At 40.6% G+C, this 133345-nt stretch overlaps 11 protein-coding genes across 15 annotated transcripts; 8 read left to right on the top strand and 3 right to left on the bottom strand.

Moving 5' to 3' along the window:
- Nucleotides 1–15327: 15327 nt before the first annotated feature.
- meak7 (MTOR associated protein, eak-7 homolog) lies at nucleotides 15328–22476 on the top strand. The gene is made up of 9 exons (XM_069163153.1): nucleotides 15328–15408; nucleotides 16152–16319; nucleotides 16709–16972; nucleotides 17083–17227; nucleotides 17306–17517; nucleotides 17648–17834; nucleotides 18789–18907; nucleotides 19829–20008; nucleotides 20499–22476. Exons 2-9 carry the CDS (start codon nucleotides 16158–16160, stop codon nucleotides 20625–20627), a joined length of 1398 nt encoding a protein of 465 aa, XP_069019254.1. The 5' UTR covers nucleotides 15328–15408; nucleotides 16152–16157; the 3' UTR covers nucleotides 20628–22476.
- An 842-nt stretch (nucleotides 22477–23318) lies between these two features.
- Nucleotides 23319–46698, top strand: plcg2 (phospholipase C, gamma 2). Of its 3 annotated transcripts, none has more exons than XM_069163205.1 (33): nucleotides 23319–23344; nucleotides 29830–30021; nucleotides 31253–31402; nucleotides 31740–31833; nucleotides 31957–32004; nucleotides 32287–32371; nucleotides 32505–32585; nucleotides 32669–32712; nucleotides 32828–32900; nucleotides 33350–33451; nucleotides 33674–33792; nucleotides 34208–34293; nucleotides 34390–34507; nucleotides 34646–34814; nucleotides 34997–35092; nucleotides 35511–35597; nucleotides 35952–36121; nucleotides 36262–36462; nucleotides 36895–37017; nucleotides 37482–37662; nucleotides 38794–38862; nucleotides 38964–39073; nucleotides 39591–39687; nucleotides 39780–39855; nucleotides 40764–40936; nucleotides 41478–41580; nucleotides 42127–42330; nucleotides 42583–42719; nucleotides 42894–43002; nucleotides 43683–43844; nucleotides 44608–44696; nucleotides 44792–44955; nucleotides 45863–46698. In XM_069163205.1, exons 1-33 carry the CDS (start codon nucleotides 23332–23334, stop codon nucleotides 45903–45905), a joined length of 3768 nt encoding a protein of 1255 aa, XP_069019306.1. In that variant the 5' UTR covers nucleotides 23319–23331; the 3' UTR covers nucleotides 45906–46698. The 3 variants fall into 3 exon arrangements, with proteins under 3 accessions (XP_069019306.1, XP_069019307.1, XP_069019308.1); XM_069163206.1 differs by lacking the exon at nucleotides 23319–23344 and adding an exon at nucleotides 23795–23918; XM_069163207.1 differs by lacking the exon at nucleotides 23319–23344 and adding an exon at nucleotides 24102–24188.
- Nucleotides 46699–48266: 1568 nt separating this feature from the next.
- Nucleotides 48267–55369, top strand: pllp (plasmolipin). The gene is made up of 4 exons (XM_069163369.1): nucleotides 48267–48750; nucleotides 52274–52447; nucleotides 52854–52970; nucleotides 54222–55369. Exons 1-4 carry the CDS (start codon nucleotides 48586–48588, stop codon nucleotides 54327–54329), a joined length of 564 nt encoding a protein of 187 aa, XP_069019470.1. The 5' UTR covers nucleotides 48267–48585; the 3' UTR covers nucleotides 54330–55369.
- On the bottom strand, nucleotides 55049–61339 carry arl2bp (ADP-ribosylation factor-like 2 binding protein). The gene is given in 8 exon segments (XM_069163370.1): nucleotides 55049–55834; nucleotides 55836–55882; nucleotides 56894–56990; nucleotides 57166–57251; nucleotides 57426–57532; nucleotides 57922–57983; nucleotides 60854–60926; nucleotides 61234–61339. Coding segments are annotated over 8 exon segments (534 nt in total). The 5' UTR covers nucleotides 61253–61339; the 3' UTR covers nucleotides 55049–55791.
- A 295-nt stretch (nucleotides 61340–61634) lies between these two features.
- rspry1 (ring finger and SPRY domain containing 1) lies at nucleotides 61635–76497 on the bottom strand. 2 transcript variants are annotated; one of them, XM_069162567.1, is made up of 15 exons: nucleotides 76146–76497; nucleotides 74935–75637; nucleotides 72487–72539; nucleotides 70398–70510; nucleotides 69484–69610; nucleotides 68906–68964; nucleotides 67778–67844; nucleotides 66979–67110; nucleotides 66765–66880; nucleotides 66451–66594; nucleotides 66202–66313; nucleotides 65775–65877; nucleotides 65458–65610; nucleotides 64323–64427; nucleotides 61635–64152 (listed from the first exon to the last, which is right to left on the bottom strand). In XM_069162567.1, exons 2-15 carry the CDS (start codon nucleotides 75369–75371, stop codon nucleotides 64056–64058), a joined length of 1818 nt encoding a protein of 605 aa, XP_069018668.1. In that variant the 5' UTR covers nucleotides 75372–75637; nucleotides 76146–76497; the 3' UTR covers nucleotides 61635–64055. The 2 variants fall into 2 exon arrangements, with proteins under 2 accessions (XP_069018668.1, XP_069018669.1); XM_069162568.1 differs by having other exon boundaries at nucleotides 74935–75333; nucleotides 76146–76496.
- Nucleotides 76498–79371: 2874 nt separating this feature from the next.
- anapc13 (anaphase promoting complex subunit 13) lies at nucleotides 79372–80404 on the top strand. The gene is made up of 2 exons (XM_069163202.1): nucleotides 79372–79653; nucleotides 80075–80404. Exons 1-2 carry the CDS (start codon nucleotides 79555–79557, stop codon nucleotides 80198–80200), a joined length of 225 nt encoding a protein of 74 aa, XP_069019303.1. The 5' UTR covers nucleotides 79372–79554; the 3' UTR covers nucleotides 80201–80404.
- LOC138206467 (lathosterol oxidase-like) lies at nucleotides 80295–84169 on the bottom strand. Its single transcript, XM_069163201.1, has 6 exons — nucleotides 83759–84169; nucleotides 82569–82784; nucleotides 82244–82376; nucleotides 82006–82106; nucleotides 80920–81048; nucleotides 80295–80796 (listed from the first exon to the last, which is right to left on the bottom strand). Exons 2-6 carry the CDS (start codon nucleotides 82776–82778, stop codon nucleotides 80527–80529), a joined length of 843 nt encoding a protein of 280 aa, XP_069019302.1. The 5' UTR covers nucleotides 82779–82784; nucleotides 83759–84169; the 3' UTR covers nucleotides 80295–80526.
- Nucleotides 84170–87446: 3277 nt separating this feature from the next.
- On the top strand, nucleotides 87447–88357 carry mt2 (metallothionein 2). The gene is made up of 3 exons (XM_069163376.1): nucleotides 87447–87564; nucleotides 87699–87764; nucleotides 88125–88357. The coding sequence occupies exons 1-3, from the start codon at nucleotides 87540–87542 to the stop codon at nucleotides 88214–88216; spliced, it is 183 nt and encodes a 60-aa protein (XP_069019477.1). The 5' UTR covers nucleotides 87447–87539; the 3' UTR covers nucleotides 88217–88357.
- A 739-nt stretch (nucleotides 88358–89096) lies between these two features.
- On the top strand, nucleotides 89097–90153 carry steep1 (STING1 ER exit protein 1). Its single transcript, XM_069163351.1, has one exon. It carries the CDS (start codon nucleotides 89237–89239, stop codon nucleotides 89912–89914), a length of 678 nt encoding a protein of 225 aa, XP_069019452.1. The 5' UTR covers nucleotides 89097–89236; the 3' UTR covers nucleotides 89915–90153.
- A 3400-nt stretch (nucleotides 90154–93553) lies between these two features.
- nup93 (nucleoporin 93) lies at nucleotides 93554–123436 on the top strand. Of its 2 annotated transcripts, XM_069162903.1 has the most exons (22): nucleotides 93554–93660; nucleotides 94596–94778; nucleotides 95658–95775; nucleotides 108406–108468; nucleotides 109978–110106; nucleotides 111172–111246; nucleotides 112706–112798; nucleotides 112901–113040; nucleotides 113696–113828; nucleotides 113991–114148; nucleotides 114269–114434; nucleotides 114559–114652; nucleotides 118500–118691; nucleotides 118774–118900; nucleotides 119051–119123; nucleotides 120060–120104; nucleotides 121825–121941; nucleotides 122068–122186; nucleotides 122288–122405; nucleotides 122527–122610; nucleotides 122739–122867; nucleotides 123007–123436. In XM_069162903.1, exons 2-22 carry the CDS (start codon nucleotides 94600–94602, stop codon nucleotides 123115–123117), a joined length of 2463 nt encoding a protein of 820 aa, XP_069019004.1. In that variant the 5' UTR covers nucleotides 93554–93660; nucleotides 94596–94599; the 3' UTR covers nucleotides 123118–123436. The 2 variants fall into 2 exon arrangements, with proteins under 2 accessions (XP_069019004.1, XP_069019005.1); XM_069162904.1 differs by lacking the exons at nucleotides 93554–93660; nucleotides 94596–94778; nucleotides 95658–95775 and adding an exon at nucleotides 102270–102656.
- Nucleotides 123437–129626: 6190 nt separating this feature from the next.
- Nucleotides 129627–132745, top strand: zpd (zona pellucida glycoprotein d). Its single transcript, XM_069162396.1, has 8 exons — nucleotides 129627–129672; nucleotides 130122–130330; nucleotides 130448–130605; nucleotides 130952–131066; nucleotides 131611–131732; nucleotides 131877–132060; nucleotides 132349–132454; nucleotides 132624–132745. Exons 2-8 carry the CDS (start codon nucleotides 130139–130141, stop codon nucleotides 132743–132745), a joined length of 999 nt encoding a protein of 332 aa, XP_069018497.1. The 5' UTR covers nucleotides 129627–129672; nucleotides 130122–130138.
- The last annotated feature ends 600 nt before the right edge of the window (nucleotides 132746–133345 follow it).

The raw sequence follows: 133345 nt of genomic DNA, 5'->3' as shown, positions 1-133345 counted from the left end.
AGGATTGACACCGTTTTCACATCTTTGCAGTGCGTCGGTGGCTCTAGTTAGCCTAGCTTAGCATAAAGACCAATACCAAGGGGGGGGGGGGGGGGGGGGGGGGGAACGGCTAAAACAAAATCTACCCGGATCAACATTAATCCACATTCATGCCTCGTTTGTTTATTCCATATAAAACAGCACAGAACTCATTTTTACACCTTTTTTTTTTTTGTACAGATTAAGCAAATGAGATATAAACATGTATTAATGCGTGAGCTTTCGAGTGTATTTTTTTTTTTTGGGGGGGGGGGGGGGGTCTCTTGTTAGAGCCGGGCTTGCTGTTTACCCTTACTTTTTTTTTTTTAGTCTTTATGGTAAGCTAAGGCAAAAGGGCTGTACAGGAAAAGCCCTGAGGAACAGTGCCGGTCCATTTCAGCGAAAGTAACCAAACGGTCGATATGAACTTTTGTGTTCATCCAGTCGTGCACACGGCGACAAAAGAGCCTTACGAAGAGCAAAATGCAGAATGTGGTCTATAAAAAAAAAACAATCTGAAAGGCTGAAGGAGCCGTAGGAGTCATTTCATTTCCCCCTATCTATATCTATATCTATATCTATATATATATATATATTTTCAATGTTTGAGTCATTGAGCAGCGACGATGTGAACAAACGGTCCGTTAAAGACGGAGGCTGGTCTCAGAGTAGCGTGGAAAGAAATTTCGAGCTGTTTCTTTTAAGGGCCGGATCTTCAGCCAACGCCCCGAACGAACGGAGAATATTAAAAACCCAGTGTGCGAGCGCTCTTAGAGGCTGCCCTCTCTCCTCTCTGATCCTCCGCCCTCTCCCCAGTCAGCTCATGGTTGGTTATCTACTGTGCTGTGCATCGTCATCTCATCCTCATCCTCATCTCGGCTGGGCTGCAGCTGATCAAAGTGAAGTTGCATCGATTGCTCCAGCACCGTTTTGCCAGGGCTAATTTTATGCAACGAAGATGTGAAAGGAAAAAAACCAACAACAACAACAAAAAAAACAAAAAAAAAATGGAAGGGCTTCAGTTATATTAAAAAAAAAAAGAAGAAGAAAAAAAAAAAAAAAAGGCCGTGAGACCGGATGATGTAAGACTGTTCAGCGATGAGCACACAGTAGATGTCTCGTTTTGAAATGACACCCATCGCTTTGCAGGCATGTGTTTGACAGCCGAACATGCTCTTAGTCATGATACACTGTACCGCCACGAGGGAAAGATCTCCATTTTCTAGCAGTTATCCTCGGGTTAAGGTCGGCAGCTTGTTTTGACTGAGCTTGAGTCATTTCTGCTGAACACACATTTAGCCGCCTCTTCATCTCCAGCCGGACAGCTGTGTTTGGATCACAGCCCCGAAGTCGTCTGTAATTCGGCCTCTTTCTTCTTACTTGTGCTGCCGATTCCTTTTATCCGTCCATTATTTGTTTTGGACGCAATCGATGCTCGGGGTTTCCAGAAAAGGAAGCTTTCTCGACACGAGATATATTTTGCCATAGCAACACCGGGAGACGACTAGTATATTGATCATTGAGCAGCTCTTGTAGTCAAGTGATGAACTGTTCTCCGAAACCTCGAAGGATGTTGGGAATGGAGGTCTTTTCCACTGGCGTCTCATCTCACGATCTACCGCTGAAAGGTATCCATGCATACTGTAACCTACTGTGTTTGACTGCCTTAGTCTCCCATGGAGAGAGGGGCATCATGGGAGCTTATGGACACTACACTGTGATTGGCTGTCTTCCTTTACACGGGGGTGGGATGCGGGCCTCGGCTCATCATCCCAACCCAGAAGGAGCCATTTCTCAGTTGTAGCATCTCTTTTTATTTGGTTTCAACCCTCACTTCCCCCCCCCCCGCAAAAAACTACAAAAAAAAAAAAAAAAATAGGATTCTTTTTTTTTTTTTCTTGTACTTTTTTTGGTTTTTAAAATGAATTTTATTTTCTCGGAAGACTTTTACCTGATGATTTGATTTTTTTTTTTTTTTTTTTTTTTTTTTTTAAGAATATTGTTACCTTGGACATTGGAGAAAGAGATTTTCAAAAAAAAAAATCATGCAAAAAAAGAAAGAAAACAAAATGGGCACAAAGATCAGTCATTTCAAAATAAAAATTGATGTTTTTTTTTCCAAAACCTGCTTCTCGAAGCGTCTTTTGTGTCTCTGAAGCTCACTGTTTACTTTAACTGGAGGATGGGTTGTGAAAAGGCAAAGTTTTGAATCATCACATCACACTAGCATTAGCAACATCATTGGCATGAAGCACCAACTCATTCAGAAGGTATTTGCTATTTCTCACTACACTAGATGCTCAGTCTTTTTTTTTTGTCAGTAATAACAATAACATATATAATTTTTTTTAGATTAAATTTCATTCATCTTTTTCATTACCTTTTAGAGTTTAAGCCATTAAGCACTATAATAATTTAAACCATCCAGACATACTTTTATGTATTTAGTCATTACTTCCGCAATTGGTATCAAGCTGAACTATTTACTTTCAGCCATTTTAAACAATCAGTAACAAACTATTTTAAGTTAACCCTTTCACACTAGAAACATTACAGTGAGGTAAGTATTAACGTAACTGTTGGTGAATGATTCGCTCTGTACTTTGAATATTATTAATTTTTTTTTTATCAGATCCCAATTTCCTTTTATCTTTTTTTTTTATTCGAGCCAGTCACACCGTTCCCCCTCCCACGTTGGGCAAATCACCCGGATTCGTAAATACATTACTGATTATTGAAAGCTTCCTCCCAAATGGTTTACAGTATCTTTGCTCTCTGCTGTCACGTCACGGTCAGCCGTAAGTCAGCGCGTCCACAGAGAAGATTGATTTCCAATAAAGAGGCCTAATTTGCGTGTTGTGTTGTAGCGTTGGGTGGCGAGTCGTTATTGTGATGGCCGCTGGTCCGTATCAGGTCAGTCGATGGCTTCCAGCTGTTCAAACCCAAACACTGTGTGCGTGTGCGCGCGTACGTGTTATCCCGTTACAGCTGCCTGTTGAACGGATTAATGGTTTGTCTGCATGACTCAGCCCTCTGATCAAACGTGACTCATGCTGAGTGACTGTGTGTATGTATGAGTTTGTGCCCGACAGGCGGGCTGGGCGCTCGCAGTGGGCTATGAGGAGTAAATAGCAGGTTGTATAATGACAGAGCTCCCCGGGGCTTTAAGTAAGCTGTGAGGAAGTGAGTAGTCGCTGTAATTTAAGATTCATGTTTCAGAGCGAGTTTGTGTTTGGGAGGTAAAGTTCGCAGAGACAGGTGTGTTAAGAGGCCATGTTGACGAGTTTAATGCCTTTTGTCATTTCTTGAAGTGCGTATCAGTTTGAGGAACAGTAAGAAATACTTGAGTGTGTTGTACCTAAGAATGAGGAACTGGTTGTATCTGATGGCAACATCCCCTTACAGAAATGGGCACAGAACTGTGAAATATTTTCAGCTTTCTTCCTCGTTTTGCTTAGTTTTTTTTTTAAGAAACTGCACAGCTGTTCTCCTGAATGCAATCAAGGATTTAAAGTTGGTTTTGAACATCATTTCAGGAGCTTACTGATCATCAACAGCTGTTTTTATTTTTCCCAGTTACACACACACACACCGTGGTCTAAATTAGACAGCAGATGCCATCTGCATTACAAGCAAATAAGATATTGATATGACAACATTTGGTTAAATAAATAGCCAAATGCAGTTTGAAAACATTCAACAAGTTGTCATTAACATAAATCTGTTAAAAAAAAAAAAGTATTTAAATTAAAAAATAAAACCATTTTCAAAACAAGCTGCATTTTGATATCCGAGTCCTTCTTAGAAAATACTTTAACAACTCTCATCCACTTGGAAGTTCTTGTTTAGTTTCTAATGCATTTCATTTATCAAAGCTTTAATAGAGGCTCCACAGGTTTGCAGTAGCTCTGAGGTCTGAGGATGATTTCTTTTTTCCCCCCCACCTTTTATTCTAGTAGCAACCGAGGAGTCTGGGATGTTTTGTGCAGCATGAGATGATAATGGATGAAAATAATTTTATTCTAGGAGGCACACAGACTCTAAAAGAACCAATCATAACCTCGGCCACCTCCTTCCTGACGTCTCTTGTTGGGAAAGTTTGGCCGTCCATCTATCCATCCGGACCTTTCAGGGCAGCGCGGCATTCATTGGTGAATAAAAGTCGGGAAGTCGGTCCTCATTGAATTTCTGAGCCCTTTGCAAACATTTCTCTGTGTGAGCTTCTAGAGCGGCTTCAAATACCTGTTTGCTTTTTTTTTTTTTTAAAGCTACCCTTTTCATAGTATATTTTTTAGGTGAAAACTTGTATTAAAAAGCCTTTATGTGATTTCATCTGTTCTAAATCTCAAATCTTTCCATAGATTGATGATCTTTCCTCAGTTTTTATGAAGTATCAGTGGTTTTTGTGCCTCTTGAAACATTTCTTTACATCTCCAAAAGGCTCCTTCTTCCTCCCCATTTTGATTTATCAACAATATCTAAGAATAAATCTGGCAAAATCCACCGAAAAACGAAAGACTAAATGTTTATTTAGCAGAAATCCTACTCAACCGCCTGCATTGAGTTTGATAGTCGTGTTGTTGATCGTTGACCTCCACTTGTTCCTTTCACTTTGCGCGTCCTGCATGTCCCGACAGCTCCAGTCAGAGCGGCCAAAGGCAAACGCAGGTGGCGTCATCGGCCTCAGTGCAGCAGTTCCTCAGTCCTCCAGCTGGAGAGAGGAAAGGGGAACGTTAGCATGCAGGACCTGTGGGAGTCCAAACAGATCAGTTCCTGCAGAGCGACACCACTCTGACCCTTCCGGCATTCCTCAGACCTCCGCAACACAGCAGCATGTTTCACAGCCCACAGCACGTCATGTGCTCTGCGTGAGAGAGAGAAAGAGAAAGGCAAGAATTGTCTTTTCGCCACCCAATGCTTCAAATGTTTGTGTGATGACGCTGTTGTGTTTTTAATGCGCAGAATCAAAGTGCCTCTCCGTAGAGTTTCCACCAACGCAGGACTGGTTTCAGTGACTGTCCCCGAAACCTATTTAGACTCTTGAGCACTATTTCCAACAAAAATACATTTGTTTGTCTAATTTTACGGGAACCAAAAAGTAAGGCCGCAACGTTAATCAGTGGATAAACGGCAAAAAAAAAACATGAAGATCCGCAAGTGACATACGTGCTATTCGTCTACGTTGTCTACGTCTGGAAACATCCATAACTCATTCAATTCTGTTAGCCTGAAGTAAATATTTTCAATTCGATACTTAATGCTCACAGATAAACAAAACAATCTGACATCTTGATTTTGCCTGACCTAAACTCAGTGTACAAAAAAAAAAAAAAATCCAGCCATTAGCATCACTTTGTTCTGTGTGGACATTTTGCGCCACTTTATGAATTTTTACAAATCAAACATTCAGATTTGTTGATTGATTTTGATCAAGAAAATAATCCAGATTGATCCTTTATGAAAAAAAAAAATTGTTAAAAACAACTGCTCCGTCTCAACCAACAACAGCAGTAAAATTTTGCTGAGTCATTAATGCATCCTTTTACAGAGAAAACAAGAGTCTCATATGTTTTCAACTGGGAAACATGTGATCACATGTTTACAACATGTTGCAACTCATGATGACATGGAGAAAATATGTGACAGTTTTTATATGGGAATCTTCACACATTACATTCAAATGTCAAAATACATGTTTCACATGTGCACAATCACACGTGGATATGGTCACGTGATCACATGAGTTTTTGTACATGTGAAATTCATGTGTTTTTTCTGTAAGGGTTACCAATTATCACTATCATTAAATAATAATATTGTAGTTTGTCGGTCAAAGGATGACATTTTTCTGCATTGAGTACTCTTAATGCTTTAAGTACATTTGCGTGGTTATACTTTTATTTCAGTAACAATTTTAATGCATTATTTATTAACTTTAATGTATTATTTTATTATTTGTACATTGAGGTAACGAGTGAATGTCGTCATTCGAATGTAGTTGCTCCGGTAAATAATTTAAACGTCTCTCCCTCCCCCGTGAAGTGTCACCGCACACTGAAAAGATGAAATGCGTTGCATCAGTGTGATTCTCAGACATGGACACACAATATGAGACATTTAGTTCAGAGTTTGAGATAAAAGCCTTTCAAACTTGCTTCTTTTCTCTTCCCGGTCTGTGACACCCTCGCTGCTGTTGGACTGATTCAACTTTTGGTTCGTCACAGCTCAGCGGGGCCTTGAATCCAAACGGACCAGCGTGCTCCGAGCTGTCTGTGTGATGTTGAAACAACCACTCGCTCTGGGAATGACCTCATAGCGTCTCAGGGAAAGAGGCAGGCAGGGGCCCCGAGAGTGTTTGGAGAGGGGGTGGAGGGGGGGGGGGGGGTCCTCTTCCCACTTAATGAACCCATCTAGTCAAGAGAGGGAAATATCCCACTCATCTTCTGCCACAGCCTTTCCACAGTTTCTTGCTCTAATTAGTCGACATTGTAACCTGCCAACTGCAGAATTAATCATTAACAAGTGTTGCGATAACTTATTACCAGCAGATTCTTCATAGTGGTGCCACTTTCATCGGTGGTTTAGCTTCCCCGGGGGGCTCCGAGGCCAACAACTAGTTTTTAAGCCTCCATTGTACCCGTCAGTTTCATTATTCCCACTGGAGACCAGAAGCCAACCAGCGCTGTCGAGCTGAAATGGATGGTTGGTCAATTGATTTTATAATCTATTCATCATTTGAGTATTTTTTTTTTTTAAGCATAAATACCGAAAGTTTTCTGGTGCCTCCTTCTTAAATGTGACTATCTGCCAGTTTCCCCAGTTTTATATTATAATAAACTCAAAGTTTTGAAAGATTTGGATAAAAATCAGTTTGCATGCGTTAAGCTCAGAAGTATGAAGAGAACCACTGCAGGGTTGAGACAGAAACACCAGCCGCTGCCTGAGTATGTTGATTAGGATGCTTGACGGTGTTAAAAGCTGCACTGAGGTCCAAAGTCCTTTCGCTCAGGAGTCGGGGAACTGGTGGCCCAAAAAAAGAATTCATGTTGTGACCAGAGGAGGAGGTGGTGACTGGGAACAGGACTGTTGCACGTCAGTAGGTGTAAAAGTCAGAATGACAGAATTACAATGATATTTAAAGAACAGAGGCCGATCGGCTTGAAGAATGTGGGCAGTAAGATCATCACTGTGGTGACATTGAGATCCAAAGAGCTGGACATTTTGTTCAGCAGTCAGGGAAGTGGTGCCAATTAAGCGTTCAGACCAGCAGGATCAAATCTGGGTTGGCGAGTGTAAAAGCAGTGCTTGTACCTCCCTCATTAACACTGTTCCGGTGTCCTTGGCTAAGCTCCTTAATCAGGTCAAACCGTGGGTCTACTGAGAAACAGTCATTTTTTTAAAATCTTTTTTGTCGTCCATGTGGAACCACACTTGTTGCATCACTAGATGCTGCACACTATTTTCACTGGAAGAGTCCAACAAACAAAATGCTTTCAAGCATTTATCTCTTTTTTTTTGTTGTAAAAAAGGGCTGAATGATGTGTGGTTAAAAGATAATATCACCAGAATAGCAGTGCACCTTTAAAACGTCTTTTACTGTAATAATAGAGGTTACCTGAATGAATAATGGAGTCTGTAGGAACCAGAACAAAATTCAGAAACTATTTTCGGATGATTGCTGATGATACTTTGTGTCTACCGTTCAGTAACAAATTAGCTTTAACATTAGGAATGAGTCACATTTATTTAAGGCCCCACGACCTTGACCTCTGGATTTCTTAGCTTTTTTTTGTGTCTCGTAATTATTTGTGTTTCAGTGATGACCGAATTAAAAAAGTCTAAATAAAGCCAGGAAGATATTGAAACCCTTACCAGACTGGGAGAAGGGAGAGCGACAATGTGTGGCGGGAGGCCAAAGGGGGGCTTGTATATTGAAATTTGCACGGCTGAGCAAAGCGAACGGGGGTGGGAGGCGGGTCGGGTCTCTTTTCAGATTCTTCCATGTGAAAAGGGAGGACGGGAGCGACAGAGGGGGAATGTGAGTGTGAATGGGTCGGTCCTCGCAGCTTCTGTGTGCCAGCGCTGCACAGTGTTGGCACAGAGACGCCATTGTCAGAGACTAACGAGCTGAGGGCCGCTTCATTCTCCCACCCCAAATGAGCATCTGTTTACTGAGTGTACCGATGGCCTTGACACTCTGTATGCAAGCTGACAGTGGGGCATCTGTTTGTTGTGATCTCAGTCCGTTATTGGTTTTCTATCATAGTTATTCACCTCTGACAGACAGCAATACCCTTCGAATAATGTCATCTTTACAATAATAATAATAATAACTTTATTTATGTTGAACTTTTTGTTCAAGGATTGCAGCTCAAAGAGCACATAATTAATAAATCATTTCTAAAGATGGCGGCATGGTGGTGCTAAGGTTATCACTGTCACCTTTGCAGGTTCTGGGTTTTCTCTGGAAGCTCTGTCTTCCTCCCATCGTCCAAAGACATGACAGTCAGACTCACTGGTGATTCCTAATTGGCCGCCGATGTGAATGTGTGTGTGAGTGGTTGTGTATCTTTCTATGTTGGCCCTGTGAACAATTGATGAGCTGTCCATGGTGAAGCCCGCTTTCGCCTAAAGGGAGCCCGTGACCCTGTTCAGGATCAAGCGTGTCTAGATGAAGGATGGATGGACAAAGTATTTCCACTGGGAGGAAACCAACGGTAACTTATACTGAAGATAAATTTGCTCGTTTAGCTTCAAAGAATTCAGGCAATCATGTTTTAATCCAGGAACAACGGCAGATACCTGCAGTGATACACAGATGATGTCAATAGAATGTTAATATTAACAAACAAACAAACTAATAGAAAACGTACACACGAACTCATTTTCCTACACCTCCAGCAGCCTCATGAGTCACCATGGCAACAACAAGCGTGTCCCAGACGGTCCATCACTGTTCAGTGCCACCGGAAAGATTTCTGTTGTTCTCTGAACTATTTGAAGCTTGTTTCTATATTTGGTTCGATCTGTTTTATGTTGTGTTTCCATAATTGGTTGAGTTCTCTATATATTTGTTTGTGTTTTCTATATTTGTTTGTGTTTTCTATATTTGTTTGTGTTTTTTCTATTTGCATGTATTCTTTCAAGCTGCAGTGTGGTGAATCTTCAGGGTACATGATGCAAAATTTGCATCCATTCAAATAGGTGGAAATGTAACGGAATCATATTTTTGTTTGTTATTCTCTTCAGTACTTCAACAATAAATGATGCAGGACACTGTTTATTGAATGCAGATAAACAGCCATTTACATCTCATAACTAAAACAAGAGTTTATGCATTTGAGTTGTTTTATTGACATTTCTCAGTGGTTTGTCAAAACTGCACCCATTCACAATTTTATGAAACTGTTTAGTTACTAAAATGAATAAAATAACTATAAAGTAAAAAGAAAAGAAAAGCGTCAAGCCCCATTGAATGATTTAACCCAATTAATGTAAAGTATAGTCCAGTGAAGAAATAAGTAACCTGCATACAATGAAAATTGGTTTCAACAAGCTGATGTCAGAGACTGTTGAGCAATTGTGCAAAATGCTGCAAGTAGTTACATGCTAAAGTTGGTCATACTAACTTCTGGCACCAAAGGTGTCCTCACTCACAGTTTAGTTTAGTTTATTTAGTTATTTTAGATCTCACCTGCAACCATGAGCAGGTGAGAGGAAACACCTAAACACAGAGCAACACCTTTTATCTCTACTGCAAGTGGACCAACAGCTTACTGATGCCCACACAGGCATACGGAATAATATCACATCTGCTCATGTTTTACTTGAGTAAATGATAAAAAAAAAAAAAAAAAAAAAAGAAGAAGCTGATATTCCTTGTGATTGTGTTCAAGAGTATTTCCACTTCATCTGTTGTCTCTGTTTCATCCAGGATCAGATGTTTTCTTGTCCAGATGTGTCGATAAAAGAAACAACAATTTCCATTTCTTATTTCTTCGCATGACTGCATGTCGTATCTTTGAACACAGCGACAGTCACGATGCTGAACATTTTCCACGTCTGCCTTTTACGTCGGGAGGATTGTTTCTTTTAGACTCTTGTGAGTGTCACATGTCGGCAGCCCAACACACCGGCTACACGCTCACCCTCATCTCACTGTTGTACTTCGAGGCAGCACATATCTCCTTTCCTCCTCCCTGCTCATTTGTTTCCCTTCAGTCTGTCATGGCCACAGCTTTATGTTACATAATTCTGCTTTCTGACCCTTTTTTTGCTGCCTCGATTGTTTTCTTTCTCTCTCTGTTACCCCTCTCTGTTACCCCAGTTGTTAATACGGCCTGCTCATCTATTTCCTGCTGAACATTTTCCTCTTGTTATAATTAAGCTATAAGTCTTTGCTCTGCATGGATCAGTGACACCCGCTGAAATTGTTATTCATTTATTGAAGCCGGAGAGATTGCAGTGAAAGGTCAACTGCCTCTGTGCTCTTTATAAGAAGACTGAAGGCGGCTGTGTATTTTAACTCTGAGTGACTCAATGACCAGTTTTTGTAATGTCGGTGTAAATCGCGGCGCAGATCAACTGTTGAACTATCTGAGTGGAATCAGGCGCTCATCTGCAAATGATGGCTTAATCTGTTTGAAACATCGAATCAGGTCTGTTGTATCACCAAGTGAACTCTTTTATCTAAATGTATAAGAACCATGGACTGTATATAAAAGTGGACGTAGCTTCTAGGTCTGAAAAATGAGGCCAATACTAAAGAGCCTTAAACTGTAATACCACCAAGGGCCACTAGGGGTTGACTCTAAAAAGCCTCCGGCTCCATAGACTCCAATTCAATTTCTCTCATGAAATACAAAGTCAATGAAGTGTTGTTTGCTAAAGTCACTACTTCTTATTAGTTTTCTGGCGGCCCATCTGAAAATAATCCCTCATTAATTAGATATGAGGCCTTAAAAAGCAGCATTTTTGTAGGCGTGTCTGTTTGATTGACAGGTCTGTGGTGCAGTCGTGTCCCAAATATCGGTGGGTGGGGGCTTAGTGTCCTCAGGTTCCCAATCAGATCACCTCAGATCCACCGCTTGCTTGTCACCAGCTCGTCCAAATATGGTCACTTCCGGCTCCAAACTAGCAAGATGACGACGACTGAAATCCGAACTCGAGGCTTCATAGCGGCTGTTCACGAGCCAAAGGGTGACATCGCAGGTGATTGCCACTTGGTAAAAACCACCTGAGATGGCACCAAAGCATGTAATACACCCGTCAGTCCAAAAGAGGATACTTGTCAGTGTCACTTTTTCCCGCCTTTTGTCGTGAAGCGTACCCACATGCAGTTTAGGCACTTAAACCATGTGGTTATGTGACAGCATGTTTGGCATTACATCCTTATCTACTTAAGTGAAGCAGTTCACATGTAAATGATCTGTACTTGTATAGTGCTTTATCACCTTTTGGTCTCAAAACACTTTAACATGGTTTTCCCATTCACCCATTCATGAGACAGATCACCATGCAGGGTGCTGCCATCAGGAGCACATTCACACACTGATGGCTCACCATCGGAAGCAACTTAGGGTTCAGTGTCTTGCTCAAGGACACTTAGGTATGTGGACAGGAGGAGCTGGGGATCAAACCACCAACCTTCTGATTAGTGTGCAACCCACTCTACCGTCTGAGCCACAGCCTCCACATGTTCACTGTCTGGCTGTTTTAATTTGAAACTTTCTGTGCAGAAAGCACAGAAAAACATCTGGATCATGTTATTGTCCCATTTCTTTTCCAGAATAAGGAAGTGGAACATCAGTGACTTTCTGAAAGGAGATCTGTTGTAGTCAATAAAAATGATCTTGCTCATCTCATCTCATATGCTAGATACTGATCTGACATATTTGAGTGTTATGTTATTAGTTAAACCTGTGATGAACAAGTTAAAACCCCAACAAGAGAAAAATGCCATGAGGTACATCATTATTTTTGAGACGCCTACTTTACTGCATCAAACACTTATTTCTATTTGTGTGCTTTTAGATGTTAAAAGGTATTTTCCTCAAATGTCAAACAAATGACTCTTCAGAGATAATGAAAGCAGCTCTGTCTCGGGGGTTGTGGTGCTTTCTGTAACAGGTCTTCTTTCTTTTTTCTTTTTCTTTTTTTTAACAAGTTTGCACTTTACTGTCATACTGGCAAGCAGAAGTCCCAACACCCACATAAAAGATGCAGCGACACCCTGGATTCTCTCAATAGATGAATCGGCTGCCGTCACAGAGACCAGCTCGAGGAAAGAGATATGTGCAGCAGTTTTTATACCCTAAAGCATAACCCACAAATCTTTTGAGGACTATACCGTTGACACAATTCATATGCAGCTAATTAACACATTTCTAAACGGCTGAAATAGCACCAAAAAAAAGAAAAGGATCTTGTCTTATAAATAAAAGTTACAGAATTGTTTTGAGTTTATGTAGAAAATATTGGTATTTAACTAAGTATCAAACTGTGGTTTTGAAGAGAATATTAATTATTTGGCTAATTATGTGTAAATGTGTTACTGCGTTAGTAGGTCAAAAAAAAGTAGGCCGATAGGTTAAAAATAAATATATATAAATTTCCATAAGTGGTACATTTGCGTGTCACTTTTATCGCAGCATTTGCAAGATGAAGGTTGGCTGCAGCCTGACGTCAGGCACTGCGGTGGATGTACACACGCACAGGAAGCAGGCTGGTTTTTCTGTAAGACACCAAAAATCGTCTCAGGCTCATTCAAATCCTTTAGTGCACACATGCAAAGCACTCGGGCATCAGAGAAGACTGTGTTTGCACTGAGGCCTGGGAAACGCACACTTCCCTTTGTGGCAAAACCTCAACAGCAAACCCCTCTGGATGTTTTTTCACTGCATGTCTTTCTTTGCTGAAACTGTCTTTTTTTTTTCTTTTCTTTTTTTTTTTTACAAAAAATGAATGAAAATGTAATGGGATCATGTTGCTTCTGCGCTGAGAAAGAAAAAGTGACTGCAATTACATGGTGCAAACAAGCGCAGAATAGTTTTTCTCAAAATGGATACTTTGAAGTTTGGTGACATTTCAGTCTATCAAAAAGTATAGGGTGTGTGGCTTCTCTCTTTTTTTTTTTCTTTTTTTTTTATCTTAGTATTCAAATGTTGGATTTCCTGTGCAGTCAGTCAGCAGTGAGACTGTTACCATATAGGGATGCAGCTGAGAGGAGGGGTGGTGGGCGAAGGAGAAAGAAAAGAAGAACTAACCAGACTCACTTCTCAAGTCTCAACTTGTTAACAGCTGATTCAGTACAGAGAATTGAACACAGTGACTGCCGGAGATAGCAATCAAGCCAAGTCCCTCTTTTTTTTTATTGGAATGTGTGCAAATGCACGGTCGTATACTCGTGAACCACGTGTGTCGCTGGTTCTGTCTGTACCTGCTTGAAACATCAATGAAGTGAAAGAAATCAGAAATGACGCAAGCAAGGAGAAGGAGATTGTGAAATGTAAACTGGACAGAAAACATCAACAGAAAAACGGATCTTCTGATCTTTTGTTTGACCTATTTTTATTTGTTGTGCTTCTTCAATTTATCTGTAGCATTTGGTTTTCTTCTGTAAATTCTGTTGAATAGATTAACCTGTTCTGTCATGTTGCACTAACTTAGTTTATTTAAGTTGCCATAACTCAGAAGATACAAGTTAACTTTACTTGACATTTATATGTTCTTTCAGCCTAATAAACTCAAGTCCTACTAATAGTATCTTTTCAAGGCAACCAGTTTTGGTGGGTTTTGGTGGAAGATAAATTGTCAAAATTGTGGCTTAAAATTTGAATGAAGTCACACTGTGACTTTAAGCCAGTTTCTTTGCAGACTTCCCTCTAATTCAGTATAAACCATACAAGGACATGTGCGTTTATAAATAAAGTGTACACTTACTTAATTCAGTTTGTGAACTGAGAATGTGAACAGCTGACCTGTGAATTTAGTTAGTTTCACTTTTACAATCACTATGAATGGAGATGTGGGTACTGTCCCACAGAAAATTTAAGCCACGGGGCCACTTGACAAGTTCATCTGGCCATGCTTCAGGCCAAAACCTTAAATACAGGAGAGGAAGTAAAATCCTGAATAGCGTTTACTTTATTGCTCGCATTTTCTTTCAGTAGGTTGTATAAACAACCACAACTTCACTGATTCATTCAGATTTCTGCTCTTTTACTGCAGTATGCTCATGACTTTTCTTCTTGCTGGCATTTTAAAAAAAAAAAAAATATTTTGCTGCATACTGATTCATCACTGCATCCTGTTTACTTGATGTGGGCAGATGCCAGCACGTCACCTTCACATGCAGCCGTGGCGACCGTCCTGCAGGAGCTCATTACAATGCAACACACCCAGCACGGCGCACTCACATAGAAAATCTCATGCCCTTAAAAGGCGTTTTTCAACTGCCTGCTGTCTCTGCAGAGGCCTCTGTGTCTCTTGTGTTACTCCTGTGCACACTCTACTGGTGAAACAGGGGACGGGACAGTGAAACCACACTTCAATCTGTCAATTACAAGCTTGTGTGTGGGGCTGTGGTGAAGATAATTTTTGCACCTGCATGCATAAGCAGTAATGGGATAAAGATGATGTTAGATAAAGAAACAAACTCAGTCTGTTAGGAGGATTTCTTTTTGTTGTTGTTGGTATTTCTGATGAAGAGTCAGTTCAGGAGTGACACTTCTGCACAGTGTGAGTCATGTTAGAGTTTCAAGTTTCTTTTTTACATGTTTGGTTTAACACAATTGAATCAACGGTTCTACACAACCAAACTGTAGCCTCTCAGATCAAATATTATAATTCAACTATTTCCTTGTGAAATATAACTGTTAAACACAAACTTTAAAAAAAATAAAATAAAAATAAAATTGAGCTGCATCAAATTTGTGGATATTTTGTCTCTTTGGTGTAATTTTTTTTTGTTTCTTTCAGTTATTATATGCCAATTTGGTTTCATTTTGTGTCTTTTGTGCATCTCATTGTAGTTGTTTGGGGTCTCTGTGATCTTTTGGTGTCACTTTGGAATTGATTTGCATCTTTTTATAGTTGTTATTTTGTTGTTGTGAGCATTATATATACACACACTACTAACTAACTATATATATACTAACTAACTACATAGCTGCATGTAATAAAAAACAAACAAACACCCACCCTGTGTTTTTGAACGCAACCCAGTCAACTGCCCCCTCCCCCTACCAACATTATTAACCAATCACAATGAAGCCTGTGAATGTTCTCTCGTTTGATTGGCTGCCGTCAGTGCCATTCCTATCAGCACCAGGAAGTTTTGCTGTCCCCACCAGATGCAGGATGGAAAGCCCAGCTGCTGTTGTTTAAAAGGTCAGCGACACGCAGACACACTTATTGTTCATTTTGAAGAATATCACGCGTGTTCAGGTGTTTGCCACGCCTCGTGTATTTCACATAATGTCATTTCCGTCGGGGATTCGTATGAATGAATGCTTAGCTTCGCCAGCTAGCGTTAGCATCGGTCTTTAAAGTTGTTTTTCTATAATTAGGACGGATGAATTCAAGTTTTATTCTCCAATATTTATCGCTGTATTGGGGATTTGATTGCATGGGGATTTTGGTTGCAGGACAGCTCCGGAATATATACCCCTTTTTTTTTTTTTCCACAGCAGATATTTTGACTTGTCAGCAATAATCAATCAAAAAAAAAAAAATCAATAACATCGATAAAGTCTTTTGCACTTTAACCTTTCAAACCCCTCTCGGTTGTTAATTACTTATATTCAGTCTGAGACTCTTAAAACGTGGTGAAGTTAGTTGTGGGGTGTGTTTTTTTTATTTATTTAAGTGCTTTGCTGCTATAATCTGACAAACTTTCAGTGATAAATTAATTTGGGACTAATGTGACTGAAATATGTCAAATGTTTATTAGAAATTAAAAAAAACATGTCACAAAAATGTTTGTTTTACATCTACATTCATTCTCATTTGGGTCCATTCAGGTCAGGTCTTGCTTTGATTGGGTCTCTACTTCAACCCCCCCCCCCCCCCCCCCCCTCATTGTATATAAACATAATAAAGTTTGTGCTCTGTCATATTCTGTCTGCCTGCAGAGCATCATGGGTAACACGGAGAGCGTGGTGGTGCAGAAGCGGCTGGCTCGCTTCCGCCCCGAGGAGAGGCCCGTTGTCGAGGGGGTCTTCGACAGGCTCCAGGGCGGCACCGGGGGCCCTTCGGGGAAAACGGCAGCAGGGAAGACTCTGACGCTTGAGATGTTGCAGGTGTGACTGTTGAATCGGAAACAAGTATTTTCAATGTAGGACTGAAACTCCCAAGTGCAATATCAGATTAAACTATTGAGGTAAAAACCAAGGTTTGTTGATTTACAGCCTTGAGATTCTTGAGATTTATAGAAAACAGAGTTAAGCCATCAGTATACAGTTCACTTCTCTCCTTTTAACATTTTTTAATTCCTATTTGCTTTTTTTTCTGATTTATTGTAGTTTTACAGATTCCTGTAACGATGCATTTTTCCTTGTCTGCATTATTCCACTTCATCCAATATGCAATTTCAAAATTAAAAAAAAAAAAAAAAGCATCACTCAGGGAAAGGTATTCTCTCTCGTTGCGTTGCCTTTGTGTAACCATCCCCTCCTTTCGTCTCTCCCAGTCCTCGATGGGCAGCCTGGCTCCGGCCTCCATGGTGAGGAGGGTCTTCTGGTGCATTTGCAGCATCGACGCAGGACCGGCAGCAGCCGCGGCCCCCGGGAAGCCCGGCGGGCCCGCAGCCTTCGGAGTCGGTCGAGAGCAGCTGGTTGTCTTCCTTGCGGACACCCTGCGAGGCACTGCGGAAGAACGAGCTCCCCTCGTCCTGGCCATGTCCCAGGATGCGTCGGCAGCAACAGCGGTCGTCACGTGTGAGCAGGTGGTTGAGGTGAGAAAAGGGTGAAATCAAACTGGAAATAATGGATGTTTTTATTTTTCTTCTTCTCTACGTTGTCTTTTGTAACAGACCTGACGTTCTCTCTTCCTCTTTCTCTGCAGTTCCTGCAGGACCTGATCTCTACTGTAGTTCAGATTGTGGTCCACAGAGGGCGCCTACAGGGCTGGAAGCCGGAGAGAATGGGAGACGGCTCGCTGGGTGTTAAAATCCTGGCAGAGCAGTTGGGTTCTGAACTCAAAACTTCAGGTAAACAGCAGATTTGGAGGATTTGTAAACATATTAGGAGATGTGATTGTTGACGCTCCTCCGTGTTTCTCTCCTCAGATCAGGGAGGTTGTGATGCCTCCTGTCTGGAGGACTGGATCTTCAGGGTCCCCCAGGTATCGCTGTACCTGGAGATGCTGGTAGCTGAGGGCTTAAATGTGTCTCTGAGCGAGCAGCCGGCCACGACGCTGCTGCCCCCCTGCAGGGAGACGCCCTGGAAGGATCTGAGGTGTCTGCTGGATCTTCCCACCCTCATGTTTCTGGCACCTCAGGTCCGAACACAAATGTACACGACATGATGTTGGATGGGTGGAAAATGGGACCAAAACTTTTTTTTTTTTTTTTTACTCTCGATCACTGTGCTGCTTGTACACGTCCCCTCCTCTCTGTTGATCTCCCTAGTTGCCAGACAGCTACAGCGCCCCCTGGAGGCTCGTGTTTTCCACGCAGCTTCACGGAGCTAGCTTCACCAGGATGGTGACCGGCCTGACGAAGCGAGGGCCAACCCTGCTGCTCATCAAGGACACTAAGGGGCATGTTTTTGGGGGCTTTGCCTCCCACGCCTGGGAGGTCAAACCTCAGTTCCAGGGTGAGAGAAGCTGAAACCAGCTCCGTCTGGTCTCGTGTTTGTATGAATTACAGATTTTAGATCTGATGAATGTCATCTCTAGTTTATTGGTTGAAGGACATCAATCCAGTCCATCTGTTACAGTTAACCTTGTACTTTAAATGAATGCATTTAACTAATCGTGACTCAATATTTTGGCAAATTGAGGGTCATACAAAGCAAAAACTTAAAGACAAATTTGGTACTCGCAATGTCGACGTTATATGATTCAAAAAGGCACATTATTAAGCGCACATAGCTAAAATTAATACAAACAGTCCTGCAATAAATCCTCCTTTTAACGTTACTGTAATATACAGAGGGGTGTTTTTGTTATTTAGTGTGCAATCATGGATTAATGGGATGGAAAAAAATTATAGAAACACCAGCCTATGTAAATAAATACATAATAAACTGCCAAATGAGTTCATAGCAGGCCGAGGGAAAATCTCGTCCAACCTTTTTGCACAACATTTTGACAAAGTCTCATTTTACTGTTGTATTTTTATCGACCATTTGCATAGCCGGTATGTTTTATTTGACATATAATGCAATTCTTTAAAGTGTCACCTCATTCAAATGTACACGAACAAAAATAAATTTAACAAATTTCCTGCAGTCCATATGGCTCATCTTAAATCTCAGGATTTACAGCTGAATTAATATTTAACAGTAAAGAACCAAAGTACAAAATAATATCAAAGATCCATAAAGCTGTGGCTCGCAGTGTCACGGCGGTGAAATAGTGTGATGCCTCAGGTTAGGTTAGGTAGTTACTTTATTAATCCCTGAGGGCAAATTTTTTTCAGGTCAAGTCTCACATTAAAACACGGATTAAAATGACACTTTGAGGAAGTAATACCACTGGTTTGAATACTGTGGACTGTGACTTTTCTCTCAGATCTTCATGATTTGTATATTTCTGTGTGTGCTCAGGTGACTCCAGATGCTTCCTGTTCACTGTGTTCCCCAGACTGAGAGTTTTTACAGCAACAGGATACAACCAACACTTCATGTACCTCAACCAGAACCAGCAGACCATGCCCAACGGACTGGTGAGACTGCACTCGTAATGTTGCTCGTAACAGATGAAACTTAAAATAGAACTCCTGTGACTCTCAGCGCACTGAGCCTATTTTTTTTTTTTTTTTTTTTAAATCAGATCTGCCCTGATGTTGCGTCAATAAAATATTTGTTTTAATCTAAGGGACAGAGCTTTTCAATAAAACTGTATAATGCCATCTTGCCTTTAACAATATTCCGGTGCCCAAATACTGAAAATAATAAAAGTTTTGTGTTGGTGTTGTTGCAGAACAGCATATCCTTCAAAGCTGGAAGGTTTTGTTATTGACAGCTCCGCAGATGAAGACTAACCTTAAGCTGCTGATAATGAGGAGCTCGTTTCTGTGCCGTTCACTATTCAGATCATTTTAAAAGCTGAACCAGAGGATGAATTGATGAAGCTGGCTCCAAAGATATAATATCTAAATGGCACAACAGTTAAACTACATCCAGTTAAAGTCCCAAGAGACGTTTGGAGTGAAGAAAGAAATCTCGTATTGTTCCCTCAGCTGCCTGCTGCTATAAATTCACAAACAGTTTTCTCACAAACTTCCCTGGAAAGTGTCGGCCTGCTGCTGCTGTGGTCACGACTCTAGAAACAAAAAGTGGTGCCACGACCTCTGAAAGCAGATGGAAGCTCTGAAAGTCTTTTGGTTTGTCCAGAATCGGGGAGGAAATGCATGAATTTTGGTGAAAATGTCACGTGCGGAATTGGAATATTTTCGTTTATGGTCTGTGGTTTCACCAAAACGCAAATGTTGGTTTTTTTTTTTTTTTTTCTTTTAAAGCGTACACAGAGTCCGACCTTAATTTCATTTCACAAAAAAATTTGAGTTGGAAAAGAAAAAAAAAAATCCGGTGATAAATCAATTGTTTGTTTTGTTGCCATGTTTACGATGTCCGTTCTTCATCAGGGGATGGGCGGTCAGCACGGCTACTTCGGCCTGTGGCTGGACAGTGACTTCGGCCGCGGTCACAGCCGTGCACGGCCCAAGTGCACCACGTACGGCAGCCCTCAGCTCTCCGGAGACGAAGACTTCACCCTGGACTCGGTGGAAGTGTGGGCTGTGGGAAAACCCCCCGAACCAGAGGAGGTCAGAGAACTTCTTCAGTCTCTTATTAGGGCCCGAGCACCGAGCATCGGTGCGAAAGCCCTATTGTATTTCGTAAAAATGTTCTTGGTCGTTAGTCGTTCTTATTCTTACGTAAAGTGATTTTCCTTTTTGGAGGCTTTATCATATTCAAAAACTCATGAAAGTGGATACACGTATGTCTCCCGGCGAAAACATTTCGTATTTTAGTGGAGTCGCGAGTGGGCGTGGCCAAACGGCTCGAGAGCGCCCCCTAAAGAGATGCCCCGGCGCCCACTTTAAATCTTATGTACATGGACCGACCTTCTCCAAAAGTTACATGTATGATAACAGCGCCGCCCTGAAGACACCTGTATGGTAAAATTCACTCATAGTCCGAGTGCTTTTTGAAAACTCGTGATTAACTCTCAAATAGAGAAACTTATTTGCATCACACAGCTGTTTCCTTTTAAACCAATTTGTTTCCATGTGTCTCTTTGTTTGGTGTTTTCAGGGTGAGGAGGGGCAGGGTAAGAAGAGCATCCTGGATGCGGATCCAGAGGTCCAGGCCATGATGGAGATGACTGGAAAGACTCTGCACAGTCAGGGCCTCAGAGAGCCGGAGGAGGACGAGGAGCAGTGACCAAGAACAGTCTAACTTTACTGAGACCTGCCTGGTACTGACACATGTAGACATATCAAATGATCTCAAATCGGCTTTCCCTGTTTTCCATAGTTTTCCCTTCAATCTGACTGCGGAAGACGTCATCGCAACATAAAGAAATCCTGACAGGCTCTAAAGGCAGCTGATAAGTGGTGTGTAAAGTCTGACTTGTCACCAGGGTGTAGTTCAGAGCAGTTCCTGTCATCAGTGTGAAAGTCACGGGTGTAGTCACACTGGCACTGCATTGGTGTTTGCTCAAAGACAACTTTTCATCACCATTAAAGTCACTAAATAAAGTATTAGACTGCAGAACGTGAGTGCAGGTAAGTGAAACCATGTAATTATGTGTAGCAGGGAAATAATATGTAATATAATCATGATTTAAAGGACTTTTAAAGGGTGATTTTATTGAGAGTATTATTGTGAATTTTTTTTGTCTGATTTTATCTGGTTCATCTACTGCGTCATTATATTTATGTGTGAATATGTTATTAAAAACTATCTCAAGTAAGTGGTTTAATTGGAAAAGCTCAGAGGAGTTATTCAGGGAGTTTCCAACCACAGTGATGATGATGATGATAATACATTTTTCATCCGCCTCCTCAAACTAAGAGCTGTGGACGAATATCATAAACACAGGAGACAAAAGACTTCCTCTGACGACCTGTTTTTACAGACTGGATGCACATCTGGATGGTTTTTTTAAATTTTTTTTATTAATGTTATTTTTGCTCAAAGTGCACATGACGGCCGGGACGTTGGACTGAGTATCCGGCATGAGCAGCAGGTACAACAGGTGGATGGCAGACAAATAGAGAAACGGCTAGAAGATATAATATCCAGATGTGTATTGTCCGTGCAGATGTGAGGTTGTGAATCTGTCCGGTCGTCTGAGATTTTGTTGCGGGGGACTGATCAACTTCTTCAAAATCAGCAGGTCTTTTTTTTGGATCCAGGAGTCTCACTTTATGTGGGACTGCATAGCGTCTTTATCCCGCGTCCCACATATTGAGACGTTGTCCCACATTTGGATTGGCTCTAGTTTTCTCAGTCAACGCTTTTTCCCCCCCAAAGTCTGTGAAGAAAGCAGGGCAGGCTGTCGTCGTGGGGATGTGTTTGATGTCAATCAAACTGCACATGTGCGTGGCTCAAGTGCACGTTCGTCGGCCAACGCTAACTTCCCCTAAGTAATACCAGTAATACCACTCAGCGTGTCAGGGAGTTTGGAAAGGTGCGACCAAAATAAAGTTTATTTGTTTACTTCACATTTTAAAGGCCAAACCGGTAATCTCTGTAGTCTATTGTGTTGGATAGACATCAAAATGTGTCCCACACAAACATCCAACATCAGTTTGTTGGGATCTGGTCGCCTTAGTTTTGGGACATCTGATGGACAAATAGTCACAAATTTGCAGCTCTGTGTAGTTCAGGTTTATGTGTTTGTGCCTGGATATGAGGGAGTAGTTGAAAACAGTTAAATATCCAGTAAACGGTGAAGAAAAGTTTCTTGTGGTGAATTTTGTTTCTCCACTCCTTCTGTGTTCGGTTTCTTTAAGTTTGATCCATATAAGCAGTTGGTGTATTTGGTCCAGGAGAGAAGTTGTGACTCTTTACACTGTAACAAAAATATTATGTCAAGCTGACAAGCCAGGAGACATTCAGTTTTCATATCTTTTTGACATAAGCTTCATGGATGAGTTTGTTTTTTACGGTGCCTGTAGTAACTGATACTCATGTTTGTTTTTGTGCATGTAGTAGACACTTTACTGCAGATGTTTCCATGTAAAGTTGCGTGTATTAAAGTAACACGGCACCTGCCGGGCCCACCTTCCTGTTCCACCTGTTTTTCTCTTTGATGGCAGTTTTCTTTGTTTGTGTGTCTTCATTTGGTCGTGTGACTTTACCAGACCGTGCTGTGAAATGTTGCAGCAAACATTGGCGATTGTAATTATAGTAATACAAACTGAAAGGGAGCCCTGTCTTCATCCTCCTCCTCCTCCTCCGTTCTGCTATCATGCAAATTTTAGGGGGCAAGTTGCCCATGCAAATCTATTATATAAGCTAACAGTGCTTCACACAGTGGCCTGATGGATGTGGCTCCATAAAACATATTTATACTCCTCGTGTTGTTTGTGTATTGAAATTGTCTTAATATTTTTTCCCCAGAAATGTTAAGATACTTTGAACTTTCTGTGCTCTTCATAGCATTTACATAATTACGGCGATTTAAAGTTATTTCTAAGCAGAAATGCACACTAAAGCACCAGAGCACTAATGAACAGTTGTCATGCATTACATTATGTAATTCATCATGTAGTTTGCTACATACTTTTCCATATAATCACATTATTCAAATTTAATTTTTTTTTTGTCTCTCCATAGTCTGCTTTTTTTTTTCCTGCGTACGTGCTGCCATTCATTTCCATTGTTCTGGTAAACTCTGTTGATTTACTTTGAATTTATCTTATTTGTTTTGAGGTCTTTATATCATTCCTATTTCATGTTTCAAGCCTAATGAATACTTGTTAAAAAATATTGTCACTTCATCTAAATCAGCACTCGAGTTATGCACATTTTTGTGAGCGCTGGTGAGGTGCGTCTGTAATTTCTCCGTGGACACGATCTGAAGGCGAACATCAAATGTTGTGTCAAACTCTGGAAATTGGCAACAGAGACCCTTAAAATGCTTCATGAAGGTAAAACGGATCCTTAAAAGTCGAAATATGACAAACTAAGGGTATTGTCTTTCATGTCGTCTTCATAATCTCGATTATTTCAATTCTTAGTTGTTTTGGACCTTCTGGGCTGTTTTAATGGCCAGTTATGAGTCCGTTAACCCTATGTTGACAACCACCAAAAAAAAAGAGTCGATGGTCTAAACTGGTGCATTTTTACACGAGCTGTTTTTCCACACTTTAAAATAAATAACCTTGTTGTAAAACTTTAATTTGGAAACCTCGTCATCATCAGTGTTCACCCTGCAGGTCAGAGTGGCAGCTCTCGCCCTCCTCTTAGTTTGCATAGATAACGTCCTCGCTTCCTGACTTTTCTTTTTTTTTTTTTACTTTTTAGATAACTTGCAGTCTATGCCTATAATGCAAGTTAACTTTTACTTCCTTGTACACACACGCGGATAGAGGAACTGACCGTTTTGCGGCTGCCCGTTTTGTCAACACTCTACATCCTCCCCTGCTTCATTTCATAACTTACAAATCATGATTAGATAGAAAAGAAGTTGCGGATTTGAGAAGAATCGGTTTCCCTCGTAAGGTAAGCTACATATTTTACTGTCTGAAAATCGTTTTTGTCGTAGGCGGTGTGTTAAAGTGTCTGCGGGAGTGAAGCGGAGGGGAAATCCGCTCTGCAGCGTCTCTGCTGGGCTGCAGAAGACGAGTCCGACCGGGCGACTTGATGGAGGCACCTTCACCGGCTCTCGTTACTGTTAGTTAGTAATGATAACGGGATGATGATAACAGATATGAATATTGGAGTCTGAAGTAACCATTTGAAAGCATACTTCAACTTAGTTTTTCTCTTCTGGTAAGTACTTTTAAACTGAAATGCATTTCGTTTAAAGCCACCTGTTGGGTCAATGTGAAGCCAATTTACTCGTATATCACACGCATATATATATATGTATATATCAATAATTCAATCTTCACAGTTGTATCTCGAGCTGATTTTAATAGAAGGGGTCCTTACATGGTGCCTCCCTCAACTAAGACCCTCAAAGTGAAAGCAGTAGCATTATTTGTCGACCTAATATTTTCTGTAACTGGTAATTTTCAATATTTTGTGTTTTAGAAAATGTTCCATCGTTTTGTTGTCCCTGTGCATCTTCTGTGGTCATATTAATCTCTTATGGTAGTTTGTTGGCATTTTGTGTTGCTTTGTGGTCATGTTTGTGCTTGTTTTTGGTTGTTTTGTAGCTTTAAAGTTGTTTCTTGCCTCAGTGATTTTGCCTTATTTGTAGCTACTTTTTGGCCAGTTTGCGTGTTTTTCTGGACGTTTTGTGACTTTTGGGTTGTTTTGCAGGTTTACGTGGTCATGTTTCTTTTAACAGCATTTGGTTGTTTTGCATGTGTTGGTAGTCGTTTTGCACGTCTTTGTTCATTTTCTTTCTCTTTTGAGTCGTCTTGAATCTCTTTTTGTTTGTTTTGTGTCTCTTTTTGGTCATTTTGCATCTCCTGTTGATCTCTGGTATTTCACTTTATCCACATTGTGCTATCAGACACTGTTTTACAAACTGGTTTCATCTGTTTTCACGAACCTACATCTAAACCCAACCTTCACCGTAACTCCAGTCAGTCATTATCTGAGATTCTGAACCTGATCCCATCCGTCCCCTAAATCTAACAAACCATCTCTGCTACAAATTACAATAATCTAACCTAAACCGTGGAGGGGGTTACCACAGGAAAGATAATTTTAACTATTCAAAAAGGGAACACACTTCGACACAACCACCACAAATATGGAGAGCCTTCTTCTGGTAATCGGAGTAATTTGGTGTTAAAAAATAAACTCAAGGACCAGATACAGTAAGTGGAGGCAGAGCCACTCATCCCATTGTCTGAATTTGACCGTAGTGAGTGGAGCCAATCGAGCAAAACTATTTTGTAGGGATTAGCGTGTCTACCTTGCCTTACTTTTTTCACACCCGAATTTGTAGCTGGCATCGTGTAGGGTGTCATCTTTGATTTATTTGTTGTAATATTGTGATATAGAATTAACTTTGACTTTCCCTGGTTTTAAAGACTTTTCACCCTGCAGTACTCAGCGGATACTTAAATTGGACAAACCAAAGACACCTAAAAAGATGTTATAAATTCATTTGATATCGTGGCATTACGGCACCACACACGACTCACTTGTATACTGACTTATTTTTATATGCAAGACATCGTGTGTTGGATTTTTGTGCAATTAGTATAGTTTTGATCTGATGATTGTGTCAGTTATCAAACGACGCAACATAACAAAAATCCTCATGAAATTTGGTCTTACTTTTTTTTAACTAGACAGTTATAGGTGCCTAAATAAATATATTTTCCTTTGGCGTGAAATAAAACTACGTCATGGGTCTTTTGACTTTTGACGACTCAGTTACCTTTTAAAGTTAATTAATAACAATCTGGTTTCCTGGTGATTGATGTTGGAGTTTTAGTTGTGTATATAATGTTAGTTTTTCCATCCGTGGTCTGGTGGATGCTTCAATACTTCAGCGCACTTGGCTGCGGGAGATCGGCGTTCGCCTCTCATTTCCAACCACAAGTCGGGACAGTTTTTGGTCAGTGTGTAACATTGCCATGACAATGAGGGTTGCATAACTCTCAGGAAATAGTAACTTTAACGTATAACAAATTTCGAGTGAACCAGGGACAATAATTCATTGAACACTCCTGTGGGTCGTAGTTGAAGGTGGGAACAAGCGTCCTATTGGTTGGAGGATATTTGTCGGTAGATCGTTGATATCCGAGAAGGAAATTTGTTCATCGAAATAAGGCTGCCATTGTGTTATTAGGGACCGTCCCCTTGTGTGTGTGTGTGTGGGGGGCAAATAGAGGAAAACTTGTGTAACGATTGTTAATCATTAAGTTGACCTGAGAACACTGAAGAATAGTTTTTTGTTTCATGTTTCAGCTTTATTGATTTTACAGGAAAACAGAGCAAAGATATTCACGCAATGAACATGGGCAGTTTCAATAGTGTTGATATTAAGTCATTATTTTTTTTGTAAATTTTTATAATAAGCATGAGCTAATCTCTTCTTTTTTAATGATATCTACATATGAAAAACAGGATCCTATTCTCAAATAAAAACATTTATTGCACATTTTTTTTCTCTTTCTGTGTATAAACATACCAGAAAAACCACCTGCAGTCCCTTCTTTAAGTCATAATTCATAACATAGTTTGGTTAAAATTTTGACTCCTCAGGATTGTTCCTGTGGTGTTGTATTGTTTTGATATCTCCCTGATCATTTGCAAGTTAAATGTTCAGTAGGGTACTGTATTCTACCCTCCACTCAAACTCCAGCGATACGTGAACGTACTATTTAAAATAACATGATTTCAGTCTGTTGTCCACTTGCTGTCACACAGTCATACTTTTTTATTACACTCTTTGTCATATTGTCAAGTTTAAAGATGCTTGAACATCAGTATGAACTAAGTTAAAATGAGCAGAGACAATGATTAAAGGAACTCAGTCTGGGATACAGCGTTCTTTAATTTTATGTTTTCCAACTTGGTTCAAAACTGCCCCATCTTCATCAGCACCAATAAGCAGTCTGCTAAGATATCTTCAAAATCAAGAATAAACTCAGTACAGAAAGTGTAAAATAAATGATCGACAGAGAATAACTGCACTGAAACAAAGAGAGGAACTGATTATAGTAAAATGAACTAGGGCAGAAATCAAACATGGTCTCAGTAGGATATGTATCAGAGCCCTAACATTTGCATGTGATATTTATACTGCTCTTGTTTGGAAGGAAAAGGGGGCTAAAATCTTTATTTTTAAAGGGAAACTCTCCCAATTTTAAACAAAGTCCAGTTGGCTTTTCAAGCGAAGTACTAATGAAGTACTGTGAAAACACCCTTTTTTTTATTTTTTTATAATTGTGTGGCCTTGAAGCGAACTTTCTTACCATCCATGTATCTAGTTCCTCACGCTTACCACAAGCCTGGCCATGTAGCAACAGGCCAAGTGCTAGTTTGTCACTTGTTCCACTAATGTAGATCTTTATTTATTCTCTTTGGTCATGCCAGCCCATGCTTGCAGCAAATCCTGTACTTACATTTCACTTTGTCTTGAGTTGACTTTTATGAGAGTCAACTCTGAAAAAGAGGACTGAGCTATAGAAGGCAAATCAAAAGTAGAGATGCTGCTAGATTTTGAGGTTGAGACGTCCATCCACTCATCGGAGCACTTGTGGGTGAGGTGAGACTAAGTGATTCATTCTAGAAAAGGAGGGGAAAAGAATTATCAAAATGGCCACAGGGACAGTTATTGTTTATGTCAGAACTACAAATATTAGAAGTGCACTGTATTCTAGATGTCATGTCATAAATTAAAATTGTTGGTCACGTATAGGAGAAAAAAAAAAATCATTTTGACTGAACTGTTGGTGAGTAACTCTGACAAGCGATGATGGCAAGATTGTTTTTTTTTTACTAACAGGAAGTTAGTAAATACATTACTCATTACATTATAAAGTGTCTCTGTCACTGGAAATGTGTTTATCTCTGGCATGGTCGCTTTAAACCAAAAGTCAGCCCGCATTGTTAGCGCAGCAGAGCGGTGCAGGTGAGATGAGAGACCTGTCGTCTGCTCTACATTCATGCTCTGTGTGTTTTGTGTTCACAGTCCCTGTTCCTCAAATTATGTAAATGGAGCGTAGAATTCTGAAGAATATATTTGTTATTTAGAAAAGGAAGTAAACATTCAAACCCATTCATTATTTCTGCATTACATTACATTTAATTTAATTTATCTGACGCTTTTATCCAAAGCGACTTACAATAAGTGCATTTCAACCATGAGGGTACAAAACCCAGAACAACAGGAATCAAGAAAATACAATTTCTTCAAGAAAGCCAAACTACAAAGTGCCATCAGTAAGTGCCATTTTAAGTGCTACTAAAGTTCTACTATTCAAGGTAAAGTCTGAAGAGGTGTGTTTTTAGTTTGCGGCGGAAGATGTACACAGTTTCCGCTGTCCTGATGTCGGTGGGGTGCTCATTCCACCATTTAGGAGCCAGGACAGCAAACAGTCGTGATTTTGTTGAGAGTTTAGCTCAGTGAGGAGCAACAAGCCGATTGGTGGAAGCAGAGCGGAGGGAGCGGGCTGGGATGTAAAGTTGGACCATGTCCTGGATGTAGACTGGACATGATCTGTTCACAGCATGGTACGCAAGTACCAATGTTTGGAAACGGATGTGGGCAGCTATCAGTAACCAGTGAAGGGAGGAGGAGGAGGAAGAGGAGGAGGAGGAGGAGGAGCAGGAGGAGTAGTGGGAGTGAATTTCGGAGGTTAAAGACCAGTCGAGCTGCTGCATTCTGGATGAGCTGCAGAGGTCAGATGGCACTAACAGGTAGACCTGCCAGGAGGGAGTTACAGTAGTTCAGACGTGAGATGACCAGAGCCTGGACCAGAGCCTGGACCAGAGCCTGGACCAGAACCTGGACCAGAACCTGGACCAGAACCTGGATCAGAACCTGGACCAGAACCTGGACCAGAACCTGTGCTGCCTTCTGAGTGAGAAGAGAACGTATTCTCCTGATGTTGTGCAGCATGTATCTACAGGAACGTGTTGTGGCAGTGATGTTAGGTTAGGTTAGGTAGTTACTTTATTAATCCCTGAGGGGAAATTTTTTAATTTATGTTTGCAGTAAGGTTCTGCAGGTTGGTCAACCTGAGTAAATGAACTGAAATGTGACTTCTGTAGTTTCTTTTCATAGTTTTACTGGCACTTTTATCAAAAGAGTACTTGTATATCGTGGAAACAATATCTGCACCATGATATTAGAAAACAGGGAGATCTAAATTAATGTTTAAAGATGAAAATTAATACTAAAATGAATACGATAAAATAATCCTACTGCTATCCAACAGAAATTTGCCAGCACATTCTACCGTAAAGTGAAAAATGAGACAGATGTTTACATCTTCAGTCTGCAATAAAAAAAAAAAACTGAAGGGCATAACACTGAAGGCCCATTTGATTTAACAATAATGATGAAACACAGATGCAATATGACGCTTCCCTTTCGGCATTGTGTGACGTAGCTCAAACAAGGACAGAAAAGATTTAATGACGGTTTAAAGTTCACTCTGATTTACATAGCAGAAGGAGGAAGCACGTTGGTCTTGTGGGAAATGAATATGCATCAGCTGGATCCATAAAGGTGTCACAGGAGGATGTTTTTACTCTTCGGCTGCTTGCTGTAAGGTGTTCGTGATGAATGGAAGGTCGGTGCTTGTTGTATGCAGCCCCTTTGGTGTTTGAGGTTGAACACCATATAGACACAGTGTGTCCTCTGTGGTGAGATCATAAACCCTGGGTTTATAACCCAGATGGGTTATAAATTAAGTCAATTTCACTTTTATAAGCACTTCATAATCGAAGCCTTTTGTGAATGAACGTCTCTGACTCTCTCCCGTTCCGGTCTCAGCTGCAGAGATGGCTCGTTTGGGGCAGCAGGGCGAGATGACGGAGTACTTGAAGATCCGGATCAAACGGGATATGGAGTTGGGCGTCGTCATGACGGTGTTTCGGCAGAAGCTGGAGCGGCTCACTGTGCAGCTCATCATGGAGACCCGGCAGGTTGCGTGGACACGCACCGCAGACAAGACCGATGGCGCCTGTGAGTATGCTCAGCCTATATGAGTATATTGCACAATGTTATTCATAAATACTAGTTTTTTTCCACCTTTGTTTTGTGCCATTCATCTCGTCAAATGCAGGTAAAAAATGGCCCAGAAATATTTTAAAAAGAAAATATATCCAATTAGCGTCCCGATAGTTACAAATGATGAAGGAATCTCATATAGTTCATTTTCCACTGACTGTTGCTTAACTAGTTCGGTTCTGGTTCCTGTACCTGATTTAGATTTTTTTTTTTGTAGTTAATTACACCAAAAACATGTATTTCAGAATTAAAAAGTTGGTTCTTGTTGGGGACCATAAAACACCGGGTCAGCCTGAGGTCAGAACCAGGATGCTGCCATCATTGGGTGTGTCTTATTTAAAAGGGAAAAACAATGAAAGAGGTTTGCAAGTAAAATAGATATATATCTATATCTAGCTTATGTCACTGCTGGATTGAAGTAAATATTTTCAATAAGATGCTAAAAGCTTGCACCCTGGTTGTTTCAGAACAGAACTGGTTCTAAAAGCAGGAACCTTCTGGTGAAAAAGAAGCAATATAGTTCCCTGCGCTGCCTCGACGCTGCTGCATTAGTGCACAAGTTATTGCACATTTCCAGCTTGGGAAGCCAGAAGATTTAAAAACTAGCCAGCGTAGCATCACATAAGCGATGAAGATGCTTAGATTCTCTAAACAATAGATCAAAAAAAATGTATTGAATCCGTCACTGAGACAAATCAAGAGGGTGAAAAGACAGTTTGAAGGATGCAAATTCATGTAGCCGTTTTGGAAAATCCACCTAAACCCTGCGTCATTGTTCTTTTGCATTTTGTCTCAAAGAAAACAGGAACCACAGTGAAATTATGATCATCACGACATTGTCAGCTGTCTGATTATGTAATGGCCATGACTTACCAGCATCAGTGTGTCAAAGCACTTAACCGTGTCCAGAGAACATTAGTGACAGTCAGGAAAGGACTCACCAGGCACAGGGGCGAGGAGGCCCCCAGGTCCAGAGACCCCGTTTGAAGACAAAATTAATGTAAAGGCACACAGAGAGGCAACAACAGCACCAGCGCTAAACACCAAACATCTGCTAAGAGACACAAAACAGCCACAAAGAGATGCCAAACGACACAAATAGACGTAAAACTACAATAAAAAAAAAAGACTTAAAACAATCAAACAGACACCACTAACATTAGTTAATCTGTGCGCTTGGTTTCAGTGGACCTGTTTGAGATCAGGGAGATTCGTCCAGGGAGGAACTCCAAGGACTTCGAGCGCTTTAAAGACGGGAAGGACAAACACGACGAGAACACCTGCTTCACCATCTTCTACGGCTCTCAGTTCGTTCTCAGCACCCTCAGTCTGGGAGGTGACGTTTTCCAGTTCGTTTTCATCAAAAGTGGATTTCTGACGGACGTCACGTAGTCTCAGTTGCTATTTGAATGAATCCGCCCAATTTATTTGCATCTTTTTTGTGAGCTTATTATCAAGTTATCTGTTGGATGTTTATCTATTACATGCACCTGCTGCTGAGGGAAATACACATTCTTCCTATTGTGAACGATAATTAAATTGCCATCTAATTTATTTTAGGGATAAACGACAGGTCTGATGTTCATGGTGTTATACAAGCAGATCCATTGATGTTTCCTCACGGTGAAAAATGTCAGTTTAGTACAATAACACTGTGCTTCTTTGTTTTTCAGCTGATTCTGTGGAGGAGGCGCAGAATTGGCTGATTGGACTCGAGCTGCTGAGGGAAGAAACTCTGGCAGCACCGACCCCAGTTCTTATAGAGAGGTGAACACACACACACACACACACACACACACACACACACACACACACACACACACACATTCACACAGTTGTGAGTGACTGTGACTGATCCAATCAGCGATCTCTGTGTTATTGTCCCTCCAGTTGGCTGAGGAAGCAGATGTATTCTGTCAATCAGACAAAGACAAACAGGTACTGTATGAATAAATATCTGAATAAATATATTTTTTTACCATGTAAATTAGGCTTGGGAGTCATATCATAATACATAAGAAAATGTGCAGGAAGTTGTTGCGTCACGCGGCTGCTTTTACAGAAAAGTCACCCTTTTTTTTTTGCCAAAATGGTGAAAACTCTCAGTGATCTTGTTTTCTAAATATTTTATATCCAAAAAATACATTTTGTTTATGTTATAGTAAATAACTGGAGTAGGTTTCCAGCCTGATGCAAGCTATCTCTTTGTGTCTTTCCCAGCATCTCATTGAAGGAATTGAAGGCTCTGCTTTCTTTGGTGAACTACAAGACGCCCAGCACTCGAACGCTCAAAGACAAATTCATGGTACTCTTCTTCTTTTCTCATCCAGGGTTCCTTCTAGAAACATGACTCCATGACTCCTCTACAGTTAAAATTGCTAAAAGATTGACTCAACCTGTGTTGATTATAAAGCTTTTATGTTCATCTGATTTCACAGGAAGTGGGGGCAAAGAAAGAGCGCCTGGATTTTGAGCAGTTTCATAAATTTTATAACCTCATCATGTTTGAACAGAATGAGGTTGGTCTGTATTAATCGCAGTGTTCTGTTTATATTTTAATTTTGCATATGTTTTTATATTGATACTATTTTTTCAACCTCAGGTGCTCGACGAGTTCAAAAAGGAGTCGTGTGCTTTTATTCTGGGGTGAGGTCCTTTTGTTTCGCAACCTCACCGGACCTTGATAAACCCTCAGAGATGAGCTGTGAAGATATTTTGTCAACATCGTTTGACTTTTTGTTCGCTCTCTTCCACCAAACAGTAACACAGATAAACCGGAGGCCTCATCTGTTCTGCTGCATGATTTCCAACGATTTCTCATCCACGAGCAAAAGGTGAAAAATTCCTCAGAGAATAATTTGTGCATCAGACATTTTGTAGTATTTACATTTTCATTTCGGAGAACAATGACGTTTTAAAGCATTTGTACAAAAAAAAAAAAAGAAACAAGCAGTAATAATTAGTTTTACAAATTTAAGAAATCAATTCATAAAAAAAATAAACAAAGCCGATTTTTTTTCTTTCATTACAAAGTAACTCATGTTAATGGGCAATAAAAAGAGGAGTTAAACAATTTTACGAATAAAATAATAATACATCAGTAAACACTTATAATTCAAATGAGATTTACATTAAAAAAAAAAAAGGACATCATATAAAAATACACTAATGAAAAGAACCTTCTCCATTCCTTGTGTTTGTTCTCAGAGAAGAAAAGTCTGGAAACACCAAATGAATTAAGTCAACTGACTTTTTATGATCACTTTTCTCTTTCGTGCCTCAGGAGTCGTGGGCCACCGATCTGAACCAGGTCAGAGAACTGATGACCATCTTTATTGATGACACCTTCAGAAAAACCAACGACCCCGAGTTCACCGTCAGCGAGGTATTCTCCATTATTGTTGCGGTTTTACATCGAGTCTGTCCTTTCGAAATTTTCATTTCATTCATATTGAACTGTTTAGAAATGGTCTTCCTACCTAAGTTTGGCAGGAAATGGCAGGCTGAATAGTTATTTATAGTTATACAGTTATCTAAATAAAAATCATGACCTTGTGAACAGGAGTTTTAACTTACTGTTAAATCTGAAACTTTCCTCCTCTTCCAGTTCCTCGGCTTCCTGTTTTCTAAAGAGAATTCTGTTTGGGACGAGAAGTTCTCAGAGATCAGCAACCTGGACATGAACAACCCTTTGTCTCATTACTGGATCAGCTCCTCACACAACACGTCAGTCTGACTGAACACACACAAAAAAAAAACAATCAGGGAAAATCTAATGTAAAGATATTGTAATTTGTTGCACGATGGGAGGATTTGAATTTTGGAGTTTGGTCCAGTCCAGGGTTAGAAGTCAGGCTATTTTCTGCTTCGATGATTTTAACCTTTTATTTCTTAAATCTGTCACATGTCCGCCAACTTTATAGAAACAAAATATTTCTACTACAGAATAGATTAGAAAGGTGGATCCTGAAAAACATCCGTCAGTTAATTATTAACATGAATGAATCCATTAGTTACATGCTGTAAACCCTTTCATTAGACAAATATCCTGCACATAAACAAATCAAAGCAAATGTACAACACATGACCAAAGTGTTAACTTTGTAAATAATCCAGCACGTCTCCTGTTGTTCTTCAACAGCTACCTGACAGGTGATCAGCTCCGCAGTGAGTCGTCCACAGAGGCTTACGTCCGATGTCTACGCCTGGGCTGCCGCTGTGTTGAATGTCAGTATAAAGCTGATGCATTGTGTGGATCTCGTAGTTTTCTCGTTAACGCTCGTATTAAGTATGTGTGTTTTGTCTGCTGCTGAATATAAACAGTGGACTGCTGGGATGGCACCGGGGAACCAATCATCTACCACGGCTGGACCAGGACAACCAAGATCAAGTTTGAAGACGTGGTCAAAGCCATCAACGAGCACGCTTTTGTCACCTCAGAGTAAGACTCAGTACAAAACTCTGTCTGTGTCACATTAAATATTTTCCTAAGTACTACTACATACTTCTTGTTTTTCTGCAGTTATACAGTTAATATAGAGTCAATACACGTCCTGGTAACCTGGCTTCTCCGTCTCAGGTTCCCGGTGATCCTGTCCATTGAGGAGCATTGTCCTTTAGAGCAGCAGCGTCAGATGGCTCGTATCTTCAAAGAAGTGTTCGGAGACAAACTGCTGAGTGAGCCCGTGGAGCAGATGGCCGAGCAGCTTCCTTCCCCCACACAGCTGAAAGGAAAGATCATACTGAAGGTACTGTGTGTGTGTGTGTGTGTGTGTGTGTGTGTGTGTGTGTGTGTGTGTGTGTGTGTGTGTGTGTGTGTGTGTGTGTGTGTGTGTGAGAACATACTGATGCATGTGTGACAGGAAGCGGTTTATCGGTGAGAAACGGTGGCTCCTGATGACCGTGTCCTCCCCTTGTCGTCCTCGAGCAGCACAAGAAGCTCAGCGTGGAGGGAGGAGGGACCAGCAAAGACTTCAAGAAGGGCCAGAAACAGGGGGACCTGGAGATCTGGGACCCTGTGGACCAGGTACCGTCAGAGCCGTCCTACAAAGTCAGAAACTGTGCAGGTGGAAAAAAAAGCTTTCAAGTTTAAAGGTGCTAATTCCAAACTGAACAACAGGTATATTAGTTTTAAAACCTTCATTTAATGCTCTTCAATATTAATGAGCTTGTTTCGTAAATGTTTTTTTTTTTTTATTAGAGACATGTCAATTTATGATTTGAAATGTAGTTTAATTCAATAAAATCACTTACATTTCACTGTCGTCAGAAAGTACAGTTACTGCTACTCTGCTGAGCTAGCAAGCAGCAGTTTATCTAGATTAGATAACTAGATTCAGCTGCTGTGCTGTGCATTCTGCAATCCATTTAATGATATCAGCCAAAAATGAGCTTTATTTCTCCATGTGAAGGTAAAGAGGTAAATTTTCATTTCCCTTTATCAGCGGTGGAACAAGCACTACTGTGTGATCTCTGACGACAAGTTGTACTACGCAGAGGAGTACGAGGACGAGGAGGAAGATCCGAAGAAGGTAAGAGAAAGGAGTGGGAAGCTTACCGGCAAATTAAAAAAAAAAAATTAAAAAAAAAAATTGCCAACATTTATATAAGATTATTAAAACATAACAGGTGGTGGGGAAGTATTCAGATTCTTCAGTTAAAGTCGAAGTACTCTACACTGAAAATACGGCTTAAATAAAAGCACGGAAGTATTATCATGAAAATGTACTTGAAAATGACTTAAACGATTATCAAAACACTTTATAGTAATAAAATAAATATTTACAGAGGTAATGTGATTATAAACACTCACATTACTGCTGTACATTAAAAGTAACAGAATCTATGTCGCCCTAAAACCAACCTGTATGTGTTTTGTTTCTCAGCACCAGGACCTGCACTGTTCAGAGCCGTGGTTTCACGGTCGCATGAAGGAGGGCCGGGTCATGGCCGAGCAACTCATCCACGATTACTGCGCAGAGACTGAAGGAAGAGACGGCACCTTCTTGGTCCGAGAGAGCGACACCTTTGTCACAGACTCTACTCTTTCCTTCTGGTACGTCACCAAAATATATATATATATATATATATTTTTTTTTTTATGTCTGATGCATGGCTGCGTCTTCCTAAAGATGCAGCCTTATAACGTTTGACTGAAACTGTATATTTTCCATCTCCTGATGTTGTGTCCTGCAGGCGCAATGGGAGGGTCCAGCACTGTCGTATTCGCTCCGCCTCGGAAGGCGGGCACGCTTACTTCTTCCTGACGCCGAATTTGCACTTTCCCAGCGTGTACTCTCTGATCCAGCACTACAGAGAAATCCCGCTGCGCTGCCAGGACTTCGAGCTGCGACTCACCGATGCCGTGTCGAAACCCGACCCTCATGTGCACGAAGGGTTTGTTCCACAACACAACAAATAACAGCCTGATACATCACAGGGCCCTGAAACCACCGTGCGGTATCAGATAATGAAGCATACGTCAGCATCTGCTGTTCACGGTGTTTCATGAGCACCAAACTATTGTCACAGCCTGTATATAAACACAAAAATTACTGAAAGTAAAGGTTTGGTGAAAGTTACCGTATTGACATTCAATCTTTAATCTGTCCTTCATTCACTTTCTATCAACCACAGATGCAATGCTTCTGGTTTTTGGGTTTTTTTTTCACACCTTCCTTCTCATACGCCCACAGACATATAATATCTGTCTCTCTCTTTCTCTTCTCAGTCTATTAAAACACTTGCGCTTTTACCAAAGCAGCGTTCACCTAACCAACTTGACACAAATATAGCTGATGTCACCGTCCTTGTGTTTGTGCTGTGTAGGTGGTTCTACAGTAATCTGAGCAGAGGTCAGGCCGAGGATTACCTGCTGAGGATCCCCAGAGATGGAGCCTTCCTCATCCGGCAGAGAGAAGGAAAACTGGACTCCTTCGCCATCACATTCAGGTACTGAGATGTTGTACAAGCAACAGAAGTAGTTAAAGACAGTCAGAGTATTTTTTTTTTTTTTTTTAGTCAACCCGGCTGGCGGGACCTTTGCTGCTCGTCCCTCCTCTTCTGTCTTTTCTCACGTTTCTTATTTATCTCCACTGTCACTATCAAATGAAGGTGTGAAATGCCCTAAAATATTTTTCTATATAAGGATTGCTGTCACTTTCTTTGTAGTTTTAAGATACAAACTTTGAAACCGTGGCAAATTAAATGACAAATAACCAGTTTTAAGCATCTTTGCTTATTTGAGGCTATGCGGGCTTAAATCTGAACTTTTTCACTAGTTTAAAAAAATTTTAAGACTTCATGCTAGTTTCAAGAAAATATATCAGACATTTATTTTGCCCCATTTCCAGTGAATCTTATTTTCCTTTGACCGATTTCTGTGTTTGATGTTAATTACCCTCTCTTTCCTTCAGAGGAGACGGTATGGTGAAACACTGCCGGATCGAGAAGGAGGGGAACATGTACCTGCTGGGCACCACTACAGAGTTCGAGAGCCTGGTGGAGCTGGTCAACTACTTCAGGAAAAAATCTTTGTATCGCAAGATCAAGTTACGTTACCCCGTCACATTGGAGCTGGTCAACCGCTTCAGCACGGTGAGTTTCTGCAGATAGTCTGCCAGTGTTAAAGACTGGCACAATCGTAAATCAGGAAAGTAGTAAATATTCACATTTGAAGACCTGGAAGATTTCTTTTAAAATATTTCATCAAGCCGTGTTGGCTCTACAGCACTGGGTAGTTCCTGGCTGACATGGATAAATGACGGTCCATAGGGCCCCCCAACAACAAGTTTTCCCGCCTCTTCTTCCCAGAGAGATGAATGAGATATCCTATGAAACTGCAACCCGTTACTCTTATCCGAATAATTCACAATGTCCCGATCGCTTCACGACATATTGTTTATCAAATTAAACAGCAGAATTTACCCTTTCTGGTGACACTCATCGTTTCTCTGTATGACAAAGCGTTTCGAAAGCAGTTTCGAAATCACAGCTGACCTCTGTACTGTCTCCAACATAGGGCTGACGTTACATCCCACTTGGTATGAAAAGCCAATAATATCATATGTTATATGTTGTGGGTCTACACTTTATCCACATTTATCACATGCTCTTAGTGAGTCTCTGGTTTGGACTTCTGGCCACCTGGAGTCATTCATGACATTTATTTTCTGGCAGGCACTAAGCACTTTTTTTTTTTTTTTTAATTGTTAAGTCATACAATATCCTACAAACATGGTTCAGATATTGCCAGATTCTAGACAATCTCCTCTACACAAGTATGAAAATATATCTGTACTGACAGTATTTTATGGTGAGATGCATGTAAAAACATAACATTTTTAGACAAAATTTGTTTTGTTCTTGCTATAAAAACTAATATAAAAAAATGTTTAACTATCATCAAATTAAATGATGACAGATTTGGATAGCCTAGACTGTCCTGAATAAAACAAGATGCAGCATGAACGGTTAACCTCTATCATGACCAAGATATGAGCTTAAAAGTGAAGGTAGTGAAATTAACTACAAAATAGCCGACAGGGTTCATCGGATTAAATCTGGATCAGGATGGTCTGAAAAGACTGACGTTGATCTTCACGAAAGTTAAAGCATTAGCGTATAAAAGACACTTTACGCTCTAATGACATGTTCAGCTGCAAAGTTGTACATTTAAGGCCAATATCAGCTCTTGCTATCCTCCTCACAGTGGTTTGTGCTTGACAGGAGAAAAACAGCGCCTCTCTGTACGAGGTGAAGACGTACGTGGAACCCAACGAGATCGAGCCCTCGCTGGTGTGTACACAGTCCTGCCCTGTCGGCTTTCTTCCTCAGCTATCAAACAACAGTTTCCTTTTATAAAGACATTCCTGACTGCGCATGTTTTTCTCCTTTAGCCTAACAATACTGTCAGGGCCTTGTACAACTACCAGGCTAAGATGCCGGATGAGCTCAGCTTCAATAAAGGAGCTTTAATACACAACGTGACCAAGGAGAGCGATTCATGGTGAGTCCACACACGGCAACGTGTTTGCCGTAAAAGGCCCCCAGCCTCCTACGTAGAAATATGAATGAGACTACAAGAAACATAAAAAACATCTGCTTTGTTATTATTTTGTGTCTCTTTGTGGTAATTCTGTTTCTCTTTTTGGTAGTTTTGTGTTTTTTTTGTGGTTGTTTTGTGTCTTTTTGTGGTCATTAATGATCTCTTTAAGATAGTTTTGTGTCTTTTTGTGGTTGTTGTGTATTTCTGGTGGTCATTTTGTGTCTCCCATTAGGCATTATTTTGTCTCTTTGTGTCTCTATTGGCCATTTTCTGTTTTTGTGGTTGCCCTTGTGTGTCGTTGTAGATGTCTCTCTGAAGTTATTTTGCCTACCAACAAGAAATCTTTACATTTTAAAGTTATTTTAAATAAAGGCTTTGGTCCTGACCTCCTGGGCCCAGTCGGTAATCCTTCCATGAACGTGGCCAGTTGCAGACCCACATGTAGCAGAAAGAAAAGTTTATTGTCGCCTCTCTACAGGTGGAAAGGTGACTACGGCGGAAAGATACAGATGTTATTTCCTGCAAACCACGTAGAGCAACTGTCCAACAACACCCAAGCTGACACCAGAGCACAGGTAAACATTAGACTTTAGAGCCTCTGTGTACCTGAAGGTCAAATCAGTGTGTAGACTGGCTGACAATAATCTGTGTGTGATGTGTATTAAAGCAGGAAATGGAGGACAACCCACTAGGTGAACTATGTAAGGGTGTTGTGGACATCTCCAAGTGCAACATCCAAAATTGTGAGTGCAAGTTATTTTGGTGTCCAGTTCACTGTTGAGTTTTCACTATCCTCACTGCATTGATGTTACTTTTCCTCGTCATTAATAATGTCATCAATGTTTTAAACTATAATACTGCAGCAGTGTGTCATAGATAAATGATTATTTACAGTCTCCCACCTTGAACATTACTCTGCAATAGTAAGATCTTCTTCTTGTCTGCTTTTTGTTGGAGCATTGCTTCATTTCCTGAGACTGCTGTCGCAATCTGCCAGTTAGTTGTATAATTTGAAACAATCGGAAAGACTGTTATGTCTATTATGGCAGCCATGACATAATGCGGTCTTAAAAGGTAGTTCTTGTGATACCTAATCACAAATTACGGATCTGTTTTGTATATAATATTTTGCATTGTAAAGAAAAGCCACCTAAAAGTCAGGTTAACTGACTTGGAGAGTTGACCCCAAATTGTAATTTCCTGACACCACAGCGTCTGACAGTTGGAGTGAGACGGAGGCGACGTCCACACTGATGTGTTTTCATTCTAAAACAGTGTTTAAAGATGAAAAAAAATCTCTTATTTGCACAAACATTTTTGCACTGTTTCAGATCTTCTTTCATACTAACACGCCTGAAAACACACTTTACTTATTCACAGAGCCCTAATAAACCAGCGATACACCGTTTTTGCTGACCCATCAGATTCTGTGACCTCCAGTGCTGTTTAAGTTAGTTAAGTTTAGACATGAGGAGTGAGATGGTGAGAGTAAAAACATCAGAATCTAATGGGTCACCAGCACCGGTGCTCCATGTTGGGCTGATTACGCCAGTGTCCAAAATTATAAGTTTTAAAACGTGTTTGTGTGGATGTAGTTGTGCATCCCTCTTGGCTCTCCCTCACGGTGCATCTATTCACTCCTTGTTTCTAGTGAAGAACGGTAAAAACGGGAAGAGTCACGTGTTGACCCTGCAGAACATGGAGCAGGACAGTCTGCAGTTCGACCTGGCGACGGGCTCTCTGGAGGAGCTGTTTGTATGGTACCAGGTGGCCTGGGACATCACTCAGAGAGAGATGAGCAAGCAGTACAACAGGGAGCAAGAGGTCAGTATCTCATGATGTATGATCGTATGTTTAGTGGAGGAAGAGTCAGTGAGTCACAACCTAGAGGATGTGTTCATGGACGGATTACTGAACGGGCACAAGCTTTTAGTGTGCCTCGTGGGCGGTACAAAAGAACTAAAAACAGACACAAAATCAATACAAAGAGATGTCAAATTACTAAAAGAGACTCGAAATGACTTCAAAATGAGTAAAAAAAAGATAGACAGAAAACAATTACAATGAAAAATCACCACATTCAGACAAAAGCCCACTTAAAGATGCAAAGTACTGTTTGTTGTTGTTTTGTGTCTCTCGGCCCACCATCTCCTAATCTGTCCATGAAGTTGTCAGGTCTGGCAAATAAATGTCTTTCTGTCGGTTGTACAGGTTGGCTATAAGTGTAACATTACTTCAGTCTACATACATGTGACTGAAACTGACTGCATGTTGCAAAAAAACCCACAAAGGGGTGTTTAACTGGTGGTCTGTCAGCATCACAGTACAAACAGGAAGTGGCTATATTGTTTTTGTCCAAACTCAGATGAGACAGCAGGAGGAAGTGGAGAAGAAGGCAGAGGTTGCCATGGAGATGTCAGACCTGGTGGTCTACTGTCAACCACGCAGCAGGGAGAAGGACCGCTTTGGTAAGAGCGTGCAGATGCACACACACTCCACACAAAGTGAAACACCAACAGTCTGTACTCTGAAGTTTAAGAGCACAACTCTAGAATTAGACAGTTCTTCACTGCGTCTCAGGTGTGTAAGTAGTTTTATAATATACATTTTAGCATTCACGAATTTATATATTATTTGTTATATATTGTTATAGTGGCTTATTATTACATTGTTGTATGTATTTATCAATTAGCACAGTTGATGAAATACTCACACAACCTCAAAGGAAAAAAAAATGTGTTTTTTTTTTTAAAAAGATTTTTTTAAATGAAACAAAACGAATGAATTTACACAGCACCTCTAAATGACAATTTAGCCACATGACTGGAACATGAAGGAAGATGATGGTGTTCAGACCACCTGGTTGGATGAATTAGTTTGGGGAACATTATGAAAGTACTCGATGAAAAACCGATGCACTCATTGCCTCTATCACAGATCGTGTAGGTGCACGTCCTTCCCGCAGGGGACAAAACTGAGACGCTTTGAGTTGAGGCCTTCTCTTGTCTCTGCAGAGAGTTACAGCTACAAAGAGATCCGCTCCTTCGTGGAAAACAAGTTACCAGGAAAGAGCCGCACCCAGGAATTCCTGCAGTACAATCAAAAAGCGCTGAGTCGTGTCTACCCCAAAGGTCAACGCGTGGAGTCCTCCAACTACGACCCTTACCCTCTGTGGGCCGTCGGCTGTCACATGGTGGCTCTTAACTTCCAAACTGCAGGTACGCATGTTCATCAGTGTTCAGGGCTCCATACAGGACTTTTGTTCTGTTTATTGGCCACACAGACTTTATAACAATACATTTATTCCAAGAAATTGCTGCTGATTCACTCGCTGGTATTTCATTTGTATTGGTCCACCCACCGTCCGTTTGACTGACATTCTCTTCATTTCAATACTTGCTGCCTAAAGATGAAATTAAACTGTGCGTATGTTGAGCGGTGCGTCCCATGATGTGTATGTGTCCGCTCAGATAAATACACCCAGCTGAACAGCGCCCTCTTTAGTCTGAACGGGCGGACCGGTTACGTGCTGCAGCCGGAGCTGATGCGCTACGACGGCCACGACCCTTATCAGGAGAAGAAGGTCAAGTACAACATTGTTGTCAGGGTATGTCCAAAACACACACACACACACACAACTGTGATATTATAATATAACGATTAACTTTCCCCGCTGTGGGAGTAACAAAGTCTTATCTTATCTTATCTTAATCAGCAGATTCTCATTTTGCTTGTTTGTTTGGGGAGACTTATTAAAGCTGTGTTTGTCCTGTGTTTGCAGGTGATCGCCGCCCGACACCTTCCTAAACCCGGCCGCAGCATCGCCAGTCCATTCGTGGAGATCGAGCTGTGCGGACACACAGAGGAGAAGTTCAAGACCATCGTCTATCGTACGTGGGTCGGGGTGGAGAGGGTGAAATGAGACCGAAGAGCTGTTTTTCGTACTTTCTGAAAAGTATGCAGCACTGAAAGTCGTTGGTTGGTCGAGTACTCTCGTAATTTTCCAACTTGTTACAACCGCCATCTCTAAAAATGTGCAGCTGCAAACAAGTTTATTTAGTTTTTGTTCATTGTCCAGGCCTCGTTAAGCATTTATGCAGAGGAGTACTTCCACTTCACAATGAGAAGCTCTATTTTAGGTTAGGTTAGGTAGTTACTTTATTAATCCCTGAGAGGAATTTTTTTTCGCTACAGCAGCATACAGGAAGCAACAAGATAATAATAGAACAATAGAAAGCAATAAAATAGCAGTAAAATAGCAGTAAAAATATTAAATATAAAATATAAAATGCACAGTATATACAGTACAGTATATATCTATATATATTATATACAAACAACCAAGAACACAGACGACAACAGTGTTATTGTTGTGTGATGGATTTAACGTTATCTATCCGTCTAATATTGGTCACGTTGGACCTCCGAAGGCCTTCAGGTTCAAACCCAGAACCTTCTACCAATGAATCTCTCTGGCACCCTGAAACTACGACTCGTGGGGATTTCTGGCTGAATCATGGTTTCCTGTCAAATTTCCTGCTAAATCTTTTAATATTTCTGCCGCCTTCAGGTGACAATGGTCTCAACCCGGTGTGGAAAGCGGACCCTATACAGTTCGCCATCTACGAGCCTGAACTCACCTTCCTGCGCTTCGTGGTTAATGAGGAGGACATGTTCTCAGACCCCAACTTCCTGGCTCAGGCCACGTTTCCTGTCAAAGGCATCCGCTCAGGTGGGAACGCACACATACTGCAACAGAGATGCTGTTCACACAACGCTCATGTCGTGCTTATTATCATGAGAAACCATGACAGAGCAGGACCAAGAAGTTCTGGCACTGTTTGACACACACTGTGAATGTTTTCACCCAAGAGGTACTAAGTTTGTAAGAAGGAGTTCATTTGTGGAGCACTTTTCACAGATATGAAATCACAAAGTGTTTTACACTTGTGAAGTAATGATACCAACTAACAGCACAGGGCTGAGAAGTTCAAATGACAACAAACAAACGAAGACACAGACAAAAGTTTGAAACACAGGCGGGGAAATAAGCCAATTAAAAATAATAAATAAAATGGAAAGATTTGGTGAAATAAAACATGACCTAAGAAAAACTTTTTAAAATGTCATTATAAAATGCAATAACACCAAATAAATTAAAGAATGCCATTATGACATGAAAATAATATTTTTAAATCAAAAGTGGCATTATGAAATGATGTATGGCATGAAAATGACAGTGAAATATAGTGACACTTTAATACAAAAATGTCTTTTATGAAATTGAAATGAAGTCCAATTAAACTCAATATGAAATTAACAATAATAATTAATAATAATTTGACAAAATATAATGTTTCACTTGGGAATTTAGCACATTTTATTCCGTTTTTTTAATTTAATTATTTAATTATTAAACACTTTGGGACTCCGTACAATGAAAAACTCCTTTCATTGTGTGGTCGATATGACTGGTTGATGTTATGTCTCCGCAGGTTACCGCTCCGTACCTCTAAAGAACGGCTTCAGTGAAAACTTGGAGCTGGCCTCTCTGCTGGTCTACATCGACGTACTGCAGGCCGGGGTGAGCGAGCGCACTCGGCGCACGTCGGTGTTGACGTCCGTGCGGAGATATTTCTGTGACTCTGATCTCTCCCGACTCGCCTGCTGTCGTTTCAGAGAATGGAGGAGGCGCTGTACTCGTCCTCCAGCCAGCTGAAGAAGAAACAGGCCGAGCTCGGCGAACCCTTCCTGTACGACACGCACAGCAACATCCAGCGCTCCGTCGCACCGCGCCAACACAACCAGGTCACCAGGGAGTTCAGCACCAGCGAGAAACACAGGTAAAGCTCCTGCTGCGGGGGTTAGAGCGGCGGGCCTGTGGCCATCCAGTGTGCTAAGTATTAGATGAATATATCATCATGAAATAAATAATCACGTTATACTAAAACTGCGGAAAACAATTAAATGAAACAATAATTAAAAAAAAAAAAACGAAAACCCTTATTTGGCAGAGAGCTTCTGTGCTGTCAGGTTGAAGATGTGTGTGAAGCATCCACAATTTGTTTTAGCTTCTTTGTTTATAGTATATCATATTGTTCATGTAAATACTGGTTGCGTTTTTCAGACGATAGAAAAAATGTATATCACGATTAAGACAATTTTCCGACCTGTTGACATAATGACATCATACTGTTACGCAACGAGCATGGCCGGAAGCCGCTGTATTCTTTAGGTTTTCAGCTGAGTGTGAGTTTGATTGACAGTCACGGTCTTTCTCCTCCTTTCTTTCCTCCGACGTCCTCTCGTGTTTGTTACACCGTCAAGAATATCGTTATCACAAAAATACCCAGAAATATCGTGATGTTATTTTAGGGCCATATCGCCCACCTCTAACTTACTGCCACACTTTATTTCATGTTTTTATATTTTATATGCCACTTTTTAAATTCATAAATTCCATTTTTCATTTAATAAAAGCACCTTTTGTTTGATAACATCACTCTTTTATCTAATAATGACTTTATTTAAAATGTTTACATTTTCATATTTCTTAATCTCACTTCTTCTATTTATTACTGCCACTTTTTAAAATTAATATTCATTGGTTATTGTTATCATTATCATCATTCCCTTTTTATTTATCTAATAGTGAACACTTTAAGGCTCCACAGAAAGGTGTTGGTTACGTGACATTAAATGTGTTAAGTCTTTAATTCTTATATCTGCTGTCTATTTATTTCACCGCAGAGCAAAAGAGAAGAAGATAAACAACAGCAAGTTTTACTCCTGAGGACTCGTCTGTCTGAGCGGCGGTCTGGAAATCTGATGTCACCACTGAAGGATCTGTGATGTCTACGGTTCAAGGTTTTCAAGTTGGAACATATCAGAACTTTTCATTTTTATACCAAAAATGACAACAACCTGTGACCCAAGAATACTTTTCTATTTATTTGTTATATTTTCTTAAATGTTGAGATATCAAGGGGAGAAAAAGCCTTCTGAGAAATGTAGGAAACTTCTAGCGTGTTCACCGACGTGTTTTTAATACTATAAGTCTGCATTCAGTCTGTCATCAAAGTGCATCATGTTACACGGTTTTTAATCTTTCAAGTCAGATGTATTTATACAGCACATTTAAACACAACAGAGGTCGACCAAAGTACAGTGCACATAATCAGACAGAATTAAAACAATCCCAGACACCTGAACAAAAGAGGAAAACAGCAATAAAGACAGAATTAAATACAAAAAAAATTAAAAACAAGATTGAGCCACACGAGAATGTCTTTTCACTGCCGACAGAAAGCTTGATCTGAATTCCTTTTTTGTGAGTCTTAATTCGAAATGCTGAAGACCCGAGTGCGATGATGCGAGACGCTTTATTTTTTTGTCGTGTTGTTTCACCAGTGTGACGTTATTTTCCCTCTAAGGTTTGTGTTTGATTGTGAAAATTAGAATAATGATATTATTAATTTGCTGATAACATCTTTAATATGAGAGCAGGTGATGTTTATAGCTTTCCCATAATTCCTCCGTGACTTCCTCATGAAATTAATCAATAAAATGTGCTTTGTGTAACTTTACCTTTTATCTCTAGTTCATCGTATTTTCTTGAGGGTAACGTTGGACGCTAATAGGAGTCAGTGTGCTGCGATGGTACCGTGTTATCTGCTGCACCGCATTTTTAAATAGGATACTGGGACACAAGTCGCCTGTTTGTTTTTTTTACTTCATATTTATGAAATATGTGTGCGATGGGGAAATATAGTTGTTTTAAAGGTCTATTTCTGGTGCTTTATTTATAGTCCTGACATCCTCATGAAGATATTTTTGTGGTTTTCAATGCTAAAAACCATTTCAAAACCATTTTACACCTCTCTAAAGCCTCTGAGTGGAGCTCTTCTGAGAAAAAGCTGTTTTTAGTGGGTGTTCCCAAGTCTTATTAATATTAGTGAGTATCTCCTCTGATTGGCTAACTATTTTCTGAGTGACACCTGATCTGGCCAATCACAAGCGACGGATTGTGGCTCCTTAAAAATACATGACTTTATCGGCAGAGGAGTGATGGCAGCGCTATCGGACCTGTAGTGACGTCACCCGTTGGTTTGTGAACGGCCGTCATGAAGCCTCGGGTTTGTAACTTGGCCGGCATTTGGACATCCGTGACGATATGATGTCATAACGATATGAAAGTACAAACGGCTCGCGGAGAGAGTACAGATTCTGGATTCGTGAATCGTTTTGACACTTTCACATCGTTTATCTTGCACCCACACCCCCTTTGCTGTATAAAAAGCAAATGTTTATTTTTTTATTTTATTTTAGCACTTTAATGTTTAAAATGTACGACGAAGGAGGAGGATTTATATTTTGCTTTCGAAAATACGGTCGAAATGTCAAAAAAACAAGTTAAATTGTTGAGAAAAATATCGAGAATTAAGTCGAAATGTCGAGAAAACGTTAAAATGTCGAGGAAGAAAGTTGAGAAAAAAACTAAAAGTAGGATTTTTCTTAAAATGTTTCTCTTGAGGAAAAAGTTGAAATGGCGAGAAAAGAAGTCCAGAAGTCGATGAAAAGTCAAAATGTTGAGTGAAAAGGTAAAATGTCGAGGAAAAAGTTCAACTCTTGAGAAAGAAGCTCCATTATTAGTGACACTTTCCAATTCCAGCACACTAAATTCTCCCTCACTGTCAGTTTGGACTTGTTTGTAGGATTTTGGTTTGAAGTTAAACATTGACAGCCTTCTTTCGGGTCGCGCGTGTCTGTCATTAAACCTGCCACACAAGCTCGGTTCATACAAAAACAGCCACACCTAGAGGCCAGTAATGACTCAGCTCTCAACTGTGTGTGTGTGTGTGTGTGTGTGTGTGTGTGTGTGTGTGTGTGTGTGTGTGTGTTAGTTTTTCTCCGTCCACCTCCTAGTTTTCAAACACATCAATGACTCATACAGGTGAGTGGCCTCGGAGAGCCATATGGGAGGTGCCAGGGGGGAGATAGCGATGGTAAAAGAGAGCAGATGGAGATGACGAAACACTCGATATGTGTGTGTGAAGGTGTGTGTGTGTGTGTGTGTTGGTGTGTCTGTGTTAAAGAGAGAGAGGCTCACACACACCACCATCAGACACCTGGCAGTGCAGGTGGACACTCTGACGGCTGCATATCTGAACCTGGAGTCTCTGACTGGAGGGCTCCTCTGTAACTCCCTGGAGGGTTTTTCTTTTTTCTATTTTTTTTTGTAACTATCAGGATCTTTTACGATTGTGTTTTGTTTCGTATTTTGTGCTTGGAACATACCTGAACTGTAATTTGAATATTAATGCTGGGATTTCAGCCGATTTGGGTGTTTTCTGAGGAGTGAAAACCTTTGAAGGAGGAAGACTTCCCATCAAGCGACTGAGTCCCGGTCCGAAGGAGTTTGTTGTCGGTGCGGCTGCTTCTCCGTCACCCATCTTTAGATAAGCTGCGGGATCATGGCAGACTTCCCGTCCAAGGTTACCACGGAGACCTGCTCCCCCAACTCCCACAGCTCCCAGCGGGGGGGGAACAGCCTCCAAGGGCTGGCCGCCAACATCACCTCCATTGTGGACGTGTCATTCATCCGAAGCATCCCGGCCACCCTCATGATTGCTGAAATAGTACGTAAGAGACGCATTGTCCACTGCTCTGTCTTCACTCACGGTGTTCACACTTCTCTTCTGCTCTGCTCGCTTTTGTGGGACAAACTCTTCTTTTCTTTCTGACTTTCTGACCACATCTGAAGCTCTCAGCTCCAGGACCAGATTCTCCCACTGACGACAACAAATATATATAAAAAAAATAAATTAAAAAAAATGGGGGCCACAAATACACGCAATAACTTCCTGAAACAGCTGGGCACTGTAGCTTTTCAGTAAATAATCCTCAAACAGAAGGAAATTGGGCATTTTGGGGGGATGGGTGGGGTGGGGGTGGCTGCACAGGCAGTGGTTGGTTGGTTTTTACCAAACTGTTCTCCAGCACGGCGGACATAAGTATCTGCACTCTTTATCTGACGCCACCGAATGTGTCAGCAAACTTCAGTTTATGCATCATAAATGTCACCAGTTATCAACTAAAATATGACTTTCTCTGATCAAAGCAGTGTTGTTTTTTTTTGTTGTTTTTTTTTAATCTTTGGCAGGATAGTTGTGATAGGATAGTGTTTAAGTACATTTGTGACTGCGGTTGTGAGAGGCAGCAGAGCGTAACGTGGATGGCGGTGTACTGCACCTCAGCTCAGTCGATGTATTTGCACTAGACTGTGTCCATACACGGAGCACATGTGACTGGCTGGATGAATGACAGGTGCAGGAGATCTTTGTCCCCTGCCGGAGGCCCCGTCCCGTCCCGTCCCGTCCCCTCACGTCACTCCCCTCTGACCATCCCATCGTTACGCTCAACCTACGTGAACAACAGCTCACTGTTAATGTTCACTCCGTGTTCAACCTCACTGTTAAACATTTGTCTGAGAGTTGCAGTTTTTAATGACTTTTCGTGGTGTTGTAGTAGTAAGTTCAGGCGGGTAGAATTTAACAGAAAGTGAGGTGTGGCAGGTTACCTTCGAGACGTACGGCAATTTACTTCATTTAATCTCTCTGATATAATGAATTTAACCCGTTTAATCCCAACAGTCAAAAATGTGAATGTGTGTTCCTGCGAAGCTGTACAAATATTATAGTTGACTTTGGCCAAAATATTCAACTTTCAGATGAGAAAATAAAATGTCTTCATTAAAATTAGTAAACATCATGTGACTCCTGTGAAGGGTCACATGACCAGACCTCTGAAAGAAGACGTCTTCCTCGGACTGTTACAAGAGAAAGAGTAGAGAACAGACCCATAATATTTTTGTACAGATATTCTTTAAAGGGTTTACTGCTGATATGTTTTAAAGATTATACTTCTCCACTTATATTTTGTTCATAAGAGGTGCCAATTTGTTAACAGTCACTATTGTGACATTAACAGGAGTTGTGTGTGTGCGCGTGCGTGTGTGTGTGTGCGTGTGTGTGTGTGTGTGTGTGTGTGTTTTGGCTATACCCCGACCACAGTGTTGTACTTGAGCTTCTTCTCTGTTAAGTCTTCAAACTCTATCGCTTGGGTCATGTGATTTAACTGATTGCTGTGGTTAACAGATGGGTTTTTCTGTCTTGCCGCTTTTTAATAGGCAGAGTAATGTGGTCCAAAGTTTAATAAGAGGTGAGCATTGCCTCACAAAAGTAAAGCGGAGTCAGTAAGTTAAACAGTTTGAGGTGTTGGCCTTAAAAAGAAAATCTATAAACCGCAGCTCGTGTTTGTTTTCTAAACCTTCGTGAACAGATTTGTGAGCACTTGGAAGCAGCACAACTCTGTCATGTTATTACTTACATACTTCGAGGCAAATGTGTGCTTGTTTACACATCAAGCTGCTACGGAGCAATATTAGCATTCATTTGGAGTCTCAGGTAATCTAATCAATGTAAATTCAATATTCAATCTGCCTTACAATTACATGTGTCCTTGTGTTTGATAGGTAAAGAGGACAAAAAAAATTAATAAAAAAAAAAAAAAGTCAATTATATTCTAACGTTAGCAAACGTTAAACCACCACTAGCAATCACACCAGACCGTGAAAGGGTTTATTGACAAACAACCCCGAAGTGATGGTTATAATACGGAAGATTTTACAGCCACATTTGCTGAGCAGTGGCAACAGCGGCCTCTGTGGCCACACATGGTAATTACAGAGTACTGTCGGATTAAATTCTGTTTCGCGACTGCGCGTGTGCTAGAGGATAAACACGATAATAACAGCACCTCGGGTTACCTTAGCGACACCTATATCTGGCATTACGTCATCAACGATCTTTTCTACTTCAACTAAGACTTATTTGACACATTTTTGAAACCAAACACCTTCATCCCTGCAAGTGTTCCTTCAGTCTTTAATTCATACAACAGCAAAAAGTCTCCTGTTTCCAATTTCCAGCTCCTTATGCAATATTAATAAATAATATGCCCTTCATACTGCATTATAAAATGCGTCTGCATAATGTATAAACACCGGGTCCTGGGATAGAGTGCACAGTTTAACAGAAAGATGCCTAAACCTGAGCAGTGAAGGGATAAAGTCCCCCTCAAATTTGTCACCTCATTTCACCAACTTATATTCAAACTGGTGGGTGAAACAAGACTCATTCAAACGCCGAGTGGTTTTGTTAAAACAGTGCACACGGCAGTGTGGCAATCTTTTCTTTTTTTTGGACTGAAGCTGCTGATCAAAGTGACTGTTTTACTCAGAAGTTCGAGTTATTTGCTTCCTTCAGTTCAGAACAGACGTCCTTATTAAAAACGGGTGCTTCGTAGAGGTCAACTTCTGTGTTTTTGTGTGTGTGTGTGTGTGTGTGTGTGTGTATCAGGTGTGTAAAAAGTGAAACGTGATCTCCGCAGACATAATGGTCTATCCTTTCAGTGGACAGAGAGCAGAGACGTACCCACAGGAAAATATAGGCGCCTTGTGTGGTTTCTATCTGGTTGGTGTTTCTGTTTTAGAGTTCATGTGGTGAAGTTTCAGTTTCATATACGCACTGCAAACAAACAGGAAGAAAAGACACGACTGACTTGGAACGATCCCCTGGTTTTTCTTCGGTTTAAGCGCGAACAAGAGCTGTAAAGGTTGTGCGGAAGTCAGCGCAGTAAACTTGGTGTGTCAATCTGTCCCTTCTCTTTGTAACAAGTATGTAAATAATTACATGACTCCACAAATACTTAATAAAAAGAGGAAGTGCTGGGAGTAGGAGACTGCTGTTATTCTCTTAACACTATAGCTCAGAAAGGAATCTCTGATGGGATTTTGTGCCTCGAGCTACTCCAGTTAACATTTCTATAATACCAGTGGATCAGATAACTTCGTTTGATGAGAAAGAAGTCAAACTAATAGAAAGTTACAAAAACTTTTTGCTGTTTTTAGCAAAAAGAGAAGTTCTGAAAATCCGACCGTAGGCCACAAATCAGCTGAGATGACACATCGGATGTTTCCTTCAGGAGTTGGTGGATACAAACACAGAACAAAAAGAAAGTGATTGCCAGATTTACATTTTACTTTTCTTGTATTAACCATCCAACTCAGTCTGTCTTGTTTCATCTCTCTCACCTCTACAGCTTATCGGGCTGCTCCAGTGGGCTCTGATAGTCAGCGCCCCCTACACGACGCAGCCGGCGTACGGCTGGGTGTTGTTCGTGGCCGTCACTCTGTGGATCTTCACCACCGTCCTCTTCCTCATGATCCTGTTCAGCACCCAGCGACACCTGGCCGTCATCCCCTGGCCCCTGACGGTAACAAGGGAGGCAATCGGCTTTCAAATGCCAAAATAAAAGTGCCTTTAAACAACCTGTGAACAATAAGAGGAAGCTCACTTGGATGAACTGTATTGTAATTGTTGTTTATTTCTAGAGTCTGCAGAGAGATCAAACCAGGTTTACTTTTTGGGTTTCCGACCACAAAACTGCTGAAAACTTGGTTTCCGGTCTTTAACTTTAGCAAGAATTAAAGTCAAAGTTCAAAGAAAAGGAATCCAAAAGTTTAATGTTTAAAAAAAATCGGTCACATAAAGTCAACAAAACTGTTTCAATTCTGGCAGAAAAAAAGTCGGTTCATGTAGGAGAATATATTCACAGCCTGACAGAATTCAGTAGAATTCAGACTGAACTGATGTGGTTTGTGTTTTTCCTCTTCTGCTAGGTGATGATATATCACGCCGTGGCCACGGTCCTCTATTTCACCGCCTTCCTGGCCAACGCAGCGTCTGTGCAGCCCTTCAAGCCCACCTACTTTTTCGGCCACATGGCAGCCGCTGGTGTAAGACGCCTGACGCCCACACACACACTCACTCACCGACAAAGAACCGGTTCATCTGGTAATATGCCTGCAGAGGCAAATATCTGTGATGAGAAACAACGTTTTGGTCAGAAAAAAAAAATCTTGGCCATTCATTTGCTCAGACCCTCCTCGTCGCTGTTTCTCCCGGTTTGATTTCCGATGCCGTGTTTGTTTATCAGGCTGTGGCCGGCACACTCGCCCTAAACTGGAACATATGACTTTCTCATGGCCCACACACGACCTGGAAAGACGTCATGTGATTGGACGTCCCGGTGTTGCAATCTAGTGTCAGCGTCACGCTGTGCCTCGCCGCTAGGCATGAAAAACCCACGCTGCTGGTCGGAGAGTCACCGAACTTCATTTCCTTTTACGCCTACAATGACAATGAAGGGTGTTATGTCCTGTGTTAGGTTCAGGGACACGACATGTGGTCCGAGTTAGACAAAAAAGACGACTTGTTTGAGGTTGGGAAAAGATTTCTCAACGGATATTCTTATAGCTTTCTCAAACCCTATAATGTCCCAGAAGGGATTTCTGGGTTTGATCCATCCCGCCTCCTCCAACCTGCCTCCCTGCTCGGACTTTAGCACTTTTGTACTTCGTCAAATGACCTCCTTTTACATGAACTCCTTCTTGGACCCTGGACATGTGCGCGTGTGCTTTTCACGTCCGTGCGAGGCAAAACGTGACACTGACACGGTATCGCCGAGTGGACCGACGGGTGAATCACGCACTTTGCCGTGGTGCTGCGCTGAATTGGAAGTCGAGTCAACTTTGTCCTCCCACCTGCTGTTCGAAGGACTCAATGTTCAACCGCACGCACGTAGAAAGATTTTAAGACCGAAATAGAACGAGTGAGGTGGAAAATTAAAGGCAGCATAAGGACCATCCGTGTGCTTTATGGTCCCGTCCACTGGCTAAAGTTCAGTCTGGTTTACAGCTATAGTAGCGTATAGCACATGATTAAACTCTCACACACACACACACACACACACACACACATACAGTAATCAGTTACCTTTTACAGACTGAGACACACCAGATACAATCCTATTTTCCTACAGGTAACGACCCTATCGGTGTTAAATCACCAGTAATCTTTAGAGATGTGGATACATAAAGATGTAAATACATCTGTGATTTACAACAGCCGTGGAAGAATTCTGACTTTTGCTCTACTTCCTGAGTTCATCATTGTCCTTGTTGTTGTCTCTCTGCTCGTGGGTCCAGTTCTTCGGTGCTGTGGTGACCGTGGCGTACGGCGCCAGTGCTTTCTTCTCCTACCTGGACTGGAAGGGAGACGGAGGAAACGCTGCCACCAACACGGTGCCGACCTAGGACTCCCTGGAAACCCATGACGCCGCTCCCCTGGAAAAAATAGTTTGTACTCAACGACTGTGTCAACACATTGTTACTTGACGATTACAACTGACTCCGGTAAACCAAATCCTGACCTAGAAGACCTGGAAGGGAATTAAGATGACTGGGAACAGATTCTGTACTTCATATCTGACTAAAAAGGGAAAGAAACATAATGTTTTCTTGTCTATGATATAAAGATAACCACCCACTCCCTATTTCAAACTCAATAGCATAAACTTTTCTCTTATGTCTTGCATTACGTCTGTTTGGAGAAACATGAAGACACTGAATCATTGAAAGTGTGTTTTGTATTTTTTTTGTGTGTGTTTATGAGGCATTACAGAGCCTTTTCTAATAGTACAAGTTTTATTTTTGTTTTTTGCAGTAAAAAAATGTATTCTTTGATTCCCCGTAGACGCCAAAACACTGATGAAAAAGAAAGAAAATGTACATATCTAAGGCAGTAGACTGCCAAATTTAGTTTGAATCCTTTAGTTGACACTCTGAAGATGTGTGACTCTTAAGTTTGCAACATATTTTTGTGATTCACCAAACACTGCTCTGCTCTCGTTGTACTGTACGTGCCTTTATGAAACATATCATGTCTTTTTGTACCAAGAGTTTGAATAATGGTGAAGTCCTGCGGTGAGTGCTCACGCTCAACCGTGCACTTTAAATAAAGCTCGTAGTAAATCTGAGGCTTTTAGCAGTTTATTTAAAAAATATCTTTGTTTACGAACAACAGTATTGCAGCAGTGACATAAATATACTTTCAGCATGAAAACAGTCCTGTTAAAACAAGTAGAAAACACTTACACTGAAAACTACACACACGTACATACACGCACACAATCACTATATACATTAAAAAAAAAAAATCACTTTCACAAGCACAAAACTCAAATCCAATGAGTTTTCACACTGACCAAAAAAATCTGAATGTTCATAAAACGTGTATTATTTCTGCTAAATGGCCGTCTTATGAAAAAAAAAAAAAAATAAAAACACCAGGCAAAGAGAGAAGATTCAGAACATCAATCAAGTTTTTCCTGCTTACGAGGGGATTTGTTGATGCATTTCACGTCAGAACCGTCGGAACGACCTCAAAAACACAAACATTAGTCGTTTATCAGCTCCACAAACCTTCTGAGTTTCTACTGTCCAAACATGCAGAATCAATAAATGTGAAATATTAACAGAATCACAGGCGAATAAGATGATGATTGTTACAAAAAAAAAAAAAAAAAAAAAAAAAAAAAAAAAAAAGCATCAGGCATCTCTCACCTGCAAGAAATTCACCATTCGGGGGACTATTTGTGCGCAGACTGTAGATTCAAGAGGAGTGCGTCCTGACGTAACACTTTTCTGAAGGCCCACGGACAAAAATCTTACATCAACAAACGGAGTTAGAGGCAATTCAAATGTCTGATTTTGAGCGTCACCGCAACTCAGCAGAGCCGGCGTGTTTGGAGCCTGCAGGGCGTGACGACCAGCATCTCGCTCGTGTCCAGACCTCGGCCCTCCTTTGCCTGGAGACACACAGGTTCGTGCAGACAGTATTAAAGCACACGCATACGGAGCAGAGGGAAGCCTTTATTTAACCTTCATTTACTATTCGAAGTTTCGTCACTTGGTCAAGATTAGCGCCCGAGATCCTCGCATTTCTGTTGACGCGTCGTCGGCGCGTGCGCACTTGCGATGTCAACGTGGACCCGAAACTTGAGCACGTCAAATTTTCTGTTAAATGTGTCTGTTTAAAAGACAGGGAGTCAAATCCAGATAATCGGGGCAGCGGGAAGCAGTGATTATGTTGCTGCGGGCGTATTCAACCAGCGCGTTGTCACGTTGGACAACCGTTTTCCCTCAGACATCTCAGACCGTCACAGCTGAGCTGCGTGTTGCCTGTTTGACCCCATGTGGGGGAGATTCTCCGCAAATGTCAAAGAAAACCCAGCTGGTTTCACTCCTGGTCTGATGCACTTTCTGTGGTCTGCGCCAGTTGACGTTCTGCTCCTCTTGAAACACAAATACCCCCTCAAACCACCGCGACCGGCTCATTGCTTCGCTGCTGTAGGCTTTCTGAAGCATTTTAACGGTTTTGGTTTTCAAATGCTCAGAATTTGACCCAGAGTCAGACGTGTGCTCTCTGCTCAAGTTTCAGGTCTGCAGTGAAATCGCGAATGTGCTCGCAGCAGAGGTCACAAAAAAAGGCTGATGTTGATGAAGTGATGTAACTCAAGGATGCTCGTGAAGAAAGTCCCTCCGTGCGCGTCACCGTTGTGCACGTTTGCGTGCAACAGCAACAGTGCTACTTCTCGAACAGTGTGCAGAGCTCACTTGCACAGTGTTAAAGCAGTCAGTGCGAACGGAAGCTCTAATCAGCTGATTTTAACACATCCAATAACCCACATATTGCAGTCGAGGTTCATTTGAGACGAAGTGCGTGCAAGAAAACAGAAATACCAAAAAAAAAAAAAAAAAAAAAAGACATGTAGAAATCACTCGTTTTAAAGATCTTCCATAACTCGTGAACAACTCACAGCTCTGTATTCCAGAAACTTCTCCTTGAAGGCCATGAAGTCTGTGAATGTCAGCAACATGTCAAAGATGTCATCTGGAACCTCCTCTTTGTGCTGCCTGCACACACAGCAGAGACACACGGCGAGTCTCGTCAGTGTTTCAGTGTACTGGTGCGCCACCTTGTGGTCTGTCGCAAAATTATATTTCTTAAAAGCAACAGGTGCATCAAATAGAAATAAAAAAATTTTAAAAAAAATGCTCTGTAGGTTTGTGTTGTGTTGTCGCATCTTACATGAGAAGCTCCTGGAAGGTGTTCATGTTGAAGCCGGGGATCCGCTGCATCAGCTGCCGCTCCAGATGTTTCTCCAGCAGGTTGACCTGCACGACAGCATCAGCCAAGAGGAGTGCTCTTTTAAGATAAACTCTCTCACTGAATTAAACGTATGGAAATGCAAATGGTCTTCGTGCACTTTTCTGCCCGATTTAAATGACAGAGGTCATATAACTGACTGCCCGTGAGAGTTTACTACGTTACTATGTTCAGCGACTCACGTATTCATTGAAGATGGGCGTGTAGCTGAGCTTGTTCTCATCCGAGTCGTCAAACTCCAGGTAGTGTTTCTCCATGAAGCTCTGCTCAAGCTGCTCAAAGTCCTCCTCTAAAGAAAAGCAACGGACGTGTTAAACGTCGTATTTAGTCATCATTGATTGGTGAAGGATTTGTTTGCATTCAGCTGCCTTTGCATTTTTTTTTTTTTTTTTTTAAACCTCTGTATTTTTGTCATGCATTATTACCGTGACCAAACAGACTAAAATATATCTTAATTTTTTAATGCTGATCTAATTTTCTCTACAAATATACGTGACTTGGATTCATAGCTACCTTGTAAACACATCTTTCACAAGACTGAATTGATTGAAGCATAACAAGAACCCAAATCCCAATTTCTTTGCATCATATGTCCCAATAACTACATTTTTTTTTTCTTTTCAGGAGAAAAAGCTGCTTTTCTCACATTCATCAGCTTTATTCATTTATTTTCCTCACCCACGATGATGCCCGCTATGCAGTCAATAACAGCATCGAAGGCCATTTCTGCAGCTGAGGAACTGGAGGGAGAAAAACAAGAGAAAAGCATCACAAACTATGAGACCTGAAATAAGGAAAAAAAAAAAAAACAGCTCCTCCTCCATCAGAGCTGCTGTACAGTACATGTTTTATCCACAGGAAATACGTAGTATCATGATATCTCTGCGCTGTATTGATTCTACTTTCTTGCTTTGAAAGGAAATTTTGAGCTGGCTGAATTAAAGAAAGAAAAACTCATTAAAACTGCAAACGGTGATGTGCGGCCCTCGCATGCTGCACGTCGGGGAGCCAGCGGGTCGGGGCACACTTCAAAAGATGAAAAAAAAAAGTCATAAAGTCGTCCAAAATATGATAAAAAGTCAAACTATAGCATGTCGTCTAAAATATGATTACAAAAAAAGTCATATTTCACTCATGTCATCTATAATATGATAATAAAAAGTCAAACTATAACATGTCATCTAAAATATGATCATAAAAAGTCATACTATAACATGTCATCTAAAATATGATAATAAAAAGTCATATTATAGCATGTCTAAAATATGATTTAAAAAAAAAAGTCTTATTATAGCACGTCGTCTAAAATATGATAAATAAAAAAGTCATTATAGCATGTCGTCCAAAATATGATCAAAAAAGAAAGTCATACTATAACATGTGGTCTAAAATATGATAATAAAAAGTCATACTATAACATGTCATCTAAAATATGATAATAAAAAGTCATACTATAACATGTCATCTAAAATATGATAATAAAAAGTCATACTATAACATGTGGTCTAAAATATGATAATAAAAAGTCATATTATAACATGTGGTCTAAAATATGATAATAAAAAGTCATATTATAACATGTGGTCTAAAATATGATAATAAAAAGTCATACTATAACATGTCATCTAAAATATGATAATAAAAAGTCATACTATAACATGTGGTCTAAAATATGATAATAAAAAGTCATACTATAACATGTGGTCTAAAATATGATAATAAAAAGTCATACTATAACATGTCATCTAAAATATGATAATAAAAAGTCATACTATAACATGTGGTCTAAAATATGATAATAAAAAGTCATACTATAACATGTCATCTAAAATATGATAATAAAAAGTCATACTATAACATGTGGTCTAAAATATGATAATAAAAAGTCAAACTATAACATGTCATCTAAAATATGATCATAAAAAGTCATACTATAACATGTCATCTAAAATATGATAATAAAAAGTCATATTATAGCATGTCTAAAATATGATTTAAAAAAAAGTCTTATTATAGCACGTCGTCTAAAATATGATAAATAAAAAAAGTCATTATAGCATGTCGTCCAAAATATGATCAAAAAAGAAAGTCATACTATAACATGTGGTCTAAAATATGATAATAAAAAGTCATACTATAACATGTCATCTAAAATATGATAATAAAAAGTCATACTATAACATGTCATCTAAAATATGATAATAAAAAGTCATACTATAACATGTCATCTAAAATATGATAATAAAAAGTCATACTATAACATGTGGTCTAAAATATGATAATAAAAAGTCAAACTATAACATGTCATCTAAAATATGATCATAAAAAGTCATACTATAACATGTCATCTAAAATATGATAATAAAAAGTCATATTATAGCATGTCTAAAATATGATTTAAAAAAAAGTCTTATTATAGCACGTCGTCTAAAATATGATAAATAAAAAAAGTCATTATAGCATGTCGTCCAAAATATGATCAAAAAAGAAAGTCATACTATAACATGTGGTCTAAAATATGATAATAAAAAGTCATATTATAACATGTGGTCTAAAATATGATAATAAAAAGTCATATTATAACATGTGGTCTAAAATATGATAATAAAAAGTCATACTATAACATGTGGTCTAAAATATGATAATAAAAAGTCATATTATAACATGTGGTCTAAAATATGATAATAAAAAGTCATATTATAACATGTGGTCTAAAATATGATAATAAAAAGTCATATTATAACATGTGGTCTAAAATATGATAATAAAAAGTCATATTATAACATGTGGTCTAAAATATGATAATAAAAAGTCATACTATAACATGTCATCTAAAATATGATAATAAAAAGTCATATTATAACATGTGGTCTAAAATATGATAATAAAAAGTCATACTATAGCATGTGGTCTAAAATATGATAATAAAAAGTCATACTATAACATGTGGTCTAAAATATGATAATAAAAAGTCATATTATAACATGTGGTCTAAAATATGATAATAAAAAGTCATACTATAACATGTCATCTAAAATATGATAATAAAAAGTCATATTATAACATGTGGTCTAAAATATGATAATAAAAAGTCATACTATAGCATGTGGTCTAAAATATGATAATAAAAAGTCATACTATAACATGTGGTCTAAAATATGATAATAAAAAGTCATATTATAACATGTGGTCTAAAATATGATAATAAAAAGTCATACTATAACATGTGGTCTAAAATATGATAATAAAAAGTCATATTATAACATGTGGTCTAAAATATGATAATAAAAAGTCATACTATAACATGTGGTCTAAAATATGATAATAAAAAGTCATACTATAACATGTGGTCTAAAATATGACAATAAAAAGTCATACTATAACATGTGGTCCAAAATATAAAACCTGTTTGTCTTCTGACGTCTTATGAAAACCAACGTGTAGTCAGGGTCACATTTCAGATGTCCGAGTTGTCAACAACAACAACAACAACAACAAATGGTGACATTTCCCTTCTAAATGTCTTCCACGGTTCCATCTCAACAAAAGTTCGTGTTCCCATCCTGAGTCTTTGTCCCTCGTGAGTCAGGAGCTCCTCCGTTCAACCCACCTGGTGATGTGAAATATGTCTTCTTCGTCCACAGCAACGATGTCCACGATGTTGTCTGCACAGCTGCGGACAGCTGTTCGGTGACACGGAGGCAACATGTGAATGTTTTTTTTGTTTTGTTTTGTACAACGCCGTCAGGAACCGCAGGGTTATCTTGTGATAACATTTAGTGTTAAAACTGAATCACAAAATTAACGGTTTTGGTCCTTAAACGTTAAGTTAGCTGCCACGGCTAAAGTAAAGCTAATGTTAGCTAAACAACACCTGTCACGGTTTGTTGTCGTATTTTATTTTTTATTTTTTTTCCAAACTTAAAATAATTCATTTTAAACATTTTTAAGTTGCATTAATGTTGTTATATTTTTATTTAATTTGCTTACTTCGTTCCGTGATGTCCATGTTGTTTGAATAAATCGGTGGACGTTAACTTGCGAACGTAAAGTTGTTGCCAGGGAAACTGCGCGTTTATGTGCGCCTTTACGTTTCGTCCGGAAGAACAAAATCTGTGTACATTGGTTCCTACCCGGGACTGAGTAGATTCTTTTTTTCTTTTTTTTTTAACTTTATTGGGACAAAGCTTTCCTCCGGGACCTAAAAAAAAAAAGTCCTTTATGTTTTTAATGCTAAAGTTTCACTTACACAATATAATTATTACCAAATGTTTATGGTCATTTTTCAACAATTTAAGTTCAGCTGTTGTTTCAAAAACTAATATTTGTTCACACCTTTTGTTTATATGCTAATGGTTCAAATTATCATCATCACTCAGGTCAGAGAAACAAAGCATTAATGGTTTTATGTTAAGCAGATCAGCCAGTCATACAAAAGAATCACATGAACATACATTTATTACAAATATCACAATCCAGGTAACAACAAATCTTCAATAAATCACATCTTTGGGAACTCTGGGGGAAATTTCCTTTATAGATGTTTTAAATACAACGCACAACTTATTCTTTACAGTCCTGAACTTCATCTCCAACCACAGAGACAACTTACCTCTCACCTCCATGTATAAGGTGCGCCAAGAAATACAAGGTAACAAACACTGAGCAGACAAGTCTTCTGTCAAACAAAGATGCAGGTTATCCTTAGAAACCACTCGAGTACAGTCTGAATGATTTTATAGATTCTGTTCATGCAATTTGGTGGAGTGGGAACCATTTCATAAACAATTTGACCAAGATAAAACTATTCAGTCATAACTTGCAATGTCTTTGAATTTTTTTTTTTTTTTAATTGTACAAACAGAATTCTTTCTTGAATCACAATCTCTCGTACGTTAATTTTATCACCCGTTTCCGAAATACAATTCAATCAACCCAGAGATGCTTCAAGTAAAGGATGGACAGAGAAGACGAACAGAAAACACAAGGCTGGAGACCGAGGGAGAGAAAGATGGAGAAACAGCTAAATGAGAGCATGTGTCATGTTTTACAGAGCACAAACCGGGAAACCACATTTGACTCAGTCCGACCCTGTCAACTGGAAAATACACTTATAATCAGCCAAACCTTTTTTTTTTTTTTTTTTTACAAGATCGATTTAGTATGCAGAAAATTCCTCTGAGAGTGCTGTGATTCGTAGAACTGAAACAGAGCTTTAGCTGATATTAATGTGCTGCGGGTCCTTTTTCCTGTTGTTGCTCATTTGTGTCAAGTATTTCACAACCAAATTACATCATTTTAAGGATTACTCTTGTAAACTGATGGGAGGAAAAACAAATCATTTCACATTCGCTTCAATGATTTACTGCCCAGCTCATAAAACACCGTCAATCTTTAAAAAAACAACAACAACAACAACAACAACAAAAACAGTTGTACTTCCCAGTGTTCACCCTCGTTTACAACACAAAATTAAATCACATCTTGTGGACACATGCGTTTGTCATCACAAACACAAATTAAGACATAGTTCCTTATGCGGCCCCTCGATTAAGCCCGACTCATAGTGGAGTTACATTGCAAATTGTTGCCTCATTTTCAGCACCCATCAAGCAATACCAGATAAGTCCAGAAGGTAGGGTTGAAAGTTTAACTGGATACTGCCCCATCACTGGACCTTCAAAATATGCATTTATAATTTTAGGGGGGGGGGGGGGGGTTGGTTTCATTCACACATAAAATTTCTGGTAATTTTGATCCCTGTGTATTGTGGTTGGTTCAAACATGACAGAGTAAAGATCAACATCGGAGCAAAGACAACAAGCACAAAAAGCAGCAGGGAAATCCATTAGTTGTAATACAGACTGAAGTGTGCCATTTTTTTTTTTACCGGTTGTATAACATGAATTCATGTAATTACCTTTCTTTGTTGTACGACAAGCTGATTGATTTTTAATAGTTTTGTAAACTCAATCAGAAAACTGAACTCAAGGAATTTTTTAAGTTTTCTGAAATCAAGAGAAAAATTTGACATTTTACCCAACATTGTATTTCTCTGATGACAAATCAGCCATCAATCAGTACAGACAGTAAAGCTGCCCAAAGGGTTGGAAAGAGACAATAAAAATGCTACCTTGAGAACACATTAATTTGCATATCTATAGCCAAAAGCAAGGTGAGATACACCTCAAATTTATCTGTACCTTGGGTTTAATACTGAACTACAAGCTGTGTTCTGTTCTGCTACGCAGCCCTGTCAGATCTGCAGACATGTGCATGATGGTGACGGGATTAAATAGAAGAAGCCTTTGGACTGAAAGCGCAGTGGGATCCTCATATCAGGAAGGATGTTTCCATAACTTTACGCAGGGGCTTGCGGATAAGAAGATGGTTCTGTCTGTAATCTGGTGAAGTTTTCTCTGCTCCTCACGTTTTAGTTTTTTTTTTGTCTGAAAAACGTACTGTTAGTAGAAAGTTAACGATTCCTGGCCCAGCTTCTGCAGTGAGTTGTCAGAAGGGTACAAAAGAGGAGATGTAGGTAAATGAGGAAAAGTTTGTGGGGATCCAGCTGTGGTTTGATCCCACCCCCGCCCCTCCTCTCATCTCCTCTCTTTCGTCTCTCCACCCCTCCATCGCCGCCTCCTCTGACCAGACCTCACTGTTCTGGCGTCGTCACAACACTGTGGCACCGTCCTCGCAGCCCCGATGGGTGAGAGGGGATTAAAGGAGGAGGAGGAGCAGGAGGAGGAGGAGGAGGAGGAAGCAGCCGGGCTTGTGTGTCTCTCCTTGATGGAGGAAGGGCAGGAAGTGTGTCAGGAGACGTGTGCAATGAGTCTGACACGGGTCTGGATGTCTTGGCGGCACAGCGGGCACGTCTCTAACTGTAAGGCACACTCCATACACATACCACTGGAAGAAAACACAACCACAACAAAAACACAGGACATTTTACCATCCAGTCACAGGAAATGCAAGACAAGACAGAGAAAATCAGCTAAATATTAATATCATCTACTGAAAAAAAAAAAAAAAGTTGCTGTCACAGATCGTATATACAAATACAGCAGATGTGTACGTACCCATGTCCACAGGGCCGCAGCTCTGTGTCAGCCATGACGTCACAACACAGCGTGCAGCAGTTGTCTCGGATGCTAACCTGCTTCAGTAAGGCCAGACGCCGGTGTCTGAAGAACACACACAAACATACATACAGTGTAGAAGTGTTTCCAAACACACACAAGAGCACTGTGATGGTACTGAAGACAGTCAGATTGAACACACATTTCCATGACGGGTGTGTAATTTATAAAAAAAAAAAAAAAAAAAAAAAAGTTTTTTACTACTAACATGGAAACCGCCTTTTAATCATTCCTCCCGCTCACACTATTTGTTAAAAGATCCGTCTCTAAATGAGTTTCCAATGGAAAAGACGGGGGACAAAAATCTGTCTAATTAAATTAGGAGTGAATCGTTCAAAGCCACACACACGTGTGTTAGTGAAAGATTTACAATTTATATTTCTATGATGAGGAGCTACAGACTGACAGTAACAAAGAAAATGTACTGTTCATAGATGCTCACTTGATCTGTTAAAATACACCACTGAGGCTCCAAATTAACTTTAGTTAAACGAGGAAATGCATTTTTTTTTTTCCCTCTCTGTTAAGATGAAAAGGTTCTGTTAATGTTGACATTGTGTGACAGAGGTGTTGATAAAGTCATAAAGATATCAAAGATGGTATTTATTGGTCTTGTCAAACACAGCCGCAATCAGCGATATTAATTTTATTGAGAATTGCAGATGCTTTATTACTTTCATGGTTTACTAGAGATTACACTGAACAGCCATCACAAAGTGCCCATGAGGCTTGGTGAGTAGTAGAAAAAAACAAAAAAACAGATATTGCTCTCTTCATACTACTACATTCTTTGAGTAGTCATTACATGGACAAAAAGTCTGAGGAGCTGGTTTAATGTTAGCCAACAAATAAATGAGTAATGAAAATTCTCCAAATGATGAGTCATGTTTGTATAATGCCGTATCTGCACAGCTGTGTGCAAACAAATGATTCACTAGTCTCAGGACAGTTGGGTAAAACAACAGATTACATACCGCTTTCCCAAACGATTACAGTGTCGTCTATTTTAGGCAGCCTCATCAAAAAAAAGGGGAAAAAAAAAAAATCCTCTTTAAACGAAAGCTTTATTGCTTACCTCGGGAGGATTATCTTTTCACTGGGCAGCAGTGAGGCAAAGTCGTTGAAGGTGCTGAACTTGACGGAGGGTGGGTGACGGAAAGGCTTGGCCCCGAAGTTGAACTCACACTGCTGGTACGACATGAAGCTGGCCGCCGCGAAGAAACCGGACCTGATACAGAGGTGACGGAAACAAAGGAGTTCATTGGAGAAAACATGGAGGAAAAGAGGTAAAAACGAGGGAAGGGAGGAGGGAAGGACAGAAAGAGAGAGGATGGAAGTAAACGAGGGGAATTTATGAGCCACATATGTGAACAATCCTCTGTGTGAGCTTACGTGGCTGATGAGAAGACCTGTTTCTCTGGCGGCAGCTGATGTCCGTTCAAATAAAAGATCATCTGCTTCTTGCTGAGGTCCAACAGGAAGCCGATTGCATCTCCTACACAGGACGCACACGCACAGCAGAATAAAGCCTTGGCATGTTGTTATTACTATTATCAATCCATGTGGGAGGTGAGTCGAAGCCTGAATGTTGGCGGTGTTGTTAAAAGTGTGGGTGCTCAACAATCACAAAACACCGAAAACCACGAAGCAATTTCCAAACAAGTGAGCCCGACATTTAAAGGGTGTTGTTCGCTGCTCAAACTGACAACAATTTCAAAATTACTGTAGTGTGTATAATTAGGGAAATCTTAAAAAAAAAAAAAAAACGACAGCCGTCCAAAGTAATAGCTGCGTGTGTCCATGTGTGAGTCGTGCGTACCCTCCTTCCAGCAGGGGTGAGAGTGAGGTTTACTGCGAGCGTTGTACCAGATGAGCTGCCTGCAGCCGTCGTACGCACACGAGTATTCGTCATCTCCTATCCCGTAACCCTCCTGAAACAAACACGTACACAAAAGGCTTTAATTACATGACAGCAGTACAATCAAGACGGTGTGGGATCAGAATCAGAAAACTAGGAAGAAAAGTAAAAATAAAAAAATAAATAATAAATAAAGCTGGAGATGCATACATGGTTGAGGAACTTGCTGTCCTTGGTGGCCCATCCGATTTGCATCACCCCCGATGTAATAACCGTCACCTCGTAGTACCAAACGCCCGAATCCACACAGAATGTACAACGCACGCTCTCGAAGGACGAGGCATCACATCGCGCCTGAAGACGGGAACAAAAAGGAAGAGTAAACATTTCAATTTTTTATGTCCTCGTTTATAAAATTTTGATGTTAGAAATGTTGTCTAATACACACACACACACACACACACACACACACACACACACACACACACACACACACACACACACACACACACACACAGTCTCACCTCTAGTCCAGTAGGGGAGATCTTGAGGTACTCGCTGACATCGTTGCTGTTGAGCATGGTGTTGATATTGGTGAGGTTGACCTTCTCGTAAGTGAACTGCCGACCATCTTTTAGGACTGGACGGACGACGACGGGAGAAACATCATCTCATTTCAGTGACTCGAACACATCAATGCCTGTTTAGAGAGTTTGCCGTGGCCGAGTCTTTACTCACACAGGTTGTCAAGGCTCCACTGTGAACAAAATCCGACCTGCCTCTTCAGGTAGTCGGGATGCTCTGCCCACGACTCCAGGACCGCAAGTCGATTGCTGATAGACGACTCGGATACCGTAAGTTTGTTCTCACCTGAGGAAACGAGAAGATGTAGATGAAATAAACAAGTTACTGTGTGCAACGCTGTCTCTACACAGGAGGAGTAACATGAGCAACACGACAGCAGAGCAGCAGCAGCAGCAGCAGCTTCAGAGCTGCATCGGTGTCTGCACAGGAGGTTTTCAGGTGCAGCCTTAGGTGGTAGGATACCCAGAGTTTAAGAGCATAAGTCACATAAAATGGAAGAAAACAAAGTTTAAGCATTAATTAAGGCTTCAGGTCAGGTTCAGGTACAAGCAGTGCAGATAAAATGGGAGCCAATTACGCAGCCTACATGGAGAGCTGGACTGATTAACTAAAGCGATTAAAATAGAAGTGTTTATTCAATGGTCACGGAGAGTATTAGTGTGTTTTTTTTTCCAAGAAATAATCAATTAGCAGACTGGTTTGGCAATAAAAAAGTAGGAACTGCTTAAGAACATCGCTTCTTTGTTTTCTACCACACAGCGTAAAATCTTATATGCAAAAAAAATCAAGGCAACCAATACTGTGGAAGTAGAGGGCAGTTAAAGCTGTGAAACTGGACAGCCCTGTCGTCATGGAAACGACTGAGTATATCTGCTCATTGCTTTGATAAGGTCATGTTCAGTCTTGTTTCACCTGCCTGAGCTGGCTTTAAGATATCAGTGGGTGAACTTACTCGTCTGGGAGAACTTCTCCAGAGCGATGAGAGCGAACAGCATGACAGTAGGATGGGCCTCAGAGCTCTGGAGGGACGGGGACACACAAAAGATGGAAAAGAAATGTCTCTTTTTAAATTAAACTAATTTGACAAACAGACAAAAACATTCCCCTTTCATGCAAAGATGCAGGAAAAAAAATGTTTTGTACACTTAGTACTTGTGAATTTAAAAGAGAAAAATTCAGATGTCAGCTAGATAAGAACTTTTGTAACCTTTTGAAACTAACAACGTGACAGTTACATGCAACAGTTTCACAACAACTTTGCTTTATTGACGGAAAAAAACCATCAATGCTAACTTTAAAAACAAAGTACATTAAGATAATTGACCAGCGTGCATCTTTTAGCTCCTGCATGGCATTACATAATCACAACTTATTTACAAAAGCAGTTTCTTACTTGCTGACACTCTTGTTCAAAGTCTACATCAACACTTCCTGTGAGTGCTCAATGTGAGAAATGTTGCCCGCTGGACTGATGGGCAGGGCGCATATCACATAACCGGCACATCCTCGATACGGCTCTTGGGCCTTTGCTGCATGTCGTGCTCCCCTTCTCTCCCCACATTTCTTTTACATTTCCAATGTTACTATTAATAAAGTGACAAAAATGCCAGAACACCGCAAAGAGGATCTATAGAACAGCATTCAGGTGAATAAGATCTTCCCACGAAGCCACTTGGAACTTATTTTGCTCACTTTTGTTTAAATATGCTAGATAGGTCTTGTTACTTTTGTTTGAAATGCTGACAACAACAGAGTTGGCATCCATCTAGCGCTGACAAAGCACAGTAAGAGTGGATCAGACAGCAGTGAGGCTCCATCCGTTTATAATTATGTCTGTGTTGGACATGTGTTGCCTGGGCTTCTGAGGGTATTTAGGAAATCTGCAACCTATCTGTCTGACATGATGAGGCATGATTACACTGATGCTTCAACACTGTACTTGCACGTACAGTCAGCATCTCACCCGATTGTGTCTTTGACCAGCAGCAGGATAACTACAGCTGCTACCTCACCAGTTAATCAACCACAATGCATCAGTGAATCTCAGGTTTTAGTATGCGACACTGTGATGTTTGCTCACCAGGCTCTCCAGAAGGTACTCCAGCGTTCCAGGGCTCAGCAATCCAATACTGGCCGGTCCTTCAAAATAAAAGACGCCAAAAGACAAATTCAAAACAAAATTCAAAAGATGAGTTGACGTAAAATGATTTATGATCTTTAACAACCAGTGAAATCCCCTGACTGCTTAGTTCCTTACAACATTAATTTAGTCCTGTGTGAAGACCAGAAGGCACTGTGTACATCTCTCTGTGTCTGCTTTCACTTTGTTTCTTTGAAAATGTAAATAAATTGTGTTAATAGTACGTCGAGAGGACAAGTATATATACATCAGAGTTGAGGAAGGAGTGTTTTCCAGACTTTTTCAGGACCTGCTTTTAATCTAGACATTAATAACACCACCAAACTGCACATCTGGCATCAATGAATGCGTCTTGAATAAACATTGTTAAATTACGCCAAAAAACAAAGCAGGTTAGCTACCGAGTGATGTGAAGTGTGATCTAATGTAAAGTTGACAAACACAGAGACTTGCTCTTGTAATTCGTTTCTTGCAACGAGCTCGATTGACTACATCCGGTGTGTAAATGCGGACCGTACCAGCCAGTTTCTCTGCCAGGCATCCCAGGACAGCCGTGGTGTTTCTGTGTTTGGCCGGGTTCAGAGCATCCTGTCGTGCAACAGCCGAACTCAGACTCAACATGTCAGAGAGTTTCTGGAGAGCATCCTGGAGACAGAATAAGGACGAGTAAATCCACAGAGGGACGCGTACACACACAGTTTCTATGAAGCAATCCTAAAAGTCGAGAAGGACGGAGAGCTGGAACACTGAACTTCACTTTCAAATGTTTGCAAATCCACACCTGATTTTGATGGAAAATCAAGTAAAGAAATCTGCTGTTTGTACGCGTCTCTGGCGCTTTAAATTTTTAACTTCCAGTACTTTTTTTTGCTCAATACTCAGAGCAGCACCGAGTTCATTCTGTTCAGAGTGTCATGATATGTTCACTGTCCTCAGGTTACTTCGGGCAGGGAAGCAGGGGGTCCGAACCAGATCTTATTTGCTCAAAGCAGCAAAGAAAACAAAACAAAAACAGAGTTTGGTGGGGAGAGACGGCGGACAGCAGAGACACGCCGAAAGAAAACAATAAAAGCAAAGTAGTCGTGAATGTACTTTGTAGTTGAATAAGCAGAATTTCAAAACCTGCATATTATCCACTGGAAGTTAGTATTGCATATTCCTGTTTTATGTTAATTGCTATTGGTGCACATGATACGGCTTCTATTACTTTCCGTCTGCACAGGTCCACATGTTGAAATGTGTAGAAGGGGTTTAACAACTACTTTGTGGCAGAAGGATTAACTCTCAAGGAGCAGCTACGACGCTGCATACGCACACACGATCAAGAAAATACAGAAACCGTGATGTTTTCTGAGCTGCAGTCTCAAACAGAAAGGCCAGTCAGTTTCAAGATTACATCTATTATTTTCTAGGTTAAGAGTTGGATTATCACCTTGGTGGGGAGAGGACACTCATCCAGGAGAAGGGTGATCACTGCAGGGCCAAGCGGATCATCCAATGGGATCACTCGAATCAGAGACTGGACGACCTCCAGCCAACCGTCGTCTAAGAGAAGAGAAAAGAAAAGTCCAAATCAATATTCGGCTGACCGATCGCAAACATAAATATCATTCCATCCACTGTAAGAAAGACAACTACCTGGCTGCACAAGATATGAAGAAAACATTTGACTTACCTGCTCTCTCAATAATAAATAAGGTTTTTATCCTAAGTGCATTTCAAAAGGTAAATTCCTTGAAGTCTGTTTTCTCCGTTGCACAGATCAATACAACAGATGGAGAGATTTTTTTTTTTTCCACACTGAAGAAAACAATAAAATGTGCCAAGAACAGTTTTGGGGAAAACCCTGTGGAAAACCCTGTGGATACTTAATCTTTTTCATTATTTCTTGCCATCGCTGTTGCTTCAGGCAACATATATACGCGTTCTTTTCACATATTCATCTGAAAAAAAATTCTCACCTGCAGGTTGACTGCTTCGCTAGTTGCTTACAAAATGTCCTTCATGCAAAAACACAAGAACTGACATGGAGGTCAGACTAAAAAAACACAAAACTGAAATATGCTGACAATCTGATGCAGCACAATTACTACAACATGCATTTCCTGTCCATTAGGTGACTCCCCTCTATAACACTATCGCTTATGAAAGCCAACTGGCTTATGAATAATGTAACATCATAGCACATGTCAAACAGAAAGTGACTGGCTGGCTGACCGACTCGCTGCTTGGCTGCCTTCAGGGTTCAGTATCTGCAAGCTAATATCCCACTTGGCTGCTGTCAAGGCACACAACACCGGCATGTCCTTGTGAGCATCAAACACCATATGTGCATAACACAAGGCCCAAACACCACAATTCTGAGGCTACCGCTTCCACACAAACACTCAAAATGTACACAAACATCCGCTGAAGCTTAACAATCAGACCCTCCGTTATTGTCTGATATTTTCTTTCAATTGCTGCACAAACGTGCAAAAACATCCAGAATTATTAAACGCTAATTCGAAGAAAAAAAAACAACAACAACCAACCAACACGTGATGCCTGTGATGTAAGTCATGATTTTGTCCCTTCCCCAAGTGATGTAATGTTCCTTCAGGCTAGGCCACTGGGTGTTCTGGAGAACTGCTGAGACAGTGAAATTACAGCAGGACTGTAAGCAGCAGACAGGTGGTGTTGCAGCCCCCCCCCCCCCCCTCTTCTGATCAGTGAGGGTTTCTCCAGTTTGACATGAATGATAACTTTTCAAACTTGTGAAACCTACCCATCCTCTTTGTGTGGGGTTTGTGCGTTTTGGTCAAAATTTTGTTTCACAATGTTAATGCTGGACCTACTTTCGAACACCACGTATTTCAAAAACTGATGTAGATCCACATTGATGCAATCTGTCAACTAACTGCCTGCTCATGCTGACTCAAGCAAGCCTGACGAACGCCACAGATAGTAGCAGTGGCATTAGCACAGCGATGGGAAAAAGAAAGAGCAACGATACAGCAGCACTGCTTCCCTTAACATGCGATGCTCTGTTTCTGCTGACCAGATAACGAAAATAAATGTTAATACCAGGAGTAAATGCGAAGGCATGGATATGATGTCTTTATCCAGATAACGTATCCAAATGATACCAGGGATAACTCCGAGAAGAGTATGACTGGGGTCAACGAAGTGTCAAACAGTCCAAATGCGTCAAAACAGAAAAATATCTGCTGCTGACAACGCTACTGTAATACCACTTCCTCAGCAGTTCTCAACAACAACTCATAAGTTCAGCCTGAAAGGAGAAGGGGAATCAGAGAAGGCCTGTTTAAATCCTGGCAGCTCCTCACACGTCAGTAGCGATGGAAAATCCCCTCGAAAATTTGTCAAACTTCAGTACTTTTAAAGCGACAGTCCAACTGTTTGTTGGTTGAATTTTAATCTGCAGAAACTGTCATCTTGACTTGAAGAGTTCAATAAACCCGGTTGAGGCAGCCATTAGCCACTCGGTGCGTCGATGTGTGTTTTCATGGTTTCCTTACCCGTCTCTGCCATCTCGTGCAAAGTGATCATGGAGTAAGGGGGCTCTTGGTCACTGAAAAACAAAGCAGAGTTTGCATAGAATATTAGGAGTTTAGGAGTTTTCGAACTTCATCTGAATATCGCATGAGCATTTATCTATGAGCATGTTTTACACAAACGGTGGTGACGCTTCTCAGTAAAAGCACTCAACCAGCAAAAGTGGTTCTGACCCTGTGATCGCTGCATCTGGATCGATGTAAACAAATGAGTCACGCTGTTGTGTGTTTCTGCGATTGCTATAATGTTACGGACAGTAAGGTCCAGGAGAGGGTACAGTTGTGCTGGATTTGCTTCGGTGGGTGTTGCTGCATAATACATAATGTAATAACAATGCTGCTATTACTATTGCTTGCTATGGCCCATCCCAAGCTCCAAAGTGCAAAACCAGACTGCTTAATTCTCAGATTTCCTAACACCGCAAAGTAATCCTGAATACCAATACTTTACTTAATAAAATGTACACACGTTGTTAAAAATGCATGCATGTTTTAAACACGACTACTTAAGTATTCAATAAGGCCAATGGTTAAAGTTAAATTGGGATTTGTGCTATATCTTGCTACCAGCGTTATATTATAACACTGCCATCTTCCAAAATATAGATTCTGAAATATATACACTGAGGATTTAACTTGATAAATAAGTCCAAAACAACATTTCTGACAACAGTTGACGGTCAAAACCAAATGAAAAACATGAACTGAAGTTGGACATTTTAGAGGAGCTGGATTGCATTTTACAGTCAGATGTCTCTTTTTTTCTGTCCATCTGCTTTTTTTTCCCTACAAGCTTGCCATTTCTGAAGGTTTCAAACCAGCAAGACAAACACAAAGTTATCGTATGGCAGTCATAAGACCAAAATTCACAGTATTATGAAGCTTAAACACACAAAATACAGTCACACACCAATGGAAATGTTAAACTTTAAAGCTGCAGTTTCTAACTCTCTCTTAGTTCATATTAAAGCTGCAGCTTATGAATTGGAGGTGTTAGCATGAGGAACAGGAACAGGCAGTTACAGGAATCCTACACCCATGCACTGAAGACAAAAGACCCACCTTTTCCAGCAATAATAATTTTACGACTTCCACAAATGCGGAACCTTTAAACAGTCATTCATTCACAAAGTTGGGTCAACGTTTCAGCCCTTTGCTGTCATTTTATCAAAGCATATTATCATGCTGAAAGGTAGATTACAGATCACCCGTGAGGCAAAGCTTTGTTAGAATAAAATGTCAGAGAAAAATCTGTAAATAGAAAACAAGGCAATTAAACAAGTGGCTCCATCCGACAGAATATGCTTAAAAAGGCAGAAATCAAACGATCGTGTCACTTACAATTACAAACTAGAAATTGTACATTTTTGCAGAAGGATTTCAAGTATCAGAGATGAAAAGCTACAGGGTCTCGTGAAAGAGGAGTTAAAGAGAAAGAAAAGAAAAAAACAAAGCTGGAACTGTATTGTCATGTACAAAACATCAGTTATGTAGATACGATAGAGGTAAACAGGGCTGCACAGAGCTGTGACAAAGGCTCTGATGGACATGAACGAATCGCTATCAAAGATATTGGATATGATCAGAATACTCCTTCCTCTCTGACGGTCCAGCATCACCAGAAACTAAATTTGTTGTTAACGGTGGACTTGGAAACATGAGACTTCTACTTTTTACTGCGTGAGCTCCAGAAATTAGACCTTTCACTATGCCAGGAAACGAGAGATGCTCAAGTGGCCAAGTTTGTGGAAGGAAAAGGACACTGAAATTGTTTTCCGTTTAAAAATACACCTTAGGTATACCAGTGCTGCTGCTGCTGCTGCTGCTGTCAAAGCAAGAATCACACTAATAACCAGAGAAAGAAAACAGACTACGCTGCCTCTAATTTAAATGGACCTCCTCTAACATTCATCTTACCAATATATCTCCCGACAACGCTCGACAGACATCCTTCCCATATTTTGTTCTAAGTCAATCAAACCAAAGGTCAACGTGGACAGCTGTTCTTTGGAGATAATGATAGTTAAGAGGAAGATGAAGATAAGAGATTTCCTCAGCATCTACACCCGCTACGAAAATGTTGCTAAATCATTGCAGCAAAGTCATCATTACATGAAGAGAGAAAACGCAGATCAGAAAAGAATTTGGCACAAATGTCCTCTCTAGCAAGTTTCTACTTGTTTTCAGCCGCAGGTAAACGACCATATATCTACAGGTGTATGTCATGACCAACTGGACAGGCTGATATTTTTCTCAAAAGCACTGTACGGAGAGACACTGGTAGAACTCACTTCTGAGAGGACTATTAAGTCTACAGGATATTAGATTAAAAAAAAAGAAAAACTGTACAAACCACTCTGACTCTTTCTTCCATTTCCACCCTTGAATTATTTATAAGATGACGAGACTTACTTGTCTACAAGTGTCCTGATGACAGCCAATGTGTCCAGCACCAGGCCGTCCACATTCTGCTTCTTCCGTCGAGGCTCGTGGGGCCCTCGCCCTCGGCGCGGCGGCCTGACGGGGTCCCTCGGCCGGCTGCTCCGAGCCTCTCCGGCCTCTCCGACGCCCGCGCCCGTCCCGTGGTCCACCCGCCTGGTTTGTCCTCGAGTCGCCCTCGACGACCCATGATGATGGTGATGATGATGATGGTGGTGGTCCTCCAAGTCGCTGTCCTCTCGGCACACGCAGCTGTTACCCATGGTTCCCGTGCCGGAGACCACGCTGGCAAGGGCCTCCCAGAATGGAGGAAGGGAGCTTGAGGAGGAGGAGGAGGAGGAGGAGAGGAAGAGCAGAACCCGCGCGAGGCTCCTGCAGGCACAGAAAGTGATCCAGGCGGCTACTATCATATCATTTGGAGAGCTTCGTTTTGGGGGATTCTCGTCCCTGTGGGCCGGGTGGGGTCAGCGTCAACGATCATACTGTTGCCGGTGCAGAGTTTGCGTCAGGGGAGTGGTAGTGCAACTGGTTAAATGGACCGGGAGGGGTCAGGTGATGAAGAGGGGGGGGGAATATGTGAACATCACAGATTGGGGCCTCCCTCTCCTCCCCCTCCTCCTCCCCCACAGGTGCTCAGGTCCGGCTCTCGTTCATGGGCCGGGCCGGGAGAGGAGAGCTGCGAAAAGCAACACAAAACAAGAAGCAGAAAACCTGAAACTCTGCCCCCCCGGCGAGTGAAGTCTGTCAAGAGCTGCGAGTTTAATAAAACCGTGACACCGGATCGTGAACGCTGCAGCCTCCTGAGACAAATGTCAACAGATCTCAGAAACAAAACTGGTGAAAACTGCAAAAGAAAATGAACGTTTAGCCATTTAGCTGTTAATCTGTTTAATACAGCAGCTACAAAACGACGTGTATCTGTTGTTGTTGTTTTTTAAAATATAAACAGCCACAGTCCTATCAAAACAACAAGCTCATCGTGTGCTCGTATTTATTTGCATATTTTAGTGTTGTTGACAACAACAACAAAAAAAACAAGGAGGTGCTCGGTTAGCCGGCTAGCATTGCTAGCCACCCACAAAGCGAGCGAATGAAAAACCCAAGTTTTTAACAAACTTGCGCTCGGTCACGTTGTCAATAAAAAAAACAAAAAACAAAACAAAAACATAAAAAGGCATACTCACGTCGCTTCCACTCGAACAACAACAACAGCATTCAAAAACGCAGGAAGAGCCGAGGAACCAAAAGTAAGCGAACAAAACACCGAGAGAGCTAAACGACGGCAGCTAACCCGCTAGCCCCGTTTTTTTTTTTTTTGTTGTTTTTTTTTTTTAGCCTCGACAGCTAACGCGTCGGGAGGCTGAAAACAACAAGCGAGCGGCGACGAACTTAAAGCGCTGGTACTTTAAACCCCGGAGGAGGAGGAGAAGGAGGAGGAGAAGCGTCGGAGCACGGGAAGTACACGACGGCACCTCGCAGCGCATTTCAACGGCGCTCAGAACGCCGCAAGCTGCCTCGCTAAGTTCCGTAGCGGCTCGGTCATCGTCAGCTGTGGTGGAGGAGGGCGGGGCTTCTCACCGACGTCACGTCATGACGTCAACACGGAGCATCCACCGCGTCCCCTCCCTTGTTTTATTTTTTTTTTTTTTTTTTTTTTTTTTTTTTTATTTATTTTTAAACTAAAACTAAAACTAAATCAGTCATTTCTCTCGTATTACTTATCTGTCATTTAATCTGTTTAAAAAAAAAAAAATTTAAAAAAAAAATCGTTCACTAAACCAGATTTGACGATGTCTTAAATTGCACTGTAACTTTTATCCTTTTTTTTTATATATATATTTTTATTTTATATAAATTATTTTATATATATAAAATATATATATATAAATATTTTATTTATTTATATTTATATATATATATAAAATATTTATATTTTTATATATAAAAATATTTTATTTATATATATGTATATATAAAATATTTATATTTTCATATATAAAAATATTTTATATATTTATATATATATAATATTTATATTTTTATATATACAAATATTTTATTTATTTATATTTATATATAAAATATTTATATTTTTATATATAAAAATATTTTATTTATTTATATTTATATATAATATTTATATTTTTATATATAAAAATATTTTTATTTATTTATATATATATATAAAATATTTATATTTTTATATATAAAAATATTTTATTTATTTATATATATAAAATATTTATATTTTTATATATACAAATATTTATTTATATATATATAAAATATTTATATTGTTATATATAAAAATATTTATATTGTTATATTGTTAAATATAAAAATATTTTTATTTATTTATATATATAAATATAAATAAATACAAATATTTTTATTTATTTATATATATAAATATAAATAAATAAAAAAATATTTTTATATATAACAATATAAATATTTTATATTTATATTATTATAACACTAGCACAACAATACTAACTTAAGGTCTTGAGGTCATCAGGAGAATACAACAAGTATAGTTAATTTTTTTTTTTAAATGTCCTTTTCTTTTTGCCTCATGTTTTGATGCTTTTAATGGTTTGAATTGCCTTGTTCTTGAAATGTGCTGTCGAAATAAACTTGCCTTGCACTGCTTTGTGACAGAAAACTCATACACAAAAAAGGGATTATTTCTATGACCAACAGGAAACAAGAAAAACGTTACAAAAAATTAAAACACCATGTTAAAAAAAGTGTTGTGATCATTAAGTTGCATAAACTACACATTTGATTCCAGTGCCAACACAAAGCAGAAGAAGAACCAAACTTTCCCCGATAGTTGGCCAAAAGCAATCCATGGATTTTATTAGATTACAAAAATAGAGAAAATCAAGTAGAATATTTCCATTTAAATTGTCATAACTTGTGTGTGTTTCAGTCACAACTGAATGTCTGAGTCTATAAGCCTCACTAATGTGTTAGAAGATTATGATGTAGAATAAAAGTGTTATTGTTCTACGGTGGTGATTGTTGTTTTTTTTCCAACTTTACAGCTACTTTTGAGGAAATTTAATGAGAACCGGTGACCAAGAGTTCACTTTCTCAGGTAAATCTGTAAACTAAAACAACAAAAAAACAAAACAGAATCTGTTTACTGATCATCAAAATGAACATATTTATTATAACACTTAACACAACAATATTAACTTAAGGTCTTGAGGTCATCAGGACAATACAACAAGTATCGTAAAATAAACACATCCACATTATGCAGCGTTTATGAAACCAAATGTATTTCATAAGTCATCGCATGCATTTAAACGGTGTGCTGTAAGTTAGGACAGTCGTGGACCCTGCTTCGGTCCAGGCATGTATTAAAGGAGTTGTCACGGTACATCCCGCACTTGCCCAGATCTTTAGTGAATCTCTGAGATTTGGGATGGAAAGTACACGGGAAGCTCTCAAAGGTCGGAGGGCGAAGACCGTATTCATTGGACGTCGTCCTGAACAGGATGTTCTGGGGTTTTCCATTCAATGCCGGAGTCACACCTTGAACTCCTGGATATGTCGTGCAGGAGAACACGACGTTTCCATGGTTGGTACACGGTTTTGCATGCTTCTTTTTTCTCGGGAGTGACATCATTGCAGTACCTATAAAAAATTTTTTTAATAATAATTACATATCTAAATTCAAAAGTACTCAAAAGCTCATATTTATTCTCGGTTTGTAACAGTGATGAATACAGTAATTACACAAGATAGAATTTTTTTGCACCGTGCTGCCCCCCAGCTGTCGTTACGAAAAAGCATCACGTGGAATTCAACTATAAACTTGTTGTTGTTGTTTTTTAAAAGTATACAACAAAACACATCTTCGTCACACGTGACGAGGAGTCTTCATCACGGACTGTATAACTGTCGACAAGCTGTCCGTCTAAAAACTAACCCTCCTAAAGAAACACGAATGTTGCTTTTTACTGTTTCACCGACTTAAAAAAAACAAAAACAAAACAAAAAACTATTACGAATGAATTATCAGGTTAATATATTTACGTTCAAATGAAAGAAATTAGCGAAACAAGCCGCGCTCGTTTCCGCAGCTCGAGGAAGAACGCGTCCCGGTTACCGTGGAAACCACGAAACATTAATTTTTCGGGGGGGTCCGGTCGTTTTGACAAAATGCTCTTACCCAGTCGTTTCAACCGCACATCACTGTCTCTTCATCGATAGGTTGAGTTGGTTGTCCTGGAGTTTTTAGAGGAAAAAAAAAAGAAAAAAAGAGTCACTCGGTGGTGTAGAAAAAAAACAACAACAAAAAAAACAACCGAATCTGCTATTTTAACAAGCAGCGCGTGAAGGCATCGTGAGTCACGTCATCGCCAAGCGCCGCTTCGTTACGTACAATTCCCGCGTCAACGCTGCTCAAACGGCTGAAAAAAAAAAAAAAAAACACAAAAAAAAACACGGTCGCACTTAAACTGTGTTGTTCACCCACTTCGTCCAAAGTTCTTGGCTCTTTTTTTTTTAAATTGTCTGAGCAGCAACCTCCCGCCGCAAGCGTTTTGAAAGTGCTCGAAGATTTGAGCAGCTCGGAGGATGGACAGTGAAATCCAACGAGACGGGAGAGTCCTGGATCTCACTGACGATGCCTGGAGGGAAGACAGGCTGCCGTATGAAGACGTCACCATCCCTTTGGTAAATGCTGTGATCAAAGTTAGCACTAGTAGTCTGTTAGTTAGTGTCTGCTTTGTAAGCTTTCCTTTTTTTTTTTTTTTAATACTGCATGCCTCTTAAAAGCGTATTACACATTTTACCTTTATTATTTCAGTAATAATAAATGATATGCGAGGCTCAATCTGTCAATACTGGGAACAAACAGCTTTGAAGTCAGTGGAAGTCATATGACTATTCTGGGTTGACATACTTGACTGGACTGGGTTTACACATTTGCCCCTCCATGCTTTCTTATTCTGCCTGCTCCTGCCTAAACACCTGATTCAAAATAAAATAAACCATTCCTGTTTATTATGGTTTCTCTACGGCATCACGGTGGCAATAAAGCAGAGTGAACTGCTCCTCCGTTTCACGGCTTGGTGTCGTCACTGTGTCCTCTCAGAGCGAACTCCCCGAGGCCGAGCAGGACAACGGAGGATCCACGGAGTCTGTGAAAGAGCAGGAGATGAAGTGGACGGACCTCGCCCTGCAGAGCCTGCACGAAAACACACCGAGCACTGGAAGCTGAAAGACTAACCTGGAATCGGACTGTAAAAAAAAAAACACAAAAAAAACACAAAAAACACACTGACACTTCATTCAGACACATATTATTCATCGCCTTTTTAAAAATGTTTTATTCTATATTGTAAGACTTGTTCCAACCAAGCAGAAATGTATTTTGACATTTGTAATAACATAAACGGGAAAGAGTCACATCACAAATGCCTTGTCTTTTATCAGCATGTTGGCACAATCAGGAGACTGACGGGGGGGGGCAGGGGGGAATTACTCCATTACTCTTTTGATAAAACATAAAATCCTGAAAGAAGAATCCAGAGTGTAGCTCCATCATCACTGTGACTTTGCAGCCTCTGCCACGAGCTTGCGAATGAGGTCATGAGGACCCTTCCCCAGCATCGCTGAGGGGTGCCGGTAGGAGCCAGCCAGGCGATCCCAGAGTGTGAAGTACTGTCCGTAGTTGTAGTTGAAGTAGAGGTGATGTTCTACGTGGTGAGCAGCTCCGTTGATCAGAAATATCAGGGGGCCTGGGAGGCGGTAGTCTCCGTCATGTATGGAAATGGTCCAGATGTTGACAAAGATAAAGAGTGAGAGGTAGACCACCTGTAATGGAAATAATTTAGCGTTGCAGAGTGTGAGCGTCTACAAAATAATCCAATCGAAGTGTGGTGAATAACACCTTTGTGCTACCGTAAATATATTTCCTAGACGATAAGTAGACGCTACCTTGTGGAGGGGGAAGATGAAAGGGTAGACGTGGTAGGGTAAGCTCTGCAGGAAGCCGTCCAACGGGTGGAAAGCATGGCTGGCAAACGGTGTGGGGATCTTGAATATGTGGTGCTGCTTATGTAAGTGCTGAGGAGGAGAAACACCAACGGTCTGAATGTCAGGAGTGTTTTAGTGAAAAAAATACACGAGGTAAAAAAGCGTTCTCGTAGCTGTACGCTAAAATCAAAATAACTAACTACGGTGGAGGAAAGTCACGTTCTGTAATTATTCTTAGGAAACTTGATCATCTAAAGTGACCATTCAAAAAAATAGATGTATAAATAATTTACAAGAATTGATTTGTCGTTCAGATATTGAGATCAAACTGGCCAAAAATAGAACATTTTCTTATTCATTCTTATTAATTTCTTATTTCACCAAGTAGCTGAAAAACTCTAGAAAAGAGTATTCAGACCGAAATATAGAGGTGTATTGTTAAGGAACATAAAAACATGGCGAGTGATGACACTGGTAAACCAGCAGGACAGAAACTACAAATATATGACCAAAGAAACTGATAAAAGCAATGAAACTCCAGGAGCTGCTGCAACATGTTTCCGCTCTCTGGGCTTCATCTTGGAAACCACCTAGTTGTTTCTTTATTTGTTAAGCTTCTTGACGTAAACCTGGATGAAAAGATTTTTTTTTTGTCATTACTTAACACAATATACTTTTCCCTTACCGCCAATAGTGTCTTATTTACACATCAAGCAAACATGGCTCAACATTCGCACTGATTTTGAGTTTTGTTTATGTCCACCCCGCAAAAGTAAATCTCATTTAAGCTCTTGTTTTGGTCTCCACCAACTCCAGAGGGATATATAGTTGCTAAATGTTCCACCATGAGAGCAAAAAAAAAAAAAAAAAAAAAGAGCAGTGAGAGTGAACCGAAACAACAAGCCGAAAGACAATAAAACGGCCCAGTGAACTGAGGGGAACTGTAGAGTCGGGTGATCATTCTTTGTGGGATATTTTCATGCGTTGGCAATATAGACTGATAGACTGCAGCAGCTTAAGATTGGGTATAACCATGTTGGAGCTCACCCTGTAAACGCTCTTATGGTGCAAGGAGCGGTGGATCCAGTAGATACACATGTCGGTGAAGAACAAGCAACCAGCGATGCTCACGAACACCCCCGGCCAGCCTGAAACAGAGAGGACTATTTTTACAACCTCTTTCATAAATGTCTATTGCTTTCACTTACTTTTTATTCGGTTAATTACAGTTTGTTAACATGTCCACTTATCTGGGATTCAGGATTTTAAATAACTGTTTTCTCACCCAGGGAAGATTCACTGATGTTGTCGAACAGTTTGCTGTGTCCTCTGACCTCCCAGAAGAAAACGGCTACAGTGGGAAAACTCATCCAGAAGATTGAGACAGTTCCCAACTGGATCTCTTTTCTCACTTGGTTCTGTTTTTGGATCAAAGACACAAAGTTAGGATTTTAGGAAAGTGTGGATTTATGAATTTATTTATTCTTTAGAGTTATCTTAAATAATAAAAAAAACAACAATGGGGTCATTTAAGAGTTTATATCTTCCAATTTATTCACTGATGTTTAAACCACACTAATGTGAACACGCGTTCCATTAAAGATTATTACCTCAATGAACAGTGGATGTTTCATGAGTTTATGGTCAAACACATAATAGAAGTTGAGAGCAGCAAAGCACAGGTAAACCAGCAGCGCTCCCAGGTTGGTCACCACCCACAGGCTGATCATCTGGCGCAGAGCCCAGTGCTCGGGCCACGAGGCCGGGTAAACAAACGGAGTGAAGACGTAATAGTCAGCTATGTTCAGCACATGATCCATGGCAGCCTGACAAGAGAGGGAAATGTAGAGTGTGACCCGTCTGGCTCTTCACCGTCATGACAGAGCCTTTTTATATGAGGACGCAAACTAATCACAGAATCAGGGACAATAACTGTCAAAACCATGTACATGCACAGGTTGTTATTCTTCTGTGTTAGAAATTATTTATTTCTTTGTGAAGCCTATTTGAAAGGCTCGTGAATCCCAATCTGAACTGATTAGATTTGCAACTTAAAAACACAATGTTTGTACTTCACAGTAAAATCTGCTTCAATAAAATCATCTTCCAAGTTATTCAAATAGTTATTCTGTACTGCATGTCTTCCATTGAGTTTACCCTAATCAAGACAGACAGCTCATGTAAACATTTAAAATCACAATGAATAAAAGGTGGAAATAGAAGGAAAAAAAAAATCAAATTTAAGCAACAGAGCTGCACATCTGGCTGCTGTCCTAAATCAAGTCATGATACCAGTTGGATTAAAGCTCTAAACTGCCGCCGCACCTGTTAAAACTTAAAATACTGAAATGTTCCTTTTCGGACGCTTGTTTTAAAACAAATTGTTAAAGTAAATACTTGTTATCTGGACCTTTGTTGCAAATCACACCAGCAGCCACAGTCCACAGCTCTGAATTTAATGTTTGACCAAATTCCTGTTTTGTTTCTGCGCTCATCAGTTTCTGCTCCTTGACAGATGAACCTAATCAGACTGTTCAATCGGTGATACCCAGTGATTAATGGAAAACAAACAGGAGCAGCAGCAGATAACAATGATTCAATGCAGGAGAGTTGTCTTCACTAAAAAGAAAAGAAATCACACGTACTTTATGCATTTTCACCTCGCTGTCAGATTTATTAAAACTTCAATGATTTCAGTATACATCTCAAGAAAATCAAAACAACTTTCCAAATGTTATCTGAATCAGGATTTAAAAGACAAAGACTTCATTGCTGAATTGGTGATTTCTGCTAAACTGACCTGCTTTAGGACGAGCGCCACACGTCAGATTTGTGCGAACCTTCCTAGAAAGTCCACATTTCTTCACACAGACAGCGTGTGCAGCAGAATATCATCTGTGACTGAAGACTTGAGGTCTGCCGGAGCAGTGGCACACTGCTAACATGAGGTCACCATGTGTTCCAATAATATTTCCACAAATTTAAATAACGAGGACATAAGATATTGTCGTAAAAAATACCACAAAATAAAGTTGGCAACTCAGCAGCTCAGCAGCATCACTGAACCTTCCACTGCTTGTTCAAAATCAGTTTTAATGCAAAATAAAATCCCCTGCAAGCATAAACATGTCGTATTTTATAGTGGCTGTACCCCGTCCCATGCTGGGCTGAAGGATCAAATTTCCAGCTGAAATGTCTGCCCTTTAAACACAAACACACACACACACATACACGTACACGTACACACACACACACACACACACACACGCATCACATACAGATCCCTCAATGAAGCGATGGGACTCCAATCAGGAAAAACATGTTCAACACTTCATGATCACAGAGCATCTCATCAGATCTATGGAGGAAATGAGTCCACACCACAGATCTGCACACACACACAAACACACACATCTCACACACCGACGTGCACACTGTCACTGAGCAAGAAATCGAAACCACAAAGAGGACTTGGGGATCTCTTCCCAGAATAAAGAGGGCAGCACCTGCACACGATCTGAACAGGATGGCGAGCGTTATCGTGCAGTTCACGCTCTACTTTTCCCTCATGTTTAACGTGTGTTCATTATTGCATTAAAAGTATCCATAATGTGTTGCATAGTTTCTGAAGTGTCAGCAGGCAGCAATAATCTGTATTGATGTGTTTACGTTCTATGTATTTTGTTTTGATTTTAGTGCTCCTTCAAAGTAAAAAATATAAATGACACTACATGTGCTGCTTGTATCTTGCAGCCGTAGCTCAGTTGTTTCATGGATAATGCATTTTTTTTTTTTACACATATTATGACCAAGTAAAGCTTTCTCTGTCTCCCTCTAGAGCTCTCTATCACTAACAGCACCTCTCTGGGCATCTGTTTCATGTCTTTTTCTGAAGTTTTATTGGACATCTTTGTCCACTTTTCATGGTTGTCACACCCAGTTTCCCAGATAAACAGAGTAAAGAACTGCAGATTAGAAAAATCTGAGATTGAACACAATATATTCAAATCTTTTAATCAAACAGAAGCATACATAAAGAAGGGGTGAATGACAAATGAATGCCTTTGTGTTGAAGTCTTTCATTCAGAATCCAAACTGAGTTTTAACAGACAAAATAAAGGGAAGTGTTGTTTTTTTAGTACCCTTTACTCTCCAACATCATCTTCAAAAAAAGAATTGTCATCATGACAGCTGAGTTATCATGAGTGACTGTGTCTGGTCACATAATCAAAACAGCTGATTGAGCAGTCAGAAATTATAGAAAGTGAAAGATGAATGCAGAAGTTCAGGATTGTGAAATCACTAATCCAAATTATCACCTTCTTAAATTTTCCTGACATTTTCACCACATTATTTATTGTGTTTTCAACAGCCTATTTGTTGTTTAAGAAAATATTTTCATCACAGTGTGATATAATCTCTAAAAACTGCACTTAAACTGGTTGAAATAATAAAATCCGTTGTGATTGTATTAAAAAAGAGAGGAAAATCATACATAAGTGTCATTTATACACCCCTCTGTGTAATTTGGTGTCTATGGAGAACGTTTGATCTTATTTGTAATTTAACATAAAGATATGGTAGTAGGTCAATTCATGTGCATTCATCCCATGTGAAATGTGATTTTAAGTTTCATGAATCTTTTTTGGTCCGTTAATTAACATTTTTGCTGTTTCCACAACAAAAGCAGCACTCATCTCCAAATCTCCCTTTTCACTCGTCACACTCTGTGTGTGGTTTACACGGGTCACATCCCATCATGACTCAGCTCATTATTTGTATGGGAAAACGCTCCGGTGCAGACGGACCGTGGCGAGCGCAAATAGGAGACAATGCTGCCTTCAGGCTCCCATCACAACTTGATCAACCCACATAGCAAACTCGGGATGTGGGTAGTCTCTGTTGTCAAGCAGCTTTAAGGAAAAAAAAAATATACAGACATGGACATAAAAGTATCTGATGTTATTGCCAAGGTGAGAAATACAATTTCTGCAGGCTACTGGATTCAAAACAACAGGGAAATAATGGCTCACTAGTTTTGCTGTGACTGACTGCTTAGTTTCATCATAAAATGTACATAACGCCGACAAATAGTGATAATAAAATTCCTTAATTAAAATAAACAATAATGTCGCAGGCCCTTTTGCCGCATCAAGTGACTTCCCACGTGTTATTTGCACGCGACTCTCACTCCCAACTTGGTATTTCCTACAGCACACGGCTCGTAAAGGCAGCACAGTACAAACTCCTGTTGACATAGGGGGGTTTTTTTGCTCACGAGCAGCGGCGGAGTGCAGAGCAGCGTGAGGAAGCGGAGAAGCGACTCACAGCAGGCTGTTTCGTACCGTGTGCAAAAGACCCGAAAAACATCCAGAAACGTTACAAAAAGAAGGATTGTTTTAATAATCTCTGATCTGAAAATACATGTTTATCTAAAACGACCGAACCTCACGCAATAAAATAACATTAATCCAATTTACAGCAGTCTAATCCGGAGACCAAATTAAAACATTCAGACTAAAAAATAAATAAATAAATAAATAAATTTTAAAAAATCAGTAGATCTCTGGATTTTTAGAAGCCTTCAAAGTGGTCACGTGGTAGCATGGATTAAAAAAAACAGTTTAATATTAGTGAACTGTTTATAAGGATTTATTGGATAGCCGGTTTTATATTTAGAAGCAAACCTTCCGGAAAATGTGAGGCTTTCAGAATAAAAGGAGAAAATTGTAATTCTGTAAAACGTTAAAGTAAATAAAATATACTGTGGATTGTTACACTGGGTAAATATAAGCATACATTGTGATTAGGTCATATAATAGTCTCTACAATAAGGCAGGCATATAGATTTTATTTGTGGATTTTGTTCTTAGATCAAGTTTTAAGACAAAATATATACGAAAATACTTCAGCCTAAATGATATCTCGAGTCTTTATTCTATAACTTCCTCTAAATAGGCAAGTATTGCCCTTAGTTTATAAATTCGTGTGCAAAAAATGTGGTTCCACGTATTGACCCGTGTGCACATATGAGGGATTCTGACCACATACATGTATATATATATATATATATATATATATATATATATATATATATATAAAGGACATTATAGTCTCACGTGGGACTCATAAGACATTTAGTGTCCCCCACATATCGGAAAATGAAATCAATCTTATAGTGAACACTTGCAATGACATATCCTCCTGTGTAAATACGTTCATTATTCCGGGGTTGATTTTATTTCCCGAGGGACAAAAAAAACAACAACAAAAAAAAACGGGGGGTCCCGTGTTATCACGTAATCCTCGGTGAACAAGCCAACTCGTCCTCGCCTGGGAATCTCTGCTCCCGCTGCTGGCTGGTTAACCCAAGTCGTGTGCACAAGCCTCTTTGTAATCATCTACTACGTGCCTGCGTGCAGCGTGACAGGCGCGTTTTGCACCCGGTTCTGTTGTCCCCAGGACGCTATAAAAGCAGCCGCTCCTTCGCCATCAAAATCACAACACTGACCTCGACGAGGACACGCAGACGACTCTCAAACTCTCGTACTCCGAACACGAACAAGCCATCACCCTGCAAAATGGATCCTTGCGAGTGCTCCAAGAGTGAGTAGTGTTCTTCATGGTTCTGTTATGTCTGGCGGTGAACATTTCTCGTAGCTGTGGTTGGTTGTTTGTCAAAGGGAACATGTGAAACTGATCTGGCTTGTCGTCTTTTTTTATTTATTTATTTTTCTCAGCTGGAACCTGCAACTGCGGAGGATCCTGCACATGCACCAACTGCTCCTGCACCACCTGCAAGAAGAGTAAGTCAGATTTCCTGTGTAACAACCCGAGTATTTATTGGTTCTTCTGAATTATTTATAGAGCCTAAAATCTCATCAGCATTGTAAAGGTAGTCTGGATAATGATTTTCACCTCCCAGGATTAAACGCGGGTGACACTAATCATTAAGGCGCCTTCACGTTAACTCTGTAAATTCGAGTTACTAAACCGACTGCGTTGCCAAAAGCTCTGGTCTAAATATGTTAACCTGATCTCTCCGTTTTGTTTTCCCCTGTACCTTAAACAAATATTTGTTTGTTTTGCTCTTGATGTCTGATTTATCCTGGGATTTTTGGCGTAATCCCGGTTGTGTGTCACTCATCGCCTTCCTCTCCTTGCAGGCTGCTGCGCCTGCTGCCCATCCGGCTGCACCAAGTGCGCCTCTGGCTGCGTGTGCAAAGGGAAGACGTGCGACACCAGCTGCTGTCAGTGAGGAGTCTGCAGCATCTGCCCTCCTCTGCCCTCTGATGGAGCCTTAAAAAAAAAAAATCATTATATCAGTTGCACATGTCTCGAAAATAATTCCCTTTTGTACTTGTCTTCTTTGTTGAATAAACATGCTTGATTAACACAACCTATGTGGCTCTGGTTTTGGTTTTACGCTTCCAATGTAGGGTGAAGTTTCAGGGTTGAGAATCTAAAATCAATGTTTGACATTCAGGTGTCAGCTGCTGCACTGAGGTAATTTTTTACCAAGGTCACTTCTCACAAAGACAGTTTAAAGCTTAAACTCAAAGTTCCTTTGACAAGGATGCACTTCAGTCCAATTTTTTTTTTAATAACCTGGGGAGGTGATTCTGTTTACAAGGTGCAGCGTTTCAATGGTTTCTGAAGGGCTTGGGTGCTCTGGAGCTCAGAGGACTGGATGGCAGTTACTTTACTAAAAAGCGATGCATTTTCACATACTTTTGGATGATTATTGTTAAAACATTTAAATGCACTCGTACTCACCAAACATTGATTAAAAAAAAAAAAAAAAAAAAAATCTCTGAATCTGTAGTAGCTGAGTGGTTTTGATACTGCACCTAAAGCAAAACTCCTGCAAAGTAGAAGCTCGGGGATAAAATGTGGACCTCCTTTAACTGCAGGCTTACTGGGGTGCTAACAAATGCTTTAAAGTGTTTTTAATTAAGCAAAATTGTCTTTTTATAAGATTCATGTTGTGCAGACTTGCGTGGACTTTGGAATGTTACAATAATGACTGCAATAAAAAAAAAGAAGAAAAAAAAAGGGGGTTATTTTGGCCTCTGCGGAACTATCCAACCAGGCGGAACTAACGAGCCACTTAGGTTTCTGTGGGGACCGGTAGAAGTGACGCGCACAGGAAACGCAGCCGTTGCGTCTTGTGTTCGGGGGTAAAACTTCTACCGGAGGACTCTACCGTCGTAGAAGGACTTCAGCGACGCCATTTCGACTGGACTTATTATTTAAAAGAAGATTTAAGTGAGCGAATATGCCGAAGGTCGTGTCCAGGAGCGTCGTGTGCTCGGACACGAGGGACCGAGAGGAGTACGACGACGGAGAAAAGCCTCTCCACGTCTACTACTGCCTCTGCGGGCAGATGGTCTTGGTGCTGGACTGCCAGCTGGAGAAGCTGCCCATGAGGCCCCGGGACCGGGCCCGGGTGATCGACGGGGGGAAGCACGCCCACAAGTTCTGCAACGTGGAGGAGGACGAGAACGCGTACCTGAAGAGAGCCGAGGGCGTCGAGAGGCAGCACCGCAAGAAGTGCGGCAAATGCGGCCTGCTGCTCTTCTACCAGCACCAGCAGAAGAACAGCCAGGCCACCTTCATCGTGGACGGCGCCGTGGTCAAGTTCGGCCAGGGCTTCGGCAACACCAGCGTCTACAGCCAGAAGCAGCCGGAGGCCCCCAAGAAGGTCCGCGTGATGATGACCAAGCGGACCAAAGACATGGGCAAGTTCAGCTCCGTCACGGTGTCCACCATCGACGAGGAGGAGGAGGAGATCGAGGCCCGGGAGGTGGCGGACTCGTACGCCCAGAACGCGAAGGTGATCGAGAAGCAGCTGGAGAGGAAGGGCATGAGCAAGAGGAGGCTGCAGGAGCTGGCTGAGCTGGAGGCCAAGAAGGCCAAGATGAAGGGCACGCTCATCGACAACCAGTTCAAATAAGAGGACACAAGACCGGGGGACAGTTCATCTGTGGACAGTTAATCTGTGGAGAGTCCTGCTGGCTCCGCAGACCTCCTCTTCCCTCCTCGATTTGATGGAGAGGAGGTTAAAAACAGGACTTGTTGAATGTGTGCAGCGGTTGCGTGTTTTGATCGCGATCTTTGTGCTGAAATGTCAGATGTTTAAATTACTTTCTCATGTTATTTTGTATAAAAACGCACACAAAAAAAGGAAATACATTTGTTTTTGTTTTTTATATATATATATTTTAAAGAAGTTGTAATCTGTGTCATATATTCTCCAGGATGTTTTGTAAGTCCTGCAGAAGTCTTGTGACTTCGAGCCCCCTTTGGTGGTCTTAAAACAACAACAGGACTTTTATCAATGACTGATTGGGTTTTGTAAGCAGAGCTTACAAGAGCTATGGCTAAAAAAAAAAATAGTCAGCAACTAGTTTTGATCATCAATTCATTCAGAATATCACAGAATAAAAAGCCTTTACTGTCATTGTATTGTAAAAAGTCTTTGATGAACAAAAACATATAAACATCAGGATTAATGTGATTTCTTCATGTGTAATTTGCACATAAATTGGCAAACTTTCCTTTGTTGTATTTTCAGATGTGAAGATTTGAAGCTCCTCTTTGTTTTATTTGATTCTAATCAAACTCAAACAGTTTATAGCAAGAAATCACCTCCAGTTTATGGGCTAATTTATTAATTCATTCATTCATTATGAAACTACCACAGTAAAAAAAAAAATTGTTATTAATGGGTAATCCAAAAATATGAAATTGCTGCAGTTTTAAAAATGGGATTATACTGTCACAGCATCGTTACCCACGGAAGATGTAGGAAAAGATCAGATCTAAATATAAACATTAAAAATGGTTGAAGTTGGTCAGCAACTATATCGACAGTATTTGAACGTCTTGATTCCTGTGAAGGTTTGTTGAGATTAGTTATTTTAGTCAAGGGATGTGAATTTTCATGATTTATTCAAACACAATCATGTATATCTGATGATTTATTTCAGATTTTCATACTTCTCAATGGGTATTTAACTGGTAGAATTTCTTTAAAAAAAAAATTCCCCTCGGGGATTAATAAAGTAAATACCTACCTAAAGCTACATTATAAGCTTTTTGTTTGCATTTGCTGTTAAAACATTTATATAATTTTTTTTTTAAATGACTATCACAGTAAAAGAAGAATGTTTGAGGTTTTCTGTGTCAAGACAGTGATTCATAAAAATATATTTATAAAAATAAATGTGGGTCAGCAGGTCAGCCCTTTAATTTAAGTCACAAAATTAAAGGACAAATCAGGAGAACAATGTGTTTTTTTTAGACTGAGGCACAACTTGGAAACAGCTGTAATGTAGAACCAGAAAGTTTTCATTAATGCAGATGCAAGCTTTTGTTTGTTTAATGGTGATGTAAAAAATGCAACTTCAAAATGAAATGGCTTCAGAAATTGCACAAAGAAACACTCAAATCAAACTGTTATAAACCATCAAGAGAGGAAAAAGCCCGCAGCGGAACTAATACAATTAACAATAGCTCAGTTTTATTTACAGTGACCTCTTAAATGCAATGAAGCAATTTCCAAAGTTGTATTTTTATTGATCACACACAGGCCTTTCCTCCCGTGGCCTGACAAAATGTCACAACATGGTCGTTTTTATGGTTTTGCGATGTGTTTTTATGACCTGTGAGGTTTTTATTATAAGTCATCCACAGTGATTAAGGTCACGGAGCGATCTACGGGGCGAATATACAACGGCTCGTCACACAGTTAACTGGTGATTAAAAAGCCCTGAAACCAGAGCCGGTGCTCTGCTGTGCTGCACCTCCCTGTCTGTCGCCTGTATTGTATAACAGACGACCCACTCGGACTCACTGTATTATACAATGAAGCAGCTCTGGGGCTTCACATGACCGGAAGAAAGCCATTCATCAACCATCTGGTCTTTGGGAGTAAATAGGCAGCCAGTGGTTTCTTCTTATGAAGCAACAGCGAGGCTTAAAACAACAACAACAACAACAACAACAAAAAGCTTGTTTTCACAGACGTGACACAGATAACTGGTATATTTAGGCTCAAAATGTGTCAATATTATGCACAACAATACTTTAATTGTAAAATGTTTTTAATTTTTATTTTTATTTTTTATCTGCTCTCTGGAGCCATCTGTCTATAAGGATGACACCATTTCTCAACCGATACTATACGTGAAACAGGAAGTGGTGTTTTGTTCGCTAATTTCACAAGTGAACAAACATTTCAATTTCACTGAACTCCTTTGACCCCAGTGTGTTGGGTACTTTACCTCTCAATAAAAAGGTCATTTCACGTGACCGGGCTGCCAAATAAGGAGCGATGCAGGGTTGCGTCATATGGTTGCCCTGACGTTTTTAGGTATTTAATATGTAAGAATTCATCTGAAAGCAAAATTCTTAAAAGACAAAAATCCTACGCAGAAGATGTGTGAGCATGGCTGAGTGTTAGAGTACATTTTTGAATCAGCTTTTCACATGTTTTTTTCCCCCCTGCTTTTAACTACATTTTGTGGATAGAGGAAGAAGGATTTATGTTGCTCTGAAGGACACTGAGTATGTTAGTCCTGTTCTTTTAGTCAGGCTATAATGATCAAATCTATTTTATTTGAAAAGAAGTATTATAATTTTCCTTACCAAAGAAATGTATCATGTTTGGCTATTAATGTAAAAAAAAAAAAAATAAGTAGTCCACATTTGAAGCCACTGTTGCTGACATACTGTCATTTGTACGCTTCTCTATTCTGATTCTGTTGAAGCTTTTCTACCTATTTAAATGGGAGTTTTTCCTTTCAACTGTCACTTGTGGGAATTGCTGAATTGTTTTTCTCTATAATATTATGACGTTCAGTTGTAAAGACCTTCCCATGCCGAGTGCCCTGATATGACTTATGCTGTGATTTGGTGCTATAAAAATAAAATATTTATATTAAGACAATAAAATGAAAGATTAACTAAACCCCGGAAATGATACCGAAAGGACCTAAACTATGATGGGCCTGTTTCGGTTGACTGACATAATATAGGTTTTGACGTTGCTCTACTGTTTTAATGAACTAAATTTACAGTTTCCTGTTGGACGGTTTCGTCAGAGTCCAACTGGCAGAGATTTAAAGGCGGAAAAGGTTTGTATAAATATTAGGTTAGGTTAGGTTAGGTAGTTACTTTATTAATCCCCAAGGGGAATTTTTTTTCACTACAGCAGCATACAGGAAGCAATAAGATAATAATAGAATAATAGAAAGCAATAAAATAGCAGCAAAAAATATTAAATATAAAATGCACAGTATATACAGTACAGTATATATCTATATATATTATATACAAACAACAAGTGTTATTGTTGTGTGATGGATTTTGCCAGAGGTGAGTTATTGTATAGTCTTATAAATATTGAAAAATAAGGTTTTATACCCACAACGTAGTATCCTCACGAAGTCACGACGTTACACACGCTGGCGCAGCAGGTGGCGACGTGCGTCTTTAAACGTCGGTTTATTTACCCATTATTAAAACTGAAGAAGAAGAAAAACATCCGGCACGGACCAGGCGTCGTCCAATCAGAATCGGCTCCCAGAATTGCCGGGGCAAATGACAATACCGAACAAACCTGAGCGAGAACGAGTAACTTTAAAAAAAAACACTTACCTGAGGAGCACAGACAGGATCACCCGCCTCATACAACAGGTACTACACGCGCCCGCTTTCATCCGGGTGAAGAAAATATAAATTTAAACTTTTATAAGTCAACGGAGTGAACGTTTAGCAATTTAGCTCGCAGGCTAACCGTCGCTCGCCATTCATTTTGAATTGAGGCTGAACAGCTGCACGCTAACACAGCTAGGCCGGAAAACAGTCCACACGTGTGGTTTTTATGTTTCCCATCATGTGCAGTTAAAAGCTGCCAAATCAAATATCACGATCATTTTTTTTTGTTACTAAAAAAAAAAAAAACTTTGATATCATTATGACTTGTTGGTGCTTTCGCCAAATATTTACACAACGAGATTTTGGATGAATAATCATCAGTAAATGTGGCTCTGATGACTAAAAGAGAGAAATAATAGAGCTGGGAAGAGGCTGGTAAATCAGGATGTTATCCAAAAATCTAAGTCAATATCCAGATTACAGAATATCAACATATCCCTCATCCCTTGTAGGTGAAATTCATTTTTAACTTGCAGTTTAAGTCAGCTGAAACTTGAAATAAACATTGTCAGAGATGAAATCCAGTTATAAACAGTTCACTAACCTGGTTAATCATCATTACTAGTGATAAATTAGTCCTCCCATGTGTTTTTGTTCAGTTGGTTACTCGTAGCTTTGATCCACCAGAATATTTCTCGCAGCCTCGGGTTTTCTTCGCTGCTGTTTTCAGCCTGGAAACGCTGTAAACAACAACGTTAATGCTCATATGCTTTGTGATGGGCCAAACTACAACAGGTGTTAATCTTCCTGCCAACTGAATTGTTGATCAGGAACTTTGGGTTATGTTTTATTTTCCCGAACATAACATCCCTTCCAGGTTTGCCTCTGATGACATCTGTCAGATCAATTTACGTAGAAATCACATTTACTGTCTTTGCATTCTCTCATGAGCGCTCTGCTCCGTCTCTGTGCAGCGGTATGGATGCAGAGGGTTTCGGGGAGCTGCTGCAGCAGGCGGAGCAGCTGGCTGCGGAGACGGAGGCCGTGTCCGAGCTGCCGCACGTCGAGAGGAACCTTCAGGAGATTCAACAGGCCGGGGAGAGGCTTCGCTCCCGCACCCTGACCCGCACCTCACAGGATGCTGCAGACGTAAAAGCGTAAGGAATATTCTCCACGTAATGTTACTGCCATGCATGTTCGGTAGAAATAGATTCTTGCATATTAGAAATCCCCTTTTTACCATTTGACATGGTGCTTTGCTGATGGAAAACTTATTTTTTTTTTTTTTTTTTTTCAAAAATGGCAAAGAATACAGATTTCTGTTTTGGCATCATTTTTATATTTGGCTTGATATTTAGAGTCCTAAAGTGGCCATCAAACCAAATGTAGTATATTTAATTGCCAGTATAAATTAAATATGAACTACAACAACACTTTAAAAAGGGATTTTAACTAATTTTTTTAAATGCCTTAAAACAGGCAGCCAGAGGGTCCAGTTCAGCCCGCCGGATGACTTTGCTAAGTGTGAAAAGTACAGAAAGATATAAATTGCATTTCTATGAGAATATGGAGGTTTATGAGTACAAACGTTTTGTAGTTTTTTTTTTAATCGATCCAGTAATTGCTTCAAAAACAGCATTAATGCGACGTCTGCTCCGGAGGAAGAAGCGCTCGCAGAGAGCCCAGGCAGATGAACAGTGGGCTGATATCTGAGTTTTTGCTCTTTATGTTTCTAGTTTATTGTAGAAAGACCTTTAAAATAGGGTTTATCATCCAAAAACCTTCACCAATGATTTAAACAAAGAGAAATATTGTCGTTATTATGCTATGATTTTACTGGTCTTTGAGATCAAAGTGGGCCGTATGTGGCCCCTTCACTAAAATGAGTTTGACACCCCTGCCTTAAAATCTACCTTTATAAAGTCTGTGGATCGGACCTGATCTGTAACAAAGCATTGTGTGCCCTCTAGTGGTTACTGAGCACAACTGCAGTTCTTTGTCAGTTTTTCCTCACCACCTTTCTGTCTCACTCTCAGGTCGATCCTCCTCGGTTCCAGAGGTTTAGACATCTTCCACATTTCTCAGAGGTTGGAAAGTCTGAGTGCCGCCACCACCTTCGAGCCCCTGGAGCCGGTCAAAGATACTGACATACAGGTATGAATAACATAACAGCCTATGTGTTCAATTAGCTGCTAGCTAGCTCCGAAAGCAGGCTTGTGATACTTCGATTGATTGTTCCACTAGAGGAAGACGTGTTCACCAGTGAGAGGTTTTTATGGGCCGCAAACAGACACAGTACATTAGCTCGTGTTTCGGATATATAGCGGCTGGTCTTCCTCTATGAAAACATCTTTGGCTGAGCATGCACAGTTCAAACACTGGCTTACTGAGAGACTTCAAATTTGGTTTTGGGGCCAAGGTCTGGAAATAAAGTTAATTAGCTCCAGATGATAAAAATCTGCTGGTTGTCCCCAGACTAAAAATGAGAAGCCTGATATAGACTGAACATCAAAGTGTGTTAGTTTAAAGCTAAAAGTGTTTGAAGTGTATTACCAGATCTGCCATTAGATTCGAGGGGTAACAGATATATGTACTCAAAGGCACCTCAGTCAACTAAAAGTTCCTGTTTTTGGTCATTGACAATATCAAGGTCACGTTGTGATGACGCTCTTCAGCTCGGGTTTGAGCTCCTGCGCACTTCTTTTGGTTGTTTTTTTTTGCACATACTTCAGGGTGTATCTTACCTCACTAGACAGAACTGTGTGTCGGATTGACCACACTTTGCGCTCTACGCAGTTCGTATCTTATCACGTCTACTCGGGTGTTGGGAGGAAATTTAGTGTATCTGAAACTATCTCGTAGGCGGACGAGAAAGAAATTCAGGCGCTGTGATTTCGGTAAACATTTGTTAGGTCTGAAGTTTGAAAACTGAATAAACGTGGAGGTGTGGGGAGTGAGACAGAAGACCTGCGCTCCTCTCCGTTTACTCCGGCCTTGTGGCTCAAGGCTTCATCTCGCTGCTGCCGGCATGAAACATCTGAATCTGAAATCAAACTGTGGACGCTCAAAATGTCTTGTGGGTAAAAGCAGATATAAGGTTTTTACCTGAAAAATGATATTCCGTAACAGGTCCTGCTGCATTAATTTTAATCAGCTGTGAGTCTGACAAGGTTACGGGAGTGCAATATTAAATCTGTGAAGTATTCTTTTAAAATTGGGTTACTGGATTTATTCTTTCCTTCCTCTGGCTTCTCAGAGAAGTTGCTGCATTTCCCTGAGCTCCTGTTTCTCTCTCTCTCTCTCTCTCTCTCTCTCTCTCTCTCTCTCTCTCTCTCTCTCTTTTCTACCCTGATTAATCCTCCCTCTATATCTGTCATGTCATTCATCTCCTCTGTTACCTCTCGTCCTGTTGAGCCATAGATATGACAGCAGTTTAACGCCATCTCTTTCTTCGTCCCTTCATTTCTGTTTTTCTTCCTTCACCGCTGTCCGGCTGTCAGTCTTTCACATTTTTACTTCTCCTGCTCATTGACATCTCTTTTATTCCTCTTGGTCAGCCGGATGTTTGCTGGCCTGGGTGGGTTTGACTGACTGACTGACTGACTGACTGGAAGTGCACTTAGCTGTTGGCAGTGTGGGGGTGAACGCACACACACACACACACACACACACACACACACACACACACACACACACACACACACTTCCTCCCCCTCCCCCTCCTCCCAGGCTTTTGCTCTTTTCCCCTCAGCGGTCTAGAAGAAGATGGTACATTACAAAGTTTCATTTTGGAGGAAATCCAGTCGAAAAATTCAGCTGCCGTTTTCAAAGGCAAAACCACAGCTCCATTTAAACAATCAGATTCCAGGAAATGGTGCGAATAGAAGGAAGGTCAGCAGAGAGAATAGCATTATGTTGGCATTCATCTTTTCACCCCGTGTATTGATTAATATTTTATGTGAATAACTGTTATAAAATAACTGCACATAATAGTCTTTTATAGTGGGTTTATGTCTTTGTGGCAGGAGGGGCCACAATATTGGAAATTTTTCTGAAATACTGAAAGCTGTTTTTTTAATTTTATATACATATATATATATATATATCATACCTACCTCACCTATGTCCTCAAAACTGCCAATGGAGCTAAATCAACATCTCTTTAGCACTGTTATTAAAATTAAAAAGGATGAATACAGTTTCTACCTTCTGGTCACTCGGTGTACGAAACTATCCGGCCAGACGGAGGTGAGTAATCATTTAATAAGCTGTCTGCTGACACACTGGGAATTCTCCTTTAATGAAGCTCATGAGATCATATACAGTTGACTGTAATTTCAAATTGTGACTAATTGTGAGTCTAATCTAAGTGGGTGTGTTTGGCTCCATGACAAGGAGCCACACACTTAAAAAAAACAAAAAAAAACAAAAAAACAAAAACAAATTTGAAGCATGCTCAGGAGGCCCAGTCAGCCAGAAATAACGAAACAACAGGGAAATTCAGTTTGAAAGTAAAACCACAGAGGACAGACCGAGCCAAGTTTCTGCACTGCGGCTCCTACAGATCTCCATTTAACATCCTGCTGGGAGAGTTTTTAGTCACTTTGTGTCACTAAGTACGCCGAGGAGAGAAGAGGTTAATTGGTGCTGAGACATAACACGACATCAACACGGTACGTTGTTGGGGGAAAAAAAGACAAACCGCATTTCTTTACAACAAAAACTAGCATTGGAACAGCAGTCTTAACACGTATATTAAAAAAAACAAACCCTCCAGGATTGGTCATTCTGTAAAGACATTGGTCTAATAATTCGCTTTACTGCCCCCAGTGTCCAGTGAAACCTGACGCGTAGAGTTGAGAGATGGGAGATGGTGGCGGCTGCAGTAAGTGCTGAAATGGCTGAGACACTTCATATTCTATAACAGCTGATTCAACCCCACAAGACATTATAGCTTCTGCAGTTTATCTTCGCAGTATTGAACACACTATTTGTGTATTAAACACGATATTTGTTTCCCATCAAATTTCTGTCTGACTGCGTTATTGCCATAATGAGATCCACTGATTTCAAACTTTTGTTTTTGATGCCTTCAACTCCCAATTCTGATTAACAATCGGATATTATTTCGGTCTGTTTTGTCCTTATTTAAAATCTGTATACCTCACAGTTTGGAGCCTTTTTTTTTTTTTTTTTTTTTTTTTTTTTTTTTTTTTTTTTTTTTTTTTTTTTTTAATGTAACACGAGGCCGGAGATTGCTTTGGCACAAAAAAAAAAAAAAAAAATTGTCCGTCATGATTCAATATAAATAAGGTAATTTTGTGGAAACAATAAATTACATATTGACAGTGACTCGCACAGTATTCGCTGTGGATGTGTCACGTCGGCATGATATGTCTGATCTGCTTAAGAAGGCCAGCTTCTGGACCTGCAGTGATCCCATTAGGTCGACGCATCCCTGCCAACGTGCTTCAACTCGACTTCCGTGCGTAGCATTGTGTTAAATTTTTGGTTTAAAGGACGTGAGGTCACGGGGATGGGCATACTCAAAGGGTGATTGATGGGACACAAAGGAAATGCAAACGTGCTGCCATTATTTATGTGCGTGTGTGTGTGTGTGTGTGTGTGTATATATATATAAATGAGTATGTTTGCGCATGAGTGAGCCGCTACATCCCTCCACACACACACACACACACACACACACACACACACACACACACACACACACACACACACATACACACACACACACACACACACACACACACACACACATACATATCTCGTGGGCAGCGGTGTGTGAATGATGCGTCTGTATGGCTGAGCGCGAACTAGTGAGGATCTCACTATAGAAGGCTGTAAAGACGCTTCATGGAGGTGTACGCAGCATGTTGTATGTTTTTAGACATCTCAAGACAGTCAGCAACTTATTCAAACGTAATAAGGCTGAGTGTATTGATAAAATGAGAATATTTACTATCTATCTCTGGATATTATTTCTATATTTTTCTGTCTATCTCATCAGTTTTTGTTTTGGAGTGAACACTTTGGAAAATGTAAATAGAAAAGAATTATTTATGGCCGTAGTATTAATGAATAATTAGAAGTAATTAGTAAGTTGTGTTTCTACACGGTCTAAAGGGAGAGTCATCAATCAAAAATATTTTTTGTAAATACAAACGTAATGTATGTAATCTACTGTTTTAATAATTCATTATTTGTCAAATACAAATTTTAGCTTGACTGATTCTGGATATTTGGGGCTGATACCAATATGAGGGAGCACAAAAAAAAATGATATTCTGAATATATCTGCTGATATTCGTTATACAAACACTCAATATACAATATGTATATAAACAGATTTTTTTGCTGCCATCACTTAAATGTGGTCGAACGCTTTTGAAACTGGTGATAAAAAGACGTAGTGGACGCAGGATGTTTTACAGTTTATTGTTTTCACTGACATCAGATCATAAATAACTTTAAAAAGAACAATTTCTAATTTACCCCAAGCCTCTTTTTCTACATTATGTTCTGTAAAAAAAAAGTTTATCGGTACATATCAACCAACATATACCAATACTATAAATCTATGATGGGTCCATATGAGCCAATATATCGTTTGGGCTTTAATGAAAAATGCCAAACATTTAATGATTGTTTAATTGTTTCGTTTGTCTTTATAAACAAGAGATCTGATGGCGTCACCTTTTATGAGCATTTTACTCTATTTTAGATTAATTAACATTAGATTAATGCATAAAGTACATTTTATTCCTCATCGTCCAACAAATCGGTATTTTTAGTTCAGTATGCCTGACGGGGATGAGGATATCATTGGTAGATTTTTTTTTTTTTTACCCATCATAAATGGACAGGACTGCTCTCAATTTAAGCTATTGATCATGAGATTAAACGTAGAGCCGGTTTCTTAACAAATCCCTTTTTCTTTTAGATTTGAGGATTGGTTCTAGACACCCACACCTAAACGCTGCATTAAACGGTCGTGTACAGATTTGCCTCGCAGACTTTTTCACCACATCGTAGACGTCTTTACAATTAAGTGGTTCTCGTCAGCGTGGCGTTTCTACTGTACAGCATGTTCTTTGTGCTGGTTGCGATACCGCTGCGGGTCGGCGCTCAGCGCTCCTGCGCTTATTTGTTCTTTGTGTCATATAATATTGCACATAAATACATAAAGGAAGGAGGACTCGCGGACAGAAATATAGAGGAGCGGAAACGGGCAGAAAAGTGAAGGGGAATACCGGAGAAAGTCGATGGAGATGACACGAAATGGACAGAAATATTAAAACTGTAGAAGTGGAAGGCGGAGAGAGAGCAGCGCCGGTAGAAAAATGGCGACCGGCTGCAGTTTTCTGTGTCCTCGTCTCACTTTTCACTGTTCTATCTTTCTCTGCCAGCTCTCTCTCTCTCCATCTCTCTCTCTCCCTCTCCTCTTTTCCTCACCTCACTCTCTTTCAGCTGGTCCCTCTGCTTTCTCTCTCCCTTTTCTCTTTTACATTACCTCCGCTCAGATTTTTTTTTTTTCTCCCTCTTTTCCTCCCTCTCCCATTTACATCCTTTCCCTGCCTCTCTTTTCTGTTCTCTTGCCCTCCCCAGCCCCACACACACACACACACACACACACACACACACACACACACACACACACACACACACACACACACACACACACACCCCTCAGCACTGATGGCATGCATTCAGCGGATGCAGTTGGCTAAGCCCAGAGCATCTGCTGAGATACACGAACACTCCTGACATAGCTTCACAGGATGTGTGTGTGTGTCTGTGTGTGTCTGTGTGTGTCTGTGTGTGTCGTGCACAAGCTCCTTGTGCTGTGTCTGCACGCCTGTATCAGTGTCAGTCTCCATCGATTGCTGCCGTGTACAGTTTGCTTATGAATGAATGTGTGTAGCAGGGATGTGTCTGCATGGGGGTTGCGTGCATCTTTGTCTGCTGCTGGCCGGCACACATAAATGCGTCTATAATGGCACGTGCCCGGGTGTGAATGAGATTCTGATATGTGCTATGTGCACAAAACTTACAGTGGAGGTGTGTGGATTAATACGCCTGCTTTTTGTGTGTGTGTGCTGTAATAGTCAGCCAGCATATAGGAATCCCCCCCCCCGCCCCACCATGTGCCTCCCAAACCCTTCATTAACTAAACATGACCCTTAAGAGCATGATTAGCCTCATTTCAAGACAGGATGTCGGAAGCCATCAACCGAGGGGGAAAAAATCCATTACTATAATTGCATTGAGCTGAGGGAGAGAGGAGAGAGAGAGAGAGAAAGAGAGGAGGGGGGGGGGAAGAAAGGGAGGATGCATAGATGGATAAAAAAGGAAGAAAATGAGTGGGACTGAGGGAGGGAGGGAGGAGGCAGAGGGCTGTCAGAGATGCTTGGATGAAGTGAAGGAAGGAGTGAGAGGGAGGGAGGGAGAGAGAGAGAGAGAGAGAGGATGGAGGATGACGGCTGAGAGAGAAGAGGGGCGGGCAGGGGTGGGGGGGGGGGGTGTCAGCTGATGGCAGGAACTGATATTCTATATGAATCCATAGTTCTTCTCGCGGTTTCCCCCTGTGTCTGAGCGCTCAGTTGGTACGGCCCTCCGACAATAAAACCACCTCCAGTGAGTCTTGATGTGGCACTTCCACTCGGTTCTCCGGCTCACACACACGAGAGAGTCACACCGGCCTGCTTTCCAAAAGGGGAAAGGCTGCAAGCGGACCGCCATGCCGGCTCGACGGGGGCACAGGGAACACGCCCCAGCATGGCGGCCACTGCCGCTGCCCCCCGGCACAACGACGACAGAGTGGGGACGAAGAAGGCGGAGGGGGGCGACGCAGGTCTCCGGGGCTGTCAGAGCCCAGGCACACAGGTGCAGACAAAAGAAACGAAAAACTATTTTTTAATTTTAATTTTTTTTTTTTTACTTTTCCCTGTCGCTTCCCATCTTCTCATCTGTCTGCCTGCCTGACAGACAGGCAGACAGGAAGCCTCGCAGCATGAGTGAGTATTGCCTATACACACTGATACACACACACACACACACACACACACACACACACACACACACACACACACACTCACTCACTCACTAGCAGACAGGCATGTGCTTTGTCTGTCACTTTTTTATCACTTGTCTGTCTTCCTCTCCTCTCTGATGGTGCTACATTATATATGTATGTGTGTGTGTCTTTGTAGCAGTGATGGAGATGATCGTATAAATTAACTGTTGGTGCGAGTCGGCAGATGTCCCTCCCCTAAATGAATTTACACACATACATTATATATATATATATATATATATATATGTGTATATATATATATATATATGTGTGTGTGTCGTTAATTTTCTGTATAGATTTTTGGCACTCAGGAAGTGAATGAGTGAAGGGTGGGGTTTCTCTTTCTCGCACACACACACACACACACACACACACACACACACACACACACACACACACACACACACACACACACACACACACACACACACACACTCCGTCAGACGGTGGTAGGCTAATTATGTCACGGTCAAATGCCTCCTACTTTTACTTTTGACGATGACTTGCACGGCGAGCGGCAGCTTCTTCCCTTCATTTCCCCTTTAAGTGCTCTTCGACTGTGTCCTTATGCAGCCTCTGGATTCCTAGAGACCTCGAGATCTCTACAACATACCGCCTCTGTCAGCGGGCGATAGCCGTGACGCCACGTCGAAAGGCTGGAAAATCCGATGCTCTCGATTTGCCTGAATATACAATAAGATCACATGCAAGGCATTCAGACAGTGTGACTTATCTTGACCGTGAGGGGCCCGTGTGCCGGCACAGAGAAGGAACATACGTGCACATGTGAACACGAGATACGCAACATTTTTAAGCATCGTTGTTTTTATCTGATTTCCTAAAATATCAACATGTTTGCTTATTGGCCCACAATTAAACGTATATTTTTTATTCTTTTTTAGATACGCAGCCCACTGATCTTTTATAATATCCACACAATGGAGCTTCCATCAGGTGTATTTTTCTTCTTTTTTTTTTTGATGACAGACTTTCCAAAAACAATTGTGAGTGTTTCCTGATTTATCGGCGGTTATTAGATCATTTTCTGTGGCTGTGTTCCTCTTCCTGTAGAAGCTTCTGGGCTGTCTGGCCAGCAAGGCTGTGGGTGTTCACAGTGGGTTGCAGATCCCTGAGGATATACAATACTGGGGTGGGGCAACGGAAACGTGAATCTATAGATAAACCAACTGCCTCGCGCCGAATTGATCATCGAGAGCGATTATCATGGTTTTGTCTCGACTAAAAACGTCTTCGTATTTTCTTTAAAATTTTTTTTTTTTTTTTTTTTTTTTTTTTTTTTTTGGGTCTGCGTGGCTCTTTAACTGTCTCTTTAATTGCCTCTTCTCGAGTTTTATGTTTATTCTTTCCATTTGGGAATGAATGCAAGTAGGAATTGAAGCGCTGGTAGGGTTTTTTTGTCTGTGAAATTCTGGTACAGAGTGTCTCAGACTGAATAACATGCCAAGTCTGTCAGCTGTTCAGTACTAATCGAAATTACACAGCAGTTTTGATGTTGCCAACAATGATGTTGTGCCCGCTTGAGTTAAAGCTTTGAAATATTCCTACATGTAAGTAAAACTGGTTAGTTTCTTCACTGAAACACGATCCTGAAGGGAGGAACAACATATTTTTGTCAGTAGCATTTTGGAAAAAAAACAAAACCTTTCTTTTCTTATGATCTAATAATGGTGACGTATCTTGTGCCCAAAGTAATTTTTTGGTCAATATTTATGACAATTTTGAGCTAAAAAGAGCATTTCGTTTGAAGCATTTAAATGTCAGGCAAATGGGACTTTTGGCCACAGCTGTTAGCGAAGTTGTCAATTTACATTTGGCACAAAAATTAATGTATAGGCAAAGTCGTTGGCAGCGCGAGTGCTGCTGGCAACAGGCAGCAAAATGACAGAGATGGAAAATCTTTGCCTCCTGTTGAGGCGGAAAAAAAATGCTGAGGCGACTCCCTGGAAGCGCCGTCCAGTGTTGGACGAATGGTTATGTGCCACCATTCGTTTTTGATACCCCCCACCCCCCCGCCCCCTCTCGTCCACCCCCCACAACCCCACCCTCCTGTGTGTTTCTCGAAAAGATGTCATCTCATCTTCCTTTCTCCAATTTACTGGAAGAGTCATCATCACTATGACTAATACACTCTCCTGATCTGATATAACACATATATCCCATAAGCTCCTTATTCTGTTCTGGTCTATTCTGGTCTGTTCTGGTCTGTTCTGTTCTGTTCTGTTCTGTTCTATTCTGTTCTGTTCTGTTCTGTTCTGTTCTATTCTGTTGTATTGTATTCTGTTCTATTCTGTTCTGTTCTGTTCCTTTTTCCAGTGCAGCTCTCCAGTGAGCGTTGACCTGAGCTCTTCTCTGGTTAGTGGTTAAATATAGACCTATTCTCAGCCTCTCCTGGGAAATAGTGAGATGGGGAAAGAAAGAGAGAGGGACGGAGCGGGCGGAGGGGAGAATGGACCAAAGGGGTAAATGGACTCGGTCGAGGGAGGAAAAAAAAAGAAAAGACAAATATACAAGCTTATGTTCTCTCTTAATGGATTTGAATAGACTAATAGCCTTAAATGTTTCAGTAAGTTAGATAGTTTAGCTTTAGCTGCCAAAAGTTGTTCTTTTATATGTGAACCAAGAAATCAATACCGGTCTTTGATTTTCATGCTGCGATGTACGTAACCATGATTGGTCCAACTGGGTTTCTCCGTTACGTCATGACCTGAATGAAAGCTGTTTCTTAAAAGTCAGACACATTATTGTACCTTTTTTTTTTTTTTTTTTTTTTTTTTTTTTTGAGTTACCAAGCTGCTGCCCACCACGACTGAACAACATGAAGTCCGTAACACACAAGTCGCAGCACAAAAAAACAAAATCAGCCACTGGTTATTTTTCCTGTAAATTCAAACACCTGCAGCAGCCACGCTGCAGCAGAATACACCTCTGGCCTATTTTCCGTAATGGAGCACCAGCAACTGCGTGCCACATCCTGGTTAGTGTGCATTGACTTATTCTCTCAGGGTGACATCGTATCTTCTTCTGTGGTTTATCATCAGTAGAAGAAGTTAAACTCACTCTTAAGATGGAAAAATCGCTGTTCGCGACCTGCACAAGCCACAGATGGTTAATATTGTCTTTATAAATAACGTAACATAATATCAAGGATATTGTTTGACCAACAGTAGCGTCTCCTTCAGTTGAGGAATAAAGTGAAATGTGACCCAAAAGACAACTAATTTGCTTCGTACGTTGTGTTTAATATTCTGTTCAGCCATCTTGATGCTGCAGCAGCTGCAGCAGCAGCAGCAGCGGTGTGAGTTGGACTAAACAATTTCCTGAAAACCACTCTGTGGTAAGACGGCTCACCCTGAAACACACCAGGGTACGTCAGCATATTGATTATTTTATCAGCTATCTCCTTCGGTTTAAGAATATCTCTTAATCGTATATTTATGGTATATTATATGAAGGACAGATTAATTGACCCAGTCAGATCACACACTGTAATTATCAGCTATTTTTTTTTCTTCTTCATAAAAGCGAACCTTTGTGCTTCCAATCTGCGCTCATTTGACAGCACAGACAGGTGCGAGTGAACGAGGAGGAGGAGGGGAACGCAATGACAGACAGAGGTGAAGTCTGAGAGCAGCGAAGGAAAAGAAAGAGGTAGAAATGAGCCTGAAGTGGGCACAGCCGCCATTGGACAACACGGGAGAGGAAAGCTGAGAGCTCTCACAACCCCCGTAGATCAGAATAATCTCTAGTTGGCTTTGACAAATGCCAGGTCTCGAGCCAGATGCTTGTTCTTCGAGCTGAAAACGATCCCGCAAAGACAAATGGTGCCAAAAAGGCCATCAGTAAATTAATATGCCATTATCTGACAGAGGGAGCAACCTTCCTCCAACTTAAGAGGCTATTATGTCAGAGAAGGATGACCTACCCTTATATAAATTTAAAAAAAATGCAGCGTAACTAAGGGCTTTCTTGTATAATAAGGAGTGGCAGTACTTTCCTATACATCACATGAATGCAAATGTGCACACAGCAGCTGGTATACTGACCTGTAAGTCACCAAAGCTGAATAATAATCCAAGTGTCTCAAACCAAACAAGAAGCAAAGCATCTCACTCTGTGAAATTTCCTCACAACAATTAAAGAAAAGCTCAATTAAGTCATCATCTTGCCCTTTTTTTTTTTTTTTTTCCTGTCGATTAATTCTCTTCTTCAAATGAACTAATCAACTTTTCTCTTTTTATGTATTTTCTATAGACACAAAAGTGCTGCCATTTACATTAAGACTCACTAATTGCGCGAAAACAATTATTTGATTACTCAATTAGTCAAAGGCAAAAGGATGACGGTTGTGACAATTAAAATTCATTGTGAGGATTCGCTTTGGTTTTTCTCCAATTTTATATCGTACAGTTTAAAACCAACTTGGGATCTGGTGAATTTTAATTGGTACAGTATTATTTTTTTCATCTTGACTGAATGATTTATTACAAAACGATTAGATTAATAAATAATGAAAAGAAGTATTGAGGCTCTACTGCACTGTACAACATTTTCAGTGAGTATGGCAGATGAATAAATTAAAATGCAGGTGTTTTTCAGGCGTCATGGTGATGTTATTTAATGAGAATCTCAACTGTGATGGAAGATAATCAGTCACAGTTTAATTGCCATTTGTTACATGTTTTAATTGCCTCGAGCTTTAAAACACATTTCACGTGGATGTGTGCATTTCTGATTTGCCTTTACCTCCATAATCAGTTCTTCAGACAGATTGGCGTGGACAAAAAAATGTAGCCTGTTTTTCACGTGAAGTTTTGTCACCGTCTGGTAATGATTTCCACTTCAGTCTGATTATATCAATATTTGGTCACATCGCGCTGCGACGGTGCTTTGGCTTCCACTCGATGCCGATAATTCACGATTGTCCATCGAACAAAAAGCTGCACGTCTCGTAATATTCTGCCTCTATTCTCCGTCACTGCTCGGTAGCGCAGAAGTCGCCATCCCTGAACAAATGGACTTGTGATTCTGTATCGCTTGCCAGTGACCCACTCTGAGCTCCGGGGAGGACAGAGACGAAGCACACGCAGCACAGCCTCCATCTTGGAGTTTTACACAAGGTGTACATCTGCATGCAGTGACTCTCCCTCTGATGAGCGCCGTCCTCTTCTCTCCTGTACGCTTCGGCGTTTACATAAGCACTACTTATACACTCACAGCTTGCGTATATAATATGTAAGTGGTTGTATTTGATTTTATTTTTTTTTACATGACGTGAATAATTACCGTCTTCACAAGGAGTAGTGGTGGATATGTATGCAGCGGCAGCCATCTTGAGTTGACACCAAAATGGAGGCCGTGCCGACTGCAGTCGAATAGTAAAACTGTTTGTGAAAAAGCACGGGCACTTCTCCGGTCTGCCTCTTAACGTCTGTATAAAATAGCGACCGCGTTAATAATCCTGACTGAGGAGAAAAACAAATAAAAATAGGATGGAAAATGAAGGTGCGCCTGCTAAATCTGTCCCCACAGAACTCTCTGCATTCGGTTTGTCTCGGTTTCATTTTGTCCTCACCAGTCAAAATAATATCTGCTGTCTTTTTCTCCCGTCTCCGTGTCTCCTTCCTCTCCCCACGTCTCTCCCCTTCTGTCCGTCTCTGCCTCGTCCTCAGGGCTTCCTAAAGAACGAGAGGGACAACGCCCTCCTGTCGGCCATCGAGGAGTCTCGCCGCAGGGTCAGTATCTGTCCAGTGTCTGATAGCTTCTCTGGTCAAAAAAAGAAAAAGAAAAAGAAGAAGAGCTCCAGACTCTTAAATCCTGCATTGAAGGAAACCAGATCAAAGACACTTCTAGCGTCAGACAGACCTGCAAAACCCACATCTCAGTATCGTTCGCATTATTTTTCATTCTTTGTAGGCGAAATGAACAAATTTACAGGACGAAGATGCAGCGATTAGACTCTGTTGTCTTTTACACGTTTGCCTTACATTTAGTTTTACCAACTTATATTTTAACACTGCAGTATGTGTGAGCATTAGCACATCATACTATTGAGCACTTAAAAAGCTAAAAAAAATTGTAATTCCTGCTCGCTGTGATCTAAAAGTCCTTCTGGTGTGAACCTTCAGGGAATGGTTTTGAAATGGCTTCCCTGATGTGCAGAGCTAATAGGCCCTGGGTTTAATTAGCTGCCGTTCCCATTATCTCTCCCCGCTCCCTTAGAGAGGAAAAAGGGACTTGTGTGCAAGGGTGGAGAAAAAAAAACCAACAAATGCACTGAAGATTAAAAAGAACGAAGCGGATGTAAGATGTTTCTTGCAGATTTCTATCCGACTGCTTCAGCCTTTAACATCACAGGAAATGTGTGTTTAAATGACTTATTTAGTCAGAGTTGTCGAGTCGCACAGTAACCGCTTGACAAGTTTTTTTTTTTTTTTTTTTAATAACCTTTTTTTTTAAACCAATTCTATGGATTTTACATTATAGACTTTTATGTCTGATGCCAATATTGATATTTTATGGAAGTGTGAGAATGCCATATATATATATTTTTTTTCCCATAGAAACGTAACATTCAATCATCTTGATAAAAATCCTGCAAATTCAAAGAGGTGTAATTATATGCACATCACATCAGGGAAGGACTATTAAAAAGCCTCAATGCCACATTTCAAATTTTAATTCAAATAGATAACTATGGTCTGAAGATTTTTTTCATTGTCAAAGGAATGTGACCATGACACATACTGACAAGGATCATTTACATTTGAATATTATATTTGTCAGTGCTTTCGATCTACGAATATCCACGAGACACTTTTTCTTAAATAGCTCAAATTTATCGTCACCATTTTTTTTTATTTTTTTTATTTTTTTTTACATATTGCAGCTTTGCAACTCTCAAATCTTAAAGCTTTAATATCCAGGCGGTGACCAAGTTAACCCAGTAAATGGAGGCTTTAGTCTAGATTTGCGTCTCCCTGAGCAGGAGATTCAATTATCTCACGTCCCCATTTTCTCACTTTTAAGTCTCTATGGAGAGTTAAAATAGACTCTGGGTCCTGGTGGAGCAGCACAACCCTGACAAGGGGTCTGCTGCTAAATCCAGTGTGCGTCATAGGTATCCTTTTTTTTTTTTCTTTTTACATAATGCACATGTATGTTCTTGCGTGCACCCTGATATTAAAAGTACAAATACACTTAAGTATGACTGGATGCCTGTTTCCCCGCCATCGTCCGCCCAGACGTTCCTGCTGGCTGAAGAGTACCACCGGGAGTCCATGCTGGTTCAGTGGGAGCAGGTGAAGCAGAGAGTGCTGCACACACTGCTCGGAGCCGGAGAAGACGCTCTGGACTTCAGTCAGGATGTGGAGGTACAAGACACACGACACGGAGACCAAAAAAATGTACCTTTACCTGTCAGTTAGACATCTCAGATATCACTGCTTTACCTACGAGGGAAGATTTTTGTTGTTGTTGTTGTTGTTGTTGTCGTCGAATGATTCCTGCTGGAACTATAAAATTAATCACTAAAGTTAACTATAATTTATGAGTTTGAGAGTATGTTAAATCGGTTGGTTAATTTAAGGTTGTAGAATTATCTGCACGGGCACCTCCTCTGTTTGACAAGATGAGTCGTAAATAATGTATGTTTTTCTAAAAGTGAATCACATCTCCACCACCGTTGGTTTTAATAATGAAGAGACCATAAGAAATATCTATTCTTGGCTTTTCTCTGTGTGTAGTTGGGTTGAGATTACAGGTTTGATATTTTACAATTAAATAGTTAAATTTCCAAAATATATCAAGTCAATCTCAGTGAAATTCAAAGTGTATCTGCAACACACTGCCTTTGTCAAACGATAGTGATTTCATTTGATTTGACTATAGTGTTGGATGGCTCGAAATACAGATATATAAAAATGATAATGTTGACAAACAGACTCGCTTCTTTTCAAATTTTTTCGGTCACACACAAAGCAGCTCTTTTGTAATATATTTTAACTTTTTGGACTGAATATGTCAACTTCAAAGCAAATCTCAAGTCTCTCCAGCAGATTTCTCGACAGTGTGCACTCTTCACTGTCTACCCACTCATCTGAAACAACCAAAATAACTATTTCATCTGAGACTCTGGGACACTATTTTTATCTTCACCCTGAGTCGAATAAAAGACTGTCATCCTGTTGTCTCATTCTACGGGAGTGTATCCCAGCATGCACCAGGCAAAAAGTCATGTTAAAAAACTTAGGACAAGTTGACCTTCTTCCTGGGCTGGTAGATTTTTAACATGACAAAAAACCGTTTATTATGCTTATTGCCACTTAAGAAGTAAAGTGGGCTCCAGGATTGGTGCACCTGCTCTCTTTGACTTTTAAAATGTTTTATTGTGTGCAGTGTAGCTGTTACGTCATCTGTGACCTCTCTGTCTGTTACAGCCCAGCTTTGTGAGTGAGGTGACCGCTCCAGGAAGGAGTGCTCTGGACAACGTGGAGGTGGCCTACGGACGACAGGTGAGTCACCGTCAGTCTGATCATTTTGACGCACAGTGAAACTCCAGGTGAGGTCGGGGCACACAGGTCGATTCAGGATGGATGGTTTTAGTTAAATGCAAAATAACTCTTAATGCATTCGTCTCGTATCTGTTGCATTTTTGTACAGCGATCTCTTGCTGTCAGCCGTTACAACGCTAATACCGACTGATATATCTGTACTATTATCCACATCCAGCTGACATTAATTTTATCACACTGATTTATCTGTCAGACTCAAACATCAGCAGATTGTCGCATTTCGTTAAAAGTCATATCCTTTGATAAAATTAGGAGAAAACATGAGTCACACTTTGATCGCATGCTTTTCATCTATGAAATGAATTTGCTGAGCAGAACTTGGATGTTTCTACTTCATCACTTTTATACCAGAGTAGCGAAGTAGAATCAGAATAAAATCCCCGTCTCTTGAATGGGCTTTCGTTAAAGTCAACTCAAATTAGGACTGAAAGATTAATAATATTAAAAATCATGATCTCGATTCATACCTCAGGGACATCAGCTGCATTAAAAGAAGCACTCTCTTTTTCTCCCTCAACAAATGACATTACAGCGATGTCATTACGTGATGCAGAGTATCAGAAACCACTGAAAAAGACGTACTAAAACTCGTATTAAAAGGTTGTGTTGAATAAAAGAAGACAAGCGACTGAAGTCGTTTGGTTTTTATTTCAGTGTCAGATTCATGAGGTGGTTTATTTTCCCTAAAAATAAGACATATTTACAAGTTCTTACATATTTTTGCTGCGTTTCCTTCTTTATCAGGTTAATGAGTGCAATAAATCTTTGTATTGGAAATAAAATAAATCCTGAAAGTGATCGTGATCTCAATTCTGAGCAACATTTTTTTTTATTGTTGTGCAGCTTCTAACTGCAGTCAAAGTCTGTGATGCCATCGCTTTCATCATTTCGTTAAAATGGGGTCACAGCAAGCCGGGAAGTGGCAGATCAATCATATTGATTGATTTGGCGTTAGAGGGGGTGAATCTCTCTCCCTCTGTCTCTGTCTCGTCACCATCCCCCCCCCCCCCCCCCCCCCCCCCCCTCATCATCACCATCATCCTGCCTGACCTTCTTTCTTTCCGTTCTCTGGATGACTTCAAATGTGGCTCTTCCTCCCACCATGTGTCGACACATCGCGTGCGGCATCATTTGTCTGATTTTTGTTATTCTCTTCGATGACCTCTTAAACGTCGTGATTCTCTTTTTGCTTTTTTTCATTGTGAACCATTTCACTCGATGGTCGTAGAATTAGCTTTTTACTTTTCAGGCTCAGGACGGAGTTGTAAGACAATTTCGAGAAAAAAAATTTACACATTGAAATGTCCTAATTTAACCCTTAAATCTGAGCATTTAACTATTTTTTTTTCACATAGCCTTTCCCTTTTCTTTTTTTTTTCTCCACCTTTGTCTCCTTCAGATCTACATTTTCAATGAGAAGAAAGTCAACGGTCACATCCAGCCTGATCTGGGAGATTTATGTGCTTCAGCAGCAGAAAGCTTGGATGACAAGGTAAGAACATCGATCTGTCACATCACCATGAAGTTAACTATTATTTTCAGATGGAGCAGTTTTGTCTCCATGTCACCGTCCCTCTCTCTCTCGACCCTCCAGAATGTATCGGACATGTGGCTCATGGTGAAGCAGATGACGGACGTGGGGCTGGTTCCAGCCAAAGACACCTTTAAAAGTCGCACCTCTGTTGAAATGCAGATGGCCTTTGTGCATCAGGCGCTCAACTTCCTAGAGAACAGGTAACTTTGATTTTTTTTTTAGTTTTTTTTTTTTTAAGTGCAGCAGTTAGTTATACAGTATGAGGTCCCGTCCGAAAGTTCAGACCGTTTCTGTTGTGCGCAAACAGTGCAGCACAGTAATGCGCATGGAGCAAGGGGGGAAGAAATACCTTTTATGAATAAGTATTCCAAGTTATGTCTCTTGATCATCATCATCGTCTGTGTTATGTGTTTTTGTGACCACTAGTGCAATTTCACCATTGACTTGAACACAGGGCACACATCAAATTTAGTGTCCAACTTGGGAAATTGGCAACACAGACCCTTGAAATGCTTCAGAACGTCTACAGCAATTAAGCAATGAACTGTCCAAGCTGGCGTTCACGTCTCAAAGAAGCCAAAAAAAGGCACAACCAGGTGGTTTTTTTTGTTGTTGTTGACATTCACAGGGTTACGCACCGCCAATTCGTCCACCAGGGTCCGACTGTCAACACTGAGATCTGCTGTTATGTAGCAAAGCGTCTGAAGGAAAACAATCGGCACAAACAACCTGAACTGTGACACGGTGGCACTTTGGTTCTCCAACTTGACGTGTTTTTCACCTGCATCAAAAACAACCGTCGCTGAACATCAACATGGTACTGAACTCTGTGTGTATGTCTCTTTTTTTTCTCAGCTATAAAAACTACACCATGGTGACCGTGTTCGGAAACCTCCATCAGGCCCAGCTAGGAGGGGTGCCGGGAACATACCAACTAGTGCGCAGCTTCCTCAACATCAAACTACCAGGGCCCCTGCCTGGCATGCAGGTAACACACACACATAATGTTTAAATATTTGGGTAATGGGTAAAGAAAACGTCGTTAATATGCAGTCAGATTCACACCATGGGGGCAGAATTGTTAATTATATTCATGCTGACAAAAATTAAGAAATGACTCCATGAAATATTGTGTGTGTGTGCAACACAGGACGGTGAGATTGAAGGCCACCCAGTGTGGGCCGTGATCTACTACTGTCTGCGCTGTGGTGATCTGAATGCAGCCATGCAGGTGGTGAACCGAGTGCAGCATCAGCTGGGAGACTTCAAGTCCTGGTTCCAGGAGTACATGAACAGCCCCGACAGACGGTGAGAGGGCGCGTCGTCTCGTGGAGACGATGCCCCGCATGCTGCAGGTCGAGGAAGGTCAAACTGGTGTCAGCTCTCGCAATCTCGTCTCATATATTTTGCCTCTTTTGATCCCTTCAGCCTTTCTCCGACTTCAGAGAACAAGCTTCGTCTTCACTACCGCAGAGTGCTGAGGAACAGCGCCGACCCCTACAAGAGAGCCGTCTACTGCCTGATCGGGAAGTGTGACATCAGTGATAACCACGGAGAGGTGGCCGACAAGACCGAAGACTACCTCTGGCTCAAGGTGCGGTGTATCTCATTTGCTGTTTTAATTTTTTGGGGGTTGTTTAGAGATCGTCATTAAAACAAGGTGTTGTGTTTCTTTCCCTGATTTGTATACGTTGTGCACCGTTTTCTGTCCCTTGCAGTTGAACCAGGTGTGTTTCGATGATGACGGCAGCAGCTCTCCACAGGACCGACTCACGCTGCCACAGCTACAGAAACAGCTGCTGGAGGACTACGGTAGGCGACCGCATTTCCTCGTTTCAGCTCTGTAAATAACTTCCACTGTATAAACACGAGCTTTGCCTCCTCTACCTACCTCTCTGTCCTTTATCTTGTCCTCTGCCGTACTTGAGAGGCTGTTGCAGGGGTGGTGGGGGCGGGCACAGATGTGTGCGTGCATGCTGATTGACTTCTCACTGTCCTTCCCTATGAATATTCATACAATGTGTTACTCCTATGATGTTGCTATAAGTGTATAACATACTATCTTAAAGGGGACTGATGTTAAAACACACACAAAAAACTATTTGCTGCACTGGATAAGCCATAAAAAAATAAAAGTAGATTAGAAAGAAGAGCAAAGCAGCAGGATGTCTGAAGAACATCTCCCTTCTGTAAAGTCTCATCTAAAACTTTTCATTGGACGATAACTTCAGTGTTCCTCAGCAGGGAAATACAGGACTCTGCTGGATAATTTAACAGCACTGAAGCCAAACGCGATTAATATTTCAGTTTTGTTTCAGAGCATTCATGTTTTTTTTTCCTTCACTCCGGTAGGCCGCACCGCTTTAAATACTACAGTACCCATGAGCATCGGCAGCTGTTGCTATGGACAACGAGCCAAGTGTGACTCAGAGCTTTGTCATAGGAACAAAAGTTCAGCAGTCAGTAGAAAAAAAAAATTGAGTCCGACTCTGTTTGTGAATTGATTTTTAAACTGCTAAATGTAGAAACGGCGTCACAGTTTCACGTCTTTTTTTTGTAGCCGGGAGAGTTTCTCGCTACAACAGCGAGTCACCAGCGTCCCTGCAGGAAATGAAATAACTCCATCTCTCTAGGCTTTATCAGACACCTTCAGTAAAACTGCAGCAGCTTAGATCGGGGGGGGGGGAGAGAACTGGGGACGAATAACTGTGTTACACCGTTAAGAGTTCAGCATGCGTGAAACAAACTAGGTCACACAGTGTTTGTCCTCCTGCTTCACGTTGCTGTCCCTACGCAATGAAGGGACGAGAGACACACTTTCAGACAGTTCCTCCTCCAAAGCATTCATGGCGTCGTACACAAAATAACCGAAAGCTTAAAAGAGAGGTTCAAACCCCCGCAAACGTTTTTTTTTTTTTTTTTTTTTTTTTTTAACGCTTCATCCATCGTTTCGGGAACCGATCCCACTCTCGCACATCAGATAGAAGTCCTCTAAACTCCACCACAACATTCGTGAAGCCATCAGACCGACTTTAACTTTGATTCTTCTTCAGACAAAATCAGTTCAAAATAAGACTTCCCACTTAAACAGCCACATCCCCACCCCACACACACACACACACACACACACACACACACACACACACACACACACACACACACACCCCCCACACACCCCCCACACACACGCACGCACAACACAGAAGAAAAGGGGACCGTATGGGGCATTAGGCCGTCTCCTCCCGCAGACCCAGCAAGGCACAGTTTCCTCCCCTGGGTGCTGCCTTCTCCACGGGCCGACCCTGCTCCATTCAGATAAGACCCCAAACTCTCTCCCGTCCGCACCCCCTCCCCCTCCCTCTCCCCTCCCACTCGATGTGAAGTACGAGCCCGAAGCCTCGTTCTGTTTTCTCTCCGCCGCTCGCCTCCCCTCGGTCGTCTGGCAACAGCGCTCCTCGTTGTCCTCCATCTTGCTTCACAGCGGGACACAAAGCCCTCCCCTCCCTCCCCCCACCACATATATATATATATATATATATATTTTTTTTTAATCTATCTTCATTTCTCTCACATACTGGCAGCCTCATGTCCTCTGTTCCTCCGTCAGACGTCCGCTGCATCCCCGTCCTCTCCTTTTATCTTCCATCCCTCTGTCTCCTCTCACGGTCGTCGTCCTTTCCTTCCTCCCTCCCTCCCACTGATTTTTTTGTCCTTTTTCACGTTCTCTCCTGGCATACGTATTTGTTCTTCATTTCTGGTTTGCACACTCGCCTGCAGCCCCCCCCCTCCCCCCCCCCACACTTACACCCACACGCCTATCTCTCCTCCTTCATCCTTTTCCTCCTCTCTCTCTCTCTCTCTCTCTCTCTCTCTCTCTCTCTCTCTCTCTCTCTCTCTCTCTCTCTCTCGTACGCTCTCGCTTTTTGAACTAAAATGCTGTAAGTCGGAGATAAGGCTATAAAATGGCTGACATGGTCCACCCTGTTCGCTCTCCTCAAACTTTCAGCCAACAAGAGGATTAGGAATTATAATTAAAAAGTAAACTTGATGACTAAGTACCTGCACTTCATCGAAACGTTTTTTTTTTTTTTTTTTTTTTTTTTAAGATTTCTTCATGACATGGCGGGTGGCAACCTCACAAGAAACTGGGCCTCTTGCTGTTACAGTTAAATAAATTAAAGACAAGCTGTTTCCTTAGTATGAATAATAATATATAATATAATTCTTTTTTCGAAACAGTAAAACACCCACACAGGTGAATAAAATTATTTTCCCTAATTAGACTTCTGCTCGCATCCTGTAACAGTGTGCACACATGCATGATTGACAGGTGCCTCCTCTCTGTCCTCTGAGCTTTGTTGCACCTGTTGGAAAAAATTTACACATTTATCATTATTATTAGTTTTTGGCCTCATGCAGTTTTCAGCATATTCCTATTTTTGCAATTAATATATATTTCAATTTGTAATATTTCTAATTATATTATAGAATAACTAAAAACACCTGTGTGGGTGTGCAGGGCCTTTAAAAACAATTTTGTGACAAAACCACAACTCAAGTACGTTTAATATGATGTCAATATTTAATAAGACAAAATACATGTTGGAGTTTATTTTTTCTGTTTTACTTTTCTAGTAATTTTGCAGAGTTTTTGGTATATTACTTTCAAGTCTTGGTTTGCTAGTTAATATTCAATTCCTTTTTTTTTTTTTTTTTTATTCCGATAAATCACAACATAAGTCACCTCAGGGCAATTAATACAGTAACGTCCTCAGAATATTACAGAGGAAAAAAAACAACAATTTAACAATTTCCACATGAGCAACTGTTGGAAGGAGAAACCTGAGAACGAGGCTCTGAGCTGGGTGGCCGTCTGCCTCGACCGGTTGCGTTGAGGGGAGAGCAGAGAAGAAAAAAAAAAACAGCATAGAAAGACAACAAAAAATAAAAAAAGATGCAGGTCAAGCTTTTGGTGAACCGCTTAATGTTGCAATATTAATGTTGCTCAACATTCGATTGATATTTTTGCAATAAAAGATTGTTCTGATTTCCTTGTCGCCGAGGTGTTACCACGGCAACGTCCCCGGTTTGATGCCGGTTGATGACCCTTTTTACAATGTCGGCGCCAGAATGGAGCAGCCGGAGGGACGTCCTACACTCAACACTGCCCCTGCTGAGCTGGCTGTTTCACTGTCACTCAACCGGGCGTTAACCTTAATCCTCACCTGAACCCTCACACAGCTTAAACAATCACAGGCACAGCGTCCCTCCCACTGATCCAATCTAGCACCAGCATAGTGACAAGTCATCCCTCCTCTTTCTCACCATAATTTCGTGTCCCCTCTCTACAGTTGCTATTAAAAACCAATACAAAAGAGCCCCCTAAATACTGTCTTGCCACGTTGCGAAAGTCTTGAAAATTGACAGAATGAAAGTTTGTGATAACGCAAAATTAATGCAGCATCTCAACCTCAATGTTGTCTGTTTTTTTCCTGTCAATAATCAAACGTTTTGCCTTGTAGTGAAAGCAGTATTGTTATTTTTTTGACACCTACCTTTTAAAAGCTGCTAAATCTTAAACCCGCTGTCAGCAGTGACCTTTTACCCTCCAAATTATTCTAATCGTCCTTTTTCTCTTTCGAATCTTTTCGTCCAACAGGAGAATCTCACTTCTCTGCCAGCCAGCAGCCCTTCCTGTATTTCCAGGTGTTGTTCCTGACAGCACAGTTTGAGGCGGCGGTGGCGTTCCTGTTTCGTGTGGAGAGACTGCGAAGTCACGCCGTGCACGTCGCGCTGGTGCTGTACGAGCTGCGGCTGCTGCTGAAGTCGTCCGGTCAGAGCGCTCAGCTGTGTGAGTAGGATCGCCTCTATTTTTATAGAGACGCAGGCGCTCGAGGAAGAAAATTAAAAGTCCAACCAACTGTCCTCTGTAGTGAGTCAGGAGCCCGGCGACCCTTCCATCGTGCGACGCCTCAACTTCATCCGTCTGCTCATGCTGTACACTCGCAAGTTCGAGTCCACCGATCCGCGGGAAGCCCTGCAGTACTTCTACTTCCTACGGTAAATAATCCACCACTGGTTTTTTTTTATTATTTTTTTTTTTATTTTTATTTCCTCACCCTAAACTACACACACAGTCGGATACACATTATATCGACCTGACTCCGCGCTAATTTCTGTTACGTGTGTGTTTCTGATTTGGTTCCGCAGCGATGAAAAAGACAGCCAGGGAGAAAACATGTTCATGCGCTGTGTCAGTGAACTCGTCATCGAGAGTCGAGAGGTGAGCGACCCACTTTTACTCTGAAGTGTGGCGAAAACGGCCCGCGCAGTCATTCGGTGCCTGTTAGCACAGTTAATATAGCCATAGATCAAATACAATGTTCCCGCTGGTGACAGATCAGCTGATTAGGCCTCACACCAGCGGAGCCATTATGAAGCCTGCTTTCTTTTAAAAGGGTCAGAGACTCTCCGTTGAACTGTACTCCCGACCTCGTCTGGAAAATAGTACAGTGCGTCACACAAAACGAGTCAACTTAAATATATTAAATGAACTCAATGAGTGTTGTCTTTATTAACACAACATAAGGCAAGAGACTTGATGAAAAGCTGAAACTGAACTCTTTTACTTATGAAAGAATTCAAGCTTTGCATAATTTAATCCTTTAAAAAAACATGTAAATATTTTTTTTTTTTTTTTTTTTTTTTTCTTCTAATATTTGTAGCATTAACATTCCTGGCTAATTTGTGGATCTTAATCGCAATATATTTTTTTTAATTTTTTTTTCTGTACTGCAACTTTTTATATCTCGCAAACATTTAGAGTAAAAATACAATTTCTTTTCAGTTTCATTTTTTAAGTATTACACCCATCTTCCCAGAAACATCAACATTAATACACACAGTGGTCCAAAATGTATTGAAACTTCGTAAACAGATTTTGTACTTGTTGGACTTATCAAACGTACCCTGTCATCTTTTTTTCTCTGTCTTCAAAAATATAAATTGACAAATTATAGATCTATAAAGATCTTTCAATGAAATCCAAAACATCACAACGAACTACATCCTCCAAACGACCTCAGAGTCTCATCTGAACCTCTCAGATACAGGCAGGTTAGATCTATTCCTGGGCGGTATTGTACTGTATAATAGAGGTGAACCTATTTGTTTGATATTTCACATGGTTTTGATGAGGTCTTTTTTTTCTTTGTTACAGTTTGACATGCTGTTGGGGAGATTAGAGAAGGACGGCAGCAGGAAGGTAAAAAGATTGCTTCTCATCTGTGGTTGTTTCTGTCTTTCGCCTCTCACCTGCTCTCTTGCCATGTCTTCCTCCTCCTCCTCCTCCTCCTCCTCCTCTTCTTCTTCTTCTTCTTCTTCTTCATAATATTTTCCTTTTGTCTCTTCCTGTCACTCCCTGTCTCTGCTCTGTGCGGGGGTTCAGTCAGTCAGACGTGGTCAAAAAAGAAAATCCTCTCTTCTTTCAACACGTCTCCTACGTGTTTCGACACACCCCGTTTAGCAGCACTCTGTTTGACTGTCATGGATCAAAAAATGCTTCATAAAGCGTCATTGCAGCTTTGCTTCCAGAGTTCCTTGACATTTCTCACAGCGCCTGCAGCACTGTGATGCTTGAAGGTCCTTTTTTTTATTTTTCTCCCTCAAATTCCACATCACTGTATGTTTCATCCCACCCACGACTGACAGCGTGTCTCTGAATATGCACCTACATGCTGTCTGAACGACGGCTATTAAAAGAAAAGAAAAAAAAGTGGTTTTAATGTATTATAATGGACATTCGGTCATTCAGGATGGTTTTTATTTTATTCATGAAGGCTTAAGCTGTACGACACAAAAGACATAACACGCATAAAAGACTAATATAAGAAGAGCAGTACACTGGTAATAAGACAAACTTCACGCATGTTGGGAAACTCCTCAGCAGTTTGGAAATGTGTTTTCCAAATGTGATAAAATGGCAGCAGTTTTTTTTGTTTTTTTTTCAGGTCAACCGTGTTTAATGTAACACCAAAATCTGCAAATAACAAGAACACATTTTTTTGTCTCCCAAATCTGTGTTTAAAAGGAGAATTTGGATGATTTTTAGTCCTGTGAATAGACTAAAAACATTGAGCAGAGGTTATAGTAATCATAATAACTGATGGTCCAGGTTCAGTCAAAGTTTACGCAGGGCAAGTTGATCGCGTTGACAGCGGCAGTCGGAGTCTAACATCTTAATGCATTTTCGATTATTTAATCATTTTCAAAATAAGTTACAACTGAAATGCTTCGTGATTTCTTGAAATATACCTGGAGATGGTGAAAAGCATTGTGGGAGGAGCTCGTTACCCAAAATCAATTGCTGTGAATGAAATATAGTGTAGAAGGCTGCAGGTAGAAAGAGGGGCTTTCTACTTTGGGTGGAAAACAGCAAATGTGGTATGTTTTGTAATTGTTTGCTGACATTAGAACACCTTATTTCCCTCCTCAAACATTTTTTTTACTCAGCGCGAGAGACGTTTAGGGGACTTCGGTAAATAGTAGCGCAAGAAAGTAACCTGGGATTCACTCTTCCCCGCTAAACTGCATGAGTCTCTGCATGAATATCACTTATAAGTGACGTCACGCCAACCACCAACGCAAGTATATTATCAACCTTCTCTCTCAGCACCGTCTCACGTTCTTGAGTTTCTTATAAAGGGCGTCCATACTTCCTCAAATGTTATTATAATAACTTCTGTTCTCGTATCGCAAACAACCGAATCTGAAGGGATTGTGTCCGACGAATCTTCAAAATAATGGAAAAAGAGTTATTGCAAAACCTACAACGGGGCAGTCGACCTCTGATCTTCTGTCCCAGTGGGGAAATAATGTTATGTTGGACACTTCCATTAAGACTGTACTATTTTCCGGCTCTACTCTTCCCCTTCTCCTCCCCCTCCCCCTCCTCCTCTTCCTCCTCCTCCTCTTCCTCTCCGCAGCCTGGAGTCATAGATAAGTTTGCCGGAGACACTCGAGCCATCATCAGCAAAGTGGCTCTCGAGGCCGAGAACAAAGGGTTGTTCGAGGAGGCGGTCAAACTGTACGAGCTGGCCAAGGTGAGCAGATCTCTCCCTGCGATCTCCGTGTACTGTCCAGTATCTCCGCAGAGCTGTTGTCATTTACAGATGTTGGTTATTAAAAAACAAAAACAAAAACAAAACGACATATCTCTCTCTGTGTAGAACCCAGATAAGGTGCTGGAGCTGGTGAACAGGCTGTTGAGTCCGGTCATCGCTCAGGTCAGCGCACCTCAGTCCAACAAGGAGAGGCTAAAAAACACTGCAGTGGCCATCGCTGAGAGGTGAGGACACACACACACACACACACACACACAGTACACTGATTTAAAGTCTACAATTAAATGCCTGAAACTAACACATTTTCTCTGCCTTTCCGCTGCAGGTATCGATCTCAGGGAATAGCCGGAGAGAAGTCAGTCGATAGTACGTTCTACCTGCTGTTAGACCTGACGACGTTCTTCGATGAGTACCACGCAGGTCACGTGGACAGAGCCTACGACGTGAGTGCCGTCCCGACAGTGTAGGGAGAGGAGCGATGGGTAAAGAAGGATAAACTTTAATGGCAATGTGTAAAGACTGGTCACAGATGATTAACGCTGTCCGTCTCCGTTTCTCTGTCAGGTGATGGAGCGTTTAAAGCTCCTCCCTCTCAGCCAGGACAGCGTGGAGGAGAGAGTGGCTGCTTTCAGGAACTTCAGTGACGAGGTTTCAGCAATTCATTCAAAACTAACATTCAGTTTTTGGCACCGCCACAGTTTTTGTTTTTGTTTTGTTTTGTTTGTTTACTCTTTATTAAAAAAAAATGTTCCTCGTTTCCTTTGCGCCCCCCCCAGGTGCGTCACAACCTGTCTGAAGTGCTGCTGGCCACCATGAACATCCTCTTCACCCAGTACAAGCGCCTGAAGGGGGCGCCGGCGGGCACACCGGGACGACCACAGAGGACCCTGGAGGACAGAGACATGGTGAGAGATATCATCATCATTACAGCTTTTCCTCACTGTAGTTCCTCTCATGGACATTTTGGAGTATCATGTCTCTTCTTACGGTGTCGTCTTCTTCTTCTTCTTTGTCTTCTTCTTTGTCTTCTTCTTCCTCAAACAGCAACTGCGCAGCCAGGCCCGAGCCCTGATCACCTTCGCTGGCATGATTCCCTACAACATGGCCGGCGACACCAACGCAAGACTGGTGCAGATGGAATTACTGATGAACTGAACACACACACACACACACACACACACACACACACACACACACACACACACACACACACACACACACACACACACACACACACACACACACACACACACACACACACACAACTAGCCATTCACACACTCACTTGTCTGCCATTTTGTTTTGTACAGCCTACAGCGTTCATCCCCATGTTAACAGACACGCTTGTTATTTGTTATTTTTGCCCATCTGAGTTCCCGTCTGTTTTTGTTCAGTTTTTTTTTTTTTTCTTTAATTTTGTCGTTTCATATTTGTATCTTTAATGATTTGGAATAAAAAAAAAAAGAAGTTTTCAGTTGTTGTTTTTATTTTTGGAACATTTCATGGCCATCGCATACATTTGTTTTTCTTCATTTTGCGTTAGTTTTTTTTTTTTTTTTTTTTTTAAAGCTTCGCTTTATATTCCCTTCGTTATGTGCAGATTATGCATCTACGTCAGAACTTGAGTTGTAAAATTTTATATCGAAATACTTTTTAATTGGACTGTTGTAAAATCAGTTTTACAGTGGCCTCAGCAGACTTTTACATCCTGCAGCTGTTCAAATTAGTTTTCTCAGTGCTGGAAGGTGCAGCAGTTTATTTACACCAGTTTCTTTCCTACATTTGTTGCCACTGAAGCCTGTAAGGTGACAAATGTCTTGAGAGTGAGCTGCTTATCGTTAGAAGTGTCTTTGGCTCAGACGGTGGAGCCGTTTGTCCACTGATTGTAGAGGTGACGGTTCAATTCCCGGCTCCTGCTGCCCACATGCCAAAGTGTCCTTGGGCATGACGTTGAGTTATGTTCCTTCCAACGGCAGGAGAGCACTTTGCATGGCTGCTCTGTCACCCTCGGTGTGTGAGTGACGCAAACGTTTTAAACCGTAAGGTAAAAGATTGTTATGTAGTTGCAGTTCATTTACAAATGAGGAGCCCAGTTTTTGATCGACTTGCTCAAACCTTTCGACCTGAGATTAATTTCATTTATGTGAAACGTAAGAGGGTGAAACAAATCACAACCAGCGTAATAATGAATATATTTATGATGGGTAATTTAACATGTTCAAAGTGACAGTCAGCAGTTTAATTGATAGATTTGAACGATAAACCTCCTTTCAGACACACTTGTTTGGCTGCAACACTGGGGTTAATATTCTGTTTACTCTCGACTTTGCCATCGACTCAAGTGTTGATTCACGTCCATTTAAAATAGTTTTTCTCGTCCCTCAATTGGCAGCTTTAAAACAAAGTTCCCTCTCCGCCATTCGCAGCCCTGAGTGTCCCGAGCCTGTTTCCACGGGCTGCAGAGTGGTATGTGTGACAAGTCCTGTCCCCTGGCAGATGGTTGGTTGGCTTGAGCTCAGCTCCAAACACTTGAGGGATATTTCTGTCTGTATCAGAGGGGTGATCGCTGGGGTAACAAAAGCAGGAGGCTCCTTTTTTTTTTTTTTTTTTTTTACTTAGTTTTTTTTGTCTTTATCTGTGAAGACCAAACATTTTTCTACCACTGAGAAAAAATGTGCACCCGGTTGAAGTTTGCTGAATTTTGTCATACATCTGTCTACATATTTAAGTCAATTTTATTCAGACTTTTTAGTTATCTAGCACCACATTTTAAACTGGAATTGTTCAACACCACCGTACACCATAAATGCCCAGACACGCCCTAGCAACCATTCAGAACACCGTAGCAACCGCACCTTTTGCAGTCGTACCTGAACACCCAAGAAAAATCTCCCGTGCCGGCATTGAGCAGCCGAGCCTGTCTTCAGCTCGAGGTTTGCTTGAAGTGATCGCCCTCCGTCCCCTCGGTTAGATTTGTGTCCTTCAGTCTGGCCTGAGAGAACACAGATGGAGGCTCATTCTGTCTTGGCTGCTCCACATAACTGTTACAGAGATGTTGGGTTCATCCGTGGCCGCGGACAGAGCCGAGCCAAGTACTGTGGGCTCCATGCTGTTGTACTCGAGCATCTTCAGAGTCTCGTGTTTATGTTAGACTTTACAACAGTTGTTTAGTGACAGTTGTATGTTGCTTTATTCTCGCGTGGTTTTAGCTGGTTGAAAGTCAGGTTTAAATCTCATTTGAAATAGTTGCTGAAACATTCAAAAAAAACAATCAAGCTTTTTTTTTTTTTAAATGGTACAATCTGTCCTTCCATCTCCAGTGAATGATTTGTTTCTCCCTCTAACAGCAAACACACAGTATGTACTTGTGTGTGTGTGTGTGTGTGTGTGTGTGCGCGCGTGTGTGTGTGTGTGTGTGTGTGTGTGTGTGTGTGTGTGTGTGTTTTACCACCTCCAGCAGCAGAAGACCTGCCTCAGGTGTGTGTGCCGCAGCTGGTGTTGTGAATCAGGCCGACGACAGACAGCCCCTAAAACCCGGCTATTTCACAACACCAGGGTGGCACCGCACCACTGCCGACGAGACGAAGAACCGCAGCGTCATGAAGAAGATGATGATGATGATGGTGACGATGATGGTGACGATGCAAGAAAACAATAATGACCTCAAATCAAACAGACTCGTGGTCTTCCTGCAGGACTAATCAGTGCGACAACTGCAATTTATAGTAAAATATTCTCTGTAAAATGTGTTTCATTATGTAACACAAATGTAGTTTCTGTCTGTTGAACTTTCAGTGTTTTCTAACCATTCATGGCATGTTAATCTGCTTTCTTTTGAACTTTACTACACTCAGATATCAGAACATCCCGTGTATACTGATTTAATGAGGACTCTCCGGTTTGAGACAGAAACAAACTACATTCAGAGAAAACTCAGACATATTTAATAAAGTCATCACTGCAATCTGTAAAGCACAAACTTACCTCACTGGTCTGTTAATAAATAATATTACCAAGGTTTCCTCTGGAGATTTGTTCTGTTGTCATTTGGGCCGACGTTGCAGCAGCACAATAAAAGAATGACTGACATGTTTGAACTACTTTTAATTTAGGGAAGTGATACTGAAACTAGGCATCAAAAGAGAGAGAGCTTTATGATTATTAAAAAATCTACTGAATAAGGAAAAAAAATATGAGTCTTGAGGTTTCAACTGGAACAATTTAAGAGTTTGAAAAGCTACTTTCACCCACTGGCAGACCACAGTTTCAGATTCTTTGGACATATGACCACCAACTCTCCTCACTTTTGTCATGGATGGCACACTTTTGAACAGAGAATACATTTTTATAATCACAAATGATTTCACTTTATGTCTGATCTGAATGACTGGTAGCAAAAAAAATAATCTTAAAATGTGACATTTCGTGCATTTCACACCAGACCTCACTGAAATGTTTAACATCATTTTAATATAATGAGCAGCTTTTAGTTTAAAATGGTGATGTATTTTTTTTTTTCCCCAGACAGCTCTGTAGAACCAGATACAGTCTAAACTCTTTTCATCTGCCAATCATTTCTCTCTTAATTCCCTCTTTTCAAAAATGAAGATTTATCCCGATTTTGAAGAGCTCAATAAAATGCCCTCTAAATGTTGCGTCATGAAGGTTGGCGTAAAGCTGCAGCAGATCCGATGACGTTAAAGACATCTTAAAATGTACGAGGTAAAGCCAGAAAGCATCACAGTGTGTGTAAGGGAAGCCTCTCTGTGCCGTGGCGTTCAGGAGGACCGTGCGGAGGTGCTTTTAGGACCGCAGTGACCTTGAGGTTTTCTGCCTGTCCGTCACATATCGCTGCCAATCAGCATTACAGAGGTGGAGATTTGGATGGTGTTCTACGTCCAGTTTATCTCAGCTGATTCGTTACTGACAGGGCTTTCTGCAGTTTGTAGTTGCACACGGGCCTGAAGTGAAGTTTAACCTTGACTTTGAAGAGTGTATATTCTTCTTTTTTTTTTTTTTTTGTGCAACCAACGCTAATCTCTCGATGAGAACTGACTGAATTTGGTTTGAAATCTAAAATGGGCTCACTAATTACCTGCTATCTGAAGTGGAAAGCATATAATGAAGAAACTCATAATCTGCTCGGCAAGTTTTAAAGATCCCCTCCAGACACATTTGTACATGTATATATATATATATATATATATATATATATATATATATATATATAAATACTCTCCTTTGAATAATAATTGTGTCTGATACAGAATTTCTACATAAAAATTTAAATTATCCAAAAATGACATCTCGCTTTCACTTATTAAAAGTACCAGAATCTATGAATATGTAAATATATTTCATTTCTGAAGTTTAAACTGCTGGACATGAGATGTCTCCTACTTCACTGTGAAATCCTCTCTCAGTATTTGTGCTCAGGAGGTTTCCGTTTTCCATATCACATTTGTGTAAATTGAATTGAACAAAGAATCAGCTTTCAAACGATTTGTGATGTCACAAATCATGCCCGCGGTGCCGACCCTTAAGATTCGATTTTAAATGAGTATAATGATCTGCAACTGCGTTAGTCTGCACGACGAAGCTCAAACTTTTAACTTAAAATAGTTTTGATTGGTGGGTACTTGAAGATTTAGTTGTTAAATGGACAGGCCGGGAAAAAAAAAAATCTCTTTATTGTGGTACTCTCTTGAAAAAGGGGACGTTTCCAGCCTATATTACTAATTTCACAATTCATTTGTGTTTCCAACTCTTGTGGACCATTTTTCTTTCTTTCCTTGAACAAACTATCAGAGAAGGAGCTGCTTCATCAGTCAGTGCCTCCCTTGCCGACAACTTTTTTTCTGTCCCTGCTGCGTCCCATCGAAAGCAGATGGTCTTCACCCGAACAGGGGAGAAGCCTGATGATGTCTGAGAATATGGACTTCAGCCTCCGGGTGTGACGAGTTGGCACAGTGGGAACTACAGTGACCCACTTACGGCTCTTCCCTTGAGAGACTGTAATTTCCTTCCATAACCCCCCCCCCCCCTCCCCCCACTGTTTAACCTGCTGACACCACAAACCTCCACTGTGACTCCATATACATGTCAGTCGATTCAACAAATGTAGTGAAATAAAACTTTTCTGAAACTCAGGTGCCGTTTCTCGTGCCAATGTGAGGATGTGCTGCTTTTCTCTTTGCTGCTTTTGTTTTATACCAGTTTAAATTAAGATATTGTGAGATTTGGACTGTTTATTGATCATTGTGATGATTTTCACAGCACTTCGCTTCCTCTTTATGGTTATTTTTTGGGGCATTTGGCATCTTTTTTTTAGGGTAGTTTTGCTTCGTTGCTCATATTGTGTCGCATTTTTTTTTTTGTCTCATTTTGGTCATTTCACATTTATTTCTTGCCATTCTGTGTCTGTTCGTGGTGGTGCTTCATCTCTTTATGGTTGTTTTGTGTCTCATTTTGGTCATTTTTTGCCTCTCTCTGGGTTTTTTGCATTTAATTTTAGTCAACCTGTGTCACATTTTGGTAGTTTTGCAGCTCTCTGTATCCATTCTGTACTTCTATGTTGTCATTGTATGCCTTTTCGTTTTATATCTCTTCATTTATGTCAGTTTTTGCATCTCATTTTGAATGTTTTGTGTCTTTCTGTGGCCCCCCTCACTCCTTGGGTCCCCAGGCCTGTCCCTGTAGTGCCCTTTAGTAATCTGTCCAGACTGTGAATGGCGATGGGGTGAACTTCCCAACACACTGAACTACATCGAGCTGGTGATAGTGACATCTGGTGGAGACCCCTTGATATTTACGATCAATTTAAAAAAAAAAAAAAAAAAAAAAAAAAAACTGAAATAAAGTCCATCAGTTTACAATCAATAAACAGTCCAAATCTCCCGATAATTCAAATCAAAATGATAGAAAACAAAAGCAGCAAATCCTCCCACCGGCACCCTGAGTTTTAGAGTAGTTTCATAGTTGTAAACAGAAATTGTTTTATGTCATTTAATGAGTTTAATTAACAGAGCATACAATGATAAAATACAAAATATAAATGACGGAAACATTTCTCCGACTCTGCTGAGACCTGCTGGCGTTGAACGAACAGCCCACAAGGACCGGAATCATCAGGTGTTGCTAATTGGAGAGCAGCAGGTGTTGAAAACCACCACAACACAGGAGAGCATCCCGTTTGACCGCAAATATTGCATTTAAAACCAAGAAAAAAAAAAAATATTATTTTAACGGCAATGATCCTAAACGGCTTCAAGGTGGGTGTGTACAAAAAAAATAAAAAAAATAATAACAATGATTTCCCTTTAGTTAAGTAAGCTAAATGGTTGTTTGTGTAGTGCAGTGGGGGCTGTGATTGGGAATACAGGTTGAGCTGTATCTCAGCTGGACGTTTACAAACACTTTACAGAGCAAAAGTGGAAACATTCACTCTTCAATTCGGCTGAGCCTGGTCTTCGTGCTTTTCCTCAGCTTCAGGTGCCACAGGGTCGATGGTAAGGAGAAAAGAAAAAAAAAAAAAGCTCGCATGAAACGCCAGCTGTGTTGTAGTCTCGGGCTGATGATTGTTTCCTCGCCGCGTCTCTGTAGGGATCTGCAGTGTGAAGCATTGCACTGACCGCGCAAGATGTCTTCTGTCCAGAGACCAGAGAAGCTGCAAGTGTGCCGTCGGATTTTATGCTGACCGATGTGACAAAGGTAGGCTTGTTCCTTATATTTTATCTTAATTTTTTTTTTTTTTTTTTTTTATTTATTTTTTTTTTTATCAGTTTGCCACCACATGGGACTGAGAGTCATCATGAAAAAACGGAATCTTTAAAAGTATGTTAACAGTAGAGTGAAACTGATGTTTTTGCTACTTTTAGACGTTTGAATTTAACATAAAAATAATTCAATGAGGGGAAAAAAAACGAAATCATTCTCTGTACATGCAAATAAGAGTTAAAAAGTCTGGGATCACAAGTGAAAATACTCCTACACTGCATTTGTGTTGAATTGAATATATTTTAGTAATGTCAGCTTAACAATTTGAGTGAAAAGTAAAAAAAAATTGAAGTGAATTTGAATATATTTTGGTATTTGTTCACCCTTAACTTGATTAACAGCACCACTCAAACTGCATGGATGCCTTTTTTTTTTCCTTACAGATGCACTTATTAAAGTTATGTGCGGTAAGGACTACATATCCATCAGAGCGACTGAAGACTTTTTCAAATATCACAAAGTGCCTCTAGAGGCCCTCCACCTACCCAACAAATCCTGCCGTGCTCAGAGAGAGGTCATCGACAGCGTGCCGTACTACATGTCCAGGATATCCAAAAACAAATACCTGACCTGCGGAGGCAAGGCGCTCGAGGTACAACTGGAGCATTGTCTACTTCAAATGTCTCCGTCAGCCCAGAAAAGAGCAAACCTGTTTAAAGTCTGCAGTTAATCCTTATTTTTTTTTTTTTTTTTTTTGTCCTTTATACAGAAAAATTTGACCCACATCTCATATTCCCTGAGCCTTCTATCAGACCCGCAGGTTACTGGAAACATCATCCGAGATCCAGTCATTAAGATGAACTTCACCTGCTCCTATCCATACATCAGAAGAGTCAGTCTGTCTTTCCCAGTTTTACCCTTTTCCAGGTAAGGAATAATATACATGTGGCAGAATGCCTTTTTGTATTTGTCAACACTATCAGTCTATTATACTCTCCATTTGATTGTATCTGCCCTTTAACTATTTCACATGATGCGTTTACTGTCAAAGAGCTGCGATAATTCCTTTCTGTTCAAGTGATGACCTGCTGAAATGTATTTCTACTGTCCTCTGTCATGTGTGTAATCACAGAAATGCCACAGTTCAACAGTCTTTCAGTTTCTTATCCATCAGAGTACGACTTTGATTTTTATAAATTATGCACTCAAAACCCACCAAGCAACCCGTTTTATTTATATTTTTTTTCTTGACTCCTCTTATCTATACGGACAGCGAGACGGTGATGCATGTGGCCGAACTGGACGCCATGATACAGATGCTGTTGTACAGAGACCACAGTTACACTAAAGCCTACACCAGCGCTCCAACCATCGAACTCGGAGACAAGGTAAGCGGTCACCAGCCCGGGCCACGTTTATCTGAATTAATTTGCAAAGAGGGGCTCAGATCAAATCCTGCATTGAGACTTTTGTACCTTTTGTTAATTGCCAATAAATCTGCCTCCGAGTAATTTTCTTAGTTTTTCTTTTCACAGTGGATTCTGTGTTGTCACACTTTCACCCTGGTCTGACCATATTCACTGTTAATATCTCATGTTTTAAGTGATAAAGATGTGGGAACTGTGGAGCACATTATAGACCTCAATACCACCAGTTAAACTGCAAGAATGAATAAAATGTGACTTAAAGCCACAAACTTATTACCCCAGTGCATGCTGGGATTTGGGGATCAGGACTTGGGTTTCATTTTGTCTTTATTTCAAAATAAGAGCACCCTACTGTTCAAGATAATGTGATGCTGGTCAGAAAGTTGATCCTGTCTCTGCCTTCAAAGAATCAAATGAGAATTATGATTATTTAGCCTGATAACATCACGTCAGCTTTGAATTAGTTAAGTTATATGTGCTTCAAGCTGCTGGTGTTTTTTTACAGGTGTATGTAGAGGTGACGGAGCCTGCAGATTACTTCCTGCTTCGGATCAACGAGTGCTGGGCCACACAGTTCGCCCAGCCGAACACCACGGAGGGCTCGGTCCACACTCTGATCCAGAACGGGTCAGGACGCCTGTTCACACCGACACGTCTTAGTTTTGTCCCGTGACCCACTCGCGCGCGCGCACACACACACACACACACACACACACACACACACACACACACACACACAAACTGTCCCATTCTCCTCCTTTCTCATCCCAGATGTGTGAAAGACCAAACCGTGTCCTTCCTCAACGTGACGGCGGGACAGTCCGGACGCAACGGAGCGAGCTCCATCATTCACTACAGCTTCGACATGTTCCGGTTCCTGGCCGAGCCTCACGACCTCTACCTGCACTGCACCGTGCAGCTGTGTGAGGGCGACGACCACGAGTCCTGCATGGCCGTGAGCTCTCCGTCTTACTGCCAGACTTTGTAATCTAAAGTAAATCTGCGACGAGAACTCTTGAGTTGATCGCCAGGAAATGAATTGTTTCGAGTCATTTATTTAATGAAATGATACTCAAATCTGATTACAGCTTCTTAAATGTGAATATTTTCTGGTAATTTTTGTCCTCCAGGATTATAAACTGAATATTTTTTTTGGAGTTGGACTGTTTGTCGGGGCAAAACGAGACTGCATTTACTGTATTTTCATTCTGCGGTGTCTAAATAAAACCTTTTTTCTTCACAGAGCTGTAATTCGATCAGTAAGAGAGAAGCTGTGAGAGGAGACCCGAGCCAGGGCCTGCTGTCATACGGACCCATCAGGATCGAAATGCCAGAAAGACCAGAATCCAGTAAGCTGTTATTTCTTTGAGTATTTATCCTCGGCTACCGTTTTATCGGGGAGTTGTTGTTGTTGGACGACTTTCCAGTTTTCTGTGTAGGCCTCAATGTTAGCTGTGTTTTCCAAACTATTTAAACTGGACGCTGCTAAACTGTATCTCGTTTTAACGCTCTTTTCAGGCATACTGATGACGGTGGTGCTGCCTGTAGTAGGTGTCTGGATCGTGGGCTTCTTCCTCATCATCCTCATCACTGTGGCCAAGGCAGGCAGCAGGAGGCTAGCGCGGTTAGAGGAGCAGTGACGACAATGCTGCTGCTGTCGGCAGCGTAAATAAAACTTAAAAAAACAAAAATAAAAAAAATCCTCCTTAGTCCTGTCCTGATTTTATTATTCCCAAAACGAATGTGGTGCCGCAGCAGACTCGGTTAGATGGTGTAAACTGGACAACCAAAATGTTGCCACGGGACATTAACATTTATTAAGTTATTTAAATAAGATCTGTAAGGTTCATGTTAATCCGTCATTCTCCTCAGTGCAAGAAAAAATAAAAAATAAAGGTGGAGATATTAACAGAGTCAAAGGTTACTTAATGAGTTACAAAACTAGCATCACCCACCCTGTGGAGATCTGAAAAAAAAATAACACGTTTTCCCACATTCTTTTGCGTCCAGAAATCAAATGCAATTCAGCAATAATGAAAGCAACATGTCAGAAGATAGAAAATTAAAATAGTCTTAGTTAATAGCTAAAACAAAAATCAGGTATTTTGCACAGGAGACATTTCTGACATGTAACTCAGGACATCAATCATAATTGCAATCACTTTGTAGGTATGGTGCACCAGTGAGCAGTCAGCCTTGTTATTAGTTCCACCTGAGCTTTACCTGCTATGACAAAAAAA

The sequence above is a fragment of the Embiotoca jacksoni genome, unplaced genomic scaffold (genome assembly GCF_022577435.1).
Source record: "Embiotoca jacksoni isolate LCO1_2020_lvr unplaced genomic scaffold, fEmbJac1.0.p SCAF_3, whole genome shotgun sequence".
NCBI lineage: Eukaryota > Metazoa > Chordata > Actinopteri > Embiotocidae > Embiotoca > Embiotoca jacksoni.
The sequence above is the reverse complement of the archived record's forward strand: the minus strand, read 5'-3'. Positions and strand labels throughout refer to the sequence as shown.

Excerpts from the sequence above, each read along its gene's own strand:
- meak7 (XM_069163153.1), top strand. The coding sequence starts at position 16,158 with ATGGGTAACACGGAGAGCGTGGTGGTGCAGAAGCGGCTGGCTCGCTTC. Across the intron at positions 16,973-17,082 it reads CGTGTGAGCAGGTGGTTGAG|TTCCTGCAGGACCTGATCTC; the intron begins GTGAGAAAAGGG and ends CTTTCTCTGCAG. Across the intron at positions 17,835-18,788 it reads GGTCAAACCTCAGTTCCAGG|GTGACTCCAGATGCTTCCTG; the intron begins GTGAGAGAAGCT and ends GTGTGTGCTCAG.
- plcg2 (XM_069163205.1), top strand. Across the intron at positions 33,793-34,207 it reads ATCAGCTCCTCACACAACAC|CTACCTGACAGGTGATCAGC; the intron begins GTCAGTCTGACT and ends GTTCTTCAACAG. Across the intron at positions 38,863-38,963 it reads ACGAGATCGAGCCCTCGCTG|CCTAACAATACTGTCAGGGC; the intron begins GTGTGTACACAG and ends TTTCTCCTTTAG.
- pllp (XM_069163369.1), top strand. The coding sequence starts at position 48,586 with ATGGCAGACTTCCCGTCCAAGGTTACCACGGAGACCTGCTCCCCCAAC. Across the intron at positions 48,751-52,273 it reads CCCTCATGATTGCTGAAATA|CTTATCGGGCTGCTCCAGTG; the intron begins GTACGTAAGAGA and ends TCACCTCTACAG. Across the intron at positions 52,971-54,221 it reads GCCACATGGCAGCCGCTGGT|TTCTTCGGTGCTGTGGTGAC; the intron begins GTAAGACGCCTG and ends TCGTGGGTCCAG.
- rspry1 (XM_069162567.1), bottom strand. The coding sequence starts at position 75,371 with ATGATAGTAGCCGCCTGGATCACTTTCTGTGCCTGCAGGAGCCTCGCG. Across the intron at positions 66,595-66,764 it reads TCTCCCCTACTGGACTAGAG|GCGCGATGTGATGCCTCGTC; the intron begins GTGAGACTGTGT and ends TCCCGTCTTCAG. Across the intron at positions 65,878-66,201 it reads TCACCCCTGCTGGAAGGAGG|GAGATGCAATCGGCTTCCTG; the intron begins GTACGCACGACT and ends CGTCCTGTGTAG.
- anapc13 (XM_069163202.1), top strand. The coding sequence starts at position 79,555 with ATGGACAGTGAAATCCAACGAGACGGGAGAGTCCTGGATCTCACTGAC. Across the intron at positions 79,654-80,074 it reads AAGACGTCACCATCCCTTTG|AGCGAACTCCCCGAGGCCGA; the intron begins GTAAATGCTGTG and ends GTGTCCTCTCAG.
- LOC138206467 (XM_069163201.1), bottom strand. The coding sequence starts at position 82,778 with ATGGATCATGTGCTGAACATAGCTGACTATTACGTCTTCACTCCGTTT. Across the intron at positions 82,377-82,568 it reads AACATCCACTGTTCATTGAG|AACCAAGTGAGAAAAGAGAT; the intron begins GTAATAATCTTT and ends ATCCAAAAACAG. Across the intron at positions 80,797-80,919 it reads TCATCTTCCCCCTCCACAAG|GTGGTCTACCTCTCACTCTT; the intron begins GTAGCGTCTACT and ends TTTCCATTACAG.
- mt2 (XM_069163376.1), top strand. The coding sequence starts at position 87,540 with ATGGATCCTTGCGAGTGCTCCAAGA. Across the intron at positions 87,565-87,698 it reads TCCTTGCGAGTGCTCCAAGA|CTGGAACCTGCAACTGCGGA; the intron begins GTGAGTAGTGTT and ends TATTTTTCTCAG. Across the intron at positions 87,765-88,124 it reads CTGCACCACCTGCAAGAAGA|GCTGCTGCGCCTGCTGCCCA; the intron begins GTAAGTCAGATT and ends CTCTCCTTGCAG.
- steep1 (XM_069163351.1), top strand. The coding sequence starts at position 89,237 with ATGCCGAAGGTCGTGTCCAGGAGCGTCGTGTGCTCGGACACGAGGGAC.
- nup93 (XM_069162903.1), top strand. The coding sequence starts at position 94,600 with ATGGATGCAGAGGGTTTCGGGGAGCTGCTGCAGCAGGCGGAGCAGCTG. Across the intron at positions 94,779-95,657 it reads GATGCTGCAGACGTAAAAGC|GTCGATCCTCCTCGGTTCCA; the intron begins GTAAGGAATATT and ends TCTCACTCTCAG. Across the intron at positions 114,149-114,268 it reads ATGAACAGCCCCGACAGACG|CCTTTCTCCGACTTCAGAGA; the intron begins GTGAGAGGGCGC and ends TGATCCCTTCAG.
- zpd (XM_069162396.1), top strand. The coding sequence starts at position 130,139 with ATGTGCGGTAAGGACTACATATCCATCAGAGCGACTGAAGACTTTTTC. Across the intron at positions 130,606-130,951 it reads CCAGTTTTACCCTTTTCCAG|CGAGACGGTGATGCATGTGG; the intron begins GTAAGGAATAAT and ends CTATACGGACAG. Across the intron at positions 132,455-132,623 it reads GCCAGAAAGACCAGAATCCA|GCATACTGATGACGGTGGTG; the intron begins GTAAGCTGTTAT and ends CGCTCTTTTCAG.